This window comes from Rhinatrema bivittatum, chromosome 7, assembly GCF_901001135.1.
Source record: "Rhinatrema bivittatum chromosome 7, aRhiBiv1.1, whole genome shotgun sequence".
Classification (NCBI taxonomy): Eukaryota; Metazoa; Chordata; class Amphibia; order Gymnophiona; family Rhinatrematidae; genus Rhinatrema; species Rhinatrema bivittatum.
This window is the reverse complement of record NC_042621.1, coordinates 68,452,962-68,597,140: the sequence shown is the minus strand read 5'-3', so window position 1 is coordinate 68,597,140 and position 144,179 is coordinate 68,452,962. Positions and strand designations below refer to the sequence as shown.

Below are 144,179 nucleotides of genomic sequence, written 5' to 3'. Positions count from 1 at the left end.
ACAAAAGGACATCGCCTCCTATCCCATGACTTTTACTTTTCCTAGAAGCCTCTCATGAGGAACTTTGTCAAACGCCTTCTGAAAATCCAAATACACTACATCAACCGATTCATCTTTATCTACATGTTTATTAACTCCTTCAAAAACGTGATGCAGATTTGTGAGGCAAGACTTGCCTTGGGTAAAGCCATGCTGACTTTGTTCCATTAAACCATGTCTTTCTAAATGTTCTGTGATTTTGATATTTAGAACACTTTCCACTATTTTTCCTGGCACTGAAGTAAGGCTAACTGGTCTGTAGTTTCCTGGATCGCCCCTGGAGCCCTTTTTAAATATTGGGGTTACATTAGTCACCCTCCAGTCTTCAGGTACAATGGATGATTTTAATGATCGGTTACAAATTTTAACTAATAGATCTGAAATTTCGTTTTTTAGTTCCTTCAGAACCCTGGGGTGTATACCATCCGGTCCAGGTGATTTACTACTCTTCAGTTTGTCAATCAAGCCTACCACATCTTCTAGGTTCACCATGATTTGGTTCAGTCCATCTGAATCATTACCCATGAAAACCTTCTCCAATATGGGTATCTCCCCAACATCCTCTTCAGTAAGCATTGAAGCAAAGAAATCATTTAATCTTTCCGCGATGGCCTTATCTTCTCTAAGTGCCCCTTTTACCCCTCGATCATCTAACGGTCCAACTGACTCCCTCACAGGCTTTCTGCTTCAGATATATTTAAAAAGGTTTTACTGTGAGTTTTTGCCTCTACGGCCAACTTCAAATTCTCTCTTAGCCTATCTTATCAATGTCTTACATTTAACTTGCCAATGCTTATGCATTATCCTATTTTCATCTGTTAGATCCTTCTTCCAATTTTTGAATGAAGATCTTTTGGCTAAAATAGTTTCTTTCCCCTAACCTTTTAACCATGCCGGTAATCGTTTTGCCTTCTTTCCACCTTTCTTAATGTGTGGAATACATCTGGACTGAATGCTTCTAGGGTGGTATTTTTTAACAATGACCATGCCTCTTGCACACTTTTTACCTTCAGTTCTTTTCTAACTATTTTTCTCATTTTATCAAAGTTTCTCTTTTGTAAGTTTAGCATGAGTAGTGTGACATACATGCCTATATGTCCCTCCCTGTAAAGGTATAACTGAATTTCAGGAAAATAGAAGAGATTTACATTGGTCCAGTTGGGATTATTATAATTTCTCCAATGTAACTAGCAGCTCCAGGTACCTCGGTGGGCCTGATAAATAATGTGGTTCCAGTGTATAACCAATAGGAACATGCAATTCATGTCTCATCATTTGGTATTGGCTGATAATGCACTTCACCTGTTAACCAGTTGGCTTTATTTTAATGTCGGCCCGAGATGAATTCCTCACAGCGTTGTATCATTGTTTAATTTTTTCATTGCTTTGTAGATCTTACACCCACTTTGAGCCACGGAGGGACCTTCTCCTTCAACCCACGGTAAAAGTATTTGACTTCAATTCGTAAAAATCAGCTGGTATTCGTTGAAGCATTTTGTCATAAGAATCGCCCCGCACCTGTAAGGTAATTTCCTTCTCCTTTTTTCTTTTATTTTCTTACTGCTTGCCTCTGGTTTTTTCTTATGCCTTCTGTTCTTTGTTTTTTAGCTGCTCTCGTCTTTTTTCCTTGAAGCAATCACGTTCTTTATAAAAACGGTAAACACAGGTCTTGTTGTAGGTACCTCCATCACCTTTTACTTTGCTATCTTCACACCCCCCCACCTTTCTGTAATTAGTTCCTTGTTTTTCATCTTGAGATTACATTGGTTGGCTCCATTTGAAACCTCTGGCACAAGGTATAATTATTAACCCCCTCTCCTCCCTGCTTCTCCCCCCTTCTTCCTTCTCTCCTCTGCTTTGTTCCCTTCCCTCCGCCCTCCCCCACTTCTAGTTGCTTTTACAATTTGCTCCTAATATATATTTTTTGCCATTATAATTTGTCTGTTTTGTTGTTTCAATATAATCTCTTTAAAAGTTCTCAATACCACCTTACTCACAATACCTTTTCCATCCCTCCCCTTTTTCCCTCCCCCTCTCTGCCCCCTCTTTTTAGCCTATATTTTGCTGTTATCATCTTCTCCATGTGTTGTCTATATATATATATATATATATATATATATATATACATTTATTTATTTATTTATTTTATTTAACTTTTGAACCCTGTTGTTCGCCTCTTGCTCAATATTGTATATGTTACCTCTTATAGATTATTAACATGTCTCGTCCCCCTGACGCAGCCCGATGCAAAACACGGCCATGTCGGGGCCTTAGTCTCGACACTGTGAATTGATAATCATTTAACCAATGTACCCCATTGATGTGATTGTATTTTTAATAAAAGGTTGTATTGCTAAGGTATATTGATCAGGGATTTAGTTTATTAATTTCATTTGGACTGCTTTTATTCAACACATAACTTATTTCAGTCTTCTCATTTTCTGTAGTCATTCAGATAAACGACTTAAGCAGTTAGTACTAAATTACACTGTAATAAGAGACAGATGTCATGAGTTTCACTTTCTCATGAGAAATCTCATAAATGTATGTTAGATTTATTATAGGAAAAACATGACTGTCTTAGAATTAATATGCTTAACACGGTATAACACAAATGCTAAATCATTAGGGCAACACAGATTGGACAAGGAATTGGGATAAAAGCGCAGAAAATAAAAATTCAAGAAGTAGATGAAATTTGGGTTTTAAGCTAAAACAACCCTCAAATAAAATGTTCTACTTTCAAAAAAGGAGCCAAGCAAATGCACAAGCAACGACGTGCACTTAGTTCTGCCAGTTGTACGCTGAAAGGTGAATTTTAAAAGCCTGATGTGAGCATTAAGTAGGGGATGCGCAGATATGTCAGGCTCGCAGGCGCTGAGCAGATTTTAAAAGCTGCAGAGAAGCACAGGCGTCTCCTGTAGCTCGCACATCTCGGAAGATTTCAGAAAGGGGCGAGGTGTACGCGTGGTCCGGGTGGGGCATGAGTGTTTTGGGGCGTGAACCTGAGACGTGCGCGTAAACACGCAACCCGGAGCACACCAAGGCCCCCCCCCCTGCCGCGTAACTTTACTTCCGCTATGAAGGAGGTGTAAGTTAAGAAAATGAAGAAAAATAGGCAGATCTGCGGAGTTTTAAGGGTCGGTGCTAACTGAGGGGAGTGAAGGCTATTAAGGACCTATCTCTTAACAGGGCAAACTGGGGATGAACTGGTAAAACTGGGAATAGTGTCAGCGCGTGCCCCTTTCGAAATCTCCCGATTTACATGGTAGAAGCGGCATTTGCGCGTACTTGCACGCGCCCACTTAAAATTTGGCGCACCTGTGCGCGCGGGCGGGTTATTTTATAACATGCGCGCATATATGTTATAAAATGACCATGCCCTTGGGCGAGGTCCGATGCATGTGCGCACGGGCACTGGTTTGAAAGTTACCATTTTGTTGTTATTTTTTTCTTTCTGCAGACTTTACAATTTTGTGTGCTGGGTTTTTTTTTTTAGGTCGGACATTGTGCAGTTAGCAAAAAAATAAGCACACAAATGACCAAGAACAGTGTGTAACTCAACCAATTACACAGAAAATAGAGCCCATCTCATTCAATGGTCTAAATTTATTTGAAGCACAATTGAGGTTAATGGCACTGACGAAAAAGCTCGAGGAATGATAAATTGCATATTGTTGCATGAAGCCATAGGTTAACGTTATTATTGCTCACCACGGTCTAACCTTAACCTCAGGATTAATGCCATAAACAGAAAGGAAGATTCTGCGTGGATGCATAATGTCAGATGAGTTGCAATAGGCAGAGGTTGCCACCTACTGTTAGAGAAATATTCTGGTCTAGTAATGCCTTTGTGGTTTAGAAAAGGGAACTTCTCCTGTATGAGATGGGGAAAAATGTGGCATATTTTCCAGTAACAATAGCGAATATCCGTTTGTTGCAAAACACCTTGGATAAAGAAAGGAACCCAGAATATTTACCACGAGTGTGAAATCAGACTCTTGAAGTATCTTAGATTGAAATGCATTCTTGGTGACTGCATTTCCTTATTTTACTTTGCTGCAAGCATGTTTTCCATCTAGAACAGTTTTGTAGCATAATTAGATTAATTAGATTTGATTATAATTAACAAATAATACATTACATATGTTTGATTTTTTTTTTTTTTTTTTTGGCTGGTCAGTACCTCTAATGTCATGCAACACCACCTGCCAATCATTATATAACAGGTTTTGGTTTTTGTTCACAAAAATTGCAAGGGTCTGGGATCACACTGGCGATAGCTGTCATGGTAAGGAGAGATTGTAAATGGTCTGAAATATTTTGGGGTAGATGTGAGAAACTGAAAATAATTTCCTAAGAGGTCAATATAATAAAACCCACACTAAAATTGGAGTAAGATTTTAGCACCCGTTTTATTTTATGTGCACGCAACAAAATGCAGTTCCCGCAGGACGCTGAAAGCTAATGACATGCAAATGATCCAGGAATAAAAAAAAATGACACGCTAAATTTTAAAAGCACATATTTTACAATAATTATTTCTTTATCAGTTATGTCATTTACAATCAATGAAAAATGAATAACAAAGGAAATAATGGGAAAATATCAAAGAAGAAAAATAATTAATAATATAAAGAAAAATATTCCATAATAGTACACATTACCCAGAAGAAAGGGGAGAATAAAATGGGAAAGCAATACAAAAATATAAGGAAATCAAATATAAAAAGAGAGCTTGAGGTTAGCAGCTATTAACTTCTGAACCAGCTTTTTAAAAAAAGGTTGTAACCCCTCTCCTACAGTCTTGTCAGTTCGGAAACAATCCAGATGAAGTAGATCTGAACAGTAAAATTTAGATTTGGAGCACCCAGCCTGAGTGTACCCCTATTTATTTGGTACTCACATCCACCATATACACTCAAGAAATACAACACCCATAGAAGAGAAAGAGGGATATCCCTGCATCCTTAGCGTCTTGGAAGTTTATCCTCCTTTTCCCCCTCATTGGAAGAATCCAACTCCTGGGCTTGTGGGACGTTGACACCCCCTCTACCTTCCCAGATTTGTTTGACATTTTTCACATTGTCACTAACTTCACATGACTGATTTTTTCATACTCCAAGTGCATGCTCGAATTAGATTATATTAAAAAAAACAAACAAACGCATGTCTGAGCGCTTTTTTCCCATTCAAATCCCACTGAGAGCACCACTCCATCTAAGAGATATTGTCTTGCAAAATAATTCTATGCTGCGAGTATGATGCAACACAAAATCTTGCTTGATTACATTGGTTATGGCTGATATTTATGAATATTTTTGTATTCTAACCTAAACACCACCCTGAAGCAGCTCAGGCGAAACGCTGGCCATCGTCGAATGTTTTGGCAAACATCAGGAAAGTGAGTGATCAGTGAAAGAAAAGACCTCTCTTTAAAAGCAAAAAGGCAAATTGTAAAAGTCCTACATGCGTCAAAGCTGGGAGATACGTGATGACGTTGGGCTGGTGTGCACCATGCGGATTTTAAAAAGCGTGTGAGTATTCAAGTATCTCCCGGTATGAGCACAAAAAATGATTTGCAAAACAGGAGCAGGGTGTGGGCAGGGTCTGGGCAGGGTATGGACGACCCTAGATTTCTCCATAAAATTTGCGTATTTATGTGCACAAGCGCGCGCTGGGATCCCCTACCGCATAACTTTACTTCTGCAATGGATAACATGTTAAGTCCTGAAACAAAATAAACTAAAGAAGTTAGCAGGATTTTAAGGGATGGGGCTAATAGGGTAAAAGGTAGGCTAGTTAACTAGAGAGGTTAGGAAGTTCTATCCTTTACCTGGACGAACTGGGAACAAAATGGGGAAACTAGTAATTGCATCAGTATGTCTGTCTACTAAAATCTCCCCATTTATGTAGCAGAGGTGGCATTTGCACGCACATGTGCATCTATATAAAATTCTGCACACATGTATGCGCATACAGCCTATTTTATACCATGCATGCATATACGTGCGTATGGTATAAAATGGCTGCATCCACTGGCGCGAGCCAACCTATGCACGTACATGTGTACTCGTGCGGCTGTTTCAAAGTTATTGTCTAAGTTATTTTTTAATATAATTTTGAAAAAAACAGAAAATAATCAAAATACAAATATATATAAAAAAAATTTCTATAGTAAAGTGAAGACTGGTTGGAGATTTTTGACCCCTGATGACTCGATTGCACATGCCTTACCTGTTTAACATTTTAACAGGGATGTATCAATGCATCCCTGAGTTCTTTTCCTGCTAATAACATTAAGTGATTTACATGGTTACAAGCATTGGTTTGTCAAATTTTCATGGACTAATAGAATCATCTCTAGTTTTTCTTGAACTATCAGTATTTTGGGGAACAGAGGGAGCAGGTCTTTAGATGTAACGCCTAGGCTGATTTATCCTGGATAGTGGATCCGGGGGCCAACTTTAAATCACAGTTTTGAATGGTACACTTCCTTTGTATATGCATGTTCTGGCGTACATTTATGTGTATTTTATAACCAGCTTATATCGTATACGTGCAAGTTATAAAATAATAGAGCAGTTTTGTCCACGCCCATATACACGTGTACATGGGCATGCATGCGCACATTTTAAAGTTATCATCTAATTATTTTGCAGGTATCAAAATGGGGAATCAGTGTGTCTAAGGCTGTCTGTTGGTATTTCTGTACTTAGGATCCTGTAACTCATCTTTTTTGTTTTTGATTACTGCTGGTTCATCAGAAGAAGTAAATAAAGTTGGAAAAAGTTGGAACTATGAAGTCCTTGTTTAAGACTGCCTTTCTTGTATCCCAGGGTTGTAGATTCGAAGCAGTAGTGCTGGCCAAGGGAAGCTCTGAAGAGGGCAAGAGTTCCACTAGGAAAACAGTTAGATGATCACAGATTTCTTTTTTTCTGTCTTGCAGAGAAATACACACCACTTTCCTCTGAGCCTGGCCCAATCCAACATCTTACCCGACAAGAAATCTTGAACCCACTCATCGTTGCCAAAGAATGAAAGAAACCCCTCAGCATATGGTTTTATATTATGTGCCCCTAAAAGGGGTTGCACATAATTTTACACACATATCCACCACACAGTAAGCACTACTTTACCAGCAGAAATCTCTTTGAAAATTACCCTACCCAGCCTAAGCATATATTCCAACTGCCGTCCATAGAGCGTGACCACTTGTAAATTATTGCTTCTTATCCAGGACAATTTTTGTTGTCTTCTTGCTTAGTACGCACCAATCATCTTAGGTTTCATGGGTAGTCCTCCCAAATAGTTACGCTTCCCGGCGGCGGCTACTCCGCAGCCGGTCCTGCTCACCTCTCCCTTCCGTCTACCAGCTCCGGGCTCACTCCTTCTGCTGCTGCAGCAGGTTCGAGGTGTCCCCGGCTCCCCCGCTCACCGTCTCCGACGCCGGCCTCACAGCGGAGCTCCCGCAGGGGCTCCATGTCTTTCTGCTCCTCGGCCCCACCCTTAGGTGCGAGCGCGGCCAACGTCCTCCATTTTAAAGACTCAAGCGCGGGAAACCCAGGCCCATAACTCACCAATGACATCATGAATCTCTAGTATAAAAAGGAAGGCCCGTTCCCTTGAACGGTGCCTTAGCAATCTGGTCGTACACTCCGGTGTCTCTAGTTTGCCTTCCTGCATTCTAGTGTCTTTGCTCCTGTGTCTCCTGTTCCAGTTCCTTTGTTCCAGCGTTACCTGTTCCAGCATCTTCTATGCCTCCTGTGCCTCCTGTTCCAGCATTTCCTGTTCCTTCATCTCCATTCCTGGTAGTACCCTTCAAACTGATCTCTGACCTTTGCCTGTTCTCTGACCACTCTTGATTGCTGCCTGACCTGACCTCTGCCTGAACTCTGACTACTCTTGATCGCCACCTGGACTTTTGCCTGATCTGACTATGCCCGGCTTGACCTCTGTTACCAACCCTGCTTTGGCTGACCATTCTGGACTGATACTCTGGCCTTGATCTTCGCTATACACTTGGACACTCTCTTCTGGCCTCCTGTGACCTCTGGACTTCCCTGTTTGGACACCAATCACGCACCCTTGTTCGTGGTGGGCACTCCCTTGAACTTTCTCTCTAGGAGACCTTGCGAGGCCCACCTAAGACCAGGCGGCCCGGGTAACCAAGGGCTCAACCTGAGGGAACCCCGGGTTGCTATTGGCGAAGCTCCAGCTAGCCTCTGTCTCCTCCTGTGCTCCGCCTCCTGGTGGCAGGCGCTCTCCGGGTCCGACCAGAGGGCCGTACCAATCCTGCACCAGGCCAAGGGTCCTCCTCCAGCGCAACACAAATAAGAGCATATTTTGGACTTACGGGTTTACTTTTACTATCATACATACAGATGTTCATTCACTTGAAAGCTTAAACCCAAGATGCGGTTTCAGCACTCAATTAAGAAGGAGAAGCAGCATCAGAAGCACTAGCTGAGATATACTAAATTAAACTCTGGCATTATAATAAGTTAAATGAAAAGGTAAAGATCCTTTTTCAGGTATTGATCAAGAAGAAGAGAATATAATGCATAAATGTAATGACCCACTGGGTTCATTAATTATATTGCCCTAGTAATTCCTCTATCTGGGGACAGACAGTTGGAAATGGTGGGGAGGAGCCATTCTGTACAGCCCCTCCCTTTGAGGGAACTGGGATGGCCATTCCCCCTGGTTAGGGTATAAAAGCAAGTTTACTGAGAGGCTGGGGGCAGTATCCTTGAGTTTGGAGTTAGGTGGCAGTGCAGGAGCATTTTTTTTTTTCATTTGGATTTTCGGCCTGCTTGAGGAGCCAAGTGAGCCCTGCCTGGGGATCCTAAGCAAGGTCAGCAAGCTCACCTAGCAGTCCATTGGGTTTGTCTCCAGGGTTGTGTGTTTATTTATTTGCACTTATAGGCCGCTAATGCATTAGCCTAAAGCAACTCACAACTTAACATACAGAATCCAGCGCAACTGCATAAGATATAAACATCAGTAATAAAATTGACCATAATAATTTCTTACTTATAAATAATATAAAATCTGCATGGCAAAATACAATTGCTTCAAGGGTTAAGAATTAAAATAACAATAAAACATTATATTAAATGATGAAAGTTTTAAAAAGTGTATTTTTAGTTCAAATGTAAACAGCTTTGGGCACCCAATCTCCCTGAGATACTGAGGGAGAAAATTCCAAAGGTTGAGTCCTGCAGTGTAAAAGGCACGATCTCTAGTGGCATGAAGCCTTGCCTGTTTAATGGGAGGAATGACTAATAATGGCCTCCGAGAGGACCACAGAGTTCTTGTTGGCTCGTATGCTTGAAGTATTAAAGTTGCCCATGGCAATGTTTTTAAAATTAGAAATGTATGGGTTAACCTGGCAACTTTGTATTTGATTCTCCACTGAACAGGTAGCCAATGAAGACCGATAAGGACACATGAGATATGGTCATTTCTGCCTGTACCAGTGATTAATCTAGCTCCTGAATTCTGCAGTAGTTGCAGTGGTTGAAGCATCAGGGAGGCCAATGTACACTGTATTACAGTAATCTAGTATTTGTGTGGGAGCAAAGGTGGCTTCAGACCCCTTAATAGGTGCAATCTATAAAAATCAGTGCGTACCACTGCTCTGATTTGAGGTTTGCTATTCAGCTTGGAGTCGATAAGTACTCCTAACTTTCATGCACTCTTTGAAATGCAAATTGGAGTGCCCTCAGTTTGAATGGTCAAGGGGACCTCAATTAAGTCCTTATGTTCAATAACTATAATTTCCATTTTTGCAACGTTCAGGGCTAGCTTATTGTAGTTAAGCAATTGTTTGATCTTATTCATGCAATTGGAAATTGAGGCTGAGATATCAGGCCAGGATTTGGCCAACAGAATTAAACTGGACATCATCCGCATAAATATGATCGCCAGAATGGACAAGACTTGACAAATTGGGGCCAAATAAATATTAAAAAGCAGGGCAAAGATTGCTTATCCTTCAGGAACTCCAGAGGGCATTGGATACCAATTGGAACCTTCTCCCTCGACATTTGTCCTTTGCTGTCGATTGGATAGATAGGGATGAAATCATTGCCAGACAGACCTGAAATACTAATCTCTTTCAGTCTATACAGCATTATTTTGTGATCCACCATCTCGAAAGTGACTGATATAGCCAGAATTACAAACACAAAACCCTGGGTGGATTCCAAACTTCTCCTGATGGAATTGTATAGATACAAGTAAGATCTCAGTGCTTAGGCATCATCTAAATCTGAACTGAAATTGGTTTAGGATATCGTAGGGTTCTACAAATTCAAATAGTTGTTTTAGCACCACTAACTCAATCAATTTAGTCACAAATCCCCAGGATGATATAGGCCTAAAATTGATATTTTTCATTGTAGGAAGCCTTGTGAGATCCCTGGGTCTCGCCTGAGTAGAAAGCATGGGGAATCCTTTCCTTGGGGAGTGCAGGATAAGAAAGAACTGCCCCTCTGCAACCTCCGTGAGGACAGAGGAATGGTGGTGACATGATTCAAGGATATTCTGGTGTTTTGGATTCAGTTTGAGGAAAGAGTTTTCAGTCAGAAGAGCCAGGACGAAGAGTTTTGCTAACCCCTTCCTGCCTGAGGAGGAATATCACGAGCTGTGTGTTCCTGAAAGGAGCCCTTCCATCATGGGATGAGAAAGAGAGATAGAGACATGGGCTAGTTGTGAGTAATACCAACATGTAACCTTTGAGGACACACATTTGGAGTCTTCACCCTTTGAGAGAGAAGAATTAATACTCTCTGTGCACAAACTGTTTTACCATTTTTGCCAGCTTTGGAAGGGTTTCTCCGGCCCCAAATAAGGATACCCTACTCACTTGGGAACTTAATATAATCTAAGCCCTGAATGGTGAATGCTTCCCTTGCCCTGATAATAAGAGACCCATGATAGATAGAAGCAAGGAATGTGAACATTAAAGAATATCTGTGGTGCTGAGGACTGTGTTAACTAAGCCATACGCTAATCTGATTCAGCTTCAGTAAAGTTTGTTGTGGATACTCAAGGCTGGGTCTCCAGTATTTTATTGGCACTTGCATCACTCACAGTGAAAAAAGAAAGCATAAGTTCCCCAGGGAAAAGAGTTCTAAAGTCACCCCTGTCATTCCAAGACTAGGAGAACTCCTTCTCCCCACCAACAGAGCCTGGGGATAAAGAGTATTGTGTGAGAGCCAGCGCAGCAGTGCGAGGCAGTCCCAGAAGTACAAATACGTTTATGGCTCCATCAGTATCAAGCAGTCACCTGGAGATCAGGTTACATAAATAAAGCTACAGAGAGTTTGAATCATGAAGACATGAAACAGCTGCACATTGTGACACAGCCTGGTATAAAAAACTGGAAGAGAAATTACTCTAGGATTGGGTATTCTCAACTTGAACCTACATATTCAGATTTCTCTGGGAGGTCGGCAATCCCAACCTGACTGAATGATGAATGGCACAGGAGCTGTTTTCCAGCAAAGCATAGACAGATTACCGTATACATAGAAATAAAGGTGAAAAGTGTTATAAGTGATGCCTCTTTACTGGACTAATTAAATCCATTTGTGACTTGCTTTATAAAGTATGCTGACCTGATGGAGGAAGAATAATCTGAAAGTTACTCACAAATGTTTTATTAGTTCAATAAAATGCATAACCAACTTTTTTGATAACCTTTACTAGACTAACACGGCATCAGCTCTACTATAACCTGTGAGATATTCTCAGGGCAAAGACAATCCAGTGTGGATGTGCAAAGATGAAGAGAGCAAGGAAAACACAGAAAGAGGAAGACCAAAGTAGCAGGAGAAAACTGTAGGGTCACCAAGAAAAAGAAACACAGGAACAGAGAATATGATGCAGATAAAGGCTACCTGGTCTAGGCCTGTCTACTTTTCCTGCCTTGGGCAATATCACAGGCCCTACTTGATTTGCAGTTGTAAATCTCGTTTCCCTACCACTAAAGATCCTTGGCAATTTGAATGCCACCTTTTGTCTCTACCTCCTCCATAAGGAAGTCACCCAGTTCAACAAGCACCATTTCAGCAAAGAAATGTTTCCTCCGTTATTTATTTATTTAAAATATTTATTATTACCTGCCTTGTCATCCCTTCTAGGCGGGTCAGTCCTGAATCTATTCAACCTCACAGCATGACTGCTGAGGTATGTGGGAGGAATGATGCAATCGCATTAGTCTGTTGTCCCATAAAGGAAGGAATGTTCCCTGCAATATCCTGATGAGCATTCGCTAGTGGGTTTTGATCTGATTTGCAAAGTTTTTAAGAGCTAGTGTACATCTTCCTAGAACTTGGGAAATCAAGACGCTAGTAGGCATGACCTCTTAGATTAGCACAGTACCTTGAAAATTAGTCCTGTTTGCAGTCCTCAAAGACCAGAGTCGGGAACTCTTGGCATAGAGGTCTTCTGACTATGACCAGCTATTAAGAAAACGAGCCTTCTCTTGGTGATTTTAAGCATGCATTCCCAGTGGCAATGTGTCTGCTAACCATTTTCTTGCTTTCACTTATGGAATGACAGTGACTTCTTTCTTACCTCCCAGTCACGAACTCCCAGTATCAAGATTTTTTTATGTCTTCAAACACAGCACCCTAGAGCTGGGATAAACTGTTAAAACAGCTCGCTGATCCTATTTTAGCAAACATTTTCATGGTGACAGAAAATAGACTGTGCCTCCAACAGTAGCAGCCTGCTATAACATTTAAATTTAACATTTCAACTTCTCAGCCATGGAACATTAGCAAGGACATCATAGGTGCAAAAGCTGCAGAATGAGCATTCACTCATATCTTCTCACTCTTTACACAGCATTTCAGTACGCTCTAGGGGAAGCGAGGGAAAGCTACTCCTGAAGGGACAAAGCAAATGCATAACAGTGACAAAGCAAGAACTTCGCTTGTCATCTCTTGGCGACCCAACAGTATTTAAGTGCCTTACAGAAGAGATTATTACAGTCTTCCCCCCAATAACCTCCATGATCAACAACTCTGTTCAAGATGAGACAGAATCATTTAAACCACCATGGCTCTCAAGCCAAATGGTTTTCATCCCTGTAAAAATAATTTGTAATCATGAAGCTAAATATTTGTGGTATTAAAAAAAAAAAAAATTGTCTCCTGGAAGCCATCCCAGTCTTGGCAGTGATCTTTGCCAGAGCCCCTGCAGCATTGGGTTAACTAATTAAAGAGCTCCAGTAAACATATTCAAAATATCTTAAAAGCAGGTGCAGGCAGCACAAACAAGCAAGTCTTATATCAGACACTGATCCTAATCAAGGAGATGTAATTGGAAGATCTGTTTGTTTTCCCACTTGAAATAATCAGATTTATTCAGAGTAGATGACTAGATTGCTTATTACACGGAGGGAAAAAAAAAACCTCACCGGGCTATGCACAGCTTTATGCTGGGGCTCAGGAAAAGTTTTTTGAAAGTCAAAGCATGACGTTTAGAAATATCCTCATGTTTTTGGAAACAAGAAGTAGCAATGGTCGCTCTGCTTTTCGAGGATAAAAAAGAAAAACTAATTTTGGAAGCTAATTATTCCATTCCTCTTGTTTTTGTAGGCTCTTGGAAACCAAAATCCTTTTGAAGCTGGTGTTAAGTAAATAAATAAATAAATAAATAAATAAATAAATCTCAGGGCACATCGTATTTGTTTCAGCTGTCAGGCAACCAAAATGTAATTTGCAGTCAAGGGAAAAGGCTTTGAGATGCAATATGGCATTGTTTCACACCAAACTCCGGGCTTTTGGAAACATTCATGGCCCAGAGTTATTTTTTTTTTAGTTTGCTGATAAAAATAATCACATTCTGTGTTGACAAAAAAAAAAAAAAAATGTTCGCTCAGAAGCTCTGCCTACTTCTGGAAAACGAAATTAATCCTCTTTACATGAAATTCTAGACACCCCAGCTCAAAAAAATGTTACATATTATCAGTTTCATTACAATCCGCATTAATCATATTAGCATGTTTCCAATCTGTGCAGAATCAATCTTTTGATATCACAGACATCTAGAATGACGAGAAGGAACGAAAATTAGCATACCATTACCCTGATTTCAGCCCAAACTAAGGGCAAGAGGCAAAATACAGCTGTCCACGGTTCAGTCACCACACTACTTCATTTGAATTTCTTAAAAATCTCACATATACCAACTCTATGAGAAACAATGGGGAAAATGAATACAAGAGAAAAGAAAATCTACAATGTTAGCACCTGATTCACTAAGGGGCGGATTTTCAAAGGCTTACGAGCGTACATTACGCACGCAACCCCGAAAACCGGCTCCTGCACACACCAAGCCTATTTTGCATAGGCTCGGCAACGCACACAAGTCCCGAGACGCGCATATGTCCCGGGGCTTGAAAAAAGGGGCGGGGCGTCTGGGGTGGGGGCGTGGCCAGAGGCCTCCGAAGGCCTGCTAGGCCGGGGAATCATGCGCTGGCACTTGGCTGGAGCACGCAACCTATGCCTGCCCGGAGGCAGGCGCAACAAATAATAAAGGGGTGGATTTATCAAAATGCGGTAAGTACTGCATGCGATAGCAAAAGGGGTGTGTTTTATGCTAATATAGCATTTATTGCTAATTACCTGTGTGAAGATAGTGCAAATTGCAATACCATTTTCAGATTCTGTGATAAGTGCCAGGCCTGTTGTATTTCCTGCATTCAATGAGTGAGAGAGAGAGAGAGAGAGAGAGACTGGCCATAATATCACATGGCCCATAGGTAGGTATTTGTATCCCTATGGTAGGCCCACCTAGTAACTCGAGGTGGGGTTTAGGTAAGAGTGAAGGGGGTTAGGGGCCACTTTGACATTCTACGTGACACCTACAAACAGAACAGTGGTCTCTTGTGAAGATTTGCTGGCCTTCGGAGTGAGGAAACTCACTCCAAGATGAGATTTGGGCAATGTTCTCTCAATCTAGCTTGATGTTTCAAGATGAGATTTGGGCAATGTTCTCTCAATCTAGCTTGATGTTTCAAGCTAGATTGAGAGAACATTGCCCAAATCTCATCTTGGAGTAAGTTTCCTCACTCCGAAGGCCAGCAAATCTTCACAAGAGACCACTGTTCTGTTCGTAGGTGTCACGTAGAATGTCAAAGTGGCCCCTAACCCCCTACACTCTTACCTGTTCTTATGTTCTCTTTCTTGTCTCTGGCTCCATCTTCCTTAAACAAAGAAAGTCCATCTCTTTTCTTTCTGGAGAAATAGCTGTGATTGATTAATAAACCTCATTACTTGATCCCTTGCCTGCTACTGGCTACAGGGATGAATAAGTAATATATTGCTTAACTATGTTCTGAGACAAAAGTCTACCTTTTACCAATTTCAATAGCATTTGATAAACTCCTAGAAATGAATTAATTATAATATCCTATCCTGAGAAACTAATATCTTCAGGGGGACACTGATGTCCATCCAATGATGCAGGACTCTCTTCCAGCCAATAGGATCACTTACTTCTCCATAGAGTTATATGAAGCTACAAGACCCCAACAATCTCTCTTCCATCCCCAGCACCTTCATGGAATTTCCAAAGAAAGATGAGAAACATAGAAACATAGAAACATAGAAACATAGAAATGACGGCAGAAGAAGACCAAACGGCCCATCCAGTCTGCCCAGCAAGCTTCACATTTTTTTCTCATACTTATCTGTTTCTCTTAGCTCTTTGGTTCTATTTCTCTTCCACCCCCACCATTAATGTAGAGAGCAGTGATGGAGCTGCAACCAAGTGAAATATCAAGCTTGATTAGTTAGGGGTAGTAGGGGTAGTAACCGCCGCAATAAGCAAGCTACACCCATGTTTATTTGTTTTACCCAGACTGTGTTATTCAGCCCTTATTGGTTGTTTTTCTTCTCCCCTGCCGTTGAAGCAGGGAGCTATGCTGGATATGCGTGTAGTATCAGTTTTTCTTCTCCTCTGCCGTTGAAGCAGAGAGCTATGCTGGATATGCGTGAAGTATCAGTTTTTCTTCTCCCCTGCGGTTGAAGCAGGATATGCATTGAAAGTGAAGTATCAGGCTTATTTGGTTTGGGGTAGTAACCGCCGTAACAAGCCAGCTACTCCCCGCTTTGTGAGTGCGAATCCTTTTTTCTTCTCCCCTGCCGTTGAAGCAGAGAGCTATGCTGGATATGCGTGAAGTATCAGTTTTTCTTCTCCCCTGCCGTTGAAGCAGAGAGCTATGCTGGATATGCGTGAAGTATCAGTTTTTCTTCTCCCCTGCCGTTGAAGCAGAGAGCTATGCGTGAAGTATCAGTTTTTCTTCTCCTCTACCGTTGAAGCAGAGAGCTATGCTGGATATGCATTGAAAGTGAAGTATCAGGCTTATTTGGTTTGGGGTAGTAACCGCCGTAACAAGCCAGCTACTCCCCACTTTGTGAGTGCGAATCCTTTTTTCCACATTTCCTCTTGCTGTTGTAGCTTAGAGTGATGTTGGAGTCACAGTAACCATGTGTATGTTTATTGAATAAGGGTATTATCTCCAGGCAGTAGCCGTCATTCTGGCGAGCCACCCACTCTTTATTGACGGCCTCTTGATTTTATGGATCCACAGTGTTTATCCCACGCCCCTTTGAAGTCCTTCACAGTTCTGGTCTTCACCACTTCCTTCGGAAGGGCATTCCAGGCATCCACCACCCTCTCCGTGAAGAAATACTTCCTGACATTGGTTCTGAATCTTCCTCCCTGGAGCTTCAAATCGTGACCCCTGGTTCTGCTGATTTTTTTCCTATGGAAAAGGTTTGTCGTTGTCATTGGATCATTAAAACCTTTCAAGTATCTGAAAGTCTGTATCATATCACCTCTGCTCCTCCTTTCCTCCAGGGTGTACATATTTAGATTCTTCAGTCTCTCCTCATAAGTCATTTGATGAAGACCTTCCACCTTTTTGGTCACCCTTCTCTGGACCGCCTCCATCTTGTCTCTGTCTCTTCGGAGATACGGTCTCCAGAACTGAACACAATACTCCAGGTGAGGTCTCACCAAGGACCTGTACAAGGGGATAATCACTTCCCTTTTCTTACTCGATATTCCTCTCTCTATGCAGCCCAGCATTCTTCTGGCTTTAGCTATCGCCTTGTCACATTGTTTCGCCGACTTCAGATCATTAGACACCATCACCCCAAGGTCTCTCTCCTGCTCCGTGCACATCAGCCTTTCTCCCCCCATCGAATACAGTTCATTCGGATTTCCACTCCCCATATGCATGACTTTGCACTTCTTGGCATTGAATGTCAGCTGCCATGTCTTCGACCACTCTTCCATCTTCCTTAAATCCCGTCTCATTCTCTCCACTCCTTCCGGCGTGTCCACTCTGTTGCAGATCTTAGTGTCATCCACAAAAAGACATACCTTACCTTCTATCCCTTCCGCAATGTCGCTCACAAAGATATTGAAAAGGACCGGTCCCAACACCGATCCCTGCGGTACACCGCTTAAAACCGCTCTCTCTTCAGAGAGAGTTCCATTTACCATCACACATTGTCTTCTGTCCGTCAACCAGTTTGCAATCCAGGCCACCACCTCGGCACTCACTCCTAAGCTTCTCATTTTATTCACCAGTCTCCTGTGCGGGACAGTGTCAAAAGCTTTGCTGAAATCCAAGTAGATGACATCGAGTGCTCTTCCTCGATCCAATTCCTTGGTTACCCAGTCAAAAAAGTCAATCAGATTTGTCTGACAGGATCTTCCAATGGTGAATCCATGCTGCCTCTGGTCCAGCAATTCTCCCGACTGTAGATAGTTCACTATTCTCTCTTTCAACAGTGACTCCATTACTTTTCCCACCACTGAAGTGAGGCTAACCGGTCTGTAGTTACCAGCCTCTTCTCTGTTCCCACTCTTGTGAAGCGGGACCACCACCGCTCTCCTCCAATCATTCGGCACCACTCCCGTTTCTAGGGATCTATTGAATAGGTCACACAGCGGACCTGCCAGCACATCTCTGAGCTCCCTCAGTATTCTGGGATGAACTTCATCAGGCCCCATGGCTTTGTCCACTTTCAGTTTCACCAGCTCTTCCCATACATTTTCTACTGTAAATGGAGTTACATCTACTCCATTCCCCTCCAGTTTCTTGTTAACTAGTGTCGGTCCTTCTCCAGGGTCCTCTTTAGTGAACACAGAACTGAAGTATTCATTTAATATTTCTGCCATTTCTTCGTCTCTCTCCACGCATTGATCCTTTCCACCTTTCAATTTCACTATACCATTTTGAACTTTTCTCTTTTCACTGATATATCTGAAAAATGTTTTGTTACCACTCTTTAACTCTTTGGCAATCCTCTCTTCCACTTGACTTTTTGCCATCTTGATTAATTTCTTCGTCTCCCTCAGTTCTACCAATTCTACCAATTATATCCTGAGTTACTGATTGTTATCATGGCTACCCAGCTAAGAACAAGCGGTAGTTACCAGCTTTTTATGTCTTTCAAAAGGACATTTGGATTCCCCCTGAATGCAACAGTTCTTGTTTTAAACTTTTTTCATTTCCATACTGTAGCTAAACAGAGGGAGAAACAACCTAAATTAATAAGGGCCGGATTTTAAAACATATGCGCATGGCCTACATGTGCGCACACTACCCGGCGTGCGCACATGTACGCCCGATTTTATAACATGCGCATGCAGGCGCACGCATGTTATAAAATCCCGGGTCGGTGCACGCAAGGGGGTGCACAATTGTGCACCTTGCACGCACCGAGCCCTATCCGAGCCGTGCTGCCTTCCCCTGTTCCCTCCCAGGCCACTGAAATCAGAACAGCCTTGGAGGGTACTTCCTTACCCCCCCACCCCACCTTCCCTTCCCTTCCCCTACCTCCCTCGTCCTTTCCCCCCTACCTTTGATGCTTTCTTTTTTTTATTTCAAAACTTACTTCAGCCCTGGGGCTGAAGTAAGTTGCGTGAGCCGGCCAACTGCCAGCGTGCGATCCCCGGCCCAGCGGCTGTGCAGAGGCCTCTGGCCCCGCCCTGCTCCCGGACCACCCCGTCCTGCCTCTGGACCGCCCCGCCCCGCCTCACCTCTGGACCACCCCTTTTGTAAAGCCCCGGAACTTACACACATCCCGGGGCTTTACACGCGTCGCCGGGTCTTTTGAAAATAGGCCCGGCATGTGTAACCTTTTGAAAATCCGGCCCTAAGTGTTCTAGGTCACTGACCTTTACATTCTTGGTCTCAATATACAGAAATTCCAATTTTACAAACTAAATTATGAGGAAGAATTCTATTGCTCAAATGGATATAATTGGTATCAAATAATATTTTATTTATTTATTTATTTAAGTTCTTTTAATATACCAATGCTCAAGACCAAGTCTTATCGTACCGGTTTACAATGGAACAAGGGTAAACCATAAAACAACTGTATAGAAGATAAAGTTACATTAAACAGGGAGCAAAAACATGGGCTTTGGAAGACAGGAAAGATATCAAAATATTATAACTGGAGAGTACTGAAAGTAGTTATCAACAAGAACAAATTAAGTAGCGAGACTAATAAAGGTTAACAAAAGGTTAAAGAATTCGGCTGGTGCTTTAAGAACATAAGAAGAACATAAGAAATTGCCATGCTGGGTCAGACCAAGGGTCCATCAAGCCCAGCATCCTGTTTCCAACAGAGGCCAATCCAGGCCACAAGAACCTGGCAATTACCCAAACACTAAGAAGATCCCATGCTACTGATGCAATCAAAAGCAGTGGCCATTCCCTAAGTAAACTTGATTAATACTTGGAGGAGAAGTCCATTAATGGACTTCTCCTCCAAGAACTTACCCAATCCTTTTTTAAACACAGCTACACTAACTGCACTAACCACATCCTCTGGCAACAAATTCCAGAGCTTAATTGTGCGTTGAGTGAAAAAGAATTTTCTCAGATTAGTCTTAAATGTGCCACTTGCTAACTTCATGGAGTGCCCCCCTAGTCCTTCTATTATTCGAAAGTGTAAATAACCGAGTCACATCTACTCGTTCAAGACGTCTCATGATCTTAAAGACCTCTATCATATCCCCCCTCAGCCGTCTCTTCTTTATCATAGGCAATTATTAGGAAAACTTTTCCTGTGAAAGGGAGGAACAGGGGAGGTAAGCGGAGGGGGCAGGGCAGGGAACAGAGCGGAGGGGGGGGAGGAGATAGGGGATGAGTAGGAAGGTGAAAGAGACAATATTGGTTGATAGAGGCTCTGTCAACCGTAAGCTTGGACGAACAACCAGGTTTTCAGTTTCTTTCTGAAAGATAGATGGCATTGTTCCTGACGTATATCTGGGGGGAGAGAATTCCATTGTAGCGGATCCGCTGTTGAAAGTGCTCGTTTATGGATGGAGTTGTGGACCAAGAATTTGCTTGGGGGAGCCTGGAGGGAGCCTTTGTATGCGGATCTGATCAGCCTTGAGGAAGCATGAAGTTCGAGGGGGATGGAGAGTTGGAGAGGGGATTGCTGGTAGACAGATTTGTGAATGATAGTGAGAGTCTTGAAGAGTATTCTATAGTGGATTGGTAGCCAGTGTAGGATTTTAAGAATTGGTGTGATGTGGTCTTTACGACGCAAGTTGGTAAGAATCCTGGCTGCTGCATTTTGCAGCATCTGTAGAGGTTTAGTAGAAGAGGCGGGTAGACCGAGTAGTAATGAGTTTCAGTAGTCAATCTTTGAAAACAGTATGGCTTGAAGAACTGAATGGAAATCATGGAAGTGAAGGAGTGGTCTTAGCTGTTTTAGGACCTGTAGCTTAAAGAAACATTCTTTTGTTGTGGTATTGATGAACTTTTTGAAGTTCAATCTGGAGTCTAGGGTGGCCCCAAGGTTTCTCACCTGGCTGGCTAGTGGTATAGTTGCGTTGTTGGCTACAGGGTTATTGTCGCTGGGGGAGATGACGAGTAGTTCTGTTTTGGACGTATTGAGAACCAGGTTGAGACTCGATAGGAGGAGGTTGATGGAATGCAGACAATTGTTCCAAAAGTTTAGTGTCATGGAGATGGGGTCCGAGATTGGGATTAGTATCTGCACATCATCAGCATAAATGTAGTGGGTGAGGTTGAGGGTATTGAGTAATTGGCATAACGGAAGTAGATAAATATTAAACAGGGTAGGAGAGAGTGATGAGCCTTGTGGTACTCCTTGATTAGAAGGGACTGGGTGGGATTCTTTGTCATTTATTTTAACTTTGTAGTGCCTGTTAGAAAGAAAGGATTTGAACCAGAGAAGTGCAGAGCCGGAAATGCCTATTTCCTTTAGACAGTTGATGAGAATTGAATGATTTACTGTGTCAAACGCAGCTGAGATGTCGAGGAGAGCTAGAAGGTAAGATTGGCCTTTGTCAAGGCCCATCAGGATGTTGTCTGTTAATGAGAGAAGGAGAGATTCTGTGTTTAGGCGTTTCCTGAATCCGAATTGAGAAGGGTAGAGAATATTGTGAGAGTCAAGGTAGTCTGTGAGTCTGATGTTAACTAGCTTTTCCATTAGCTTGGCTATGAAAGGTAAGTTTGCAATGAGGCGGAAATTTCCGGGGTTGGCTGGGACCAGGTTGGGTTTCTTCAATAGAGGCTTCAGGGAAGCAATTTTTAATGAGTCAGGGACAGTACCTTGAATGAGGGAGCAATTAATGATGTCAGCCAGAGGTTTAGCAATGGTATTGGGAAAGGTGAGAAGGAGTTTGGTAGGTATTTGGTCCAATGGGTGTGATGAAGGCTTCATATTCTTGATTATTGATTCGATTTCCAATGATGATGTGCGTTCAAAGAATTCTAGTTTCTGTATGTGGATAGTAGGGGAGTAATTAATGGTAGGTGGTGGAAGGGTATTTGAAGAAGGGTTGGAAATTGCCAGTGGAGCCAGTAAATTTTTGATTTTGTTATCGAAAAAGGTTGCCAGTTCTGTTGATTTGTTTTGGGCTTCCTCTTCCGGGATGGAAGGGGGAGCAGGGGTAGTAAGAGCTGCAATGTATGAGAAAAGAGTTTTTGGGTCGTAAAGGAAGTCGTGTATTATTTTGGCGTAGAAGTAGCGTTTAGTGCGAAGAATGGCGGTCCTATAATAGTTCATAGTGGTTTTGTAGGAAGCAAGAGAGGTGGGGGAGGGGTCCTTCCGCCATCGTTGTTCTTTGTGTTGCAAGTCTAGTTTGAGTTTTCTTAATTCTGTTGAAAACCAAGGTTTTTTGTTAGAGCGGGCTGGATTGATGACTTTGGAGGACATGGGGCAGATATTGTTTGCTATTGATTGCGTGATATTTTGTCAAGATTTAATGGCAGAGTCGGCATCGGAGAGGCAAATCGCCTCTTTCTTATAATCCACCAAATCCATAACGACTATTCCTCCACCTTTATCCACTGGTCTAATGGTAATGCTGGAAACTTTCCTAAGAGACTCCCAAGCGCGAGTTTCTGCAAACATCAGATTATATCAGGTTGATGAAGGTTGTTATTCTAGCTTGTCTATGGCATGCAGGACTAGTTTTTTGAAAGTAACTAGAGCAGGATCTGGAGGTCCCGGAGGAGTCCATTTTGATTTTATTTTTATGTCATTATCTTGACTTGGTGATTCTGATGAGGCAAAAAATGTTTTATTTTAATTGGCAAAAAAATGTGTACAGGTGAACCTGTGTCGAGAGAGTCATAGAGTCAAAAGGTACAAATGAAAGACCTTTCTATAAAAGGTCATATTCATGATTAGTGAGTTCTCGAGAGGGTAAATTAAAGACCGCTGTGGTTGTTAGCGAGGAGACCTGGTGGTTCGTTTCTCTCGTAGAGGTCCTATAATTTTCTGTCGAGGGTGATCTGTGAGAACTGGGTTAGTCTTTGCCTTTGGGGCCAGTAGGTACAAAATCTTGCATTCGAGCCATCGGCTCAGCTGGCAGATTGAATGACACCAATCTCTGAGTAGATTTGTGGTGAGGTAGAATGTCTTCATTGGATGAATCACTAGATGAATTATCAAAGGTCCAGGATTGTCGCGTGATCTTTTCCTTATCCATCCACGGATACACGTGACCTTTGCTGTAATCATGTTCATCTTGGTGGAATTTCTTCATCTTAGAAGCCTTTAATGAATGCCAATGTTTTTCCATGCTTTCTTTATATTCACTTAGTTATGTTGAGAATGAATCTACTAAAGATTGTGTTTTTATTTCCTCAATTTGTTTGTCTATAGAGGCTGTACTATCATTTGCAGCTGTATTGGCGGTCTCAGTGATCAAAAGCATTAGATCATAAGAACATTTGTTGAGAATTGCATTCCACCTGGCTATGAAGGCATTGTCATCTGCATATAAATAAGGTTCTTTATAAATTCTGAGACCTCTGGGGATGTGTTTAGCTCGGCAGTATTCATTTAAGGATGCTGAGTGCAGCTCTGTCCAGATAAGTCTTTTTCTGTCTTTGGTAACCGAAGACCAGTCCACATTAGCATGGCTATTAATAGAATAAGAATCAAATAATCTGATACCAGAGAGCACATTAGTAGCTGTCTGGTCCGAATAACTGAACATGTCAATAGTTTGTTGATTGGTCATGTCTGCCTTAAACTTACAAAAATCACTATACCGTAATTAACAACAATGGCAGATGTAAATATTTTCAGTTGTTCCTACGTATACAAAAAGTATTTGATAATCAATACAGGAACAGCATGAAACTTTTAAATATACCAAAATTGTACCAAATTTTTATTCATTTTTTTGGATCTTTTATATAAACAAAGTAAAGCCCTAAAACCATTACAATCCAATGAAACAAGAATGCCGCATTGACAAATCTTAGAAATATCAATTCAAGATAAGTTCATTAAGAACCAAGGGGTAGATTTTCCACTATGCGTGCGCTTCCCAGAGCGCACACATGTATGCGCCAGTTTTCTAACACGCGCACACAGGCACGCTCATGGTAGAAAATCCATGGGCCGCACGCACATGCGCGCCGAATTTTATAATCTGCAGGCAGCGTACGCAAGGGGGGGTGGACGTTTGCCCTTTCCACATGGCGACGCATTCCAGCCTTTCCTAGTTCCCTCCCAGTCTGCTCCAATTAAGGAGCGGACTGGGAGAGAACTTCCCTACCCCTCTACCTAATCTCCCTTCACCTCTCCTCCCGACTCCCTAAACCCTACCTTTTTCTTTATTTTTTTTCTTTGTTTCACAACTTACTTCAACTCCTGAGCTGAAGCAAGTTGCGTGCACCGGCAGCCAGGTCTTCAGGACAGTGATCAATGGCTCTATCCCGGCCCAGCTCCCCCCCCCCCCCCCCAACACCTGTAAATGCCGGTACGCGAATAAGTGCTGGGCCTCTTCGAAAATTCACCTGGCACTTGCAAGGCCCAGCCATGAGCGTGAACGCCGGGATTTACAGGCGCGGGCCATTTAAAATCTACCCTTAAATGTAGATATGTTGAAACCTAAATCTAAACAGACATATAGTTTAGGCTGCTGTGGCATCCAAAATCTTATAAACCACAGTCATCCTAGCAGGAGAATTTGCAGCGTGTGTCCAACTGAAATCACCAGCAGTCAAAATGTGATCCCCCTGAAGAAGCCGACATCGGCAAAACAGTCGGGCCCTTGCCAGAGCAGGAGGAGCCGGTGTGGTTCTCAGTCAGTTAGAATTTGCAAGACAAACAATTGCTACTTCAGTATTGTGGTTTGGATGCAAATAAGGAAACTGCTGCCTTGTTTTGAACCCCGTGAGAAAGGAAGGCTCAGGCAATCATTTGCATTCTCAAAGTAGATGCAATTCTAGAGGCCTTGAGCGGTTAAGATTCCGGCAAGCAAGCCGTTGGCTATTGACTTTAGGAGAAACGGTGTTTCAACGTTTCACTGGCAGAGTCATGTCTCTTCCTCCTGATGAAGCCCGCAAACATAAGTACATTTTTTTTTTTTTAAAGAAAAAAAGCACTAAAATAGAAGAAACACCCTGCCTCCAGTAAACAGATCTTAGGAACACTGGGATGGCAGGTGCTCTCCATGGCTGAAAAAGGGTAATTATTGCCATGGGTTGGCTTCATTGGTGTGTTGCATAATACCATGATGGTGAGAATACGTTTTTCTGCTGGATCAAGCATTTGCATGGTTGCATATGTTTGTCTCCATGGAAATGGGAAATAAAAGGCTGCCAATTAGAGGGTACGTTCATATAACAGCATGCCTGCTAGGTCCTTGCTTGCACACGAGTCCAGCCCAATCATCGAATCCTTACACAGACTATCCAGCGGTTTGCCGCCCATGGGTCATGCATTTGACAGTCAGTTGTGGTTGCTGACTAAATGTTCCCTGGCTTTCTGTGGCTGCTGGGTATCTCGTTCTGCCATATCATTAATTACAGTATTGTCGCTTTCAGAACGGATGCTAACCTTCTGGCAATCTTTTCTCTGTTTCCTATTTCCTTTCTCGGACGTTTCCTTCTTGTGTCCGCATCGTCTCTTTCTCTGCAAGCCCAGAGAGATCAGAAAAGCAGTGAGCAGACAAGGTGTCTGGATAACTTCTCATGGGCAAAGCAAGCTACTGCAACCAGATAACTTTAAAGCTAAGCGGATATATTCTTAACAGGGTCTGTCAGGTTTAAAGGTATACAGGTAAGTTTTACCCTAAACAGCTACAGCAGAATATGGCCAGGTAACTGGAAAAAAAAATAAAATTCTGTGCTTGAACGCTAGATCCCCCCAGCCCCTCATCCTCAAAACTGGGCATAGCGCCCAATGCCCCCAAACCACCTAACTACTGATATTTAAAAAAAAAAAAAGATGCAGGTCCTAGCGATCTGAGGCCAGCTCCCTCCATGATATTTAAATTAAGGCCCCAGTCCCCCTCCTGCCACATACCTGCGACCTCTTCCCTACCCTGACAGCATTGTTGTTAGCATGTGCTTCCAGTTGTGGCTAAGGCAGTCCAAGATTTATCCTGCTAACATAACCAGATGACGCCAAGTAAGGGCTTTTTTCTGGCTAAAGGGCCTGATTCACTCAGCATTGCTCCGTAGACACAGAATGGGAGGAAAGCCTCCGTGATTCAGGTCCCAAGTTATCTAGATAAACTTTGCTCCACCCTGGAATAGCCCTGGCCTGCCACTGGCTCACCTGGGATTTTGGCTGGCAAACTGCTTGAGCCAGATAAATCAGGGGCAGTCAGGTCAACGAGAAATTCAAACCCCCCTTTGTCTACAGATCCTGCTGGGTTTAAAGTAATCCTTTGCAGGTGCTCCTCCGGTTTGGTAGAGCTCCAGGAAATGTTTAAATACTTGCCATGTTATCTTTTGCTTCTTCTGCAGTTCCTGTGAATGAATGGTGCTTGAGAATGCAGCTCAACAGTGTCACACTCTCGCTGATATTCCTACAGGCCTGAGAATGCATTAGTGTCCTGTGAAGAACTCTGAACTTCGTTCCTCGGGCCATCTGCTTTTTTTTCTAATGCCCTTCTTCTCCACCCCTGATTCCCCACTGTGCCCTTCCTCTTGCTGTACCATATGGTGGAATAGCCTTCCAGCTGGTGGGAGGAAGCCTGCTCTGCTTGCTTCATTCTCTTAATAAAAAAAAAAATTAAAAACAAAAAACAGAGGACTTAACAGAGGGTGTTAATTTGGCACTTTTCACAAAAGTGAAAGAATATATGGGAAGCTACAAAATAAGAAAAAAAAGGAGTCAAAACCATAAAAATCAGAAAACTTAAAAAACAATTTATGTGCAAAAATAGCGTGTTGATAAATAGACAAGAATTTTCAAGCTCATCAAAGTAAACTATATTATATCTAGTGGTGTGTTATGATGAATTTTGTCAGAATTGTCATCATTTGAAAGCACTCTTTTTAGTGCTGAGCTTGGAAATTATTCAGTCTATTTATGAACACACTATTTTAGCACTCAAAATATTTTTGCATTATAAATTGATTGTTTTTTTAATTGCTCGCATGTGTCAATAAACAAATGAAAGATGACTTGGGTTAGAAATATTCTGTTGTGTCAGACTGCCAAAAGCAGAGTTAGGATATGGGGACGGTTTAGGGGAAAAGCCAGGAAAATGCACTGCAGCAAAACTGTAACTCTAAGGCAATTCTTTTATTCCATAAAAGGAGGGTAGATGATGATATATTTGTGCTTCTAGCACACAGTCAGCTAGCCCAGTTCACAAGAGACCAATTTAAATATTGGAATTTCAGCAGCTTTCTACATTTATCAAATTAGCATGCCAGATTCAGACTTGCAAGGGAAGATTTACTGTTTTATTACAGAAATGGAGTTTTCAATTCTCTACAATTTCCCTCTGCAGTTTCTTCTGCCTTGATCCACTCGGCACAGGCCAAGCCTCATTATTTGTCTCAGACACAAAAATGAACAGAAGGCAGCCCCCTGCACGTGTATTTTCCAGGTCTCTTGTCAGCATCACCAAAGAGATCGCCAAAGGAGAAGCCAGGCCTGGTAACAAAGCCGTTAAGTGTTTTAGGCCTCAGCTGTTGCAGGAATTCTCCACTATTCGGTAGATTTGCCGATTTGTTCTACTCTATGAATCAGCAAAGAGTTGTCCGAGGCCTTTTGAATTATATCTGTTCCCACTGGGCTTTTAGAGAGTCATTTTTAAAGGCATTACACCCATATAATCCAGTTTCATGCGTGCAAATGGCTGTATTAAAATAGCCCAGAGCTGCGTGCATGTAAAAGAGCATGTAACATGCATGTAACCTGCTTACGGGCATGCTTTTACCGAAACTGAGTGAAGGTATTCCAGGTGAGGGAGGGAGGTTGGGGGTGGAGTCAGCACCTAGAACACATTTTTTTTTTTTTTTAAAAAGTACGCGCATAAATGTGTATGCATTAAGTTACAACCTCTGAAGAGGAGATGTAACTTTACACGAGTGACTTCTGTGCATGTACTCCGTCAACGGCTAGGGCATTTTCAAAGCAAAGTTAGCATGCGTAAGTCTGCTTTGAAAATACTCGGTAAAGTCTGCGTGTACCATGTGCACGCAGATTTTACCGCTGTGGAGACTGAAGACTACCCTCTTAAAACTTTTTCTACTTTCCCCCTTCACCTAGATATAAAGGGGTATCAAAATCTGCCCCTTACTAGCGCAGGTGCCCTTTAACCTTATGGTAGCAGTGACCTCAATGGCTCTGCACTACTGTTGGTGCATTCATTTTGGATCTGTGTCCTGCCACCAGTTTTCCCAGTAAAGACTTTATTTTTGGAAAGGAGTGTGATCCTTAGTGTGGCTGAACTGCTGTGCAAAAGAACCCCAGAGAGTGAAGAAAACCCGAGGAAACTTGAAAATACATTCTCTCCCCCCGCCCATGCAGGAACCATGGGAGATCACGGGGCCCTGCATGGTTCGTGGTGCTCCCCGTGCCCGATAGCTGACCGGGAAGGGAGTTACATGGACATCATATGGAAGTTCAGGTGGGAAGGCACCACAGGAATTCATTCATAAAGACCCAGATCCTGGTAGTTAAAGTAGCAGGGCCAAATCTTTTAATATTAAACTGAGTAAAATCCTGAAGGGAGTGTGTATAGTAAATTAATTTCCCCTGCTCAAATTTTGTTTAAAGAATGGACTGAGAAATTTTAAAGTAGAGCTGCAGATAAGAACATAAGGACTTGCCATACTGGAACAAAGATCCATCAAGCCCAATATCCTGTTTCCAATAGTGGCCAATCCAAGTCACAAGTACCTGGCAAGATCCCAGACAGTAAACAGATCCCATGCTGCTATCACACAGTGATAAGTAATGGCTATTTCTTAAGTCTACCTTCTTAATAACAAGTTTATGGACTTCTCCAGGAATTTGTCCAAATTAATAAGCACACAACTGTGCTCTTAGAAAATATCTGATGGTCCAGCTGTGTCATAGTCCATTCCTTATGCACTCAGGGATAGTAACTTTGATAACGGCGCATGGGCGCACATGTATGCGCTGGCTCGCACCAAAGGACGCGGACATTTTCTGAAATACGTGCATATATGCGTGCATGGTACTAAACTAGGCTTTATGCACATATACGTGCACTCAATTTTATATGGACGTGAGAATGTGCGCACAAATGCTGCCTCTACTGTGAAAGGGGGGGGGGGGGGGCGATTTTAGTAGACACACGCGCCAGTTTCCCCAGTTCGTTCCCAGTTTGCCCAGGTAAGGGATAGGACTTTCTAACCCCACTCACCTATCTCTTCTCAGAAATGCCCCCGGAACACCCCTAACATTATCCGGCTAAACTTTAGCGGGATAAATTCCCAAAATATTCCAGAGCCGGCATTTAGATAAGATAACTTAGGCGTTATCCGGCAGCAGGCTTCCGAATATGGACATTATGACTTCCAGGCCGCAGGATTGCCACAAATGAAGGAAACATAAGATCATGGCAGACATTTGACCTCATGCTTGTCACAGTGCGGTGCAGTTTTGTAGCCTGGTGTGAGTTAATTCTAGAAAGCCCCAACGGGGAGGACTGTGCAAGGATATTTCAATTCATTCTAGACTAGATGACCTTACCTAGCAAGTCAGGAGCTGGGAATTCTCACATAAGTCTCTGCAAATACCAATTAAAGCAGCACTGCTGGGAATCAGCTTAACAAATATCACTTCTGTGTGCCAGGATTTCAACTTATCTGCAATATTGCTTTCACATGGCGGGCTGCTTCCATGTAAAGCACTCTCGTTCACAGCTCTGCCAGAGGTGTTGATCACGCCAATCCCATTTTTTAAAAAGCAGCTTTTAATGGTCAGCTCTGCAGCCCAAGCCAAGAGAAACATAAAATAGGATGGCAGAAAAGGACCCACAAGGCTGACATGGTTTGCCCAATTTACCTCCTATTGCAATGCTGGAGACACCCCCCCTTCCCCCCCCCCCCCCCCAGCTGATTTCTGGACTTTTCCTTCCAACTAAGAATCCCTGACCTTATCTCGTGCCTTTGTCGCTTTTTGTGCCTCCACTGGGCAGCTTTTCCATGTATCCGCCACCCTTTATGAAAGGATTAATTTTATATGTTGCCTCTTGCAGCCTCGTATCGTGACGTCTCGTCCTAGAACATCCTTTTCGCTGAAAATGATTTGGCTAGTTTTGCATGCACAGTCAGAGGTACGAACAGCCCAGTATACAGGAGCAGGCACTTCTCAGCTTGTCACAGTAAATACCTATGCAAAGCATTAAAAATAGCGTGCATTGTGGTAACTAAAAAAAAATTACCCTAACCACACACCCTTTTTTTTTTTTTATCATGGGCGCAATTCATGCAAAATTTATAGCAAAATCATGAATCTAGGCCTAAATTTGGGACTTAGCCTATTAAACCGTGGGTTTTAAATTTCCTGCTGCTTTGAACACCTCTAGCTTATTCAGGGAACTGTTTAGCCAGATAAAAAGCTGAATAATTTGGAGGCGTTCCGGGATAGAGTTAAATTAGCCGAATAATTTATCCGGCCTACTCTGACATTCATCCAGCTAAGAAGGTCTTTATCCTGTGGTAGTCAGCTGAGTGCCTAATCGGCAGTAGTCTTCTGAATATCTGTGACAATTTATCTGGCTAACTAGCTGGAGAAATTGCTTACCGCACTGCTGAATATTGACCTCTAAATCTCTCTCACTCATAGACACAACCAAAGCTAGGGTTATACATGTAACTCTTGGGTGATGCTGTCCCCAAAGGCACATAGAATTAAAATAAACCCTATCTGCAACCGGTTCTCCATGATAGCTTTTCACTTCTGAGTCCAAGCTGCCCTGGGGGGGGAGCATAGCTTCAAGCCCCTTTTGCATTTCCCAATCTCTGTAAACAGCACTGATAAGCTTCATAGTCTATAGCAGCAAAAATCACACTGAGAAGCAATGTGATTTCCTATTTCTTTACCGATAGTTGATTTCATAGAATGAAGGTTCTTTACAGCACTTAGACGTTAAATAAAACTGTGGAATAATGAAGCTGAAAGATTAATAAATCGGTGACCTCATTCTTCTAACAAAGTCTCTGAATTTATGGAAGCCAGTTCCTTAACAATTGATCTCCTTCTCTATTCAATTTTTTCAGATTCAAGAAGGCTTAATCCTTCTCCAGCTCCCAAATTTATAGCAATCTTCTGTCCACTGGGGAATAGTTACAGATAAATGTTAAAAGGAACGTGCAATGGCCCATAAAAGTGTGCATCGGCACATGAACAATGATAACTTTAATTTTATACCATGCGTGAAGTACACGTGTATCATCTCAAATATCCCTGCTGTGCGTATGTGTGCAGCCTTTGCGCACATATTTTAATAACATGCTCGCACAGGTGACCATAGGGTTGGGAAGAGAGAGAGAGAGAGAATATGACACTCTATATATCTCCCACTGTAAGAGAGGCACTTTCAGCTCAGGGTGGGTTTTAGGTGGGGTGCAGTGTTACAAGGGTCTACAGACCCTTGCGCCCTACACACTCTCTTTCTCCCCCCTCCACTGTGTTCGGGACCCCTCTGGTTCCTCGTCCTGAAATCCCCACACCTGAGCCTCTGTACTTTGCCCCTCATCAGGACCAGCAGGTAACATGCCAACGTGCTCCATGATCAGCCTTCGCAAAAATTTGGGGTCACACGCGTAAGCCTTGGCCCCATCCCTTTTCCAACTCCATATTTTTGACGCGCACGCGCGCAGGCACGCACACACATACTTCCTGGCTTCTTAGAATTTGTGTTGCTCGCGCGCGCGCCCCACGTACGCATGTGTGGGGCCGTTTTTGCGCGAGCGACACTTTAAAAATCTACCGGTTAGAATTTAGGCCCAAGTTATTAATCATAATATAGCAAGTCCCGCGTCTCATACCATTCCTGTAGTAATCTTAAACATCTTAGGTCTCCTTCTGAAAGTACCAGTGGGGGCTCTCCTCTCAAGTGCAGGGCCCTTGAGTAAATAGAAAAAAATCAGCTCTTGCACAATCCCTTCAACTCCTTCCCTCTGGCAATAGACAGGAATCCATTTCTCTTTGATGAAAACTCTAGTCCTCAGGCTCTTCTTAGGTGGAAGACACCTCTTCCAATGGATTGAACACTCTCTGGTACCAAGGGCACTCAGTTCTGAAAATAACAAAAATAGAACTTCACTCAAAAACGTTAAAAAAAAAAAAAACCAAAGAAGATTCAGGAAGGGTAGAAAAACTTCCTTGCCTAAAAATGAGGAGGCAGTTACTGAAGAAAGACAACTCGAGGCTGGAGCTCCTCTGCGTTGGATCACTGACTGATCTAGCCACTGGAGGCGAGATAGAGAGCAGCAGAATTTTCCCTACCCCCCTGATCTAACCTGTTATAACTCTGATGGAAATGTGGACCTTTGGCCTGTGTTGAGATTGATGCTACCTGGGAGGCAGGCCTGCCGCAGGTTCCCAACGACAGGAGGCGAGGATGACGGAGGACAGGGGCCGGCTGGAGCTTCACCAATACCAATCCCGTTCCCCACGGGCTGAGCCTTTGGGTGTCGGGACCGGCTGGACTTAGGTGGACCCCTGGGATGATGGAAGGCGAGAAGGAGATGAAGATAGCTGGTCCGAAGTCAGGAAGCCAGAAGAAGACACGATAGCCGGTCCAAGGTCAGGAAGCCAGGAGAAGACACGATAGCCAGTCCAAGGTCAGGAAGCCAGAAGGAGACAATGATAGCCGGTCCGAGGTCAGGAAGCCAGAAAATCCGTCCGAGGGTAGGAAGCCGGGAAGAAGGGACAGGCAGGTAGGATCCGGAACAGGGAGGCAGGAGCAGGAAGGCTGGAGCGGAAGGGTGGAACAGGAACGGAACACAGGAACGCGGAAAGCTGGAAGAAGAGATCCAATACTGGAACGCAGAATGAAGGAAAATGTGTAGCTGCTGCATGGATTGGAGAGGTTTATATACCTGCAGCAATGATGTCATCAGGAGGGGCTAACTCCAATTTCCCGCCGCGGGCCCCTTAAAAAGCCCTGGGTGGCGCACGCACGCACCTAAGGGGAAGGCTGGGAGGACCTGAGTCAGCGGCGTCCTGTGGCAGGGAGGCTGAGACAGCCCTGGCGGAGCGCAGGACCAGCTGTCCATGTTGGCAGGACCTGGGAGGCGCAGCCCACGCCGGCAGAGAGCCGGCACGCCGGGTAGCCGATGGGGACAGCTGAGACGGGCCGCATCTGAGGGTGGTAAGTCTAACATAACCTTACACAGGAACGCCCCCCCAATCCTCTGTGAATGGGTACCAAGGCTCTCACAGGGAAAGTCTCCAAAAAATGGGTCAAAAGAGTAAACAAATCAAAAATAGATTAGACGAAAAGGCTGATCCCAAGAGGGTAACTCAGAAAACTCCTCTGAACTGAATTAGCAGAAGTAACAAGAGACATGAATCTCCTGCACTATGAAAAGTTAATTAAAAAGCCACGCCCTAGATTGTGGCAAAGGTTTATAAGCTGCTAGAGCACACCACCTGCAGATCCCACTTTGGGGGAGTCAAACCCAAACCTCTCTTCACTAAATCTGTTACGTGTGCCGTCAGCAGCAGACCCACGGCTCGGTCCCCTCACCTCTCTCCAGTGCCTGCCGGGTTCGTCCTCGGGCCACCCCTGTTGCCTCCGGCTCAGCTGCAGACCCTGGTATCTCCAGTTCAACTACCGCTCCTGCTGCTCCGCGTCGGGCCTCTCCTCGCTCGGCGCTGCACCCCTCCCTAGGCGCGCGCGTCACTGAAACTTAAGTAGGGCCTGCGGCGGGAACCGAGCCACAGCCCTGGATGATGACGTCAGCGGAGCACTGGTATATAAGCCCAGGCTCTGCTCCCTAGTTTTGCTTTTGCAACAGGTCTCCTCGCTGATCGAGTACTCGTTGCCTCCTGAGAGATTCCTCTCATTCCTGTGTTCCTGATCCTTGCTGACTCCTATGCCTGGTTTCCTTATTCCGGTGTTCCTGTTCTCTACCCTCGGATTGCCTTTTGGATCTCGACCTCTGCTTTGCCTGACTATTCCGTTGCATCTCTCCAGACCCGGACCTCTGCTTTGCCTGACTACTCCGTTGCCTCTCTCCAGACCCGGACCTCTGCTTTGCCTGACTACTCCGTTGCATCTCTCCAGACCCGGACCTCTGCTTTGCCTGACCATGCCGTTGCCTCTCTCCAGACCCGGACCTCTGCTTTGCCTGACTACTCCATTGCCTCTCCAGACCCGGACCTCTGTATCGCCTGACTACTCCATTGCCTCTCTCCAGACCCGGACCTCTGCCTTGCCTGACTACGTTTGATTATCTCCGCGCTCAGACCTCAGCCTTGCTTGCCACCACTTCCAGATTGCCGCCAGACCTGACTCAAGCTTGCTCTACAACGCCTCTTCAGCCTACGTCCTGGACTTGGCCTATTCAGGCTTTGGCCTGCTCTTGCTCAGGCACCCGGGTCTCCGGTACAAGACTGTACCATTCCTCTGCTGCTGTCTCTGGGCTGACTTCGATCCCTCCATCGACGATGACATACGGAGGCCCACCTAAGTCCAGCCGGCCCCGGCACCCAAAAGCTCAACCCGTGGGGAACGAGGGCTGGTATTGGTGAAGCGCCAGCTGGCCTCCGTCCATCAGCCCACCTCGCCTGCCGACGGTGGGGATCCGTAGGACCCTTCCTACAGGTTGCATCAACCCCACCTCGGTCCAAGGGTCCACCTCCAGCACAACAAAATCTCTCTGAACCTCCCCAGCTAGTTAGTACACTCCTTCTGGTAAGGAAACCAGAGGTTCCTTACATACACATACAAAAAAACTACTTGTATTCCACATAAAACCTCTGACAAAGATGCAGACATGCACATAGTAAACCTCTGTCTCACTCCACCCTACATATACTACATTCCCTCCTCAATTTTCTTCCACCACCTCCAGCTTCTACTTTCTCTTGCCTCCCTCACCAATTCATGCCACCATTCTTTCCTTTCATATTTTCTCTGTGCATCCCATCACACTTCCTTTATTCCTCTCATGCTAACATAGATCCTACCAGATTTCCTATCTCTTTTCTCTCTGTTTTTCTTTCTTTTTTTTTTTAATCCTATAAATACCCCTCCTTCCCCAGCTCTCCTGGCTCTTTCCTTCATATTCCTACCTCTTTCCCTAGCTCCTATCATCCTTTCCTTACACCCTTTATCCCATCAGCTTATTATACCATTACTCAACCGCTTTTATTCCTGTCACCATATTTCCCCCATCCTTAACTTCTGTCATCATGTTCACTCCTCATCCCCTTCCACAGTTTGCTTCTATACTACTCCCTTTTCCCCATCCTATCACTCCACTTGAAAGCCCAGTCCTAATGAAGGAGCCAAGATGGCAGCATTCTGGTCAGATTCTGGTCCCTCTGAAAATGAAGACGCAGAAGTGGGCATCAGGAGCCCAGTAGTATATGTACCTTGGGAAATGTAGCTCTGAAGGCTACATTTACAATGACGAATAGTCTTATGGGCTATCTTTTCTGTGAGCCACAGTGAATACTGCATGCCTGAAAATATGGTAGTATTTAATTAAAAAAAACAAAAACCCAACCATCATCCAACTTTCCTAGAACCATCGTTTCTCCTCATTTTGAGTCTGTGTGGAAAACGTTTAGTATATAGGGCACCAAATGCTTCATCGTATCATAGGCCATAGTAGCAATAGCTATTTATTCCAAAATTTTAAGGGACTATCCCTTTATGAGGCCTCATCTGGGGAACCCAAGCTATTGAAATTGCCTCCTTTTGGAACTCTACATAAAATAAATAAGTCAATTGTTTTTTTTTCCATTTAAAACAAACCAAAATAATGGAGGTGACCTACAAAATGAATTAACAAACTGAAACAAAAATGTTACCTCTGCATATCCCTAGTATTTAGCTATAGGGTTGGAAATCATCTACATAATATAGGTTGTCTTGTGCGCAAAGATCTGATCTCTTGCTGCTTTACCCAACTAAAGTGGTTTCCTGTCCTTAATTAAACCCCACTTATTGAATACTGAAGGAAGATCTGGTTTCTCTCAGAAGCTTGACAGACCTCTTAGAATTGCCATATTTGCAGCTTTACCTTCCCTGTAGAGTTGTCAGTAAGAATGAGGGAAAGTAGATAGATTCCTGGGATGGGTTACAAAACAAATGTTATTTACTCTTGGAGGAATTAAAAATGTCCAGGATTTTCTCCTTCTAGATGGCTATACTATCTGGAAACAAAATAAAGGTACTAAAACACTGGGGTAATTATTTAATGACTCTCTTAAAACATATGAGCAAGAAAAATCTGAATTTGACATCTTACATATATACACTAGCAGATATCGATAATCATGTCATGCTTTAGGTGCTGTATTGGGAAAATGTGACTCTAAATTTACCTCAGCCTTCTAGAATATTCTAAGGAATGATGGACAGCCGCTACAATTCTTAAGACAGAAATTGGCTGGTGATGATGTTATGTTTTCTGAGGAATCTTGGAAGGATATTTTGATGTCTTTAAAACCCGCCTGTTAAACTAATTTGAGACTTATTCACTTTAATTGTATTCATAGGGGTTATGATACCCCAGAAAAGCTTAGAAGAAAATTTCAAATTCTACAAGATGGAGAGCTAAGGAGAGCAATGTTTACAACTGTGTGCAGAAGAATTCACTTTGAAAATGCTCAAGTGAGCGCTCTTAACAGCTCACAAAATAGCCTGCACAATTTTACACCTGATCTCGGTAGGCATAACTTGTGCAGATTAACTTATGCACGTACTTCTGAAAATTAAAAAAAAAAAAGGTGTGTGTAAGTCACAACTCCACCCCAGCTAGAAAAGCTGCACTGAAATAAGCACTTCCGGCATATCTCCTGTAGCAACTGCAGAAGTGCTGAGCACGGGTCACAATAAACGGCTGTCGTGATCCAGGCTGGAAGTGGAAAAATAAGAGTCGGGGATCGAGGGGATGGGAGGGAGAAATTGATTGGCCTGGGAGCGCGTGGGCAGGGATGAGGGGGCTGGAGTCTAAAGTTATATGGCTAACTATAGTCGAATAACTTTAAACCTAACCAGTCATATTCAAAAATAGCCAGTTAGGTTAAAAATTATCTGGCTATGGTTAGCTGCATAACTTTATTTAGCAATATTCAGCTAGATGTTTATCCGGCTGAATATCCTTGGCAACTTATCCATTTTCTGTTTCTTTGAATATTGGCCTCAACGTGCGTACATTTTTTCAGCAAAACTATGGACATCAAATAGCAGGTATAATTGTGTGCACATAATTTTGGTGGGATAATTTTCAAAGCGGGTGCTTTATATATTTTTTTTGTTTACTTGTTAACCTATATTTCCGTGCATTCAAGTGGACTAACCCAGCAGCCAAACTACTTTATTGAAAATTGGTAGAACTCATGCACGTTCTTCCATATGGTGTACCAGTGAGGGGCTAATTATAGATAGTGGAGGGATATTGTATTAATCATTAATTAGGCACTTCTTCCCTTGCTCTCTGGAAATCGGGGGCTCTCTGGGGGCCTGAAAACAACGGTTCCGACGCTATGGGGGACGGTCGGGCCTATCCTGCTGTCGGTGATCCCTGTTCCAGCAATGCAGAAAAAGGCAGCATGGGGGTGGGGCCGCACTGCTCTTCCCAGACTGTCTCCTCCTGCTGCTGTGCTGGTTTTCCTTCCTCCCCATCACAAGTTTTATAAAATGAGCTGCCAATGCTTGCCACTCGTTTAGCCCCGCACTTTCTTCTCCTCTCCATACCTAAAGCCTCCTCGTGCGGGGGAAAGAAGAGAGCCGACTCTGCTGCCAACCTGCCACCGGCTCCCAGGTCAGGCTGCCGCTCCCGGTGCCGTTGTTGTTTGTTTTATTTTTTTTCTTTTAAAGAGATCTCACCACTGCTGGGAGATGCTGGAGTTTGCACTCCTGATGGCCCCAGGGAGAGGAAGAGCACTCCCAACCTGGCTGACGTCCTGCTGGAGCTCCCCTGACTCGGCCCTAGCCAACCTTGGAGGAACTAACCCACCATCCGGGCTGTTGCTCTATTGGCTTTGTCTTTTCCTGCTGGACTTGCCTTCCTACCCTCTGCTGAAGGCAGAGGACTACTGCTGTCGTCCCTGCTGCACCATGTCAGGGGCAGCATCAGATCAAAAAATGTGCCCTCTGCCTCCATCTGCTGGTAGGAGGTCAAACCCACTTGTCTGGGCTGATCTGCAAGATGTGTACATTTTAATTTCAGAACGGGCGATAGATGTACAAAATGTAAAAAATATTCCAGGTTGATGACCTGTCTATCTGCAGTCGGTAGGTATGTGAACTAGAATAATGCTGTAATACGCCTTCAGTGTCACTTAGAAAGGTGGGCTAAAAATCTAAAATGTATTATTATTATTATCTGATGCATGGCAGAATCAGCTGTTACACTGTTATTTAGTCGTTGAGGTTGAAAGGAGACCAGAATTTCATCGATACGGGCCATCTTCTGTCCGTTAACAGGAGGAAGCAGGATTCAGGAGGAAGAATGAGGGACGCCAGGAAGCACAGGCAACAACAAGCAAGAGGAAGCAGGCTTACAGTTATATCAGATACGGAAGTGGCAATGCCTCATAGCAGACAGATAACTCATGTTAAAGCCATGAAGTATTCTAACCCTGCTCTGAGAAAATACCCTCTTCAAACTGAAGGGTATTTCCCACACACATAAAAATGCTGAATGGCTGATTGTTGTGCTTTCTGCTACTTTCTGCCTGATGCTATTTAATGTTAGACAAATCTACTCTGCCTGATGCAGAAGGCATGTTACAACCTACCACAAATTCACTCACTTGACTTCCCAGACCTTTTGTTTCAAAAACATGTGCTGAAACATATACAGTGCGTTCTTTTATGATCCTCTTACATGCAATTATAACCTTCATGTATCCAGGTGCTCTCTTGCCTGTTATAATCTTCCCCACTTTCATTGGGAGACTAAGGAGCTCCACTGACTGCGCTTGACCAGAGGATGGCACCAGTGGCATTCTGGAAATAAGTCAAGGCAGAAGGGTGTACATTCAAATGTAAGAAAGACAGCACAAAAAGTTCATCTGACTGTAACTATACCTTGTGAGCTGTATTTGGAAAGCATTCGGAATATATTAAGCAGGATTTTTTTTTTTGTTTTTTTATGCCTAGTGCATATTATTCAGGGCAATTTCCAAAATCCAAAGGGGACAAACCTAATTTTCAAAGGGAACGTGTATGCACACACTTTGCCTTTGAAAACTGGCACAGGTACAAAGTACCCACAGGTTTTTTGCACTTGGTTTTTTATATGGGCAGTTTTTCTTTTCTAAAATTAACTACAAACGTGTACATAGGACGATTTCCAAAGCTATTTATCAGGAAAAACCAACTTCCGAATAAACCATAGATAGAAAATACCGCCCACAGAATGGAAAATGCAAGTTTATTTTCTGATCTCACCTGGTACACCCCCCACCCCCGCGGGGAACGCCTCCCGTCAATCCTGCTAAACGTACATGCACTATGGAGTCCCGCATGCTTTTTCAGCCGGATGGCTCACAGGGCGACTGGTGAATAGTGTTGAAAATTGTCCTCCACGAGCAAAGAATGGGGACAATTTTGAACAGACTGGGTAAGTGGAAAAGGGGGTGAGCACTTCTACTGCGAAATTACTCAGGTAGCCATATAAAGTACGTGTGGTGAAAGCACCTGGGTATTTTTCATCTGATATTTGTGCAGATGGCAGAGGAAAGAAAATAACATGTATACTTATGGAAATGCCAAATATGTTCTATTTTTCTTTCTTATTTAATTGCCCCCCCCCTCCCCCAGTCTCCCCCCTCTCTTCTGCAGGTACACACACCATGGAAGCCCGTGCGTACTTTTAGTCCACTTTGAAAATTAGGGTCCTTCCAGGATTACTGTTTGCAAGCACAAACCCAGCATTCCTGAATGACCCCCCTTACCCTTTAGAAGGCTCAGGCCAGCATTCTGAGTGCACATGTTTTGATCATAGAAACGTTTTGTGGTCAACTTTAGTATCTTTATTGCAACAGTACCTTTTTTTCAACACTGGATTTCTAGTTATTCTCTCAGCAAACACTTTAATGGAATCAAAACTTTCTTCTTTGGAAAAAGCCACATAAAGCTGTCCATATGTAAAAACAGATTTCACAATAGAAATGCTAATTTGTTTCAACCCATTATGTCCCAAATTTTTTAACAAGCTAGCCTCTAAATAGGACACTGGGACATAATAAGTTAACTTATGAATTTTCAATATACAGCCAAGAAACATCTCATACAGATCGATGTATAAACAAACCATAATAAAAATGAACAATAAAAATCAAAAGATAATCTTAGACTAACACATCATAATCACTAAAAAAAAAAACAGGAACCTACCCAGAGCAAAACTATAAATGTTAAAGGAAAATAGTGGTCAAGGTAAACTTGGACAATCAAACAATTATGCAAAGCACATTTCACTCTCTTACTGTTGCGGCCCCAGTCCGTGGAGGTCCGCAGCCGGTCTCCCTGCCTACCTCAAGGCTGCTCTGCTGACCGCAGCGTCCTCTGCCCTGTTGGGGCCTTCCCGCGGCGCTCCCTCCACGAGGGAGACGCCACCGACTCTCGGCCTCTGGTCCCACCCCTTAGGCACGCGCAGGGGCTTGCAATTTAAAGGCACCAGCGCGGGAAACTCGGCTCCGCCTCGAGGAATGACGTCAGACACCTTCAACTATTTAAACACTGCTGGAATTCTCATTCTTTGCCTTGCAACGGGTCGTCTCTGATGAGAAGTGACATCTGCTTGTTCCTGATTCCTGCTCCGTTCCAGCTTGTTCCTGATTCCTGCTCCGTCCTTACCTGCTCCTGTTTCCTGCTTTTCCCTTGGCTTGTCCTCCTGGCTCCTGACTTCGGTACGTCCACTGGTATTCCTGCTTCGCTGCCCATCCTGACACCTGGCTTTGTCTCCGGTTCCGCTGTCTGCTGCCTGCCCTGACTGCCGGTCCGTCTCCTCATTTTGCACCGCTGCTGCCTGCCACGACCGCTGAACTTCTTCTGGATCCTCTTCATCTCCGCCTGCCTCGACTCGGACAGTTCCTCGGGTTCTCTTCACCAGTAGACCCGCCTAGGTCCTGCTTGGTCTCCAGCCCTGATCCGCTCCCGGCTACGAGCCACACTGCGGGCCTCCCCTCAGCGAATCCAATTCACCCTCTAGCCAGCTCAAGGGTTCACAGACTCAACACTTACCGAGAGGGTGGCTCTTGGAACTGTAGGAAGATCAGGTGTACATAACGTTACAGTAGATTATCATATTTAACCAAAAACATTTTGATACAAATTAATTAGCTTTAGGGAACAGATACAAACATTTTTATGAGGTGGTCAATTAGTTTATTAGCAGAATAAGTAAACAAGAGTAATACAGCACAATTATTTCTTTCTTTGGTTTTGATTTGTTATAGTTTTAGTTTACAGCTCAAGCACTGTAATGTGAGATAAACAGAATATCAATGTTATCTTTGAGCTCAACGGTACACTTAAGAATTATGCAATTGCAAACTAGATTAGCCCAGTTGAAAGGTGATTTAAGCCAGTGTTCTCACCCTCCAAGGTACTGCACAAGTCCCATGCTACGAATGCTGGCAACAAACATTGACTATTCCCAATTGATTAATAGCAATTTATGAACTTCTCCTCCAGGATATTATCCAAACCTTTTTTAAACACAGCTACACTAACTGCCTTAACCACATCCTCCGGCAATGAATTCCAGAGCTTAATTGTGCATTGAGTGAAAAATAATTCTCTCCAATTTGTTTTAAATGTGCTACTTGCTAACTTCATGGAGTGCCCCTCTAGTCCTTGTATTATCTAAAAGAGTAAATAACTGTTTCACATTTATGCATTCAAGTCCTTTCATGATTTTATAGACTTTTATCATATCCCCCCTAAGCCGTCTCTTCTCCAAGCTGAACAGCCATAATCTCTGTAGCCTTTCCTCATAGGGGAACTGTTCCATGCCCTTTATCATTTTGGTTGTCCTTCTCTGTACTTTCTCCATCGCAACGATATCTTTTTTTAGATGCGGCGACCAGAATTACACACAATATTCAAGGTGCGATCTAACCATTGAGCAATACAGAGGCATTATGACATCCTCTGTTTTATTTACCATTCCTTTCCTAATAATCCCTAACATTCTGTTTGCTTTTTTGACCGAAACAGCACATTGAACTGACGATTTCAATGTAATATGAACTATGACGCCTAGATCTTTTTCCTGGACGGTAACTCCTGAAATGGAATTTAACATTGTGTAGCTAGAGAATAGATTATTTTTCCCTGTATGCATCACCTTGAACTTGTCCACATTAAATTTAATTTGCCATATAGATGACCAATTTCCAGTCTCGCAAGATCCTCATGCAATTTATCACAATCCACTTGTGATTTAACAACTCTGAATAATTTTGTGTCATCTCAAAATTTGATCATCTCACACTTTGTACCTCTTTCCAGATCATTTATAAATATTTTAAAAAGCACTGGTCCAAGTACAGATCCCTGAGGCACTCCACTGTTTACCTTTTTCCACTGTGAAAACAGACCATTTAATCTTACTCTCTGTTTCCTTAATCAGTTTGCAAGCCACAAAAAGACATTGCCTCCTATCCCATGACTTTTTAGTTTCTTAGAAGCCTCTCAAGAGGGACTTTTGTCTAACACCTTCTGAAAATACAAATACACCACATCTACTGGTTCAGTTTTGTCCACATGCTTATTCACCCCTTCAAAAAAAAATGTAGCAGATTTGTGAGACAAGAATTCCCTTGGGTAAATCCAAACTGCCTTTGTCCCATTAAATCACGACTATCTGTATGTTCTGTGATTTTATTATTTATAATAATTTCCATGATTTTTCCTGGCACTGAAGTCAGGCTCACTGGCCTATAGTTTCCCAGATCATCTCTGGATCCCTGTCTAAAATCTTATCTAGGTGATGTGTGAGGTCTGCCACCATCACACCAGGCAAGTATGCTACCAGGCGATTCTCGCGCCCACAGCCACCCAACTAGCTACATTCCTAATAATCAAATCACCAACTATGATGGTTGACCTAACCTTTCCCTCCTGGGTAGTAGCCCTGGGAAACACATTCTCGGTGTGAGAGGACAATGCATCATCTGGAGAGCAGGTCCTTCCTACAGGATCACTTCCTGCTGCATTAGGTTGGTGCTCTCTGACCAGGAGACCTTTCTCCTCCAAGGCAGCACCAGGGCTGCCAGACTGGAGTTGAGACTTGGCTACTAAGTTCCTGAAGGTCGCATCTATAAACCTCTCTATATGTTACTCTAACCTCCAGAGATCAGACTCATTGTCTGAGAACCAGGAGCTCTTTGCACCTGGTTCACACATACAACGTCTCACCAGTGGGTAAAAAAGCATGTGTCATTCTATGCAAAAGACTTGAAGGGCCCCGTCTTGCTGTTGGATGCTGCTTTCATCTTAATTTTGATGGGTGCTTAGTTATGATTTTAGGGGGCATGAAGCGGCTGCCATATATGGAGGGGCAGGGGAAGTTGGGGCTGTTGGAGAGGAGACGACTGAGGGGGGGATGTGATAGAGGTCTACAAAGTAATGAAAGGGCATGAACAAGTTGGTGTAAATCAGTTGTTTACTCTCTCAGTGTTTCACCCGTCGGTCGCAGATGGCTGCGACTGCTGTTGCTCACCTCTTTTTTTCAGCTTTCACTCCGTTGGGAAGACTTGCAGCCTCCTCCAAATATCGCCGGCCTGCCTACCGTTTCCGGGCCTCCCTGGATGCCGCGGACGCTGCCGACTGCCATCTTGCCCTCGGAATCCCTTAGGCGCCCGCGTGCATGGGCCAGTCTTAAGCACATCATGGCGGGAACCTCGGGGGCGTCCTTTCCGGATGACGGCATCCTTCCAGGACATTTAAGCCGGCTGGCCCTGCCTACCTACGACTTGCAACGAGTTCCCTCGTTGCTGAATCCGCTTTGCTCACTATGGACTTCCAGTTCCTGCTCCTTTGGTGTGAGACGCTCTGGGTACCCGCTCCTCGGGGGCCCTTCCTCATCTCTGGCTATCTGCTCCTCGGAGGGCCTACCAACTTGGACTGCTGCGTGGTCTGTTTCCCGGAACTTCTCCTGGAACCTTTGCTACTGTGAGTACCTCCGCTCTATGGACCTCTACCATACCATCTCTAGTGTGGAACCCTCATCGGTGTACCCCGCTCTGCGGACCATTGCAGTAACTTCACTACAGAGGTATTCCCCTTGGGTATACCCCACCGCACAGACTCTGTGACTTTCTCCCGCACTTCCCGCTTCATGGGCAGTGCCTCTCTCTATCTCTAATAAAGACTATATCCTACAGCTGTGTCTGACGTCTGTTGAGACCTCTCCTCCTGATGATGAGTCTCACAGGGCTCCTCCCTGTGGGTGGTACCATGTCTCACCTCGGCCCAGGGCCCACATACCTACAAATCCTAACAGATTGCCAAGTCCATGGACCCGGCACAGGTCTCGGCGATTCAGACCATCCCTGGCCTGGCCTAGCTAATTACGGAGCAGCAAAAGGTATTAGAGACTTTGGCTAACGTCATAAATTAATTGAGTAATCAGCTGGACTCTGTTCCAATGCCTGTCATGCCAAGCCTTGCTTCACATGTGTCACCGTTCCGGCCTCCACTGCCCTTGCTGGCACCACCTCATTTCGCAAGTGACCTCTTGTTGTGTAGGGGCTTCTTGAACCAGTGCAGCATGCACTTTTCCTTACAACCTGCATATTTCCCCGACGTAGTTTCCAAAACTACGTAAATCTTGTCCCTCCTAGACAGAAAAGCATTGGCCGGGGTGTCACCCCTTTGGGAGCGAATGGATCTGATCCTCAATGACTTGCCGGGCTTCCTCACCCTATTTCACAAGACCATTGCTGGATCTACACTCCTGTATCTGAAACAAGGTGCCAGGTCACTGACCGACTATGTCATCGAGTTTAGGACTCTCTCCTCAGAATTACACTGGGATGTGGGCTGCCTGCATGCCATATTCCTAGAAGGTCTAAGCTCACGTATCAAGGATGAATTAGCAGAATGAGAACTCCCTGAGGTATTGGATTCTCTCATTGACCTTGCTGGTCACATTGATAGCCATCTGCGTGAGCGATCGTACAAGGCTAAGGGATCCAAGAGAATGTCTTCAGGTATTCCACGCATTCTTCCAACACCATCCACCCAGACTGCTCCTACACCAAGCACTGAGGAAGAGGAACCGATGCAAATGGGTCACAGCCATTTATCCGCAAAGGAGACGCATCATCGGCAAAGATCAGGTCTTTGCATGTATTGTGGCCAACTGGGTCATGCGGTACCCTATTGTCCACTCTGTCTGGGAAATTCCCAGGCCTAGGATCTGCCGGAGGACTCCTCCTAGGCCTGACCGCACCCTCTCCTCCACTGACACTGCCTGTCTCAATTAACTTGGACGCTCTGGAATTTCACACCCTGGCACTGGTGGACTCCGGGGCCGGTGGAAAGTTTATACTCAGACAACTCATAGAACACCTTCGGATCCCCACCATCCGGACACCTACACCGATGCTACTGTACTCTATGCTATCCTCTTCCTCATCTTCCTTATCCTCGGATTTTATTTTATTATTACACAAGGCCTTTAAGGCCAGGAAATCAAGCAAAAAGCATTCTGCTGGCAAATCTGCGTTATCAGTGCCACTTTCTAAGGCCAGAAAGTGGTCCAAGCCTGGGGAGAGTACTGGGTCCTCTAAGTCAAAGTGCCCTTAAGGTCAGTGGCACCCCAGGATGACTCGGATACGTCTTCGGACACTTCTGACATGGATGATCAGAACCTACCATCCCAGCCCCCGCGGGGGGTTGAAGGGGATGGGGACCAGTAACAGGGTACTGTTCGTGAGTCCCATGTCATGGAGGGAGATGACCCGAAGGTGGTCCGCCTATTTAGGAAGGAGGAGCTTGGGCCTCTTATTCCCGCTATTTTAGGGGAATTGGGCATCGAGGCTCCACAGGAAGAATCCCGGTTGGGATCTATAGATCCAGTGTTGTTGGGCCTGAGGGGTCCTCCTACTTCATTCCCATTCCATTTCTCGGTTACTGACCTGCTGTTCAGGGAATGGGACACCCCTGATTTAGGGCTGAAAGTCACTAAGGCGATGGACAAGCTCTATCCTCTGCTGGAGGATGCTTTGGACCTTCTTTGAGTTCCCAAGGTGGATGCAGCGGTGTCAGCAGTCACTAAAAAGACCACTATCCCAGTCACTGGGTCGACGGCCCTCAAGGATTTACAGGATCATAAGCTGGAGCTTCAGCTCAAAAAGATCTCTGAGGTCTCAGCACTTGGAGTCCAAGCAGCGATGTGTAGCAGTTTTTCTTTGAGAGCTGGCCTTTGCTGGCCAAAGAATTGCAGGCCAAAGAATTGCTGTCAGAAGGGGAAGCTCTTCAGGCTGGTTGTCTTGAGGCTGCAATCACTTGTAGTGCAGATACCCTTTATGATCTGTTGCAGACATCTGCCAGGTCCATGGTTTCCGCTGTCTCTGCGTGTCGGTTGCTATGGTTAAGAAACTGGTCTGCTGACGTTTCTTCCAAAGCCCAACTAGGTTCTCTGCCATTAAAGGGCAAATTGCTTTTTTGAAAGGACCTGGAGGACAAGATTCAGTCCTTGGGAGAAAACCTACATTCTGTACTGATTACTTAGTAAAAAAAAAAAAAAATGCCACAATGGCCCATAGCCTGGCAAATCTATATATGGCCAATTTTGAGGAACAGAAATTATATACATCATTGTGGTTTAATCAAATTTCATATTGGTCTAGATATATAGACAATATGTTTTTCTTATGGCATGGCAATGCAGTCTCTTTAAGTAATTTTTTGACTTGGTTAAATACCTTAGACATTAATTTACAATTTTTAATGCAGAATCATGAACAAAAAATTAATTTTTTGGATATTCTCATTAAAAAAGAAGACAATCTTTTGATTACTACTATTTACAGAAAATCCACTGACAAGAATACATTGCTACATTTTTTCAGTTTTCACCCCTATTACCTTAAGAAGAATTTACCTGTGGGCCAATTTTTGAGGCTACGTCACTTGTGTTCCACTAAATCAGAATTTGAATGACAAGCAGAGGTTTTGTCCAGAAGACTGTTACATCGGGACTATCCATTGAAGATAATTAAACAAACACACAAACAGGCCAGTAACGCGGAACGCCAGTGGCTTCTTTTGGACAGTTCAGATACTACAGTTCATTCTCCATTGGTTTGTACTTTACGCTATTCGATGAAAGTCAAATACATCGTTGGATTAATCAGGCAATACTGGCACATTTTGAAAGTTCATCCTGTTTTTAAAGAACCACCATTGATGGCATATAGTAGAGGGAAATATTTACGGGACATACTAGTGCAATCTTTTTTCATGGACTCTCCTTTGACAGACACCCATGCCCCGTTGGACACTGGCCATGCACAAGATGTTCAATATGTACATTGACCATTTTAGGATCATCATGGGTTGACCACAATGGGGTATGTTATAATGCTTATACTGCAATTCAAAATTGGTTATTTACATCATTATGTGCCCCTATAACAAATTTTATGTGGGCCGTACAAAACACTCAATCCGTACTCGTTTAATAGAACATCGCAGTTGCCGTTCTACTATTAAATTACAAGCTTCTTAAGTAGCTCACTGTCTTGAATTTTCCCATACCTTTGAGGATCTCAAGTGGAGGGTCATTGATCATGTATCTGTTAATGAGAGGGTGGAGATCCTCAATCGATATTAAATTTAAAAGAACAACAGTGAATTTTCAAATTAAATAGTGTTCACCCACACAGCTTAAATTTAGCCATTGAGTAGTATTCTATCCTATAACTTGTTTGAATGAAGATTGATAGACAAGTGGGAGAACCTATTGGAACTACTTTTATGGTCATGTGCATCACGTCCGGCAAGGTAGCACTGACGTAGAACAATCTGTCTCTATAAAAAGCCCTTTAAACTTGGTGCCAGTACACAACTGAAGAAGCGCGGAAGACGCAGCCAAGTTTTGAAAAGGTATGGGATTTACGTTACTATGAGAAAAGTATATATTTAATGATGACACTTATTTTCCAGAACATAGTGTTGTGACCCATCTTTTGATTTGCTTGAATTTTTGAAGATATCGTAAAAAAACACTATTTATATTGAAGATGTTGGAATAAGATTGAAGCCCCGTGAAGAAGGAATCCATTTTCTGAAACACGGACCGTGTCGGGCGATTGTTATCATCTTGGACTATGACTAACTGTTGCGCTCGGGGGTGGACCCTTGTCCTGGGGCAGTGGAAAACTGCTCCCTGATAGGGACCAGGAAGCCCCTACCCTCAGGGGGCGGAGCACTGGAGGAGACAGAGGCTAGGAAGAGCTTCACCACTGGAAGCCCGCGGTTCCCCCCCCCCCCCCCCGGAGGAGCCCGGAGGGACCAGGGCCTCTTGGACTAGGTGGGCCTTACAGGGTCTCCTGGAGAGGTAGTAGACAGGCGTGCCCACAGACAGCAAGGAAGCGAGGCTGTGGATCTGATGGAGCAAGGAAGACCAGAACAGCGTAGGTGATGTCAAGGCAAGGGACAGAGCCAGAATCAGAAGACTTGGTCAACAAGGCAGAGGTCAGGCGAGGTCACTAGGCAGGCAGAGGTCAGGATCCAGGCAGCAGACAGAGTAGTCGAGGAACAGGCTAAGGTTAGTACCAGAGAGACAGTCCGAAGGTACTACCTGGAGAGACGAGACAGACGAACACTGGAACAGAAAGACACTGGGACAAGGCTGCAACAAGACTGGAACAAGATTGGAACAAGACTAGAACAAGACTGTAACGCAGAGGCAAACTAGTACACACGTAGTGCAGACCCGATTGCCAAGGCAAGGAAGTGCAGGCAGGAACTTCCTTATGAAGCATGTTCAAACAGGGCAAGCCGCAGAGCTAGGACCTGCCACTGGCCGTACAAGAGGCTGGGCAGTCCGCGTGCACATAGGGGCATGGCCAACGCCACTGAGGATGCTGAGATTCGATGTGAGGCCTGGTACGCAGTGGAAGGCCCGGCGACCGCCGTTGCGGGACACCGAGGCCTGGATGAGCTCGTGGCTGCCGCTGAGGTGAGCAGGCCCGGGCGCGTTCGGGGCACGCAACACTTGGTTCTTTTAGGCTGAGAATTACGGATGTTCAAGCTAAGTGGCTTTTTACTATTCCTATTTCTACGGAGTTATTTCTACATTAATGGAACTAATTTTTTCAAGTGATTGTTGAACTTCAATGACATTTATAATAACACTTAAAAATTGAAGGTATATGGGATTTTTGGAATATCACAAAAAAATGACCGATGATTATATCTGGTGGCAAAGTTAAAAGATGTGCTATGCACATTAAATGATGTGTATTCATTAACCCATATAATGCCCAATATGATAGTCATAAAAATTTAAGAAAGATATTGTTGGTGTGTTAGTTTTTTCAACCTTAGAATATAATATACAGTACATGTGAGTAATACTTTTACCTCTGAATGTCCTTTTCCATGTAAAAACTGTTTTAACTGGATAATTTTTTGTTGAGAGGTTTGCCAAAGGCACCTAAAACCTTTACTCTGCTTCTAGGATGGTAGTGATGGATAAAGGGGAATAATATACCAGTAAACATGGCAAGATGGTGGGGAGTTTGTGTTGGGTTGCATGTGGGAATTTGTATGCTTATCTACCCAGAGGAATCTCAACTGAGCAGATGGGATGGACCAGTTTTCGTCTTTATTTGCTGTTATCTGTATCTTATTATTTATTTATTTATTTTATTTAGGAACTTTTATTTACAGACATTCGTAGAACACATCATGCCGGTTTACAATGAACTGAAGAAAGGAAAATTATAATGAACAGGGAAGGGGGAGAGGGGGGGCAGGCGAGAAAGGGAAGAAGGGGGAGAGGGAGAGAAAAAACTGGGACTGATCACTGCTTCAAGGTATAAGCAACAATGGGGCAAATAGATATGAGTTATTAGAAAGTGTGTGATCTGAAAAATAACAAGTATTTGTGATTCTTATTCCAAATGAAATGCATGTTGTCCTAATGGTGAGGGTGGCAGCTGTTAAGTAATTTGGTTTTCCTGACTGTTCTAATGGAATGTTATTGGTATTTTATATTGGGTTTCATATATTTGTGCAGTTTTCTAGTAATAAGGCAAGAAATGTACATTTAAAATAAATAAACAATCGTGTGGCAGGTCATAGACGAAAATTTTACTATCTGGAGTTTTCATAGTTGAAAGTCGGCAACCGTAGGTGAACACATGAAGTTGTTTTGCTGCCCCTAATAAAACTGGGCGTATGTTTCCATGTATTTGAGACACTCCACACTGTCATAACACGTACGAATTCCAAATTGCTTTGTCACAATTTTACAGAGCTCATGAACTGTACGCGTCAAACGCAAAGTCAGCGACGACAGCGACGCAGCATCAGGTGACCTGCGCCGCCTTGTTCGCGTCGCGCTGTGATGACGCGCCCGGGGACTTTCCGCGCTTGTTGGCTTTTGCTGTAAAAGTAACGAGCGCTAACGCTCGGTGCCAGATCCGGCGGCAGCTGTGTTCGCCGTCCCTGATTCATGAGAGCTCGGCGCTGGGAGCGCACTGCGGGGGGGAAGAGTAGGCCGCTGCCGGCCAAAACATGTCCGGGGCGGCTGGCGGCTCCTGGGCGGCAGGGAACGGGGCGGCGGTGGAGGATGAGTTCACGGCGCCCGCCGATAGGAGGAAGTACCTGGAAAGCAGTAAGCGGCAGATAGAGGCGCTTTTCCAGGTGGTCTTCACGGTTCTGGGGGTCTTGGACACTTTTTCCGTGGGTGAAGGCAGCGGCCAAGGCTCGGAGTGGATTTGGTTGAAATTGAAAGGGGCGAAGGAGGCAGTTCGCAAAGCCAAGGTAGAGTATGGGGGAATCCATGGGCAGGATGGGATCCAGCTTACTGAGGAGGGGTATTGGAAATGTCTTTATTCCCCATTGAATGTCAGCAGGATGAGGTGAACGGTCGTAACTTTTTGATAATAGTACTAATGGGCAGTTTACTTTTCCCACACTTCCTGATCTACTCTAGGTCTCCTGTGATATCCATCTGGTGCAGGTACTTTTGCAATGCTGTGAGTTGTACCTGCAGTTTCTTGTGAGGTTTGCTATATTTTATAAAATGGTAGGAAAAATACTTGTTCCATGATCATTTTGTAATCGGCTGCTTCAGTGTGTACTTTGTAATGGGATTATTGCTATTTATTGATTGTCACAACACAATCAAAATATGTGGCCATCCAACAACCATGTACACCTTGTTCCTTATTAGCTATTGTATTGAATGAGCATAGAGTGGACTCTAAAATACAACAGTAGGACAGGATGATAGGTTCCTGCTTTCATATTGGGAGCATACCAGTGTGTGCTAACAGAAGAACAGTCTGTCAGCTCACCTGCTGCTTCCCACGGTGGAATGGTATAGGTGACTTGCTGCTGCTATTAGTATAAACTGGGAATCAGATAGCTCCATGTCATAAGGGACTTATTGAGCCAGATCTGGTTTTACCCTATTGCATCCATGATCTGATAGTTCCAGCTTCTATAAGAAAAAGGTGGCCTACAAGGCCATAGATAAAGGACTGCCTCAGCCCATCCCTTATGGCATGGGGTTATCTAATCAAGACAATGTGCTGGAGAACCATTTTATGTCATGTTTTGACCTTCAAGGCCCTTCACTTTGTGACCAATAAGTTATTTATAAAAGCTCTTTGCGATTCATTGTTTCTGTTCAGATTTACATTTAATTTCTAAAGAAATGTTTTTTTTAAATGTTTGAAAGTTTCTCTTATATAAGAGAAACTTAAAATTGAGGTGCTCTTGTGCTGATCCCTATGGGAATCCTACACCAGCCTCAAATATAGCATAAAAAGTATGAAATTAGTATGAACGGCTCAAGAGTGGACATGGAAATAGATTTCAGAAACAAGGAACATGGCTGTAATTTATAAGAACAAAGTACTTTATGACTGTAAATGAAGAAAACCTAAAGGGAAAGCAATAGAGATAAGAAACTTCATATCTTGAGTAGTGGTGCTTTATTCACTCACAGGCCGATACAGTAAAGCGCACTCAGCTGAGCGCTCTGTTTAACCTGTGGTTGGATGCACATCCACTACCCCTTATACAATAAGGGGTTTAGCGTGTCCAAAACGTGCGTCCAAACCCCCCCAAAACTAATAGCACTCATCATATGCAAATGCATGTTGATGAGGCTATTAGTCATTGGTCCCAGATACAGAAAAAAAAAGTGCGCTTTTCTGTACATCCTCCGACTTAATATCGTGGCAATATTAAGTTGGAGGAGCCTTAAAGGTTAAAAATGTTTTTTTGGTTTGTTTTTTTTTAAGTGTTCCAGTAGGTCAGATTAGGAAAACGAACACTGAATTTTATGAGCATGCATTTTCCTAACCCGTGGCTGTGCACAGGTTAGGAAAATGGATACTTGTAAAATTGAGCGACTATTTTCCAAGCCCACTGACAGCCAGCTGTCCTGGCTTCTGCTGCTAAGGAGGTGCTAGGGGCACACTAGTATCCCTAATGCCTCCTTTGTAGCATGACCCTTCATTTAAATACGGCATTGCGCTCCCAGGAGAGGTGGCTGGATGCGTGTTAAGAAAGCGGGCGCTCAACACTCAGCGCCTGTCTTCCGCACGAGTTTACTGTATCTGTGGGAAACCATGTGTATTATATATAACAAGAAAGAAAACTGGCAAAGCATGTACCTTTTTTGAATATAAATGCTTGTTCCTATAAATAGAGCACATTTCCTAAAGATTAGCCTGCGATCCGTTTAGATTGAAGGGCAGGGACTTTTATTGCAACTGAATTATATTAATGCTGCTTTAAGCATCATTTTCAAAGGTGGTCCTAAAATTAAAAAAAAAATTATTATAATTGTCAGAACTGTTGTGCATCATGTGAGTTATTTGCATACAGCTGAAAGTTCTTTCTTCCTAAAAGTATCTGATATGAAATTGTGCTTGGTTTGCATCTATAAAGTTACAGGGAACTCTGCTTCCTCTGTCATTTTCTGATAAGTAACTTATTACTCAGACATTAACAAAAATTACCAAATCATTGTTGTTGGGAATTTTTTTTTTTCGTTCATTGCTTCATTTGCCTAAAACTGCTGAGTGTGAGATGTCTCTTGCATAATTGAATGGTTTTTAGTTGCCAAGCCAATTAATTCATTAGGAGCTGGGATTGAAATTCCTTCAGTAATCTAACTGGTATTTTAAGCAGGCAGTGTTTGTATTCTGGAAGATTATGGCTTTCTTTATGCTAATCATCACAAATAAAGACTTGCAGATATATTCTATGTTCACTGTTTTTAATGTTGAGGCTGGCTAAGGAAGAACATTAAAAAACTTTAGCCACTTCTGTCCCATCAAGCTTACACAGTCTTGTAGCATACTAAAATTACCAATTTTTCCCACTACTGTGACAATGTGAAGATTTGGTCTGTTCCATCAAAATAATCACCAGAAACCTTAAATGTCCTACTTTTTTAGTAAAAAAATAATAATAATTCTAATGCATTTAACAACTCTGCACAGAAGGCAGTGCATGCATTGGATTGTTTTGGACACAACATAGTATATTGGTTTTGCCATTCATACTTTATCGTTCATGTAATCTGTGATTGTTATATTGTAATAATTGTAACACAAGATGTCCTTGCTAGCCTCTAGTCTCACTGAGGAAATTTTGATTCATGGAGTGGTGCAGTGAAATTGGAGAAGAGCGGTTGTGGGCTCATTTCACAAGGTTGGTAGCAGAGAGGAAGCTGGAAACTACAGGGGAAAATTAATGGAGACTGTGAAGGAAAGATAGTGAAGTATGTACAATCTGGTCGGTAGCTGGACTTGAGTCAACATGGATTCATTAGCGGAAGGTCCTGTCAGACAGATCTGATTGATTTTTTGATTGGGTGACGAGAATTGGATCAAGGAAGAGCACTTTGTTTTACTTGGATTTCAGCAAACGTTTTGATACAATCCCACTTAGGCTTGTAAATAAAATGAGATACTTGGGAGTGGGTGCCAAGGTGGTGGAATGGATTACAAACTAGTTGACTTGATAGGAATCAGCATGTAATGGTAAATGGAACCTACTTTTAAGAGAGAGCAGTTTAAATGGTGTGCCCCAGGGATCTGTTTGGGCTCTGGTTCTGTTCAATAACTTTGAGCAACATTGCAGAAAGAACAGAAGGAAAAGTTTTCTATTTGCGGATGATACTAAGATCTGCAACAAGAGTGGACATGCGTGAAGAATTAAGTGATGTAAGAACACATAATGATGGAAGAGTTGCCAAGAAGTGCAAAGTCATGCATTTGGGGTGTGGCGATCCAAAAGAGCTGTATGTAACGGGGAGTGAAAAACTAATGTGCACAAAATGGAAGAGGGACATTGGGATGATAGTGTCTTGTAATTTGAAGGCGGCAAAGCAATGTGACAAGGCGATAGCTAAAGCCAGAATAATGCAGAGCTGCATAGAGAGGAATAACCAGCAAGAAAAAAGGTGATGATGCCTTTGTACAGGTAGGTGAGGCCTCACCTGGAGTATTGTGTTCGTTTCTGGAGCCCATATCTCAAAAAGGATAGAACCAGAATGGAGGCGGTACAGAGAAATGTGACCAAAATGGTGTAGGTTTTGTATTTGAAGACTTACGAGAAGAGGATGAAGGATCTGAATACATATACTCTGGAAGAGAGGAGGTGCAGGGAGATATGATAAGGACCTTCCGATACCTGAAAGGTTTTAATGATGCACCAACTTTGACCCTTTTCTATTGGAAAGGGAACAGTAGAACTAGGGCTCATGAAATGAAACTCCAAGGGGATGACTCAGATCCATAAGGAAATACTTCTTCACAGAGAGAGTGGTTGATGCCTAGAATATCCTTTCAGAAGAAGAGCTGAGGATGAAAACAGTAAACAAATTCAAGAGTGCATGGGATAAATACTGGATCCCTAAATGTTAGAGATTGGAAATGAAGAAAAGGGTGCATGGGGTAACCTGCATAAGTGGCAGTTACTACCCTTACACAAGGCATGAGGATTACTATCATTAACTGATTAGTCTTGATGCTTTTGATGCAACTGCAACATCATACTCTACTTCTGCGGTGGGGAGAGAGGAGAAGGGAATTGTATTCAGATGACAACCAACACTAGGACCAACTTTTCTGGTCTGGGGTGCTGATACGCAGACATCAGGGGAAAAAACACAGGACGACTTCTGCAGTTAGACCAAAAGTTCAGCATGTCTGATTGTAAATATTTCTGTCCTTAATAGAGATGTGAATCGTGTCCTCGATCGTCTTAACGATCGATTTCGGCTGGGAGGGGGAGGGAATCGTATTGTTGCCGTTTGGGGGGGTAAAATATCGTGAAAATCGAAAAAACGTAAAATCGCAAAACCGGCACATTAAAACCCCCTAAAACCCACCCCCGACCCTTTAAATTAAACCCCCCCCCCAAATGACTTAAATAACCTTCGGGTCCAGCGGCGGTCCGGAACGGCAGCGGTCCGGAACGGGCTCCTGCTACTGAATCTTGTTGTCTTCAGCCGGCGCCATTTTCCAAAATGGCGCTGAAAAATGGCGGCGGCCATAGACGAACACGATTGGACGGCAGGAGGTCCTTCCGGACCCCCGCTGGACTTTTGGCAAGTCTTGTGGGGGTCAGGAGGCCCCCCCCAAGCTGGCCAAAAGTTCCTGGAGGTCCAGCGGGGGTCAGGGAGCGATTTCCCGCCGCGAATCGTTTTCGTACGGAAAATGGCGCCGGCAGGAGATCGACTGCAGGAGGTCGTTCAGCGAGGCGCCGGAACCCTCGCTGAACGACCTCCTGCAGTCGATCTCCTGCCGGCGCCATTTTCCGTACGAAAACGATTCGCGGCGGGAAATCGCTCCCTGACCCCCGCTGGACCTCCAGGAACTTTTGGTCAGCTTGGGGGGGGCCTCCTGACCCCCACAAGACTTGCCAAAAGTCCAGCGGGGGTCCGGAAGGACCTCCTGCCGTCCAATCGTGTTCGTCTATGGCCGCCGCCATTTTTCGGCGCCATTTTGGAAAATGGCGCCGGCTGAAGACAACAAGATTCAGTAGCAGGAGCCCGTTCCGGACCGCTGCCGTTCCGGACCGCCACTGGACCCGCAGGTTATTTAAGTCATTTGGGGGGAGGGTGGGGGATTTAATTTAAAGGGTCGGGGGTGGGTTTTAGGGGGTTTTAGTGTGCCGGCTCACGATTCTAACGATTTATAACGATAAATCGTTAGAATCTCTATTGTATTGTGTTCCATAATGGTTTAAGACGATATTAAAATTATCGGACGATAATTTTAATCGTCCTAAAACGATTCACATCCCTAGTCCTTAACATAAGGCTTGGGGGTAACCAGCATAGTGTGGCAGTTACTACCCTACATAAGATATAGAACATAAGAACATGCCATACTGGGTCAGACCAAGAGTCCATCAAGCCCAGCATCCTGTTTCCAACAGTGGCCAATCCAGGCCATAAGAACCTGGCAAGTACCCAGAAACTAAGTCTATTCCATGTTACCATTGCTAATGGCAGTGGCTATTTTCTAAGTCCACTTAATAGCAGGTAATGGATTTCTCCTCCAAGAACTTATCCAATCCTTTTTTAAACACAGCTATACTAACTGCAAAAACCACATCCTCTGGCAACAAATTCCAGAGTTTAATTGTGCGTTGAGTAAAAAAGAACTTTCTCCGATTAGTTTTAAATGTGCCCCCTAGTCTTTCTATTATCCGAAAGAGTAAATAACCGATTCACATCTACCCGTTCTAGACCTCTCATGATTTTAAACACCTCTATCATATCCTCCTCAGCTGTCTCTTCTCCAAGCTGAAAAGTCCTAACCTCTTTAGTCTTTCCTCATAGGGGAGCTGTTCCATTCCCCTTATCATTTTGGTCGCCCTTCTCTGTACCTTCTAAACAGAGATATAGGGGCAACCTGCACTGAGCGGTGGTTACTACCTTAGGAAACTTGCTGAGCAGACTGGACGGTCCATTTGGTCTTTTTTTCTGCCATTGTTACTATGTTTAGATTTGGAGAGGTAGATGAGATAGTCCAATGCTTCATTGTTTGGACATGAACAGGTTGACACAGTATTAAACAGCAATGGAACTACTACTTTGGGTTTGTTTACGAGCTGATATGACCCAGTTTTTTGGTTTAGCATTGAAAATGAGAGGATTGGGGCAATTAAGGTGGCTGATGTCGCGTGAATCTCAATATAGGCAAGCATGAGAATTGGGGAAAGAGAAAATAGCCATGATACCAACTTTCCTCAATCATTAGTGAAAATATTAGACAATTGCCATCATAATACACAATACCGGTCATAGACCTTCATTGAGTGAGGCCGTGCTATTGGAGCTCTGCTGCTGACCAAACTAAGGCACAGACAGATCTATTTAAACCTGCTACACTGTTAAAGGGATGTTTCACGCTTACTCCAGCACGTCCCTACCATTCCCATTGGTTCCCATAATTACATTTGTGCAATGTTTGGCGTGGGCTGGAACCTAAGGAGAAATGGGAGGGAAGAAGAGATGTAGAATGTGTTGAATGACCTGCTTAGCCCAGAGGCTTCAGTGTAAGAATTCCACCCACGAGCAGCCAGTGATGTTTCTTCAGACCAGCCAGCGTGGAATGATGTTCTGGAACAATGAGAGATTAACTAATCTCTTCCCTTGCTTGTCATCCCAGCATTATCTGTTGATGGTCCTTGCACTATTGCAAATTAAGCTCAAAGTAACAATGAAAACTGCATTTGCATACAAAGCATTGTGAAGCACAGTTAACTTGAATCCAAATTGGTATCAATTAATTTCAGTTTTAGAAACAGGGCGATGGCCTGATGGGTTGGAGTTTCATGCATTCCAAATTCAGGATCTTGATGGAGGATTATCAGATTGAGGTGGCCAGCAGGCAGTTTTGATTATGGCATGTGATACCCTCTGTTCTGCTCTAAAGCGTTATCATACTTGGTTTTAATTTTGGGGTGAGTATAGCGTAATATAGGTGAAATGAGATAACAGTTTTGGAGAACTGTGAATATTATTTTGAAGTTTTGTATTTTTTATTTTTATTCTTTGTTATAATTCTGTATCTTTATTTTGTGATTTGCTTTGGGTTTTGAAAAATAAGGCAGAATATCAAATATGAATAAATAATGAAATAAATGACCAAATCCTGACTCAAGGAGCCGGATGCGTTTACCCCTTCACCCCACAGTTTTGTGTTGCATCAGGAGCGGGTTCAGAAGCAGGGTGTAGGGGGAATAGTTTTCCATAAAACCTTGAAACTAAGGAGACTGCACTGTATGATACAGTAAATTGGCTGTGTTTATGGTTGAGGTCTGATTGACCTTCTGAAGCTGCTTTGGTCTGTCGTACCCCAGCCAATCAGATGAACTCTCTCAAAGCTCTATTATAAGTAATTTCTGCTTTTACTCTAGAATTCAAGGTAACAATGATGTTGGATGCTTTTACTCTGGTTATGAACTTCTTCACTTCAGAGGAGTGCAAAACATTTTCTCTGGTTTATCAATGCCTTGCTTTCATTGAGGGAACCGGCTAGACTAGGGGTAGCCAGCTCCAGTCCTTGAGAGCCACATATAGGCTAGATTTTCAGGATATCTGCAGTGAATATGCATGAGGCAGATTTGCATACAATGGAGGCAGGGCATGCAGATCTATCTCATGTATGTTCATTGAGGATATCCTGAAAACCAGGCCTGTTTGTAGCTCTTGAGGACTGGAGTTGGCTACTCCTGGGCGAGGCATTTGGAAACATTTCTGTCTAAAGTCATGTTTAGATTCTGATAGGCATCTAACAGCTCTAACACTAAACTTTTCAAAAGGGAAACTTTGATAAAATGAGGAAAATAGTTAGAAAAAAACTGAAAGGTGCAGCCGCAAAGGTTAAAAGTGTTCAACAGGCATGGACATTGTTTAAAAATACAATTCTAGAGGCGCAGTCCATATGTATTCCACGCATTAAGAAAGGTGGAAGGGAAGGCAAAACGATTATCGTCATGGTTAAAAGGTGAGGTGAAAGAGGCTATTTTAGCCAAAAACAAATCCTTCAAAAATTGGAAGAAGGATCCATCTGAAGAAAATAGGATAAAACATAAGCATTGTCAAGTTAAGTGTAAAACATTGATAAGACAGGCGAAGAGAGAATTTGAAATGAAGTTGGACATAGAGGTAAAAACTCATAATAAAAACTTTTGTAAATATATCCAAAGCAAGAAATCTGTGAGGGAGTCCGTTGGACCATTAGATGACCGAGGGATTAAAGGGGCTCTTAGGGAAGATAAGGCAATTGCAGAAAGACTAAATGAATTCTTTGATTCCGAGTTTACTAATGAGGATGTTGGGGAGATACCAGTTCCGGAGATGGTTTTCAGGGGTGATGAGTTAGATAAACTGAACCAAATCACTGTGAACCTGGAAGATGTAGTAGGCCAGATTGAGAAACTAAAGAGTAGGAAATCATCTGGACTGGATGGTATGCATCCTAGGGTACTGAAGGAACTAAAAAATGAAACTTCTGATCTGTTAGTAAAAATTTGTAACCTATCATTAAAATCATCGTACCTGAAAACTGGAGAGTGGCCAATGTAACCCCAATATTTAAAAAGAGCTCCAGGGGCGATCCGGGTAACTATAGACCAGTGAGCCTGACTTCAGTGCCGGGAAAAATAGTGGAAACTATTCTCAAGATCAAAATAGTAGAGCATATAGAAAGACATGATTTAATGGAACACAGTCAACATGGATTTACCCAAGGGAAGTCTTGCCTAACAAATCTGCTTCATTTTTTTGAAGGGGTTAATAAACATGTGGATAAAGGTGAACCGGTAGATGTAGTGTATTTAGATTTTCAGAAGGCATTTTAAAAGTCGCTCATGAGAGGCTTCTAAGAAAACTAAATAGTCATGGCATAGGAGGCGATGTCCTTTCGTGGATTTACAAACTGGTTAAAAGACAGGAAACAATAGGATTAAATGGTCAGTTTTCTCAGTAGAAAAGGGTAAACAGTGAAGTGCCTCAGGGATCTGTACTTGGACCGATGCTTTTCAATATATTTATCACTGATCTGGAAAGGAATACGAGGAATGAGGTAATCAAATTTGCAGACGATACAAAATTATTCAGAGTAGTTAAACCACAAGCGGATTGTGATACATTAACAAGAGGACCTTACTAGAAATTGGGCATCCAAATGGCAGATGAAATTTAATGTGGACAAGTGCAAGGTGTTGCATATAGGGAAAAATAACCCTTGCTGTAGTTACACGATGTTAGGTTCCATATTAGGAGCTACCACCCAGGAAAAAGATCTAGGCATCATAGTGGATAATACTTTAAAATTGTTGGCTCAGTAACCTGCAGCAGTCAAAAAAGCAAACAGAATGTTAGGAATTATTAGGAAGGGAATGGTTAACAAAACGGAAAATGTCATAATGCCTCTGTATCGCTCCATGGTGAGACAGCACCTTGAATACTGTGTACAATTCTGGTCGCCGCATTTCAAAGAAGATATAGTTGCGATGGAGAAGGTACAGAGAAGGGCGACCAAAATGATAAAGGGGATGGAACAGCTCCCCTATGAGGAAAGGTTGAAGAGGTTAGGGCTGTTCAGCTTGGAGAAGAGACGGCTGAGGGGGGATATGATAGAGGTCTTTAAGATCATGAGACGTCTTGAACGAGTAGATGTGACTCGGTTATTTACACTTTCGAATAATAGAAGGACTAGGGGGGCACTCCATGAAGTTAGCAAGTGGCACATTTAAGACTAATCTGAGAAAATTCTTTTTCATTCAACGCACAATTAAGCTCTGGAATTTGTTGCCAGAGGATGTGGTTAGTGCAGTTAGTGTAGCTGTGTTTAAAAAAGGATTGGGTAAGTTCTTGGAGGAGAAGTCCATTAATGGCTATTAATCAAGTTTACTTAGGGAATGGCCACTGCTATTGATTGCATCAGTAGCATAGGATCTTCTTAGTGTTTGGGTAATTGCCAGGTTCTTGTGGCCTGGATTGGCCTCTGTTGGAAGCAGGATGCTGGGCTTGATGGACCCTTGGTCTGACCCAGCATGGCAATTTCTTATGTTCTTAAGATGTAAGCAACATAGATTGTTCATGTAATAGGGGAATTTCCAAAGTTAGGAAAAGTTATTCATCTCCGATTTCTAACATTAGCAATTCTACAAAAGAACTGTTTAGAAATGAGAACAGTCTGGTGAAACCTGAATTTTTGGGTGGCATAGAGTCCTCTATTGAAACATGGGAAAAGTTTGCTTCTTTCATTCTAAGTAAGGTCTCTAAAACTTGAAATGAGCTGTTGGCCGCTAGGAATTCATTAGTTTTCTTAGAAGAAATGAGTGGGGGAAAGGTAGCCTGTAGGCTGCTGACAATTTAGCACAAGCAGGGATTCTCTTTTTCAGCAAGTTATTAATGCAGAGGTTATTAATATTTGTCTGATTTTAAATTCCTTTTTTTGTGTATTGGTTTTTCTTGCATGTTAAAAGCAGCCAAGAAAAGCCTTGCAAGCTAGTTTGGTCTGATCATTAATGCTGCTTTTTGGAAGGATCGTTCAAAACCAAGTGGTGGTAGGGGACTTTTGCTTTTCTCCTACAGTTCATCCGTGTGGAGTCCCCTAAGGATCCCTGCTTTCACCAATTTTGTTCAACATCTTTTTGAGGCTCCTGGGGGATGTAATCAGATAGTTTGGTGTGTGTTTGCATGTATATGCTGGAAACATCCAAATGGATGTTTCCCTTAGGGTAGATAGAATGGGGACTATGGAGAAGATTAACTTCTGTTTGGGGATGGGCCTTGGTGAATAAACTGAGATTTAATCCTGACAAGACCAGGGACCAAGTATTGGGTAAGTCAGCCTCTCGCTCAGTAGAGGTCCGACTATCAGTGAATGAAGCTGTATTACAGTATAAAACCAGTGTGCAATGTGGAAGGTTTTTTTTGAATCTTAAGTTGAATTTAATTACTTCTGGGGGAATTCTGCATACTATTTTTTTTTTAACATTCTGCAGCATTCTAAATACTTTAACATTTAATTCAGTTTTTGAGGAATTAATGAAAAATGCAGTTTAAGTTATTCCACAAAGATACAGAATTTTTACATTTTTTTTTGTGCAGAATTCCCTGAGGAATGCTATAAATAGTGCATCATAAGGCCTGACCCCTCCATCTGCCCTGCCAGCTTGCTTTCTCTTCTCTGGTATGGCGTAGTGTGCACACACAGGTCGTGCATTCCCCAGCTCGCTCTATCCCGCCGTTGCCCACTGATTTGACTCTCACCGGGCACCCACCCAAGCTCAATTATCCCTCTTCCCTCCCCAGCTTGCTCTCATCTTTCTCCTCCCACTTTGCTTTCCCCCCCAACCTCACCCCTCAGATTCAATCTCCCTTCTTCCCTGCTCCCCTTCAGCTCATTCTCTCCATGTCTCTCAGATATAGCACTCTCTGTTAGCACTCTCTCACCCTCCTATGTCTCCTCCAGCCTGCCCAAGTAGCCTTTAACACTGCGATGCATAAGAACGCTGCCGCATCTTTCTACCTCTTGAGGTCCATGTAGGCTGCACAGCCTTTGCCTCCTCTTCCAGTCCTACAAACTCTGAAAGCTATCTCTTGTTCTTTGGGGGCCATACATTCCAAGGAAATTGCCTCTCTTTCTCTTTCGGCCTCATGTGGATCAATGCAGCTACTTCTCCTTTCCTCTGCCTGCTAGCGCAGCCAGTGCTGCCACCTCCCCCAGCCAGATTCTGTGGCAATTTAAAAGTCTGCGCAAGAGAGGAATTCTGCATTGTGCAGTTGCTCAGAATTCGCCTAGGAGTATAATTTGCATTCCCACATTAAGGTTTTTAGAAGTGCCTTTTGTAGCTCTGCATGATTAAGAAATTAAACCTCTGTTTCCTTTTCTTGCTGCTAGACAGTCATCGTGTATGGGATTTCCCTCCTCTACAGCTGACGGAGACAGAGGACACAACTCTCTTATGATCTCACTTTGTACTATAACAGAGGTGTGATCAAAGCCCATTACCAGTAGTCTGTGTTGCCAGCAACTACAGACATGTGAGGACATCATATCCCAGAACCCAGGTTCGGCCCTGGCCTGGTAGAGCCTTTCTTGCTCTTGGGACAATAATCCTTAGGGATTGCTTTTCCCAGTGAGAGCGTTTCTCCCAGGTCTACCGTAGCTGAACCCCTGCGGATTATCCCAAGGTGGTCAGTGGAATTCTCAGGGAATAGGTCCTGGTCTATAAAGGAATGGAGCCCTTTAAAAAAAATAAACAGGGGCCAACAAGCCCTCTTTCTTTTTCTGCTATTCCATCTCCCCTCTATGGTGCTTTGCTTGGAGCTACAGAAAAATAAAAAAAAGAAGAAAAACCCTACACTAGAGGGAGTGATAGGAATGGAAGAAGCCAGGCTAGCAGCAGCAGTCCCAAAGGTGGTGAGTCACCACAGGGCTGTTTTTCAGGGGAGGGAAACCAGCAGCAGCAGGGCTTTGCTGCAGAGGGGAAAAGCAGTTTCAGTTTTGCTGTGTTGCGGCCTGAACAGGGAACAGTGAGGTCATGTTTGGAACGCCACGGGAAGGGGAAGTAGTTACCACAGCAGCGTTTTATTTCGTTGTTGTTTCTTGTTTGGTTCGCAGCCGTGCACAAAGGACGGAAATGTCCGGTGTGTGGTGCCAAACAGGTTACAAGCATAGCCGGCTCATTCTGCCACTTGTGTGGGGGAGAGTCAAGAAGGGAGCTTCTGCGGCTAATGCAGCCCAGCAGCTAAGGGAAGAGCAATTGAGAGGAGAGGATTTGATTGAACCTGCACAGATGCCATTACTGGACAGCAGCCCTGTACCATCAGCGAAGTTGAACCCCCCTCTATAGCTTCAATTTGAAGAGATCATATGAGCCCTGGTGTAGGTTTCCCCATTAGAAGAACCTGTCCCCTAAGGGCAGGGACAAAGTGGTCATATAGACCTCTGGCAGGGTCGCTTCCTCAGACTTTATTATGGCAATGCACAAGGCTTATCTGCCCATGCAAAGACCCTCTGAACCTAGGGCATGGGATTCCCCTGGATGAAGCTATCGCCCCATAGAGGCAGCTCCTAAGTTTCTGAGGAGGGGAGCTGAAGTGTCACCCCAGGGATCCCTGAGGGCTCAAAGGATGAGAGGGTGTTCTCTTCATAAGAAAATGACCTCCTCGTAGTCCATCTGTTTCGGGAAAAAGTTACAGGCAGCTCTCATTTCCAGTGTGGTGTCAGAGATATCAGATACCACTCCTAAAAGACCTAGCTAAAGGGGATCCGATTCTCTAGGACATCGGAAAGCCACCAAAGGCCTTTCCTTTGCACAGCTCCCTAAGGCGCATGGTTCTTACAGAATGGAATACCCTGCAAAGGTGGCTGAAAGAGAGTAGGGTAGTAAGTTAAAATCCACCCCCTGGCACTGGAGGAAAGGAATAGCCTCCTTAGAAATCTGTAAGTTGTTGTCGTAGTCTTGGCAGTTACACGTAAAACCACGATTCCTATAGAAGGCGAGCCAGCATTGAAAGATGTCCAAGACCTGAAAATAGAGGCAAACCTTAGCAGGCTTTTGCAGCAGATTCAATAGCTTTGTGGGCCTTCATTTGCTGACGTTATGTTGCCCGGGCTGCCCTGCGTTGGATCCAGCAGCTCCTGGACAGCCCAGAAACAACCTGTTTGGAATCAGCCATAGCGTTGTTGGCTGATGATATGTACAACTTAAGAACATAAGAAACTGCCATACTGGGTCAGACTAAGGGTCCATCAAGCCCAGCATCCTGTTTCCAACAGTGGCTAATCCAGGCCATAAGAACCTGGCAAGTACCCAAACACCATGAAGATCCCATGCTACTGATGCAATTAATAGCAGTGGCTATTCCCTAAGTAAACTTGATTAATAGCCATTAATGGACTTCTCCTCCAAGAACTTATCCAAACCTTTTTTTAAACACAGTTCACTTAACTGCACTAACCACATCCCAGGCAACAAATTCCAGAGTTTAATTGTGCGTTGAATGAAAAATAATTTTCTCTGATTAGTTTTAAATGTGCCCCATGCTAACTTCATGGAGGTGCCCCCTAGTCCTTCTATTATCCGAAAGAGTAAATAATCGATTCACATCTACCCGTTCTAGACCTCTCATGATTTTAAACATCTCTATCATATCCCCCCTCAGCCGTCTCTTCTCCAAGCTGAACAGCCCTAACCTCTTCAGCTTTTCCTCATAGGGGAGCTGTTCCATCCCCTTTATCATTTTGGTTGCCCTTCTCTGTACCTTCTCCATCGCAACTATATCTTTTTTGAGATGCAGCGATCAGAATTGTACACAGTATTCAAGGTGCGGTTTCACTATGGAGCGATACAGAGGCATTATGACATTTTCCATTTTATTAACCATTCCCTTTCTAATAATTCCCAACATTGTTTGCTTTTTTGACTGCTGCAGCACACTGAGCTGATGATTTTAAAGTATTATCCACTATGATGCCTAGATCTTTTTCCTGGGTGGTAGCTCCTAATATGGAACCTAACATCATGTAACTACAGCAAGGGTTATTTTTCCCTATTTGCAACACCTTGCACTTGTCCACATTAAATTTCATCTGCCATTTGGATGCCCAGTCTTGCAAGGTCCTACGCTGAATAATTTTCTATCATCCGCGAATTTGATAACCTCACTCATCATATTCCTTTCCAGATCAAAGCACCGGCCCAAGTACAGATCACTGAGGCACTCCACTGTTTACCCTTTTCCACTGAGAAAATTGACATTTAATCCTACTCTCTGTTTCCTGTCTTTTAACCAGTTTGTAATCCACAAAAGGACATCGCCTCCTATCCCATGACCTTTTAGTTTTCTTAGAAGCCTCTCATGAGGCACTTTGTCAAACACCTTTTGAAAATCCAAGTACACTATATCTACTGGTTCACCTTTATCCACATGTTTATTAACCCCTTCAAAAAAATGAAGCAGATTTGTGAGGCAAGACTTCCCTTGGGTTAATCCATGCTGACTGTGTTCCATTAAACCATGTCTTTCTATCTGCGCTGTGAGTTTGATCTTTAGAATAGTTTCCACTATTTTTCCCGTCACTGAAGTCAGGCTCTCTGGTCTGTAGTTTCCCAGATCACCCTGGAAAACCTTTTTAAATATTGGGGTTACATTGGCCACCCTCCAGTCTTCAGGTAGAATGGATGATTTTAATGATAGATTACAGATTTTAACTAATTGATATGAAATTTCATTTTTGAGTTCCTTCAGAACTCCGGGATGCATGCCATCCGGTCCAGGTGATTTGCTGTTCTTTAGTTTGTCAGTCTGGCCTACTACATCTTCCAGGTTCACAGTGACTTGGTTCAGTTCATCTGACTCATTGCCCCTGAAAACCATCTCCGGAACCAGCATCTCCCCAACATCATTAGTAAACACAGAAGCAAAGAATTAATTTAGTCTTTCTGCAATGGCCTTATCTTCCCTAAGATCTCCTTTAACTCCTCGGTCATCTAACGGTCCAACCGACTCCCTCACAGGTTTCTTGCTTTGTATATGTTGGTAAGGATGTCTTCTAGGACATTGGCCCCAGGAGTGACTGCCAGAAGACTCCTTTGCCTGCGCGATTGGGCGGCAGATTTTGTGCAAGAATCACACTTCTGCAAGTTATTTTTGAAGGGAAACCTTTTTTTTCGGAGAAGATCTGGGAAAGCTGATTATGGATCTGGGGGAATCAAAGCCCCAGAGACTCCCTGAAGGTAAAACGCGCTCAGGTTCACAAAGTTTCAGAACCCAGTGCTCTGGGACTTGGGAAGCTTGCGAGACACTGCCCTTCCAAATCAAGAAATAAGAGCTAGGCCTTTTCAGGGGGTAAGACAGCAAAAACAGAGCCCCCCTGCTGCAGCAGGCAGTAGATGCTCAGCTCAGTGACCCTCAATGGGTCTCTCTGACAGTTGTCCCAGTAGGAGGGCGCCTGTTTAGGTACTATGCAGAATGGACCCAAACTACTTCAGATCAATGAGCCCTGGACATTGTTTGGAAGAGAGATGCTCCCTGAATGTGGAAAGCCGGTCCCAAAGATCTTTAGAATCTCCCTCTGTGCCTTCTCAAAAGAAAGATGGTGAAGGGAACATTAGCAAAGCTACAGCTCCTACAAGCAGTTATCCAAGTGCCCCCCCACAAGAGAAGGGAAGTGGCACTTATTCAGTGTATTTCGTGGTTCTAAGAAAGAGATGGATCTTTCCACCCAGTGTTGGACTGAAAAGAGATGAACAGATATCTGCATGTACCCTATTTCTGAACAGAAACCGTTATTAGTGATAGCATTCGTGAGGCAGAGAGCATTTCTAGAATTAGCGGGAGCATCTGTCCAGATCCCCGTTTGGGTGTCATAGCAGAACCTACTGAGGGTTCTGTGTGTTGGATTAACCTTTTCCGTTTCAGCATTGCTCTTTTGACCGATTTGACAGATTCTAGGACCTTTACCAAGGAGTGGAGGATCAAGCTAATGGTTAGAGGAATGGGCTGCGAACCAGGGAAGCCAGGCTTCAAATCCCACTGTCTCTCCTTGTGACCTTGGGCAAGTCACTTTACTCACCGTTGCCTCAGGTATAGATTTACTTTGTGATTCATCAAGCCACGATAGTTTTCTCGTTTGGCAGGGCCAAATATCATGGAAGGGGGTGTCCCCCCATGATATTTTGCCCCTCCCTGCAAATTATTGCGGCATTACCATGGCACAATTTGTTTTTTTATCACAGCAAAAACACACAACAAAAAAAAATCGCCCTGTGGTAAAGCCTTTCCTGTGAGGAGATGGCCCACCTCGGCCGGGGCCAGCATTGCTTAATGTGCCAGCAGCCTGGAAAATGGTCGTCTGCCAAAGGGAAATAAAACACCTCGGGGGGTAAATATGGACTCCCACCGCCTACAAAGGAGGCACTGTCCCCAGAGATTAAAAACATTTTTGGCATTGAAAGGGGGAGAAGGGCCGTCGCCACACACGTGTGGCGACGGCCCTTCTCCCCCTTTCAATGCCAAAAAGCCCTTTAGATAAGGGCTTCCCTACCAGCTCATCCCTACTCCTTCTTCCACAGGTAAACATTTACCAGGTGTGGACTGTTTACCCTTTTGGCTGTTCATTTAATTAATGTACTGTTCCTTTTTTTTCTGTCTTAATTGATGCCCTTTAAATTCCGGCTATTTTTGCATAAGATAAGATTTGCCAGACTGGGTCAGGCCAAAGGTCCATCAAGCCCAGTATCCTGTTTCCAACAGTGGCCAATCCAGGTCACAAGTACCTGGCAGGATCCCAGAAGGTTGATAGGCTCCACGCTGCTTATCCCAGGGATTTCCTCAAGGCCTCCTTTTATAATGGTTTATGGATGTTTGTTCCAGGAACATGGGCAAACCTTTTTTAAACCAAGTGACACTAATAGGTTTTATCATATCCTCCAACAACGAGCTTTAGAGTTCAGTTATGAGTTTGTAAAAAAAAATATTTTCTTCTATTTATCATAAATGTATTACTTGCAGTTCATTGCATGTTCCCTAGCATTTATACTTTATGAAAGGGTAAACAATTGATTCACATTTACCTGCTTCACACCACTCATCATTGTATAGACCTCCATCATATCTCCCCTCAGTCATTTCTTCGCCAAGCTGAAGAGCCCTAACCTCTTTAGCCGTTCCTCATAGGGAAATCCTTTCATCCCCTTTATCATTTTGGTTGCCATTCTCTGTATCTCTTCTAATTCTGCTCTATCCTTTTTTGAGATGAAGTGATCAGAATTGCACACTATTTCAGGTGCGATTGCAACATGAAGTGATACAGAGGCCTTGAGATATTCTCCTCTTTATTCTCTATTCCTTTCCTAATGCCTAGCATTCTTATTGGTCATCTCCGCACAATATTCAGCACATTAGCCACGATGATGCCTGGATCCTTTTCCTGGGTGGTGTCTCCCAATGTGGAACCTTGCATTATGTAGCTATAATTTGGGGTGCTCCACTCTACACACATCATTTTGCACTTGTCCGTCTGCCATTTGGATGCCCATTTTCCTGGTCTTGCATGAGTCTTTCAGTTTTTCACAATCCTCTTGCAATGTAAGAACTTTAAATTTGCTGATAGAAAAGTATTCAATCACCTCATTTGTTCCCATCTCTAGATCATTTATAAATATGTTTAAAAGCAGCAGTCCATGGGACACTCCACGATTCACCTTTCTCTATTGAGAAAATTGACCATTTAGTCCTACCCTGTTTTCTTTTAATCCAGCGGTTCTCAACCGGTGTGTCGCCACACTTCCTGGTCCCCCACTGAACCGGCTCTTCCCCCTGTCCCAGCGAAATAGGAACTCATCCTTCACCCGGGCAGAACATGGCAGGAGAACTGGAGTCAGCGGCACCAGCATGGTCTCTTCTTCCCACCCCCCGCAGCCCAGAAGAGGAAGTGGAGTGCAGCAGCTGCATGTGCGGGAAGAAGAGACCGTGCTAGTGCGTGCAGCATTGGCCTGAAGAAGAGCGGCGCAGATCAAAAGAGGAGTGTCAGCCCCTGCGGCCGATGGGAGTCCTTTCTCGAGGCCATGAGGGCTGGAAGTGGAGGAGGCTGCTGCTGCCACCAGTTCAGTTGGGGGGGGGGGGGGGGGGGGAAGAGAGTGAGCAAGCAAGCAAGCATATGTGATTGAGATCATGTGTAAATGTACAATTGAAAACCTCTTTTTGTGAAATAGTATCTGTGTGTGATTGTGATCCTTTGTGTGTGAGAGTTAGCATGACTGTATGCTTTGAGAAACCTGCATGTGTGAGAGAGATCATGTGTATGTATGATTAAGAGCCTGTGTGTATAAGTAAGAGAGAGAGCATGTGTGTCTGTGTGTGATTGAGAGCCCGTGCTTGAATGAGAGTCTGTGTGTGTGAGAGAAAGACAGCATATGGTAAATGTGTGATTGAGAGCCTATATAAGTGAGAGAGAAAAAGCTTGTGTATATGTGTGTGATTGAGAACCTGTATGGCTAAGTGATAGAGAGAGTATGTGTGAGTGAGAGCCTGTGTGAGAAGAAATGCTTGTGTATGACAGAGAGAGGAGGACGTTGCAAGCAGACCACCCCTCCTCCTGCAAATTCAAAACAATCTCAGGGCACCTGGATATCAAACATTCCCAGGTATGCAGAGCAAAGCACATTTTTTTTTAACCTTATTTTTCATTATTGGGTCTTTGTGTCTATTTTGAAATATTTTATTGGTATCTAGAAATTTTTGATACAAGTTTTTTTTAATTATTAGATATGCCATTCATCAGCTGTTTCAAAATAATCTGTTCTTTTTGTTAGCATGGTTTTACTGCTACTGATTTTATATTTCTTGATTTGCTTTATAAGGACTGGTGATGTTTCTCTTTTTCCTTTGTTACGCTGCATACAGAGACCCTGGCTTGTTGCAGTTTCCAATTCAGTTTTTGTCTGCATGCTTCTAGTTATACTTTATGGTCTCTTTATACTTTGTTAGGTGAGGGTCAGCACATGTGATTCAGGTGAGGTTTTCTGCTGGGGTGTAGTTTCTGTGCAGGGCTCTATAGCAGCCTGGCTTGCTCCGTTTTCCTAATAGGAGGTGTATTGATGTCTTAAGGCCTGGTGTAATATTTTCAGTGTTGCCTATCCTTAGGTAAGGTGGTTACTGTTTGAGTGCTGGAAATTGGTGCTGTTTTGGCATGGGCTGTTTACTATTTATGCAATTTCTATTCACACAGAATACGTATCTTTCCCTTGTGTCATTCTTAACAATAAAAATAATACTGGGCCTTTATTTTTTATTTCTGCCGTGAATTGTAATGAGCAGTGTCACAGATGTGAGTGTGGCCTGTCAGGTGTGTCACGATGGGGAAAAAGGTTGAGAACCACTGTTGACCAAATCTCAGGCCACAGTAGAACATTGCCTCCTATTCCATGACTTTTTTAAATTTCCTCATGAGGTACTTTTGTCAGATACTTTCTGCAAATCCAGATACATTATATCAACTGGCTAACTTTTATCCAGTGTTTATTCACGCCTTCAAAAAAAATGTTGCAGGCTGGTGATTCAAGACTTCCTTCTGCTAAATCCATGTTGGCTGTATCTTGCTTTGAGCATAACAATTGATATGGCAAGTAAGTGTTAAAGTAAAAATAAATGGTTATTGATTAGTTTTTGTATTTCTATTTCTTTTCTTGATTTTTCCTGCCTCTAGGCCAGTGCTTCTCAACCTTTTTTTTTTATTTCATATCCCACTAAACAATCTCCCTCCCACCAGTATAAGGGAGAGGCTTATTCTCTTGACTTCAGTCTGACGTTTGAATGTGGGAGGTTTCAGGGCTGCATGTGTTCACATTGACGCGCTTTTCTCCTGCCCAGTGGGTACAAGGGAGGAGAGAGGTAGCGTTGGTGGGTGAATCTGGGACGCTTGTCCCCTGTGGTACTAGTGAGCAATTCATTTTGCAGGGAGAGAGGGGATCCAGTGGCCTGTGCTCATGGAAAATTGTAGAAATCTACTCTCAAAATATACTTAAAAGCACTTTCTAAGTTTCTTTTACCACAACATTTTGAGCCAGTACAAAAGCCTCAGCACTGATAAGTACATCCAGCGTACTAGAGAATTAGGCACCAAAAAAAGTCAGATGAACCGTTTTCAACACATCCATTCTGTGTGGGAGAGACTTCCAGGTCAGAGACTTTGAGCTGGGTCCTAGGATATTGTACACTGATCAGTTAGGTCTCTGTTGGGCAATGACAGTCTCTGACCTTAGGTGTGTCTGGCCTGGTTTTCTGGCTCAGCATGTCTCTCTTTTTTTTTCTCATTCTCTGGTGGTCGTCTTTATTCCATTTTGCTTTCCTGCTCTCTTTCGCAGGTATCCTGCCTTTTCCTGTTTCAGTTCACCCTTTTATTCTTTCTTTTTCCTTCAAAATGGATATTTGAATGCGTTCTCTTCCTCTGTTATTTCCCAGAGCTTCTTTCCTACATTCTCTCTCCCTTTACCTCTCCCCAGTCCTCGTTCTCTCGTTTCCTCTTCATTACCCTGTCTCTTATCCAGGGGACCTTGCTCCCTTCGCTATGCCCTGTCATCGCTCCCACTACTCCTGGTCGTCGCCCCCTTTTTATTTTATTTTTTCCTTCTATCCTGGAGCCTTGCTCCCCTCAATGTGGCCCAGCTTGTCATCCTGATCTCTCGCCATCTCCGGTTAATGAGGAGTGATGCCTTCTACCACCAGTGTCCCCTTCCCTAGCTTTCACCACCTGTTGCACTGCCCCTCCACTCCCCCCTCAAAGCATTCATACCCTTTCCACAGATCATTCTGCCCTGGCTGGATCTGCAGGTGGCTCCCTCCTCTCCTCTCAGCTGGAGTAGACCCAGCGGAGCAGGGAAGAGCCCTGTACTCCAGGCGGCACGTGAGAATGAGGGTGGGGGGTGGACGGGAGGGGAAGGAGAAGTGACTCTTCTCTGCCTTTCACTGCAGCTTTGTGAACTCTCTTCTTCCATCCCGTCCCCCTTTTTGTCTTCCACAGTGCTGCCCAGTTGTTGTGGGGATGGGAGGGGAGGTCCTGGAGAAAGAAGCAGGGGACAGGCCTGGGAGATGGGGAGGATTACGCAACACAGAAGTAACTTTCCCAGAACGCACCGGTTGAGAAGCAGTGCCCTAGGACAGTGTTTCTCAAACCAGTCCTCGAGTTCCACCTAGCCAGTCTGGTTTTCAGGATATGCACAATGAATATATTTGAGCTGTACTTGCATGCACCGCCACCATTGTATTCCAGTCTATTGCGTGTATATTCCTTATGCATAGCCTGAAAACCCAACTGGCTGGTGTGTCCCGAGGACTAGGTTCAGAGCCTTATAGGTCATCTGAGTTGAAGATCTGAAATGAGCTTGCTCCCATTTGAGGTTCGAGCATTGTGAATGCAGATTCATCAGCTCTTGTGTGAGGGGATCTTGGATCTCACTAGAGAGCAATGCCTAATTGGCTAAATCCTTGCTGTTTGAGCCAAGGGTTCCTAAAGTAGCCATAACATTGGGCTGAGTGAAGATTCACATTTCAGCTAGGTTCCTTGTGAGCCTCTGATCATGATGTCCTAGAGAAAGGGTGTAGTACCTAGCAGACTCGTCCTATGGTGCCTTTGTCAGGGATCCATTTCCACTCTTTTAGAGACCAGGTTCAATTAGATATTAGAAATGGAGGCAGCCTTGGAAGAGAAATTAGGAAGTGACTGTGGCTAGTCCAGTAGCCCAAGCACAGAATGGTGTTGCATAAGGGAAGTTGATTCACATCCTGAATCTAGTTTTGACACTTCTGGTCATTCAGGAGTGGGACTGTAAAGTTTTGTTAGAGGTGACACCTGCACAATCTGCAGTAATTGAAATATCAAAATGGCTTGGGGTGTTGCGATCTTCAGAGGGCTAGCAGTGTTAGTCTGGTGTAGCACAAATGGCACAAGGTGGGTGGCAGCTTATAGACGAACCAATTTATTGAGACATGAGCTTTCGAGGACAGAGCATTCCCCCCAAAGACCTCTCCTATTCCAGATTCTGGAAGTTGGCTAAGGTGCTGGGAGTCGACAGTCCATAAGGACAAGGACTCTTGCATGGAAGCCTTCGGCCTTCTCCAGATTCTAGGACCCCCCCCCCCCCCCCCCCCCCCGGCAGAGCTGGCAGCCCTTCTGATTCATTTGATTCTACAAAAACTACAAACAAGGATGTGAGAGAGGCCAAGTTCTTGCACTCCACGATTTTTCATCCCCGAGATTTGGGGTGGTGTATTGGTCGTGGTGGACTCAGCGCTAAAACAAGGACGTAAACAAGAACATTTTGGAGAACCAGCTGGGTGGCAGACCTCCCGTGTGGGTTACATCATCAGTGAATCTTTGATTTCAAAGCTATCTGACGTTTGGAGCATGATCTACTGAGCATGCGCAACCTTAGCCCACTCTCTGCCTCCCAGGGCCCCTCAATCTTGGGGGGGAGGGGGGGGGTTTCTGCAGTGCCTGCAAGTCATGGTTCTTTGCTCTCTCCCTCAACGGCTATTGCACTGAAAGTTTCTGGAACTGCAGAAGCTGTGGTTTTTTTTTTCTTGCAGGGCCCTGCTGGGTTTGTTTTCTCCCTCATGTAGATTTTTTTTGTGTTTTTTTAGTACTTCTGCTTCTGCTTGTTTCATGGGCCCTATTGCCCAGCACAACCTGGTTGAAATTTAGTTTTACACTAATTAATAAATAATGCTGCCCAGTAGCTTGAGATTTCTTTTTTTCTTTCCCTCAGCTTTCATGTGCTTTTTTTTTGCCTTTGTCGGTTGCTTTGTGTGGGGCCTGCAATTTGCAGAGTCTGTTTATGGTCAGGCTAAGCCTCCAGCTTGGGGACTTGCCTGAGTTCTCAGCCAGGCAAGAGTTCCATGAGATTTAGTCTGACTGCTGGCATCAACAGAGGCCTAGACAGTGAAGCATCCAGGATCCATTACACACACACACACACACACACACACACACAGACACACACAGACAGACACAGACACACAGACACAGACACACAGACACAGACACACAGACACACAGACACAGACAGACAGACACACACACAGACACACACACACAGACACACACACACAGACACACACACACACACACACCCTGCCCTGCCCTGCCCTGCCCTGCCCTGGAATGGGTAAGGGATGAAAGGATACCCCCCACATTCCTGGGAAACACTTTAGTTTCCATAGGCCCAAGTCAATCATCACCTCTGGTACGGTGGATGATGTAGGCTCACAGGGTGGTTTCCAAGGAGGTGAGAGAGCTTGAGCATGGACAATCAGTATTGCTGATGCACTGAAGGTGCCAAGCCCTGACATTGGGATAACCATTCACATTCAAGTGCCAGAGCAGCAGTGGGAATTGACACTTGAGCCATCACATGTCACTGATGTGAGATGTTATCAAGCGGTGCTGGGTGCCATTGAGTGTTTTGTGGTGCTGAGTCATTTATACTAAGTGCTATGGAGTGCTGCCAGTGCCGAGTCCCACTGAATGGTGCCAAACACCATCAGGCTCCATCAGCAGTGAGCACCACCAAGTGCCAACTGGTGATATTGGATGCCTGGCACCATTGGGTGCAGTAGGGCACCAGGCACTGAGGGAATCTGTGTGGGTGGAATGGGTAGCACTGTTGGCACCAGTGCAGAACAGTACTCCGGGCTCCAGTAGAATTAATCATGGTTCTGCCGTGACATGGGCAGAAGTGAGAATGCCAACATTAAACTAGCGTCTGCTGCTGAGTCGAGCACATCTGTGCCAACGACTGCAAGGTGAACACCTCTGCACTGATGCAAACACTGTGTTGATGTCTAGCGCTGCTGCACCACTGACAATCGCACATGCTGTGTACTACTTAGTGACAAGTGCTGGTGCTCCAAAATCACCAGTTCTTTGTACCGTCTCTAGGTTGAGCCCCTTACATGAGTGAGTTCCTGCTCACTCCTGGTTGGACCATCCGGTTGGGGTGGGTATCGGTAAGGTAAAGTTAGGGATTGGAGCCCTATTTTACCTGCCCATGGGGGTGGGAGAGACCTCCAAAATATCCCTCCTAAAATAGCTTGCAACCTGGATTTCCTGTTACCGGGGAGTTTCCAGGGGTTATGCCATCTATTCTATTATCTTGCGGGGGCAATGCCCGAAAATGGTGCATCCCTAGGGCAACCACAGGATCTGGAGCAGCTCCTTACAGACAAGTAGGAGCAGCTAGACCACTATCAATTTCATTCCCAATACTGCTGAACTCTGTGTCAGGGTGACATAGTGTTAGGGTTACCCTTCTTACTCTGTTGTCTATAGAGCACTATAGTAAAGGGACCCCCTTTTCTCTCTCTCTCTCCACCCATCAGCACCTATTGCTCACTCTCGTGCAGACAGTAGAGTGGTTGAGTGCCCAGATTCCGACATCTCCACTGTGTTGCCTCCTGGTATTTAGTGGGAAAGAGAGGCTTTAACTAAAAACAGGATACCTTTCACTCTGAGAAATTAATTGGCAGCTTCTATAGCCTGCTCTATCGAACAACTTGCATCACAAGTAGGGCTGAGACACACACACACACACACACACACACACACACACACACACACACACACACACACACACACACACTCACTCACTCACTCTCCCATCCTGAATTAAGGCTTGCTAAGGGAAAACCTTAGCTGTCTTCCCCCTCAGCATCTTACTTCCTTCTTAGGGAAGGGGATGTTTTATTTTCTCTTTCCCTAGTGAGTTTGCTTCTGTCTAGCTGCTTTCTACCTGAACCCACCTGCCGGATTCAAGGGCCCATCTGGGGAGAAGAGCTCACCATGCTACTTCGCACGGGCATGCAGCCCTCGTATCACAAGACATGCGGTGGGGGGGCAAGTGGCATCTCACAGTATTGGCAATGTATTCCTACTAGTAGGGATCCACTCCCAAGGAGTAGGTAAGTATTTTCTCCCATGTAAGGGGAGTGCATTTCAGATATTTGCTGTGCAAAATGTGAACGAGTTGGTTTGTGACCATTTCAGATAAGGCAGTGTTGCATTTAGGTTGTGTGCGGACCCCTAAGAGATGGCTGGATCCATCTACTCCGCGCCTTATAATGGAAAGTGTTATTCCTTGTTGCGATCATGTCTGTCAGGAGAGTCGGTGAGCTTCAGGCATTGGTGCATTCCACAGTAGGGTGCTGCTCCGCACCCACACTAAGTAGCTAACGAAAAAAAAGTTCATGCCAACTTTTCACATAAATTAAGCTATTGACTTACCCCATCCTTTCCAAGGGGAAAAAGCCCTTCATTTTTTGCACTGTAAGAGATCTCAGCTACATCCTCAGGTCTTGCAGCTGTTCATCTGTGGTGATCCTAACCATCTGAGCAAAGAAGTTGCCAAGCACACTTTGTCCAGCTGGCTACCCTTTGAATATCAGCCCCACTGTATCTTACCACCAAGTTCTTATAGTAATCTAGACAGCTACCAAAGCTACAGGCCGATACAGTAAAGCGCGGCCGCGGATTTTAACCCGCTTTGTACGCACATTTTGGATGCGTATGTCTAACCCACGATTCAGTATCCGGTTTTACACGTCCTTACCGCTTACTGAAATCGACGCGTATCCCTTTCCGCCCGCCGCATGTATATGATATGTTAATGATCGGATTAGCTATTCCCTCAGATACAGTAACGTGCGCCCAGATTATCGCCTTTTTAACCAGCTATTTTGCCGCGTCTTTAACCTGCAAATTTACCGCCTCCCCTGACCCTAGCGTTAGTGTGGTGAACTTAGCCGCCCAGTCCCAAACCAACCCAATCCACAGAAAAAAATGATTCTCGCACAAGGGGGGAAAAAAGTAACCCAACCTGGCACCACCGCGCTTAACCTCAGAGTACTTCGGTTCCATAGGGAAGAACGGACACCGTTTCCGGGGGCTTCTCTGGCCTTCTTGTGGGTCTGGGCTCCTTGTCGCCGCTGTCTTGCAGTGGGCAAGAGCTCCTGTATCAGGCCCTATCCCTACAGACCCTACGCCGTGACCTCGGATGTCCAGCTGGGCGCTCAGGTCACGGCATTCGTTCATGCACCTTCCCGCTGCCTTGAGCTCCCAACTTGGACGTCCAGGCGGGTGCTCAAGGCAGCGGGAAGGTGCATGAACACACACTGCGACCTGAGCGCCCGGCTGGACGTCCAAGTTGGGAACTCAAGGCAGTGGGAAGATGCATGAATGCACGCCGCGCCCTGACCGGCTACGACAGCGGCAGCAAGCCCAGCAGCAACCGGTACAGCGGCATCGGCATGGGCTTCGACCAGCGGCACGTCGGCCCTCGCTCCAGCTACTTGGACTCGCGCTACGGGGCCCTGGGCGACCCTGAGGCTGATGGCGCCGGCCCGCCACAGGCCAATCCATGCTCCAGCTTGTGCGGTCATTCCCTGGAACTGGAGAAGGAGCTGGTGCTGCACATGAAGAAAGAGTATTTTGGTGAGTAACTAGCGTGTGGTACTTGCTTCAATGCCGACAGACGTTCATGGGCCTTCCCCCTGCCTTGAGTGCCCAGGCTGGATGTCCAAGCTGCGACCTCAGATGTCCGGCTTGGACATCCAGCCGGGCGCTCAAGGCAGCGCGGTCTGTAGGAGAACCATCCACTTTCCTGGTGGAATGACATTTCAAATGATATTTCAAACGACATTTGAAATGACAGGTACCAGCGCACCCAGGATACTGTATAGGCGCTGTATACCGCTCTATACAGTAAAATGGATTGCGCACTCCTACCGCTTCATGGACGCACTTTGGACGCCGCTTGCATTTGCGTCTCATTTGAATACTGTATCGAGTGGTATGTGAACCAAATTGTGCGCGCGGCAAACGAGGGTGCGCCCGACACTGTCGCACTCTTTCTTATGCATCCTTACTGTATTGGCCTGCTAATGAGGCTATTGCCTGAACATCTGGCCTCTAGGTCCCAGTGGCATTGCTGGACCGTACTTAATATCACCATCCAACCACCGCTGACTTGGTTGATTGTTGGGTGCTTGTTGGTACCAACCCAGTTATCCCATGGCCATACCGCTAGGTTGTACTTGCTTTCTCCACCATTTGTTTTATCATTAGCACCTTTCCCCTTGCCTCTGCAACCTTTCAACCCTGTTCCTTCTTCTATCTTGGATTATGACTGCAAATAAAGGCCATTTAGGCTTCCCTTCTGGTGGAATGTTACAGATCCAAGCTGACCTCCTGGTTTTCTCTTCGTAAGGATTCAGTCATCAAACTGTATTGGTTGAAACTCTTTATAAGGCAAGACACAAACTGGCAGTTCCCAGTTCCTTGGTTAATGGTTTTGAGTAGGTTTTTCTCATGTAGTACGGTTTTCTAAACTGAATCATTCTTTAAAGTGTATTATGACACACATTTCAGTTCAGTCATGCTTTTTAGTTATGGACTAGTAGACACTAAAATACAACAAAGTCTTGATGATGAATCTATTAGTTTAATATCTGAAAGATGTACACTTATTATTGCTGTAATCTTGAAGTCACAACACTTGCCATGAGCAGGAAGTTTGCTACATTGCACAAGTTAGGGCAGTGAATGCTGGATGTGGAGCACAAATTAGACAGACACATTTCTTTTCCCTCCCACACAGCTTGGTTCACTGGCTCCTTCCCCGGCCTGCATGATGCCAGGCATCCCCAAACCTTTCTGTATACAGAATTTGTTTACATGTGACTTACGATAGGCACACAGTGTTTCCTCTTTCAACCTTCTGGTAAATGTAACTAATCTGTGAACATTTTTATAAGACTATTCAACATCTGCTTTGTAACAAAAAAAAAAAAATAGTCGCATACTGGGGGAATATCCATTACTGTTACACTATCATAGCCAGGCTGCTAATAGGAATTAATTACATTTTCCCTTTGCTTTTTTTTTTTTTTTTTTTTTAATTACTGAGGTCTGCGCCCCCTCCTCACTTTGTTTCCCACCCCTGCCAGAGAAGGAGTGTACAGAAGAGATGTAGGAGTGGGATGTATGTGATGTGGGGAAACGTGTGTATGTGTTGCTGGGGACACTTTTCACCTTGCATTCTGACCTTCGTCTCTTTCTCTTTACCCCATGTGGAGATAGGGACAAAGTCAGGGTGGCAGTGTGTGGGGGGTCAGGGAAGGTTTTGCAGTGCTAGCTTGTGTCTGTGGGTGGGGTGGGATGGCGGAAGTGGTGGTGTTTGTGGGAGGGGGGGTTTGGAGGTGGTGGTGATGTGTACGGGAGGAGTTTGGCAGCAGTGGTGGTGGGATGTGCATAGAGGGGGTTTAGCAAAGGTGATGTGAGGTCTGTGCTAGGTTTGGCAGTGATGGTCTGTGGTGGTGTTTGGCGGTAGTGATGTCTGGGGAGTTTGGTGCTGATGTCTGGGTGGGGGTTGGTGGTAATGTCTGTGGGGGGTGTGCGGGGGGGTTGGCAGTGGTGGCGGCGGGATGGGGCTTATGGTGACAGTGATGGTGTGGTGAGTTGGCAGCAATGGTTGTGTGTGGGGAGCAGGAGGTTGGGGGTGGTTGTGTGTGAGGTGGGTTGGTGAGAGTGATTGGGGGTTTGGCAGTGGTTGTGTGTGTGTGGGAAGGTTGACAGCGGTGGTTGTGTGTGTTGGGGGGGCAGGGTTGATAGTGCTGGTTTGTGAATGAGGGATGTGTGTATGGGTAAGGAGTGGTCTAGGGTGGGGCAGTGGTGATGTGTGTTAGATGTGTGCAAGGGTTAGGAGTACAGTTTGTATGTGTGGAGGAGCTGGTATTCTAAATCGCTAACCCAGAGTAGGTGGCAGACAGCATCGAAAGTAGTAATGCGGAGCATCAGGGAAATGATTGCTCTGGATGAGCTTGTGGATAATGGAAAATGTGGGATTTAAGCATCTGCTGCACATGTTAACCCTCAATTATAAAGTGCTCTTTACTCCAGTACTGCAACCATTGCTGTAGTCTCATTCAGGCACAGCTGGCTAAGGCAGAGGGGTGTAATGTGCATTTCACCAGCAATATCTGGACCCACACGAATGTTACGCGTGCTTACCTCTCCGTGTCAGCCTGCTAGTGGGACCTGCCAGGGGCAGGCAGCAGCTGTAGTGGGGACCAAGCATCGGGGTGTAGATGGGCTGTGCTGCACCTAGGGGAGGGATAGCCCCCATACTTCGTCCAGTATTGTATCGGTCATAAGGAAGATGCTGGAGGGTTGGCAAGTTAGCCCAGAGTGGCAGAGGCCTTCAGGTAGGTTTCTTTGTGACCACAATGGGAAAGACATGATAAACGGAATGGAAGATGGGGGCTTTCAGGGTGTCCTTTGCTTCTCATGCTTGCTGCACCTGGAGGTGAGGGATGCCCTGGTGCTGGGGCTTACAGACCACAGGAATCTGTTCCTAGTAATTTGTAACCTGTCATTAAAATCATCCGATGTATTTCAAGATTGGAGGGTGGCCAATGTAATACTGATTTATAAGACTCCAGGGGTAATGCGGGAAAGTATAGACTGGTGATCCTGACTTATTAGTCCTAGGAAACATTGAAGAAACTATTCTAAAGAACAAAATTGCAGAACATATAGACTAACATATAGACTATATATACATATAGACTAACATATAGACTAACACTAACTCTCCGGATCTGCCCACAACTGGTTCAAGTCCTTCCTCAGCAATAGGACTTTCAAAGTCAAAATTAACAATAAAGAGTCACCCCTAACAAAATCAACTCTGGGTGTACCACAAGGATCCTCCTTATCCCCAACACTCTTCAACATATACCTCCTCCCCCTCAGCCAACTGTTAACAGATCTCAATCTAATTCATTATCTGTACGCAGATGACGTGCAGATTCTAATCCCCATAACAGAATCAATCTCGAAAGCACTCACCCATTGGAATAACTGCCTTCTATCCATCACCAATCTACTCAACAGCTTAAACTTGGTCCTCAACGCCTCTAAGACAGAGCTTCTCCTCATCTCTTCAAACGATATCAATATCTCCACACCATCACCAAACAACTCTCTCATTACCTGTAAGCAGGTTAGAGATCTTGGGGTAATTTTAGACAATCGACTAAACCTAAAGAAAATGGTCAACACAACAACTAAAGACTGCTTCCACAGATTACAGGTTCTAAAACGACTTAAACCACTATTATTCTTCCATGACTTTAGGACAGTCCTCCAAGCACTACTGTTCGCCAAAATAGATTACTGCAGTGCCCTTTTCCTAGGACTCCCCAAATCCACTACCAAACCTCTGCAGATGATACAAAATGCGGCAGCGAGATTGTTGACCAGTACCAGCCGCGGTGAACACATCTCACCCATACTCAGGAACCTACATTGGTTACCAGTGAATTTCAGAATTCTTTACAAATCAATCACCTTAATCCACAAAACCATCCATCATCATCTTCAACTTGACCTGGAAATACCACTCAAACTCTACTCATCTAACAGACCAATTAGAGATATTCACAAAGGCACTCTGAATGTTCCCCCCACTAAAGCCACACGCCTCGCTACGACCAAAGACAGATCTTTTTCGATAGCAGGCCCATCGATCTGGAATAGCATCCCATCAAATCTCAGACTAGAGCCCTGCCTTTTAACTTTCAGAAAAAGACTTAAAACTTGGCTCTTTCACCAAGCCTTCCCTGATCCACCAGACAATAACTAGTTGTCTTTCACCTCTACCCAGTCAGGCACTCTTTTTCACGAAAATTGGACTTGGAGACTTTCAGGTTAAAGCACTGTTTTAAGCTTTTAATTCATACGCTCTATGGTAACACCACTTATTTATTACAGGCCTTTCTTCCTTCCAGCTTGTTGTAAGCTTCCAAGTTCTCTTTCCCTGTTGATTGTAACTTTGACTTATTCCTGCCTATCGTTATCTCTCGTTTACTTGAATTGTTACTCCAGTTATTCCCCTTGTTAAATTGTAAACCGATCCGATATAGTTATTTACTATGAAGGTCGGTATAAAAAACTGTTAAATAAATAAATAAATAACATGGTTTAATGGGACACAGCCTACATGGATTTACCCAAGGAAAATCTTACCAATCTACTACATTTTTTTTTGAAGGGGTTAATAAACATGCAGATAATGGTGAGTTGGTGGATGTAGTGTATTCGCATTTTGAGAAGGCATTTGACAGAGTCCCCCCCCCCCCCCCCCCCCCCCCAAGAGAGACTCCTGAGAAAATTAAAAAGACATGGGATAGAAGGCAATGTCCTGTTGTGGATGGCAAATAGGTTAAAAGATAGGAATCGTAGATTAGGACTTAATGGTCCGTTTTCTCAATGGAGGAAAATGGAACAGTGGAATGCCCCAAAGATCTCTACTGGGACCAGTGCTTTATAATATATTTTATAAATGATCTGGAACGAGTGAGGTGATCAGATTTGTAGGCAACAGGACATTATTTTGAATTGTTAAATCACAAGCATATTGTGAGAAATTGCGGGCGGACCTTGGGGCACTGGACATCATCCAAATGGCAGAAGAAATTTAACGTGAACAAGTGCATGGTGATGCACATAGGGAAAAGTAATTCAAACGTTAGGTTCCACAATAGCAGTTAACACCCAGGGACAGGGTAAGAACATAAGAAAATGCCATACTGGGTCAGACCAAGGGTCCATCAAGCCCAGCATCCTGTTTCCAAAAGTGGCCAATCCAGGCCATAAGAACCTGGCAAGTACCCAAAAACTAAGTCTATTAGTCATGGACAGTACTTTGTCATGGACAGTACTTTGAAATCCTTGATTCAGTGTGGTGGTGATCAAAAAAGCAAACTATGAGGAAAGGAATGGAGAATAAAACAGCAAATGTCATAATATGCCTGTATCTCTCCAGGGTGAGACTGCACCTTAAATACTGGGTGCAATTCTGTTTACTGCATCTCAAAAAAGATTTAGCTGAACTGGGAAAGGTACAGAAAAGGGCGACCAACGTGATAAAGGGAATGAAACGGCTCCCCAGTGAGGAAAGCCTAAAGAGGTTAGGGGCATTCTGCTTGGGGAAAATCATGAGTGGAGTAGAAAGGATAAATGTGATTCTGTTTACTCTTCAAAAACTACAAAAAAACCTTGGGGGCACTCCATGAAATTGGTAAGGAGCACTTTTAAAATCGGCAAAACACACAATTAAACTCTGGAGCTCATTGCCAGAGGGTGTGGTTTAAAAGTAGTCAGCAGTAGCTAGGTTTAAATAAAGATAGGACAAGTTCTTGGAGGAAAAGTCCATAAACCGTTATTAACCAGGTAGACTTGGGCGTTACAGATTATGGGATATTTCTACGATTTGGAATCCTGCCAGCTACTTGTGACCTGGATTGGCCACTGTTAGAAACAGGATGCTGGGCTTGATGGACCCGAAATCTGACCCAGTATGGCATGTTCTTATGTTTTAAAATGAAATCTCCATGCCTTACTTATCATCCCCTTGTGGCAACAAGTAAACATATGCACAATGTGAAACAGCAGGAGTATGTTTATCTGGTATCTGCTTAGTAACCTGGATAAAATGGTTCTCTTTATGGATAAAAGTCTGATGTAGTTTTAAGTTACTCATTCCTGGGCAATTCTGTACCAAAAAATTTAAAGTTCTGCACATTTGTCAAAATAACACAATTTTTTGCAAATTCAGTCATATGCTTTCTCACACATGCCATCTGTCACACACATGTTCTGTCTCCCCACAGACTCTCTCGTACATCTTTTTTTATACTATAATTTAAGCAAAATGTGTTTGGTTATAGCTATACAGTCAGGAAGAGAAAAGAATGCCAACATTGATGATACACACTAATTTTTTATTCATGAAGTTGTCAGCCATTTTCTTTGAAACTTTTAGATACGACTTATTTTTATTGTGTATTCAGCACATGCCTTGTCATTGGTAGCTTATAAAATTCTCTATGAAACTGGTTAAGCATTTGGAACATAAAAATATTTGCATTATGCATTGGTTTTTATGTTGCTTGTTTGCAATTAGAAATGTTCATTCTGTGGTCCAAAAATGAAGTTGATTTTACTCATGTTTGTATTTTTCCTTTGCAAATATGTACTAGATAGACTCCTTCTCTTATCCAAGTCAAATTAGTGAGAACTCTGCATTTAACTGTTAAGAACACACAGTCAAAATTGAATTCTCACCCTGCCTTTCAAATGGTTAGCAAATCTGTATAAAATCAGAGTATGAATATAGAATATACATCCACTACAGATTATGTTTTTAGCTGAGAGAACTGCATATCCTAGACATCCTGAGACAATTATTGTATGTGTGTCATGATTCCATATCTTCTTGATAGACCAGTCATTACGTATGGGATTTCCCTCCTCCATGGTGGATGGAGACAGAGGACACACCTCATTTATGACTTCAGTCTGGGCTATAAGGGTGGTGTGGTCGTGGCCAATACCAGGAGTCTCTGTTGCTGGCAACTGCAGACATGGGAAGAGTATATAGTTCCCAGAGTCAGTGTGTAGCCCCAGCCTGGTTGAGTCCTTGTTGCTCCTGGGCCATCAGCTAGGAGTTGATTTTTTCCCCTGTGGGAGTGTTCTCCCAGGCCCTGCTCTGGTTGAGCCCTGGATGGCTCTCAGTAACCTTAAAGGTATGTGGAGCCTCCAGAGAGGGATGGCTACCTCAGTATCTTATAGGGCTGGTGGAGCCTCCAGAGAGCGGTTCCTGGATCCTCAGGAACCCGGCAGCCTATTAAGAAGTTAAAAATAAAAAGAAGAAATAGCAAAAGGTGAGACAGCATCCAAAGGGCCAAGGGAAAATTCAGAACCCCTTCAAGGGGATACTCAAGCTTCTAGGCCCAGGAATGGATGTAGGAATCTCACTAACCCTAGGCACTTTGATGCTTTCTTTCCTCTACTGCCTGTAAAAGATTGTTACAGGGTAGGAGAAGGCTGTCCTATGCTGAATGAGATTCAACAAAGCTGGAATGTAGTAAATTTTAGCCAGTCTGCTGCTCCTAGATGGTTTCTGCCGTACGCACAGGGCTGCCCAGGCCTCCAGGGAAGAGTCAGGATCTGGGAGAGAATCACCCCACAGCACTGTTCCCTCTAAGCTTGCAGACAGGTCACTATTTCAGCATATATGACAAGCATAATCCTGATGAAATTTGCATTGTATTGGTTTGAGGCACACAAATTTGAACTCTGCTTATAAAGAAAATATGTGCACATATAGCCTTTTAAAAATTAGAAAGGACATTGCTCCAGAGCTTCCCAGAAGGAGAGTGGGCATCAGATGAGGATGTCTCCACCGTAATATGCCTATCCCAGAAAGAGGAGCCATCAGCCCTCATTTGCAATGTGGTGGCCATTTTAGGGATGTCAGTTACCACCTCTCCCCCCCCCCCCCCCCCCCCCCCCCCCAAATAACAACAGCGGAAGGTGTTCCCTTTGTCCATGTAGTAGGAAGCCACCTAGGGATATGGTTCTTGCTGAATTGAATACTTTGAAAGTGGACCAAAATAGGGAAGAAATTTAGGCAAAGCTGCCATTTGCCGCAGAAAGAGAAGAATAGCCTTCTCAGAAATTCATGAGCGAATGCTTGTTCTTGGCAGTAGAAGAGAGTTCAGCAGTTGAAGGACCCCCAAAGGTTAGGGTCTTCATCTACTCAGAGTGGGGTCCAATAGTTAGCCCAGAATCAGTTTGAATAGAATCCTTCTCTTGTCTTACCTCCAGGCTCACTCATAATGGGTCTCAGAATCCTACAGTGTTTCAAGAATATGGTATAAGGGGGATTTCTATTGGTCACAGTGCTTTGGCAGTAGGCTCCTTGTATTGGCTAGGACCACACTTCCCATATAGCCCAGAGTGAGGTCATAAAATTTAACATAAGAACATAAGAAATTGCCATACTGGGTCAGACCAAGGGTCTATCAAGCCCAGCATCCTGTTTCCAACAGTGGCCAATCCAGGCTACAAGTACCTGGCAAGTACCCAAACACTAAGTAGATCCAGTACTGATGCCAGTAATAGCAATGGCTATTCCCTAAGTCAACTTGATTAATAGTAGTTAATGGACTTCTCCTCCAGGAATTTATCCAAACTTTTTTATAAACCCAGCTACACTAACTGCACTATCCACATCCTCTGGCAACAAATTCCATCCCCTTTATCATTTTGGTCGCCCTTCTCTCTACCTTCTTCTGTGTGTCTTTTGATTCTGTCAGCCGTGGAAGAGGAATATCCCATATGTAATGATCGGTCTAGCAGGACTCAAGGAAAGAAAATTATCAGGTAATTATTAACCTTTCCTAGCGTGTAGGCAGATGGACTCAGGACCAGTGGGTATTGTGCTCTTCTGCTAGCAGATGGGAGACGGAGTCAGATTTCAAAGCTGATGTCACCCTAGATATATCCCTGCAGTGACCTCAGCTTCCCTGTATCTCTCTGTCTCCTAGCAGATGCAGACACTATCCCACACACTAGCACAGTGTTAGGAAAATTACAACAAGAAGACAAAATTACCTTTTAAAGAAGACCGAGCCCCACTCTCCTGCGATGATACCTAAGGGTCCCTCGCCCAGTTGAGAATTCCTGAGGTGATCTCAGATATCCTTCAGAAGTGTGCCTTGGTCTGCTAGCCGGTTCCCGGCATGGACTTAGCCCCCAGAGTGGCTGAAAGGAAGCGGGTGCATAACCGAGCGTGGTGGTGAAGGTAATTCCCTCTTCCCCCCGCAGTTGGAGACCGTCCAGCACACGATTAGTAAGCACCGAGACTAGGTAAGCAGAAAACTTTAAATTCAGGTCTCCGGTCTCCAGAGTTCAGATTGCCATACCGATTCCTTTCTTCCGACGAGGTTAAAAAGGGAGCACCGATTGGGTTGAGCAGCCTTGGTTGGGCTAGTCCCTGATCTGGTGCAAGGGTCCACACACGTGGAGACCCTCGGGGTGGCGCCATCTTCCCTTCTCGACTGGCAGAACGCGTGGGGCAGGCCGGGCGGCCGATGCACCTAACTTAGGCAATGTCCAGTACAGATGTGCGCACAGCCGCGCTTACAACTACACGCGAGCATTTAAACTCAGTACCTGTGCGCTTGCACAATGGAACCAGCGCCCAAGAAGACCAGAAGGCACTCTCTTTGCACAGCCTGTCACATAAGAGCCGCACAGCCTGAACTGGAGTCCTGCCTGTGTCAGCATTGCGAAGAAGCCCAGGAGGGACCAAAGCCTGGTCCCTCACTGTCAGAGGATGGGTCCGGAACTACTACATACGATAGCTCCCTGGACCTATGCAACTCCAAAATGGCTTCTCCACAAGAGGGCACCTCAGGGGCCCCTACTCCGATTCCCCCTGGGATTAACATGGACCTAGGGACCTTCTCCTGGTTAGAATTTTTCCAAGGACTGCAAGCCTTCGTTCAGGCACAATCAGCCCCAGCTGCGTCCCGGGCTCAACCCTTGCCGGAAGCACAAGATCCTCCCGGCCCTACTTGGATGTCTCGAGACATGCCCCGCCTAACCAAGATTTTCCCGGACAGGGACCTGGACAACTCAGGTGATGGCAGCTCCCTGGAAGAAGGAGAAATCCCTCCAGGCTTCGCTTCTTCCACAGGGATGAATTACCAGCCCTTGTTTCCCTGACTCTGGTTATTCCAGGCACGGACCCTATGGCGGCACCAAAGAACAACCCCATATTGGTGTCCCTCCGTAAAGCCTCGTGCTACTTCCCAATGATGGAAGTTATCCAGGAACTGATTGACCTGGAGTGGGATACCCCGGAGGCCAGCTTTAAAGGAGGGCGGGCCTTGGAAGCCTTATACCCTCTGGAACCAGTGACCAAGGAACGCCTACGTTTTCCGAAGGTTGACGCCATGGTCTGTGCTGTCTCAAAGCGAACAACCATTCCCGTTGAGGGAAGGGCTGCATTTAAGGATACTCAGGATAGACAATTGGAATCCATTCTTAAGCAGGCCTTTGATGCAACAGCAATGACACTGCAGATTGCTTCATGCTGCGCACTGGTGGCACGTTCCTCCTTGCTCCTCTCGAGAGAGGCAAATAGCTCCGGACTGTATACCGGTGAGACGATGGAACCTGCAGCAGCCTTCCTGACGGACGCAAGCTCAGATCTGGTGCATACCTCAGCTAGAGGTGTAGCCTCTGTAGTGGCAGCCAGAAGACAGCTATGGCTACGGAATTGGTCTGCTGACGCAACCTCTAAAGCAAATCTCACAAGAATGCACTTTAAAGGATCTCTCTTTTTCGGAAGTGAATTGAAAAAATTAGCCAGCAAGTGGGGTGAATCCCCAGTGCCTCGGCTACCGGAAGACAGGGGTAAAAAATCCCAGCGCTCCTCGCCCAGAAGAACCAGGGGCAGAGGCTCATGATGCTTTAGACCCTACAGGAACTCACAGTTCCAGGCACCTTGTCCCTCTGGAAGTTCCCAGCCCTTTCGGAACTGACAGACCAAGAGAGGAACAGGCCCGGGGGCAGGTTCCAGCTGTTCTCCCCAATGAAAATGGGCCGACTCGTCCACAGGAAGAGGAAATAGGGGGTCAACTTTCCCTCTTCTACCAAAGATGGGTTGAGATCACGTCGGACAAAGGGTACTAAATATAATTTGAGAAAGTTACTCTCTGGAGTTCCGCAGCATCCCTCGGGACAAATTTATGATGTCTCCCTGCTGCTCCCACACCGGCAGTGAAAGCCACTCTGACAAGACTACTCAGTCTGAAGGCAATAATTCCCGTTCCTATACCCCAACAAAATAATGGACGCTATTCCATCTATTTTATCGTTCTCAAGAAGGAAGGATCATTCCGACCATCTTGGATCTCAAGAACGTCAACCATCATCTCTGGATACTACACTTCTGCATGGAGACTCTTTGCTCAGTAATAATGGCAGTATAACCAGGAGAGTTCCTAACCTCTCTGGATCTCTTCGAAGCCTACCTTCACATTCCAGTCCATCAAGATCACCAGCATTTTCTGCGCTTTGCAATACTGGGTCACCATTACCTTTCAGCCTACCAACTGCCCCCAGAACATTCTCCAAAATTATGGTGGTCGTGGCAGCAACACTGAGGAAGGAAGGGATCTTGGTACACCCTTACCTGGACGACTAGCTGATCAGAGCAAAGTCTTCAGAAGAGAGCCGGCAGGTGACCAACAGAGTCAAGAACCCTACTACAGGAGATCGGTTGGGTCGTGAACACGGGCAAGAGCAGTCTGCAGCCCTCTGTCTCTAGAGTACCTGGGGGCACGTTTCAACACCAAACAGAACAAAGTCTTCCTACCTCCCCCGAGGAGAAGGAAGCTGATGGAATAATTACGACGGTTGATGACCAATACACACCCCAAGGTATGGGACTATCTTCATGTCCTCGGCCTCATGGCTTTAACCCTGGAGGTCATCCCATGGGCAAGGGCCCATATGCGACCTCTTCAGCACTCCTTACTGTCACGCTGGAACCCACTGTCCCAGGACTACTGACTTTGCCTCCAGCTACCAGCAGAGATACGTTCTCAGCTTCAGTGGTGGCTACAGGAAGACCACCTAAGCAGAGGAGTAAGTCTATCCCCACCGAACTGAATCCTGCTCACCATGGATGTGAGCCTGCGAGGATGGGAAGCCCACTGTCAGGAACTGATGGCTCAGGGACAGTGGGGCAAGGAAGAGGCGGGATGGAACATAAACTGCCTGGAAGCTCAAGCAGTCAGACGCCTGTGCCTGCGATTCAGCCACAGGCTCAGAGGCAAAGCGATTTGAGTAATGTCGGACAACGCTATAAACGTTGCCTACATCGACCGCCAGAGAGGAACCAGGACCCAGCAGGTGTCTCTGGAGATAGATCTTCTCATGGCATAGGCGGAGATAAACCTACAAGAGATCTCGGCCTCCCACATCACAGGAAAAGACAACGTCTCTGCAGACTTCCTCAGCAGAGAGAGCCTGGACCCGGGGGAATGGACGCTATCGGCCACAGCCTTCCAACTGATAGTAAATTGCTGGGGCCCCCCAGCCATGGACCTACTGGCCACCCATCTCGGTGCCCAAGTCCCCAGGTTCTTCAGCAGCAGATGAGAGCCACACTCCCAAGGGATCAACCTTCTTGTCCAGACCTGGCCAGAGGAAGACTTACTGTATGCCTTCCCCCCCCCCCCCCCCCCCCCCCCCCCCCCCCGGCCACTACTGGGCAGGGTCATCCACAAGACAGAACACTACATGGGGAGTAGTTCTACTAGTGGCCCCGGATTGGCCAAGATGCCCATGATACGCAGACATGCAAAGACTCCTTGCGGAGAGCCCTCTGTGCCTACCTCCACACAGGGACCTTCTCCAGCAGGGCCCAATTCTTCACGATGATCCACCTCTGTTCTCTCTTACGGTCTGGCCCTTGAAAAGGACTCACCTGAAGAAGCGCAGTTACTCGAAGCCTGTGATTGACACCCTGCTCCGAACGTGCAAGTTCTCAACATCCCTGGCAAACATACGGATCTGGAGAATATTCGAAGCCTGATGCGAGGGCAGCGAGATACTCCCACGGACGGCCAAGATCTCCATGATTCTGGAGTTTCTGCAGGACGGTATGAAGAAGGGGTTGTCCTTCAAGGTCCAAGTAGCTGCCCTCCTGCTTCAGAGCCGAAGTGAACGGTATTCGTCTATCAGTTCATCCGGATTTGACCTGTTTCCTAAAAGGAGTTAAGCAACTTCGGCCACCCCTAATGTGGCCGGTGCCCCTATGAAACCTCAATCTAATATTAGACTTCCTAGCGGGGGCTTCCTTCAGACCAACGCGCGGTCTGTCTCTTTGCCTCAACATTGAAGACAGTATTCCTGGTGGCAATATGTTCAGCTCGTCGCATCTCCAAACTCAGGCACTATCCTGTCGGGAAACGTTCCTTCAGCTCAATCATGGAACCATACAGTTGCGCACAGTCTCCTCCTTCCTACCGAAAGTAGTTTCAGAGTTTCATTTGAACCAAGCCATCTTCCTACCATTGCTGGATGAACATAAGGACTCGGAAGACTCGTGCCTTCTTCGCCATTTAAATGTTGGCAGACTCCTGGTGTGATACCTGGAAAGATCGGAATCAGTGTGCAAAACGGATCGCTTGTTCGTTCTTCACAGTGGGAAGAAGCAAGGAGAAGCAGCCTCGTGGGCAACCATAGCCCGCTGGATCAAGGAAGTAGTCGAGGCAGCCTACATAGAGGCAGTAAAGCCCTTGCCACTGCACTTTAAGGCTCATTCTACCAGGGCCCAGGCAGTTTCTTGGGCAGAAACCAAACCGCTGTCGCCCGCCGAGATCCATCAAGTGGCGACATGGTCCTCCCTACACACCTCCAGGTTCTACTGCCTGGATGTTCAGGCCCGAGAACACTTAGTCTTTGCAAGGGCAGTACTAAGTGGGCCATGGGCAGCCTCCCACCCTGTCCGGGAGTAGCTTTTGTACATCCCACTGGTCCTGAGTCCATCTGGCTACAAGCTGGGAAATGGAGAAATTACTTACCTGATAATTTTGTTATCCTTAGTGTAGACAGATGGACTCAGCATCCCGCCCACGGCTGCCCCATAAAAGGAGGACCCCGGAAGAAAACCTCGAGATTAAACAAATACTGGTAAGCTGTTGCCTACCCCTAGTTTAAGACACCCGCAGTTACTTTGGTGTTGGCATTAACTTAGTTGAGTACACTGGTGGTCTTCAGTTTTGAAACCAGCTGAATCAGTTTAATCAAGTTTAAGAAGTTGAATCAAGTTGTTTATGCCAAGATATATATCCACAATGGCTTTTCGAGGAGGATACTGTGGAGCTGAGGTCACTGCAGGGGTATATCTAGGGTGATGTCAGCTTTCAAATCTGACTCCGTCTCCCATCTGCTAGCAGAAGAGCACAATACCCACTGGTCCTGAGTCTATCTGTCTACATTAAGGAAAACGAAATTATCAGATAATTTCTCCAATACTTACTCTGCTCTGTGGTGGTGCTTATTTAGTACATTGATTAGTCTGATTTGCTAGGCTAGTAGTTTTTCTGTATTCTGATATCATTGGAAACTGCTCTTGTTTCACTTGCTTATTAATTTGTGTCATCAGATCCTCTGGGCACAATTGCAACTTTTACAGAATAAAATGTGTGTATAGGAAAGGAATTATTTGCAAATGAACAGTGTGCTGTAAATCTTATCAGATTTTTGTTTTCTAATTTCAGGAATATGTTAAGGGACTATGTGAACCTGAGCTGGAAAAAAAAGAACATTATCCAAGGGACATGCATTGTATTTTTGTTGGTGCCCAGAACTTATTTCTCAACGGCCTCATTCAGGCAACCTGTGCTGATGTGTATGTGTTGGAGATTGGAGTCCTTGGGATTAAAGGTGACATAGCAGCTGTAGTTATGGCTCAGAGTCACATACAACAGTTCGTGAAGCTCTTTGAGAACAACGAAAGTCTGCCAAGCCGCAAGGAATCTGAAGTGAAGAAAAAGTTCAAGTACTTTGTTGAAAGGCATGCAGACAAATACACCATGGACTTGCTGATTTTGCCTAGTGCATTAAAAGAAGAGCTCCTAAATCTTACACAGGATTACAGGTGTTTGGAAACCGAAGAAGCTATTGGTCTTCAGAGTTCTAAAGCACTGAACCTCATGCACAAACAAGACAAAACTGGCAGTGATGTGGAAGACAGAACATCTATGGAAGAAACTAGGAGTCAAGCTGGGACGCCTGTAACTGAGCTTACCAAGCAGATGGACACTGTGTTTTCTGAATCGCCCAAGCCACTTTTTATTCCTGTTAATGGGGTGACTCCATTTCAGGCACCCATGTTCTCCAAGGACAGATCATCCTGCAAAAGAAGATTCTCTGATGCAGAGGAAAGATATGTCAAGAAACAGTTTTCTTTGGAAAATGTCCAAGGGAGTAGAGCCATGAACACCAAGAGCACTGCATCTGCAGATGACATTATTGATCTGTCCGTGTCCATTAATGAGAACGATTCAGTTATAATCCTATGTGACGAAGAGGATGTGAGTGAGGAAATGGAATACAAAATTCTTGTTGACTTTTTTAGAACCATGGGCTATTCCCAAGAAATTGTAGTACAAGTAATTAGAGAGATGGGGCAGTCGGAGGAACCTTTAAAACTCCTTGAAGAAATTGAAAAGGAACATAAAAAGCTTCAGGAAAAGAAGTCCGGGAAAGTTTGTAATGTCCAGTTGAATAACTGTGCAAAGAAAAGCACATTGCAAGCAAGAAAAGAGGCCGCCACCGGTGCAAGTGGCAAACGAAGTGAAAGCCGACGTGCCCTGGGCCAGCCAGTGAAGGAAAATAAAAATAAGAGTCAGCGGCAAGTAGCAGATTCCCAGTGTACGCCAACCAGAGCTGAGGAGAGCGCTGCTTCGTGTATTTCAGTGGCAGCTTCAAAAGACTGCAAAAATAACGCTCGTTTAAAGTGCTCGAAGCCAGGCCACAAATCCATCATAACCGATGACCTGGAAACTGATGGGGGGGTGCTTTCTGATTGCACTGTACAAGAGCTGGTGCTTGACAAAGGCTCGTTGAAAGACAGTGACTTCCTAGCTCGAGGTAGCTCTGATCCCCCCGTGCACAAGCCGGTTTTGACTGAAATGTTAATACCTCAGCAGAAATCTTCTGAACCCTCCGCTCCGCAGAACAGTAGCCCCGTTTGTCGCACCCAGGTGGGACCGTCCCATCCCCCTCAGCCTGTAGCTTGCAATACAAAGTCTGTTCAAAAACCTCCTCCTGTTCCGGCTCCAGGTTTTGCTGTAAATAGTGGAAAACTGCCCAATAATCATATTGATGTGTCAGTGACTGGGGTTCAGAGGTTCCTTCACTTACTAAAAATGCCCTACCGGCTAGAGTTAAAAAACGAGCCTGGGAGAACTGATTTAAAACACATCATAGTTGATGGCAGCAATGTTGCAATGAGGTAAATATTAATCTAGAACCTCCTATGTGTTGTGTTTTGTTTTTTCAAACCACCTGAATTATTAGGATCCAAGTTTAGGGTAAGTTGAGGCTACTGTCGCAACTTTGTCACCTCCTAATTTGCTAGCAAGCCAGCCAACGTTGGTGGCCCTGTTCATTGAAAAACCTTTCCCCCTTCTGCGCCTTGTGGAAATAATCTTTATTGAATAAAGCTCTTGATTCATATTGTAAGCTGGTCGGGGAGGGAGTCCTGGAGCCTGGTTCGTATGCACCCAGCTGCCAGATTAGCAAAGCTTGTGTCTGACTGCAAAAGCCATGAAATATCTTTGTGCTTTTATATTATTTTTATTAATGTTAACTAAATATCTTTGAGTTAAAGCCCAATTTATGTGGTGTGACTGGCAGATGAGGTTGGTAACTAAACCTTTGTTGGAAATGTTTGGTTTAGAAATGTATCATTGATTTTTCCTCCCCCCCCCCCCCCCCCCCCCCCCCCCCCCCATGACATGTGTAGTGCTGGTCATTTATAAGAATTCATGTAATGTACAGTAACCTATGAGCTTTCAGTCAGTCTGGCAGAATTGAGTCACATCTTGTCCCATGCCGTGCTGAAACCGCTGCAGGTGCTCTCACAACAGTTCTTACTTGCTTTTGCTTTTTTGCTTCTCAGTAAATTCTGTGAAATAAAAGCTGATTTCTTGTACATACCGATACAGCTTAATATGGAATTTCAACAAAACTACGATCCGTTTTTTGCCAACCTTGCATTGTCTTTAAAAAAAACAAGTAGCATCTTTGGTCAGAAAATCTTTCCTCTTCTCTCATATGGCTAGATCCCAGCTGTTTCAGAAAGCGTGTTTGGACGGACCCATTTATTTCAGATCAGTGAAATGCAATGAGCCAAATCTGTGTGAAGGGATACTTAAAGTAAGTGTTGGCCAGTCTGGAAGAGTTGGATCCGTTTTAATTCATCAGTTCTCTTACACCAAATAAAATAGAAGAGATGACATTCTTATGATTAGTTGCAAACTAATGTTTATGTGACTGTGAGGTTTGTTCTGATGGTAAAATGGATCTCCACGAGAAGAAAAATGTTCTACTATTGAGGGCAAGTGCTAGGATTACTGACTTCTTCTACCAGTATCCTAGTCATGCTTGTAATAGATCTAAGCAAAGTAAGAACCATCTATTCCGGAGGTTTGAAAGTCCCCCATCTAAAGTTAATGTTCTAAGATTAGAAATGTGCTATGTCTTGAGGCTAATATTAAATGTAAAGGTTTTATATTTATTTGCCTCAGTTTACAGTGATTATAGCTAGGTGGGATCACGCAAACCTAAACGGAGCCCCTTCTTCAACACAGATGTACTAGTTTCAGAAATACGTTCTGTTTATGTAGTGGTGCTGTCAGCACTCAGGTCAATCCAATATGAGCTACTAGAAAGCATAAAAAGAAGGAAAAATAAAATAAACTGAAGTCTTTTATCCGAGATGCTAAATTGCTAAAAGAAGCATGGACTATCCCAAAACATGTATGGGCAAAAAATAGTGGTAAACTAATTGTTATAAAGAGGATACTGCATAGCCAGATTTCAAATCAAGCTCCGCCCCCCACCCTCCCTGTATTCTTCAGCTCCGCCTCTCTGTTTGGGAGTTGAGCTCTGCCCATCTCTTTGCCTGTACGTCTCAGCTCCACCCCACGCTCCAACTCTGCCCCCTCTCTGTATTGTCCAATCCACTCTTTACTACCACAATTGGAAATTGAGCTCCACTCCCCTCTCTGCCTGTACTCTCCAGCATGCACACTATCTCTCAATAGTCAATCCACTCCCTGTGTATCCGAGATCACTGTGCACTCTCTATTACTACACATCTGTAGTACATATTTCCCCATTCTTGGGTAGACTTTTACTACTAGTCACTCAGTAAATAACAGCTCATAGGTGTGGAAAACACCACAGTAAGACAGTACAAATGTTTGAGGATGCCATACAATTATGGACTCTTCATATGAACTAAGTGCTTTTAATGCCTAATCACATAATCTTGTGTGCTGTATTTTAAATCTTTGGAAGTGTTGAAAAATCATCAGTCAATTTGTTAAAAAATACAGATAATATATGCATATCATAGAAACTTAGGAATATAAAGGCAGAAAAAGACAGTCTGGCCTATCTAGTCTGTCCATCTGCCCAATTAATGTAGCTTTATAATTCCCATCACTCCCTTAGAGATCTCCTATACGGTATTTATCCCATCCTTTCTTAAATTCAGATACTGTTTTTTGTCTCCCCTGCCTCCACTGGGAGGCTGTTCCACACATCCACCACCCTCTCTCTAAAGAATGATTTCCTAAGATTACTCCTGAGTCTACTCCCTTTCACCCTCATCCCAAGGCCCTTGTTCTAGAGTAGGGCTTCCCAGCCTGTGGGTTGGATCTTCAGCTGGGGGTCGTCTCACATGGCAGCATTAATAGTGGGCCAATGTGCACTCATAACCTGGCAGTGGCGTTGTCCTTGCGTGAATTTCTGTGGTAACAGGAACCTCTGCAAGAGAAGGGATCAAGGCCACTGCAGGGCTTGTGAGCTTACGCTCGCCCACAGGCCCCGTACTAACTTTAATCAGTAATGCTGCTGCCACTTGCACATCACCGTTGGGCTGGAGTGAGGGGGATGGGAGGGCTGAATGTGCAGGGGCCAGTGAAGATTATCACTGCCTCTCTCTCCTCAGCTTTCCCCTCACCTTATGGATGTTCCCAAGCCCAACGATGATCTGCAAGCGGCAGCAGCATTACTAGTGAAAGACAGCAAGGGGCCTTTAGGCTAGTGGAAGCACTCGAGCCCTGAAGTGGCCTTGATCCTTTTATCACAGAAATTCCTGCAAGGGCAGTGCCACTGCTGGGTTATGAATGCATGCTAGCTCACAAGCCCCAAGAAAGCTAATGGTACCTTTATTGTGCCCAGTCAGCGGTGGAATACCAGCATGGCGAGCATTGGCACTTGAAAGTTTCTGCTGTTTCTATCGGTATGTTCTGTGTAAGACACGCGGGAAACATGATGGCAGCCATTTTAACTTCGGGAGTCTGATGAACCCTGTAAATAATATTGTGTAAATGACTTGTCATTGAATTTTATTTTATTTCCCATCCTGATATTTCATAGTAGTTCCCTCCCCCAAATGTGAGGGGTTTTTGTTCTACTTTTAAACTTGTTCACCCAGGCTAGGTAGGGATTGGCGTACATTTTCCCAGAAGCCTGCAGAGCTGTGCGATAGTGTAATCTATGTTGCTCAGTTTTGCAAATGGATTCTAGTGTAGTGGGGTAGCCATTATAAAGCCACCACGAACGAGAAACAGCACAAAGAGCTGTTTTAATCTGCTTGCATTTGGAGCAAATGGTGGTCTAGCTCAGCGAAGTAGAGAAAATCGTAGCTTTTACTGGTACTACTACTTATTATTTATAAAGCGCTATTAGACATCTTCCCCTAAACAGCCCTTTTGAATGATGCATGGGATTTAAATTTTCTGGGCAATCTACCGTCCTTTTTGTACATAGCTATAAAAAGTTTGGAAAATAACCTAAAAAAAAGAAGTTAGGTGTGCGTGCAGTCTTTTACACTTCTTCAATGTATGGGATATGCACATATATTTATTTTTGCGTTTCTATAGAGACAGAGTCTGCCTAAGCTTCATTTACTGTTGTTTAAAAGGAAAGTCGTCGCAGTAACATAGTTAATGATGGCAGATGAAGACCAGTATGGCCCATCTAGTTTACCCAGCAAACATTTAGCAGTGATAACTGAACCTTAGAGAGAGGAAGTGAAAGCTGCTCATAGTCTCTTCTGCTTCTGTCATATGACAACCTTTCATTCAGTCAGTTTTTACGGGGGAAATCCTAGAAGTACCTTATAACGCTGACATTTGGCTAGGTAAAAGTACAGCCCATGACATTACTGTAATGCCGCCTTAAAGACGGAAACATTTCCTCCTCGTTCAGAGCACATGAACAAGGAAGTTTGGGATGATGTAACATGCAAGTCATTACTGTGAATCACATTGTTTTCTTTTTTTTGACCTTTAAAACTGATTTGTGACTTTCCAAAATTCTTTCCGAAAAGGAAATGTAAGTGTCAAAATATAGAATAGTTTGATCACCTGGTTTGGGTTGGTGTTTTTTATATCCCGTGGAAGCTAATGATGACTAAACTTTGAGAAGGGTGTATTCTACCTGATTATTACAACATGCTGTTCACTCATTGTTAACACAAGTGACTCAGCCACACTGAGATGTTGTAACGGTTACCACATTGAGTATCTTAATGCTGTTTTAAAATAGGTTAGTTCTTTCCTATTCTAATTTGAAATTTAGATGTTTGTGATGTGTCAGTGCTTTAATCTGGGCACTATAGCAGGAGTGTAATATCGCCCACTCTGCCAGGGAATCAGCTTGTGGTTGTGGACAACCAGTATCCAAAGCATAACTTAATGAACTTTCACTAGGAATGGAAGCCAAGCTAATTATAATGCTTTGAACTGCTCTGTGACAAATGCGGAGTATACATTTTAATAAATTCAAATTCCAATTTTGATTTGAAGCCGTGAGATAAAATGCACTCTCACTTTGACTTGTAATTGTGAGTTCTGCCTCTAGAGATTGCTGTGAAGCAGTGAAACAAGGAAGGAACCACTAAATCTGAAGGTTAGAAATCTGAAGTTCGCATTGTTAGCTTGAAATATTAATATTGCACATATTTTTCAAAATGTCTTCAGTATAACTATTGAATGCTTTTTGAAATGCGAGTCACAGCAGGTCATTTAGTGTCAAATCTTACATTTCCTCAGATGCAGGATATATGAATGCCTAGAGTTTATTTATTTATTTATTTATTTATTTATTTAACAGTTTTTTATACCGACCTTCATAGTAAATAACCATATCGGATCGGTTTACATTTAACAAGGGTATAACTGGAGTAACAATTCAAGTATGTGGTAGAAAGGAAGTCCGAGAACAAAGGGGTCATGATATAAAGCTGGGGAGAAGGTGGTAGGTTTACTAGTAGCATAAGCATTTCTTCAGAGGTCTGATTAGGTGCATGGAACAGCCTCAAGTGAAAGTGGGAGCAACAATGGTACTGCACACACAGACCAATTTTAAAACTAGCGAGCACGTGCCCCTGTACATGTGCATAACGGTGTGCGAGTGAAGATACGCTGCAATTTTAAATCGTGCATACAATTGCATGCGTATGTTTTAAAATACATCAACCACGTGCAATTATGCTCCTTATTTTAAGAGGTTACTTGAACAAAGCTAGTGCATGTCTTCCATAGGAATTTGGCTTTTATACATGTATGTTAGCAGATTTTAAAACATGCTCGCATGAGGGACATTCCCGGTTTTTCTGATTAGTCCACCAGTTTATCCAGTCAATATCGAGGTCTTCCAGACCCCTCTAGTTCTTTGATCTGGTCCTAAAACTCGAAAGCTACAGACTTGCTCATCAGGAGCAGCAGTAAAGTGACAAGGATAACAAGTGTATGTGCTGCGGATTCTGGTTTTAAAACCTGCGATTACTCGCGTAACCCACGCGGGCATTTTGGCGTGAGCATCGCTTTTAAAATCAACCTCTAAGGGAGCAGTCTTCAGACTGTTCACTTCGGGGCAAAGTCCACAGACACTTGTTTACCCATGCACATTTGTACCAAGCACACACATGCTTTCTTTTTGAAACTAGCTGTAGGTACAAAGTTCCCAGGGGCTGTTGCACCTGTTTTGGTTTTTTTTTGTTTAACTTGATGTAAGGAAAATAACGGCTGCATAACTTGAAAATACAACCTACGCTCATTTAGTTTCTGATTCTACCCTAACTGCCCCTCCTAGGAGTGCTCTCCCTAAATGTGGCTTAGAAGTACATGTGAAACGCTGTGTGCATTTTAACTGTATTGAGGGAAGGCAATTTTCAGACAACCAGTTTTTATGTGGAAAAATCTCCTTTAAAATTCAAAATAGAACAAGTACAGGGGATCCATAAATGTTGGAAAGGGAAGGTAAAACCAGGGATCAAATTGACTGCAGCACTGCAGTGGAAATGTATAATGCGCAGACTTAGATGGACCTTAAAGTCTTTATGTGCCATTGTATTTTATCTTTCTTTGTATGAGACGATGTTGTATGGTGAATTGTAAAAATGTGGAAAGCTGGTTTTGTTCATATTTCTCAAACTTGATTAAGTGAAACAACTTCATTCTCACTTTTTATGAATCTTAGCACAGTTTACTAGTCCAATTCTCCCCTGACCTTACATCCAGAGTGCGCTTCATTGGCTGTTTGGCAGGTATATTGTATTGTATGGAAATATATGTAAGAGAGCTTGTACCCATTCTGTCAATATATAAGGGGCAATGATTGCCCCTTATATTGATTGTGCTTTCTATTGGCATTAGACAACTTTATTACTCCATGGAACATCTGTAGGGGCAGAGATCTCTGAGCCAGTTAGTGTTGTTTTTCGTGAATAAAAGCAAGTTTGCTTACCGTAAATGGTGTTTTCCATAGATAGAGAATTTAGCCATGCAGCGTGGGTGATGTCACGAGGCAGAGCTTACTCTCCTAGCTCGAAGAGCTTTGAAGTACGCATGCCCCTGTCGTTCTCGCGCTCCTCGAGCCGTCTCCTCAGTTGGTTTTCCAAGCTTAAGTGCAAGTGAAGGTATTGAAATGATATGGCTGTCCAGGGAGGCGGGAGGGATTGCATGGCTAAGAACATAAGAAATTGCCATGCTGGGTGAGACCAAGGGTCCATCAAGCCCAGCATCCTGTTTCCAACAGAGGCCAAAGCACGCCACAAGAACCTAAATTGCCTGCTATCTATGGAAAACACCGTTTACGGTAAGCAAACTTGCTTTTTTTACGTCGATAAGCAGGGCATTTAGCCATATAGCGTGGGAGTCCCAAGCTCATAGGTTGCACAGAAGATGTTGAAGAAAGTTCCCCCTTCTTTTTTTTTTTTTTTTTTTTTTTTTTTTGCAACCTATGGACAGCCATTAAAAGTTTTTAACTGTATGAAGAATTGACGATCCTAAGGATGAATCCGCTGCGGATTGTTGATCAAGGCAATAGTGGGAAGTGAAGGAGTGAATGGAAGACCAGATCGCCGCTTTGCAGATGTTTTGATAGGCACACCCTGGATATGTGCTATTGAAGTGGCAGTGGCTCTAATCTGATGAGCCCTAACTGGAGTGAGAGGAATTGACTTTTTGGAGTAGCAGAATTGGATGCAAGTCGTAAGCCAGTTAGAAAGAGTTCTCTTAGAGACCAGTTGTTCCGGGTTGTTGGGTTGTGAGAGACAAACAATTGAGAAGAACGCTGTATTGGATCAGTTCTGTTTTTGAAATTGGACTGTAAAAGAGCTTTAGCCTATGTATGAAGAGCCTTTTCATGATCGTTAGAATGTGGTTTAGGGTAAAAGACTGGTAGGGCGATTGTTTCGTTCAAATGAAAGGCTGAGACCACCTTTGGTAGAAATGTAGGGTGAGTCCATAGTAAGACTTTATCGTGGTGAAACTGTAGATAAGGGAAGTTGACTACCAGTGCTTGTAGTTCACTCATTCTCCTCGCTGAAGTGATGGCTACCAAGAAAAGAACCTTCCAGGTTAGGTACTTGAACAATGAGGAGGACATGGGGTTCAAATGGAGGATTCGTTAGTGTCTCCAGGACTAGATTGACATCCCATGGAACTATTATTTATTGTTTGATGTAATTTCCAACTGTTGGTTCACTGTAAACCGAACCGATATGTACTTGTACATGATCTTCGGTATAGAAAAGTATTTAAATAAATAAATAAATATTAATTTTTGGAATTGGCGGGTGCAAGTGATGCATGAACGCCTTCATTAATTTTGAGATTAGAGGATAAGAAGAGATGGAGCAGCCATTATCCGTGGTGTGGTAAGCTGCTATAGCACTGAGGTGAACTTAGATGGATGTGCAGGTAGGCCTGAGAGGGATAAGCCATGCAGGTAGGATAGCAGTATTTTTGGAGGACAAGAAAAGAGGTCAACTCTTTGGTGGTTGCACCAATTATAATATCTTTTTTCCATTTGAAAGCGTAATTCCTCCTGGTGGAAGGTTTTCTGGATGCAATCAGGACGTCCGTGATACTAGGAGGGAGATCTAGTGTGTTTAGTATTTGCCGTTCAACCTCCATGCTATCAGGTGTAGAGACGTCTGCATAGGGTGAATTAGATGGCCTTCATCCTGAGATAGGTCGTTGGTTAGAGGCATCGGTGGACTGATCGAAAGATAAAGAAGGTAAGCATACCATGGTTGTCTTGGCCAGGCAGGCGCGATGAAGATTAAATCTGCCATTTCCTCTATACATTTCTGGATTGTGTGTGAGATCAGCGGAATGGGAGGGAAGGCGTATAGGAGGATGCCCTTCCACGGAATCAAGAAAGCATCCTGTGATGTTCTGTACTGATGCGAACAGGTCTGTCTCTGGAGTACCCCAGCATGTGAAGATCCTGTCTGCTTCTGCTGTTTTAGTGACCATTCGTGTGGGTGGAAAGCTCTGCTGAGTTTGTCCACTCTTGTATTCGCAAGACCCAGCAAGTATGATGCTTTAAGGAGAACTTTGTTGTGTTCCGCCCATTCCCATATCTGAACTGCTTCCTTGCAAAGCATCATGGAATCGGATCCTCCTTGTTTACATAGAGCATTGCTACTTGGTTGTCCATGTGAATCATTATGGATTTCTCTTGCATCCATAATTGGAATGCTAGAAGAGAGTTTTTGATTGCTCTGAGTTCCAGCAGGTTGATTTGAAGACCTTGTTCACTCTTGGACCATACTCCTTGGGTTTCCAGATGTAGGAGATGGGCTTCCCATCCCTTTGTGAATGCATCTGTTGTAATGACAAATTGATGAGGTGGCTTTCGCAGTGGACTCCCTTCGGTTAAGATGGACGTAGCCACCAAAGGATATCTCTGTGCATGGACTTTGTAATTTGCTGAGTGACTTGGCTCCATTGAGATTTTAGACCCCATTGGAGACATCTTATGTGTAGTCGTGTGTTTTGAACTACATGAATTGCTGCTGCCATGTGTCCCAAAATACTAGTATCCGACGAACAAGAGTGACCTTTTGACGAAGGAGAGATTGAGCAAGGAACCGTAGAGTTTGAATCCTGTCCGGAGGTAGAATGGCCTTGGAAATGGGGATTTGAATTATTGCTCCGATGAATTGAATGTTTTGGGTGGGATGGAGATTGGATTTTTCATAGTTTATGATCCAACCCAATTTTTCCAGACAGAATATAGTGTTCTCTACATGGTTCTGTAGGAGCTACATGTTGGAAGAGACGATTAGCCAGTCGTCCAAGTAAGGAAAAAAATGTTTATTCCCTGTCTGCGTAAATGTGCCACAACAACAGCCAGATGTTTCGTGAAGACTCTTGGGGCAGAGGGGAGACCAAAGGGAAGCACTTTGTATTGGTAGTGATGACCTGCAACTTGAAAACAGAGGTAGCGCCAGAATGAGTGTAAGCATCCTTTAGATCCAGTGAGCACATCCAATTGTTGATTTGTAGAAATGGGAGGACTGTCTTAAGTGAGGTCATCTTGAACTTTTCTTTTTTTAGATGCTTGTTGAGAGCTCGAAGGTCCAGGATGGGATGAAGACCACCTGATTTTTTGGGGATGAGGAAGTATTGGGAATAGAAACATTTCTCCCTTTGTGAGAAAAGCACTGGTTGGGTTGCCTTTTGCTGAAGGAGCAGTGTTACTTCTTTCATTAGTGAGAGAATTTGAACCTGAGGAGTTTTGGGTCGAATGGGATGGGGAAGCGTTGGAAAAGAGTTGAACCGTAGCCTGTAACCTTGCGAGATTATACTCAGTATCCATTGTCCATGGTAATTTTGGACCATTGGGGACGAAACAGGGAGTCTCCTCCCTACATATTCTGTTGTGGCAAGCTAAAAAGGTTGTTTAGGTGGTGGTTGAGAAGATTGTGGTTTTTGCTGTCTTTGAGATCTTTGACAGGGCCTTTGACTTTGTACCTGAGATTGAGGTCTTTGCTGTTGGAAAAGTTGTTGCCTAAAATTTTGTTGGTACGGTTGGTAATACCGGTATGGTCTTCTGTAGTAGTATCCTCTTTTGTATTGGCCGTAGTAGCGCCTGGACATTGAAGGTGTATCCGAGGGTGACGTTAAGGACTGAACTGCAATGTTTTGCTCTTTTATTTGAGAAACGGTTTCCTTGAGTTTTTCCCCAAAAGGATTGTCCGGTCTACATGGCAAATTTGCCAATCTGTCATGGATATCTTCTCTTATGCTACTTGCACGGAGCCACACTATACGTCTAGCTGATATTGAAGTTGCCGAAGACCTGGCAGCTTTGTATGCTGTTCTTAACAAGTGGCGTAGACCTTCCTGTAGATCCTGAAAAGATTGTGGAAGTGGGGCATCTCCGTGCAAAGTGGCCAGTAAGGGTTGAGGTTGTTGAGTACAATTGAATAAGTACTGGATGATGTAAAACTGGTGTTGGTGAATACGCGAACCCAGCATTGAGTTGTGATAAATCTTCCAGGCAAAGTCATCCAAAAGCTTGTTGTATTCCCCCGGTGGCGTACTTGAATATAACCTGTTCTTTTTAGTTCTTCTCATTGCTGATTCTACTACCACTGAATTGTGAGGAATCTGGACATTGGAATAGTAAGAAGTTTATTGCATTCTATATTTTAAGTCTAGTTTCCTAGAGGTGCGAACAACAAGATGTGGTGCATCCCAAGTCTTGTCCATAAGTGCTTCCAAAACTTGGTGAGAAGGAAGAGCAGTTGATTCAGCCAGAACATCTGAAGAATTCTCATTACCTCAGATCTGGGGGTCTGGTAATTTTCGGGTTTCTATATTAAGAGCTAATCCCAATTTTTCAAGGAATATGTCAGATCTTCCGGTGGTGAAGTAGGTTGGGGGTGTTCTTGTGGAGGGTCCGACGGAATTCCAGTAGAACTGTCCGGAGATGATGTCCGGAGATGACAGTGGGAGAGGTTCGGAGAAATGGCATGAGTGGAAGATGCAGGAGAGTTTGAATCTCGTGGGGATGTTAAACCTTGAGGTGAAGAAGGAGAAACATGTGGTGATGCAGGTTGCTTTGGATCTGGGTTTGTTGGCAATCCCTGGAAAAAATGTTGTAAGAGTAGAAATTTGAGACATTTGTTTCCTGGGCCGATGGATGCTGAGATGGAGTAGGTCCCATAATAGTTGTCCGTGACCGCTTAACAGGGGTCTTGGGAAGTAGAGAAAGTGGAGATCTTGGTTTCTTCTTCCGAGAGTTGTGAGGAAGGGGATCAATTTCTGGCAAGGAGTCCCAATTACCCACTGGTTCGTCTATGATGATATCTGACCATACTGACGAGGGGGAGTGGTGGCTCCTCCGTGGAGAAGTGGGTTGCTGAGTAATAGATCTGGAAGAAGAGGGTGCTCCAGATGAAGATACTATGTATCTCATCTTTGAAGAAGATTTACGTGGTGCATCGTCCGGTTTTGTCTTTGAAAACTGCTTCTCTGGTTGAGATTGAGAAGGCTGTAGCAGTAGGAGCCCACCGTTGCTATTGTGCCATTTTGGATTGGCTTCCGTGTTGTTTCCTGGCAGACATATACATCCCAACAAAAAGTCTCCGAGTAGTAAACTTGTGTATACTTTTTTCTGCGGTACATCATTTCCTTCTTTAACAAATATTGGCAAGCAGTCGGGTTTTACATTCTGAGAAGAATCTCTAAAGGAAGAAAACCCCCTGAGGCAGATATCGAAACTGGGATCCAGGTCGGGGCAGCAAAGTTTGATATCAAGATAAGTGGTGGTTTCATTCTTATTCTTCATAAATGTTGATTGGTTCTAAAGGTGGACATGATATTAAAAAGAAAAGGCTGCTTTGTAAATAAAGACTGCTTTGTGAAGGACCTTCAATACAATGCTAAAAGAGATGATGAACTTTTGAATGAATTCAGATATTTCCAGATCGGACTTTTTAGTGAAATTGAAAAGTGCAAAAAATAATAAAATATAAAATTGGACTTATGAGTAAAATCAGGAAGTAACTGTGACATTCTGAGTACTTGAAGGTCCTACAAAAAGAAAAAAATAAGTAAAAAAGTTTGATGTAGCGGTGGAATACACTGTATAAACAAGTTTACTACTGGGAGACTTATTGTTTGTTGGGATGTATATGTCTGCCAGGAAACAACACTGAAGCCAATCCAAAGTGGCACAATAGCAACGGTGGGCTCTTACTGCTACCAGATCAGTAAAGGAACCTTTGCTTCTACTGATCTTTGTTTCCTGTACATGTCTGCCATACAGATTAATTCTGTGGAAATGCTTCCTTGATAAGCCCCATTTCTAACAAAATGATGAAAAGTAGGTGATGAGAAATCTAAACAAAAAGGTTCTGTTTTTCTGACTAATCCTCGTGTCATTCTTGAGAATTGCAATAGCGAGGAAAGTGACGTCAGGTTGGCTGCACCCTTTCTGAAGCCGTTCCTTTCGAACGTGTGCCGACTGAATTCCTCATCTGGGAGTTGAGGTCTCCTTCTGCCAAAACCTCAGCAAATAATAGTTTATGTTAGACATTCATGGGGATGTTCAAATGGATCCCTTTGCCCCAAACTGCTATATTTGTGATGCACTGTTTGTGTGTTGTGATGGTAACTTCTTTCCATTTTGTCACTGATTTCCTAAGCTTCAGAACTTGCTTACGAGCATCTGAACCTGAATTACAATCAAATTTTGACAAAGCTTAGGGGCCTATTTTCTCAAGGTTTTCTCCTATTTTGTGTATCGGGGGGGGGGGGGGGAATGCTTAGTGCACAGGACCCAAAGTTAACTCAAACGTTCCTAATTGTAAACAGTGCCATGGAAAATCAAATATTTAAATAGGTGCGGGCTAAGACTGGACTTCTGACTTAAAACTGTTGTGAAGTTAGCCGGTCAGGCTTTGAGAGTGAGAGAGCTTCTAAATTGTTTCAGAGCTCTGATGCTATTGGAAAAAGCAAGTGACTGTTACTCGTATGTTTGTTTTTTTAATGCAGGGCTTCCCATCCCTGTTCTGCTGATCCAATAGCCAGATAGGTTTTCAGGATATCCCCCATTTAATATAGTGCTTTGCAAAAGTCTTCACACCCTTGTACATTTTTCACATTCTTCTATCTAAAAACTACAAAACAAAATGCATTCAAATAGGAATTTCACTTATCTACACACTATATTCTACACCAGGGCTTCCCAAACTGGGGGCCGGGACCCCAAATGAGATCACAAAACCTTTATTTGGGGTCACACGTACCTCAAATGACAGCATTCTTCAGATGCAAGAAGCAGCAGAATTAGTAGTGGAAAGCAGAGTGGGGCCTGTGAGCCGGGCACGCACTCGCATGAGTTTCTGTGGTAACAAGAAGCTCTGCATGAGCAGAGTTTGGAACCCTTGCAGGTCTTTTGAGCTTGCACTAGCTCACAGGCCCTGTGCTGACTTTCATTACTGATGATGCTTGCAGGTCACTGTCAAGTTAATTCTTTCAGTTCATTGTAAACCGGTGTGATGTGTTCTATGAACGTCGGTAAATAAAAGTTCATAAATTAAATAAAGTTAAGGATCAGCCATGATGGAAGGGAGGGCTGAGTATGCACGAGCCGGTGGAAATTGTCACTGCTCCTCTTTCCTCGCCCACCACTGAATTTATCCAAGAGAAAGATGTTGCCCCGTCATCAGCCTGCCCTCTCTTCTCACCAGTTGTCGGTCACCTTTGGTCTGAGGCCCAAAGGGAAATGTTGCCACTGACTCTACTCTGCGTCCATGTTCCGAACCCGTGGCTGTCAGCGGGTTCGACAACCGAAGTCGGTAAAATTAAGCGTCGGCTGTCAGACCCGCTGACAGCCACTGCTTCCGCCAATAGCGTGGGCCCTAATTTAAATACTGAATCGCGCGTCCGTGGGAGAGCACCGGCTCTCCCACGGAGTTTACTATATGGGCCTGATAGTAAATGACAGCAGATAAAGACTAAGTTTGCCCATCCAGTATACCCAGTTCAGATTTTACCACCTTGGGTAAATAAGTATATAAAATGCATCCCAATATGAGCTTATCCCTCCAGCCTCATGTCTTTTAAATCTCTCAATCCTTTTCCTTCCACTTCTGTCCCAAGCATGCCTAAAATCTGTTAAGTTCTGGCCATCGCCACCTCTGCTAGGTCACTTCATGCTGCCTTATATTCATGACCAATAAATCTTGATCCAGCACTCGGGACCCTTTCTGTGTTCTATTACCAAGTTTTGTAATAATCCCCACAGCCATAGTGCGGTTGTTTGTCCAAAAATGAATGTGTGTATTATTTTCTCTTCACAGGCGTTTACCTTTATTCAACAAGTACGACTTGCTATAGCAGTGTAATGAGAATGCAGAAAATAGGACAAATGTTTGCCTGCATGTTTAAATTATACAAAATAGGGATTGGATCCAAGGTGGTGACCTAGCTACACACAATGTTGCGTCTCTCCCGTGTTTTGTTTCCTACTATGCTAATATGCCTCATTCAAGCCACAAGTGAAGGGCTAAGCAGAGGGGGGAGTCTCTCTCTCTCTCTGACCTCTCCACATGTCCCATGTGGAGGGAGATATATAACAGAGATACTAAAGGTACCTGAACATGCCATTCAATTTATTATCTACCACCTTTTAAGAAAAAATCCGATGATGGGCAAAACATGCAGACCTTAACTCCTGTGGACTCTGAAGATGCAAATATTATCAGTGGTTCTAGAGACTTCTGATGGTGAAATTGCCCAACCAGCATCGTTGTTTCCTTTCTTTTAGAGTCAGATAGAGATTGGACTCTTAAGATTTTTTTTTATAATGTTCGGAGCTTTTCCTTAATTTCAAAGTCCAAGTTTTTCCGGATTTGGCTAAGAATACACAAAAAAAAAGAGAGAATTTCTCTTAATGAGACCTAAAATTTTGCAGTTGGATGCCTTGTTTGTCTTGAAATTCCCGTGTAAATGCTTCATAAAATATAATGAAGTCTCATATTTTTTTTTTCACCCATCTCAGCTATCAAATCTTTTAGCTGATAAAGGGTTAAATGTGCTGGAAAATGTACCTTCAAATATTTAATTGATCTTTTATTAGCTGGAAAAGTGGAAAATTTATCTTCATATGCTTCAATGTAAAATGTTAAAAATGTTTAATCGTAAATGACACAATCTTCCATTGTAAAACAAGAAGTCCACTCTAACAGACTCTTCTGTTTCCAATGTAAACTGGTGTGATATGTCCGATGAACATCGGTATAGAAAAATAAGTAAATAAATAAATAAACAACTGATCTCCTATTAGTTGGGAATGTGTGTCCTTTCAATAGATTTAATGCCCTTCCTTAAGCTAGTTTTTTCCCCATAGTAACTTTCTTTGGAATAGAGCTTGGATCCTTAATTTGAGAACTCGGATACTTGCTGGCATCAATAATGTTACTTTTCCCCTTTTGATGGATTTTGGCCTCTATATAGGTTATTTTTCGGTGTATTTGAAAGCCAGTGATTTTCCTATTCGAGATTTGCTTGAATGTATTTTGAAACGCAATAAATTAAAAAAAAAAAAATTGTAAAAATAAATAAGTAAATTATACAAAATAAGAGAGATGTTTTTGCACATTCCCTATCAAGACCCTGATGTTAAGAGATGATAAAGCCAAGGGAAGATTCCAGGCAGAAAAAGAGGATAAGGTAAATCAAATAGCATTATGGGAAACATGCAAAAGAAAAGGCAAAGTAAGTTAGCAGTTCTGTCAGTACTCAGTTAAGCATGCTGCTTTTCTTACACAGTGGATACTAATTACATGGATGACATCCAGTTCCTTATTCCTATTAAAAAAAAAAAACAAAAAAAAACCTTATATAGAAAAACTCTTGACAAAAGTTCTTTTTTGCTTGATGACTTTGAAAGATTGGTTTACTCAATCCTACATTTAAGAAGTAATATCTCAAAGAGATAGTAACTCAATAATATACCTGGACTTGACCAACATTACTCAAATAATGATTTTATTTATGAAATTGTAACCGAACTTTATTGGCACCTGTTAGAATGTACGATATCCTAGATTTACTAACCTTAGTCTATGTGCCTATTTGTAAACCGTTGCGATGGTATATAACTTAGCAACGGCATAGAAAAGTGTTTAAATAAACTACTTTTGAATACTAGCAAAACAGACATCCTCTATCATGCAAAATGCCCCTCTGATTCTGTACCAGATTTTCTCACGATGGATGGGGAAAATATACTATTTCTAAGGCAAATCTGTAATTTGGGGTTATTTTTGATACTTCTCTCTCTCCTTTCGCCCACACATTATTAATGTTATCAAAGTTGATTTCTTTTTAAATTGCGGATATTTTGGAGACTGTGCACGTTTTTGGATAATGAAAATTTAAAAACTGTAATGCATGCCATGGTCATTTTCTACTCTCAAGTACATCAATTCTATGTGGCTTGGTTTGCCACAGTACATGCTTCAATATGTGCAGAATGTGGTGTCTCGTCTAACTGGTAAGTCTATATGAGCATATTACACCATTACTGGTAACAAATGTATCAAAGATTTTTACTTATTTTTAAAGGTTTCTCCCACTTTTAATGCAGCATTTAAGTTTTATCAGCCTACATGAAATCTTAGGCCAGCTTCACAGCATCTCTTTATCAGTTCCATCTTTCAGACAAATCAGGTTAGATGAGTCCCATAAACATCTGTTTTATTTTATTTATTTATAACTTTTATATATCGGAGTTCAATCAACAGAGTTAATTACCACTTCGGTTTACATTACAACCAGCAAAAAATAACAGACACAAAGTCTTGTTTTACAATGAACAGGGTAGAAGTAACCTGGAATATAATCAAGACCCTATTTTATGGAATTACACTGCCCAGGTAGATTAAAGAGGAGGGCTTATTGTTAAAATTCAGAAAGATGGTACAAACTAATCTTTTTCAGCAATCTTTTAATTAAGGCATTGTTCGTATCCAATTTTAATTTTTTATCCTATGTAAAATTATCTGCAATGAAATGAGGTATATACAGCAGAAGAGTCGTGTTTAAGGAAACAATCTGTTGATTCTATTTTAGGTTGGTTTTATGTAGGTTTAATTTTTTTTTGTTTTTGTCTTTTTTTTTTTTTTTTTAATTGATTATGTACTATTAATTTTCTGATGTGTGAAAATGAGTTCCATTTGCATAATTTTGATGGCTTTCTGGTTCATTTTATGACTTCATTATACATCTTTCTTACTAGGATCAACCTTTTGATTTTATTTATCTTTGCAGTCATGGCCTAAATAAGTTTTTCTCTTGTCGCGGAATTGCAATAGCTGTAACGTACTTTTGGAAGAATGGCCACAGAAATATTACAGTATTTGTTCCTCAGTGGAGGACAAAGCGTGACCCAAGTATCACAGGTAAGGCAAACTGTGTGGTGCTCATATTTTGGTTTGTTTTTTCATTAATATCCAATACAGGGGTCTTTAGTGTGATACTGTTAAATAGTTACAGGTAACAGTGGGGAATATCAATGTATTCAATCGAGATGATGTGGGGAAAGAAAGTTTTTTGTTTAAGAACTATTAGGAATAACATGTAGATACCAGCAAGCAGAAAGTCACCTGTACTGACAATTTCCCCTGAGGATGAAACCTTCGAATTGCAAGCAGTGTGTTTCTGTTGTTGTTGTTTTTACTGTTTACTTAATGATTTTTAGGCTGGTGGGCACCAGCCTGGCTTTTCCCTTGCATGCAGTGCTCTGATCTCTTGCTAGGCCCATCCGATAGTTTACATTCTGTGATCAGTTCTGCAATAGACCCCAGTAAGGGGCATGGAGGGCAGCCGAGAGCACTTTTCCCTGCAGCTATCCTGAAAATTACAAAATAAATAACCAAAGAAAAAAATAGGCATTTACAATTTTTGTGTAATGCTGTAGTATAGCTCTGTAAGTAAACTGAAGTGTTGACGATCAGCTGTAATGCTGCGTCAATGGATTCCTGTCATACTTGCAGTGACATTTGGGGGGGGGGGGGGCTGCATTTGTATTCTGGGTCAAGCAGGATTTTAGTCCTCACACATGGGTGACATCAGATGGAGCCCGGCACGGAACTTTGATCTCAAAGATTCTAGCGCTTTCAGCATGCCCTACTGAGCATGTGCAGCTGTAAGTGATAACCCTGCCCCCTAGGCAGAGTCCCTCAGTCTTTTCTTTTCCACAGAGCTGTCGTCTCGTGGTTGTGGAGGTCGTGCTTTTTTTTTTTCTCCGAAATTATTTTTTTTTCGGTATTTAGTTTTGCTCTTAGCTCCTTACAGTTTTGTAAGGGATTTCTTTCTAGAGCTGCAGCTTTTTTTTTTGTCTGGTAGTTTTGTTCTTGTTTCCAACTGTCTGTCAGCTGCATGGTGGGTTCTACCCTGTGCAGCCTGGCAGTGTTATTTAAAAAAAAAAAAAAAAAAAAAGAACTGCTTCTGCAGGTTTTGTAATTTGATCTGTCTGTGCTCTGTCAGTTCTTTCTCTTTTTCCACAGTGCTGATTGGACTGGGCAATGCAGTCCATTGGTGATCCATGTAGGCCGCTGAGCCTGGGGACTCGCCTACCCGGGCTGGAGTTCCATGGTGGCTCACTGATCATTGAGCATTGATGGATTCAGACGGTGGAAGGATTGAGGACCGTGCCATTCCTGTTTGGGGGGGGAGGGGGATACATCCGTAGTCCTTCATAAGCACCTGCACTGGCAGGACTTCGCTGCAGTGGTTCCTGGTGGGACTCGCAGGTGAGCTGGTTCCGACATAGTTCGATGGCCCGCCTCTCAGAGCATTCTCTGCTACTGGAGGGGATAATTCCATAGGCTGCCACCCTCCACCATGCCTTACCCAGGGCACCAGTGATGCTGGAGACGCTGCCATCACACTGTCCTCTCCACTCCTCTGGAGTTACTGACGCGCATCTGGCGTGGTTGAGACAGATGAGGCATCTGTTCCAAGGACCTCAGACACTGGCAGGTGGCATTCTCCCTGGCTGTGCACTCCTTAGCCATACTTGAGTTCTGCCATCTTTCGGCCTGGTTTTGACTTCCGCGTCAGTCCACACCGCATAGTGCTGAGGAGCACTGGCGGGGGAGGCATCATTACAAACTCTTTGCTTGGTCGTGGGGCAACGTATAACCACTGACTCTGGCATGTGGTTCTCGGCCCTCGCTGGGGCGTGGGGTTTCTCCCACACAAACAGCGTTCATCATCATGGGTGTGCCACCATTCATGGATGGGTTACCACTGCATGAGTTCTGCCCAGCATGCTTTTGCAGCGGAGGGCTTCCAGTTTCTCTCTGTCGCCTGGGCGTTTGTGTGGGTGTGTGTTCCCTCCAGGCGGTCACAACAGGTTGCGTTCCGCAGCCGCAGGACTGACCTAGGACTGCACGTCTGGTCAGATCCTGAGGTGAGTGGACATTGTGAGAGTGGCTAGAGTGTCCACTCTTTTCTCAGCAGAGGCCTATGTCTCTCGCTCTCTACCATGTGGAACAGTCCCGGAGACTCTGTCCCTGAGTTTTTCTCTGATCTGGGGTCCCAGTCCTCTGCATCGCGCATCTCCTTGGAGGCCAGGGCCGGGAACCGTTGGACGGTCTTCAGCTGGGACCCCTCTGCTGATTGCAGTGGCAACCTCCCTTATCCGAGGCTGGTGGCCTGTGGTGGGTTAGTCGCTTCAGCGCCTCGATGGTCTGTGATTGTGCATCTACTCTCCTTCGGGGAGTCGCTCAGTCTGTCAAGATCAGGAGGCCCCGATCCCGTGTCTTTCCTCTCCCTCTTGAAAGGGGAGATTCCTCTGGGTTTCCCTCTGGACATCCTACTGTGCACTCCTTTGAGGGATGTCCTTTGTTTCCACTCCCGGACGAGGGATGTCACTACTCTGATGGGTGCCAGCCTTAAGAATAGTCGAGTGTAACACTCTCCCTTCTATGCTTGAGGCGCGGCAGGTCTATTCGCGAGGGGACCTGCCCATTGTTGCCCCCGGTGACCTTCCAGGTTTCCCCCCGGTTCAGGAATTACCTTGGTCTTTACGTCTTCCTCAAGGATTTATATCGTCAGTCATCCTTGCCTGGGGGGATTCTCCTCTCTGAGGAGTGTTTCAGCCATGAGCTAGGGGTAATAATAATTTGTCATGTCCATGGCTGAGAGAATTGAGGGCCCAATCCCAGCATATGAGGGGCAATGTCCTCTGCTAGCTGTAGCATGCAAGCTGTTCTTGTCCCTTATTTTAGGATCGCCCTGTCTGCAGACAAGAGCATTCCTAGGTCATGCGGCATTGTCCATTTCTGGACCACTTGCTCCCTTAGGAGGGAAAGTATATACCCTCATGGCTGGGATAGTGATACCACAGCTGGTGGCTTGGTAATCTATTCCGAGATCGCCCTGGACCTGCCCTGATGCTCTTTGGGCTTCCAAGCTGGTGGTAATAGGTTCTGCCAGAGTATGCGAATGTGACTCCCTGGCTTCCCATCTCCTGGTGGAGCCTTTGGAGCTTCTTCCTGGGGGCAATTGCTCTTAGTTTCCACTGTTTCAAGAAGACTGAGGGCTCCATCTCAGTGGGATACTCCGTGCTGCTTCGGCAGTGAGTTATTTGCTTGCGGTTGATACCCAACAGGGCAAATTCTGCTTGCCCCAGCGGTTCGCCAGTTTGCCTTTTTGTGTTCTTCGCTCCTCCCAACTTCCGATTGGTTTGTCGGGGTGAGTGGAGAGGAAGCTAAGGTGCCCATGGTATCTCTCCGTATACCTGTAGGGAGAGCTACTGCCTTAGTTTCTCTCATTCTCTGGGTTGCCCAAAGGGCCGGCCTGCACCTCTGCTATTCTGTGACAGGTGTTCTTTCAGGTGTTCTTGAATGAGCTTCCGGCCTATTTTATCTCTCTTTCAGGAGCTTTGGGCTACAGGACTGTCTCGGGGATTGTTCTCATTCCCTGAAACCCTTGACGCTGTCCTGCGCGGTCAACTAAGTCTGATGCTTCGGCACGCAGTGTCTGTCCCAGGCCCTGCCGTGGTGTACTGTTTGTTCTTCCAAGTGTGGTGTGGGTTTCTTTTGCCCATTTGGCCTACCGGCCATACCTGGGGACTCTTCTCCAGACCTTTGGCTGTCAGTGGTCGGCTGTCTCTTTCTGGAGGGCTCTCGGACCCCAGTTTGTATTTCGGTTGTATTTTCATACCGATGGAAGCTGTGTGGTATTTATCCTATTTACATCTCTGGGTCCTTCCTTTATCTAGGAGGATCTAGAAACCCTGTTTGTACTGTTTCCGTGATGCACAGTTGCTTCTGCTTGCACTCGCATCACTCCCCTGCCTCAGGCATCCCTGCTACGCATGAGGGTTTGTGCCTCAGTCTTTTTCTTTGCCTTCTTGGTAGAGCCCAACTCTTCTCCAGCTTGCACCCCAGTGGGTCGGCTGCCTCGCAGGCAAAGGAGGGAGGTAGTGCTCCAGCACTGTGTGCTTTACTGCCTTGACCTGCTCAGACAGCCTGGAGATATGTATTCAGTCATGTGAGGACTACCATCCTGCTTGTCCTAGGAGAAAGCAGAGTTGCTTACCTGTAACCTAGGACAGCAGGATGTTAGTCCTCACGAAACCCTCCCGCCTCTCCTGGGAGTTGGTTTTCTCCAAAAATTAGCTATATGATGGACTGAGGGACTCTGCCTAGGGGGCAGGGTTATCACTGCAACTGCACATGCTCAGTAGGTCATGCTGAAAACTCTAGAATCTTTGAGATCAAAGTTCCGTGCCGGGCTCCATCCGATGATGTCACCCATATGTGAGGACTAAAATCCAGCTGTCCTAGGGAGAACACCTGTTACAGGTAAGCAACTCTGCTTTCCATAGAGGTCCTAGGATTTTTACAATGCTATTTTATGTTTTATTTTGCCTGATCATGTTCAGAATGATTTGAATAATTGGGTTCAGCAATTCTTTTTAGATGTTTGTATTTGCCCATCGAGCTGCAGCTTGACTACCAAAATATAATTGGTCCGTTTTTCAAACAAATTCTTTTTGCAAAGCTAACTTTAGTTCTCTCTCTCCGTAGAGAGAAAAATGCCCATGTAAGTGGCATATGTATATTTTTTTTTTCAGTAATGCTGCCAGTTTTCACACAAGAATTCTGGGCATAAACACACTTCGTCGCACCACAGAGCAGCTCAAGCCTCTTGTACTGGTGTCCTGAGGATGACGTTCATTTGCATTTGGCTCAGTTGAGGTTTACCTTTTATGAGTGTTGTGATGACTTTCTGCAATCATTTAAGGATGAGGTAGGGGAGTCGTAAACCAGTGCAGAACAGAAAAACATTTAAGTAACATGACACAATTGAATGTTTGTTCATATTTTATTATACAGAACAGCATTTCTTAACAGAGCTTCAGGATCTGGGAATACTGTCATTCACCCCTGCAAGAACAGTTTTAGGAACAAGAATTGCATCACATGATGACAGGTAGGGTGAGAAGGGGGTTTTATGGTCTTTCGTAGTACCTGTAACATTCATATGACACGACAAATTTAGTATAAGGCCATTTAGTACTTTGATAACAGATGTAGGGGCTCTGGAATTTCTCTTTTTGCAGATGGCGTGGATGTTTTAGTTTTATCTGTATTTCTTTTTCTATATAGATAAAACAATAGATGCACACGCATGCAACCGAAGGCGTTGATTGAGGGAGAGAGCATACATATCCACTAGATGCAAGCAAAATACGGATATGACAAAAAAACAAACTGTAAAAGAAAAAACAATTCCTTTGTTTTAAAGAAGTCTATAGATTAGTGGCATGCAGATGTCTAAACTAGTTACGATGCAAAGAGAGATGCAGTGGGCTGAGAAAGAACAGAGCAAATCATTACATCTATAGAACTGATAAGGAAAATGCTCTGAAAATTGTGAAGAAACAGGTTTCAAAGAACAGCTTCTTAAAGGATGGTGAAAGACCATTTGTTGGCCCAACAGCTTCCTCCTGTTTCTTTGAACTTCTGATTCAATCGGAACCGGCCTCTGCTGGGCTTACAGCACCATGAGCCTTCTCTAGCAACTATCTGGGGATTTTTTTTTCCATAGCCATTTCAGTGATAGTTCTTGGCCGGGGCCCACAGAATGCGATACCTTCTGGAATCGGATAGGTATGCACCTTAAATTCAGTCAATAGGTGTCACTGTTGTGATGGCCGAGTCTTCTCTCTTCTTGAAGGAGCTGTGAACACTGCCTCCACAGCATCTCCAACCCTGGCCAGCCCAGATAGCAGAAGCCAGGCCTCAGAAATGAATCTGAGTCTTCCTGACAGTGTTGCTAGTCCCAGCTTGGTGAAAGATATTTTGACAACTTTTTATTTTTATTTTTTAAATTTATGCTTTCTTAGCATATGGACAGGTAAATCCAAAACCTATGGGTTATGCACCTCTACCAGCAGATGGCGATGGAGGAAAGCTGACATCAGTTTCCCTGTACATATCCAGATCAGTCCAGACTCCTGGGTTTTGCCTCCCTTCCAGCTGATAGAGACAGAGAAAGTTTTGCAGACACTGCCTCATAACCTGGTGTGCCACCTGCAGTCCTTCAGCATTTCTCTGTCACCAGCAGATGGTAGAGGTGCAAACCTGCAGTTCTGAACCTGTTTAAAAAAAAAAAAAAAAAAACCCCCAGAAAAAGATGATTAGAGAATTCCTCACAGGAGGTTGGCAGGTCCTGGTGAAGCCGTCCCTCCTGGTTTTGAAGTGGGCAAGCAGAGGGTTGGAGACCCTTGGTTGTTCGGTCTTTCACGTCTGAGGCAGAAAGCTGGTGGATCCAGTTCCCTCGCCTCCAGGAGGACTAGTGGAGCCTGCTGCTCTTCATATCAGGGAAGTCCTTTTTTGTCTTTTTAGTAGTTTTCCAAAAAAAAAAAAAAAAAGACAAGCTCTAAAAAAAAAAAAAAAAAAAAAAAAGAAATTTCTTTTCCTCCCTGTTGGTGGTGGCAGAGCGGGGCTAACGCCAGACAGGGGCTCAACCCCAGCAGCTCTCACGGGTTATTTTCCTCAGGTGTGTGCCACGCGCTCTGAGTAAGACTGAAACATTCCGTGTGGTTGCAGCTGTACCACATGAGGAGATGAGCACATCTCCTCATCTCCTCATTTCTCTCGAGCCAGCCAGTGTTCCCAGTGCCTCTCTGGGAGAGAGAGGGCACTTTGGCAGCGATCGCGGCGGCTATGACTCAGCAGTCCAGGCCTGGGAGGTCTTCAGCTGCCTCGGAGGAAGCAGCGGCTCTGTTCCTGGTGAGAGTGGGAACGTCGGCCATCTTGGATTCTTTTGTGGCTGCTTCAGAGGCTCCCCTCCCTCCACCGCTGTCACTGACCTATTTGAGCCCTGAGGAGGCTGGGAGAGCAGTCGGGGGAGGACGCGGACCTCCTTGGGAAGGTATCTGATGATTATTCTAACTTCTCATTGGATTTCCTTCTCTTGCTGCACAAAACTTATTTGGCCTGGAAGGCCGTGGGGCGACATCCTTCTAAACAGGGGACATCTGAAGGCCCGAAGTCCAAGGCTTTCAGGGGCTTTTGGGGCTATCAGGGTTCAGTGAGTCCTTGGGTTGCCCACACAGGGGGCTGCTAAGGATGATTTTTCTGATACTAAACATGGGGTTTCATCTGGAAAAAGCCCTCCAGAAACGGATCCTTCCCTGGAGGGACAGGAATCCGGATGAGGGGCCAGCAAAGGTCCCGGCTGTGGAGGGGTGGATCCGAAGGTGGTTTGTCTGTTCCACAGAGAGGAGTTGGGACCCCTGATCCCCCCTATGTCCTTGCAGAGTTAGGCTTAAAGGTTTCGCAGGAATCTAATCAGGAGGACATGGGCAAAAAGTCCCCTCCCCTTCTTTGGAACCATGAAATAAATGGAAAATCGTCCCATCCCTCATTCCTCTAGGGGGACGGGAACAATGGCTCCCAGCATCTGCAGACGGGTGGAACAACGATACACATTAAGAAAGGTGGAAAGAAGGCAAAACGATTACCGGCATGGTTAAAAGGGGAGGTGAAAGAAGCTATTTTAGCCAAAAGATCTTCATTAAAAAATTGGAAGAAGGATCCAACAGAAGAAAATAGGATAAAGCATAAGCATTGGCAAGTTAAATGTAAGACATTGATAAGACAGGCGAAAAGTGAATTTGAAAAGAAGTTGGCCGTAGAGGCAAAAACTCACAGTAAAAACTTTTTAAAATATATCCGAAGCAGAAAGCCTGTGAGGGAGTAAATTTTGTATTCAGTTCACTAAATTTGTCTGTTACTTCTGCTTAGCATTTCTGTAGCCCTGCTAAACACATGTTGCATTGTACAAATGTATAGAAGACAGTCTGTGCTCTGAGGAGTTCACAATGTAGTCAAGGCACACGAGGCTTCAGGAAATATGTTTATTATAGAAAATATAAAGTGTGGATACCATGTTAGTCCACTTGAATGCATGGAAATAAGTCAACAAACAAAAAAATATAAAGTGATACTGCTAGTCTCCTGTTTTAACCTCTTCTATCCGATGAAAGACATATTTATTTATTTATTTATTTATACAACTTTATATACCGACTTTCAAGTACATGTCAAGCCGGTTTACAATTGGCGAAATTGCAATAGCAAAATCAAACTAATAATTGTAATAAAACTTATCTAATTTTACAGTCATTCAATAAAAAATTATACTTAAAATTTAAACGATAAATACTAACTCAGTCTCATTATAAACTAAATCTAAAATAAAATATAAAGCTCGCATACCACCAGAACATTAACCCCACCCTCTCAACTCCCTAAACCACCGGAAAAAAACAGAAAACCTCCTTCTTCACATAGCCTACTAAGTTAATTAATATGACTAAAAGCCTGCTGGAATAGCCAAGTCTTAATCTGCTTCTTGAAGTTAGAGAAGTTATCCTCTAGGCGAATGTCAGCTGGGAGAGAATTCCACATATGAGATCATATCGGTGTCTTTCTCTAGCAGTTTTCTTGGCTGTGTGTGTACTCGCCATTTAAAGCTCAGAAAGCAGCTTCAGATAAGGGTTTCAGTCTTTGGGGACACCGAGGGACTTAGGAAGGGATATGACCTTTCCAATTTAGATGGATGGAAATATTTTCTCTGGATGGTGTGTGGTAAAGAAATGTGTGCACAGGAGATTGAATGTCAGAAGACAGAGAACCGAGGCGCTCCAGAAATTTTTTGGCTTCTACTTGTTTTTTTTTTATGTGATGACCTTTTATTTCCAAGAAAACATGGCTAAAATGAACAAGAATATATGTCGGCTGTTTCTTTCCAACTCTCATCTATTACTAAACTAAAATGTGTTTATCCTGAATAGATCATTCAGTGCAAAAGAGGCACACTTATTTTCTCCATAGTGAATCTTGTGTTCTGTCTTTAAAATATCTCAGGCTCTTGAACCATCCTCTTGTTAGAGGTTGTGGGCCAGTTCTCAGTCTGGCACATGGTGACAAGTAAAATATTAGGCAACTTGGTTTGCCTTTTTTCAGATTTTGCCTTTATGCTTTTATTTTCTTATTCTTATCTGCTCTCATTCTCATAGTTCTGTTTTCTGCTTAGTATGTAATACAGGGCAGTGGTCCATGGTGACTATTCCATTTTAGCTAAATTTTCACATCTAAAATAATTCCTATAGCGTTCAAGTATTAATGGTGTTTTTAAAATGTTTTCTTGCAGATTTCTACTACATCTTGCTGAAAAAACTGGTGGAATTATTGTAACTAATGACAATTTCAAAGAATTTGTGATCGAATCACCAATATGGAGGGAGATTATTAAAGAAAGGTGACTTGCATGTGTGATTTGGGGTTTATTTTTGGGTAAAAGGGAGGGCTCCACTTTTAGAGTGCTACCTTAATGTCCAACAGCAAAAGGTTTCTCTTGTTTTCAGAAATTAAACTATAGCGATTAGATTCATTTCTACTTGCTGTGAAAATGCCTCTTGTATTCTCTTTATTAAATCAGGCTTTATCAATGTGATACATACAAGAAGTCCATCCATTTTACCTGCCAGAGTTTCCTGACATTTCTGAGGGGGTCGGGCAGGCAGTCTGGGTGTTTTTTGCTGTCCGATAGGATTGACTATGTTCACTATGCTGCCTGTATTTTCCCAAGTCCAGGCAGTACTTCTCCAGGTCCCTTCCCTTTTTTTTTTACCTGCTGTTGCTCTTTTGAGGAGGTTTCAGCTGAAATGTGATCTTTTTTTTTGGCAGAGCCATCTCATTTTTTCTGGGTCTTTGAGTGGGGTCTGCCCATCTTACCCATGATTCTGTGAGCTTTTTTATTATTGGTTGCAGGACTGGGGAACTTTTACCCAGTGACTCAGACTGCCATCACTTGGTGTTCTATTCTGTTTCCTGCTTCCTGACTGGAAAATTCGTGCTACTGGGACATTTACTGAGCTTTCCCGGGGGGGGGGGGCTCAAATTGGGCCCATTTATTTCTAGGAAAACAAACAGCAGCAAGTCAAGGAGCAACATTTTAGGTGACAGGGAAAGCTCAAGTGTTAAAAGGAAGTATGGATTCAACTATAAAAAAAAAAAAACTAAAGAGGATGGAAATTCCCAAGTTCCACTAAGCAATACCATGGTAGTGTCCTTTGCTACTGTATTTAAAGGGAAATATTTGAGTAGGCCCTGAAGATCACAGTCAAAATGAAAAGGGGAATTAAAATGTCCATAAAACAGGCCACTTCCTGATATTGAATGAATAGGCTTCCTAAGGACTTTGCTTAGAAACAATATTTGCTGGGGGTAACTTGCTGGTGTGGCAGTTGCTACCCTTAACAAATAACAATTTCCCTGTACGTACCAGGATCCGTCCAGACGGTGGTTTATGTCCCCCGTCCAGCAGATGGAGTCAGAGCAAACTTCGAAGGGTGCTGGCATATAAGCTGATGCACCCTCCCTAGATTCCCAGTATCTCTCTGACTCCAGCAGATGTGAGGAGGGGAACCCGTTGCTTCCCCTAGCTAGTGGCTCTGTTCCACATTTTGTTCTTCTTTCTCTTATTTTCTCTAAGGTTGGATCAAGCAGGTCCTGTGTAAAAAAACAAACAAAAAAAAACAAAACCAGCCTTTGGGGAGTCACTCTGTGCTCCCTACCCGGGCCTTGCAGCCCCTGTTTTGGCTTGCCATCAGGACTGCGCTCTCCCCTCAGTCCCTCTCTCTGTCTTTGTCTGTTGGGGGTAAGTTTTATTTTGGTTTCCTGTTGTTTTACTTTGCAGCACACTGGATTATTTTCAGTAGGGGGTGGATGCTGGTGGTGCCAGCCTCTCCCCTCCTCTTCGCCGCGGTCAGTCCCCTCCCCCCTCGGCCCTACGACACTCCATTCCCTGGGGCCGAAGCAGCACAGAGGTCCCATTCCCCTGCCGCACCTGTGGGGAGGGGCCGTCGAGTGAGGGCGAGGCGTTCCCGCTCCTCCCGCGGTGTGCTTCCAGGCAAGGGCCCCAAGTTGTTTGTTCCCTAAACCGTAAAAGCATGGAGGTAACTAGTTGTTGTGGTGCTTACTACCCTTAATCACTAAACCCGATACTTTTGATGCAACTCCAACATTGCTCTCTGATTTTACAGCAACAGTTAAAAGACATTGGATTCAAACAGTGTCTGAGGGCCCTGACGTTTATGGTCTGGTAAACTGATAAGCATTGGGGTAACCTGCACAGTGCAGCAGATACTGGCATAAGCTTGTTGGGCAGACTGGGTGGATCATTTGGTCCTTTTCTTCTGTCATTTCTATTTAAACATGACAAGTCTTGTTCCCTGTACGTACCAGGATCAGTCCAGACAGCTGGGTTATGCCTCTTCTCCAGCAGATGGAGTCAGAGAGAAAACTGAAAGCACCCCCTAGATATACTGGTGTGCCACCTGCGATCCCTCAGTATAATCTCTGACTCCAGCAGATTGAGAGGCATAACCTGCGGTCCTGGCCTGGTCAGTTTGTCGGTACTGGGGAAAAAAAAAAAAAGAGTAATAATAATAATAATATATACCAGTCATACTTTAGGGACCGGATCAAGTAGTTTCTTCTCTTGTTGTGTTATCCTTGTCAGACTTTCTTTCTCTCTCTCTATCTTTGGCAGCGCAGGAGCTTAGAGCGTGGCAGGCACAGAGGGCTTTGCCCTCTTAATTTTCCCGGGTTAGCGTGTCCGTGAGGCTGGGGGAGAGTTTACCGGTGGGCCGGTCACCCTCCCCGCATTTTCCAGGGTTCTAGCCCTGAAGGGGGTTTAGTAGGAGAGCAAAGTTTAAAAAAAAAAAAAGTGTAAAAGTTTTGGAAGCCACTTAAGGCCTGTTGGTGACAGGCAGTGAGCTCGTTTGTTGCTTAGCCCCGGCCTGCCAGTGCCTCTAAGGACGTCGGAAGGGGTGGCTGGGTCACCCGGCGCGGTTCCTTGGTAAGGCTTACTTACCTTCCTTTTGGCGCGCTTTTCTGGCAGCTCCTCTGCCGCCGCGATGCCGCGTTCTTCGGCCTGCAAGGCCTGTGGGGGGGCGGGGGCCCGACTCTCCCGGGAGGGTCTCTGCTCCCGATGCCTTCCCGGGGGCGAGGGACCCTCCCGGGGGCCGAGCACTGCCCGCAGCGATTCTTCTTTGCCCCCGACGCCGCGGCAGCGCATAGCTCCAAGTAGCCGGTCTTCGGCCCCTCCTCCTTCGGGGAGGAGAGTGGCTGCCATCTTGGCCACGAGGCAGGCGGACCAGTCGGCTTCGGAGGAGGAAATCTCTCCTCCTCCTTCCCCTCCCGACCTGAGCCCGCGCCCGTGGCGCGATTTGGAGGACTTTGGAGCCCCCCTTCCCCCAGGCTCACAGAAAAAGAATTTAAAAAGGTCGGTGCCGTTTTTCTCTGACTTTGTGCTCCTAATGCACAAAGCTTTCCTTCAGGCAGAGTCTGGTTGGGAGGCAGAAGGTCCCTCTCCCCCGAAGGCCCCCAAGACTTCCTTAATGCAGGAGACCCCGCTGGGGCTGGGATCCACAGGGACACAGGTCAACCGCCCAAGGGGGGGGCCGGGAGTGCGGGGGACTCAGTAGCCGCTCCGGATCCTCCGGGGACACCAGATTTGCAGGCAGCGGATGACCTGGGGGCCGTAGAAGGTGACGACCCCCAGGTGCTACGTTTATTCGGGAAGGATGAGTTAAGCTTCCTCATCCTCCATGTCCTGCAAGAGCTGGAACTGACAGCGCCACCTCCCAATGCTGATACCTCCATGGGGGATATTGCCATGGCTGGCCTTAGGGCCCCCCCCCAGACTTTCCCGTTACATCCCAAGGTTTTACAAATTATTTCTAGGGAATGGGAATTGCCGGAGGCTTCCCTGCGGGTGAACAGGGCCATGGAAAAATTGTATCCGTTGCCCGCGGAATCTTTGGATCTTTTTAAGACGCCCGCAGTGGATTCAGCGGTCACGGCCGTGGTTAAGCATACGACTATTCCGGTTACGGGGGGAATAGCCTTGAAGGATCTCCAGGATCGTAAATTGGAGGTCTTATTGAAACGCATTTTTGACGTGGCGGCCTTGGGGGTACGAGCAGCCGCGTGCAGCAGCCTCGTCCAGAGGGCCAACCTGCGCTGGGTCCAACAGCTTCTGACCGCGCAGGAGCTCCCTCCGGCTGAGGTGGAGCAGGCAAATTGTGTTGAAGCGGCAGTCGCATACACAGCGGATGCTTTATATGATTTGCTGCGCACTTCAGCGCGAATTATGTCCTCGGCAGTGTCAGTACGGCGGTTGTTGTGGCTCCTTCGTTGGTCGGCAGACGCCACCTCCAAGGCCAGGTTAGGCTCCTTCCCCTTTAAGGGCAAGTTGCTATTCGGTGAGGAACTAGATCAGCTTATTAAGGACCTGGGAGATAACAAAGTGTACAAATTGCCCGAGGACAAGCCCCGTCAGTCTCGGCCCTTTGGGAATTCCAGGGCTCGCTTTCGGGGTCAACGGCGTTTCCGTACGGGTAGACGTGGTTCCTTTCCCCAGAAGCAGCAACCCACGAGGTCCCAGTCCTGGTCTTCTTCCTTTCGTGGTAGGCGGCCTCCGAGGGGAGGTGCCTCGCAAGGTTTTGCTGCCGGCAAGCCCGCTCAATGAAGGCGCGCAGACCCATTCCTCCGTTCCTTTAATCAGAGGTCGGCTGTCCCGGTTTTGGGAGGAGTGGGTCAAAATAACTTCAGATCAATGGGTGCTCGATGTCGTTCGGCACGGTTACGAGTTGGATTTTGCACGTTCCCTCCGGGATCTCTTCATGATATCGCCGTGCGGTCCCCCGGAGAAACAGCAAGCTGTACTTCAAACCGTCACTCACTTGCAAGCCATGGGGGCGGTGGTCCCGGTCCCACCGGACGAGGTCGAGACAGGTCGGTATTCCATATACTTTCTGGTTCCCAAGAAGGAGGGCACCTTCAGGCCGATCTTGGATCTCAAAGGGGTGAACAAGGCCTTGTGCGTGCCTCGTTTTCGGATGGAAACGCTACGGTCTGTTATTGCAGCCGTCCACAAGGGAGAGTTTTTGGCTTCTTTGGACCTGGCAGAGGCGTATCTTCACATCGGTATCAGAGAGTGGCATCAGAGGTACTTGAGGTTCATGGTGTTGGGACGTCATTACCAATTTTGTGCCCTTCCGTTCGGGCTGGTGACCGCTCCTCGGGTATTCACCAAGGTTCTAGTAGTGGTTGCGGCCTTCCTCCGTCGTCAAGGAGTTTTTGTGCATCCATATCTCGACGATTGGCTCATCCGGGCGAAGTCGCAAGACTTGCAAACGGGCGGTCTCCTTGGTGGTGCGACAACTCCAGTTGTTGGGTTGGGTAGTCAACTTCGCGAAGAGTCGACTCGAGCCGACCCAACAGTTGGAATTTTTGGGCGCTCGCTTCAATACCCTAGAGGGCAAGGTTTTTCTCCCACATCAACGCATGCTCAATCTCGTGGCTCAGGTGCGGCGCCTGATGGCCCTTCCCATTCCTACGGCTTGGGATTATTTACATATCATTGGTCATATGGTGTCTACTGCGGAGATGGTGCCATGGGCTTTTGCGCATATGCGGCCTTTACAAACCGCGTTGCTTTCTCGTTGGGATCCCAGGTCCGAGGATTAGGGCCTGGAGCTGCCCTTGATGGACCCGGCCCGCTCCAGTCTCTCCTGGTGGCTGACTCCCGGTCATCTCCTGCAGGGTGTGGATCTGGAGCCTCCGTCTTGGATAGTGGTGACGACGGATGCCAGCCTATCGGGCTGGGGGGCGGTCTGTCAACCACGAGCAGTCCAGGCCACCTGGACAGTGCTTCAGTCCACTTGGTCCATCAATCGCTTGGAGACCAGAGCGGTGCGTCTAGCCTTACGCCGCCTCCTCCCGATAGTCCGCGGTCGAGCGGTCTGGATTCTGTCGGACAATGCGACTACAGTGGCGTACATAAATCAACAAGGCGGCACAAAGAGTCGGGCGGTGGCGACAGAGGCAGCATTGCTGATGAGCTGGGCGGAACGACACCTGTCGCGCATAGCGGCCACCCACATTGCCGGCGTGGACAACGTGCAGGCGGATTATCTCAGTCGTCAGCATCTAGATCCAGGAGAATGGGAGCTGTCGGCGGAGGCGATGCATCTCATCACCCAGCGTTGGGGGACTCCGCGCTTGGATCTGATGGCAACCCGACTAAATGCGAAAGCGGTGCGTTTCTTCAGCCGAAGGCGGGAACACGGGTCAGAAGGAGTAGACGCGTTGGTGCTTCCGTGGCCCCGTCAGATTCTTCTTTACGTGTTTCCTCCATGGCCCCTGGTCAGAAAGGTGTTGCGGCGCATAGAGGATCATCAGGGCCTGGTGATTCTTGTAGCTCCGGAATGGCTGCGCCGTCCGTGGTTTGCGGATCTCGTCAACCTGGCGGTCGACGGTCCACTACGTCTAGGGCACCTTCCCAATCTTCTCCGTCAGGGTCCGGTGTTCTTCGATCTGGCGGATCACTTTTGTCTGGCGGCCTGGCTTATGAGCGGAAACAGTTGAGGAAGAGAGGCTATTCAGACGCTGTTGTTTCAACTCTCCTTAGGGCGCGTAGGTCTTCCACTACGCTTGCTTACGCTAGGGTTTGGAAGATTTTCCACGTTTGGTGCGCTGCGCTACGTGTTGCGCCCCGTCATTCGTCCGTGGGTCACATCCTTTCGTTTCTGCAGGATGGCCTGAAGAAGGGGTTGGCGTACAATTCGCTCCGAGTTCAGGTTGCGGCGTTAGGATGCTTGAGAGGCAAGGTCGAGGGGTTTTCTCTTGCGAGTCACCCTGATGTTGCGCGGTTTTTGCGAGGTGTTCGGAATTTGCGACCTCCGGTGCGTGTTCCTTGTCCTTCCTGGAACTTGAACTTGGTACTCCGTGGCCTGTGTGCGGCACCTTTTGAGCCTATCAAGACTGCTTCCTTGAAGGATCTGACTCTCAAGAAGGTTTTCCTAGTGGCCATCTCCTCGGCCCGTCGTGTTTCGGAGCTGCAGGCTCTTTCTTGCAGAGAACCGTTCTTGCGTATTTCCACGTCGGGAGTTTCCTTCTTTCTTTTTCCTTCTTTCTTGCCTAAGGTGGTTTCTTCGTTCCATGTTAACCAGACGATTGAGTTGCCTTCCTTTTCGGAAGAGGAGCTCCGGTCTTCTCAAGGCAAAGACCTGAGGCGCTTGGATGTCTGTCGGGTCCTTCTGCGTTACTTGGAGGTTACCAACTAATTTAGGCGGTCAGACCACCTGTTTGTCTTGTGGAATGGGCCCAAGAAGGGGCTTCAGACCTCCAAGACTACCATCGCCCGCTGGTTGAAGGGCGCTATTGCGTCCACGTATATTGCTTGCGGTAAACCTATTCCGGAGGGACTTAAGGCTCATTCTTTGCGTTCTCAAGCGACTTCGTGGGCTGAGAATCAATTGGTCTCTAGTCAAGAGATCTGCAGGGCGGCCACTTGGAAATTATGGCATACGTTTTCCCGGCATTATCGGCTAGATGTCCGTGGTCCGTCCGCTCAGTCTTTTGGGAGCAGCGTGATTCGAGCGGGACTCTCAGGGTCCCACCCCAATTAAGGCGGCTCGGGTACATCCCAGCTGTCTGGACTGATCCTGGTATGTACAGGGAAAGGAAAATTAGGTTCTTACCTTTGCTAATTTTCGTTCCTGTAGTACCAAGGATCAGTCCAGACGCCCACCCACAGTTCTGGGAGTCCGCTCGTCTTCTAATATTTCACGGTCCTTCATTGGCAGATTGTGTTCATTACGTTCGGACCAGTTTTTAAGGGTAAGTTGTAATTCCTCAGTTTGTCTTATACACTATTTTGTGTTGTATTCGTTCTACCTGGTCTTCTATGTTATCCAGGAAGTTTCTGTTTGATCTAGTCTTTGAGTACCTACATGCATACATAATTACAAGGGGGTACAAGAAAATTTTGAGGAAGTTGTCGGAAGTGGGTAATTGCTTACTTCTGCTTTGATATCACATATACTGAGGAATCGCAGGTGGCACACCAGTATATCTAGGGGGTGCTTTCAGTTTTCTCTCTTACTCCATCTGCTGGAGAGGAGGCATAACCCAGCTGTCTGGACTGATCCTTGGTACTACAGGAACGAAAATTAGCAAAGGTAAGAACCTAATTTTCCTATTTTTGCCATGCTCAAAGCATTCTACTCTGTCCAAGTTGCCAATCCTAGCAGCCACTCTAGCCATGCAGTTATATATGGCACATCCTAGTTTTGCAGTGAAGGATATAAGATTACCATTTTCTCCTCCAATCACGATAGCACTTCCCTGCCTAGGTTACTAGTGATGTTCCATCTGGAGACAGTAGATCCTGTATATTCTGCACTCCCCTTCTCTTCTGACATCCACAGACCCAGTTGCAGGGACTAGGGTATATCCTCTTCAGATATGAGGATATACCCTTCCTACAGCCAGTCAGAGATCGTATCAATTGGTGGATCAGATTACAGTTTTGGTGTAAAGTTTCTTTATCGCACCATGCAAGCAGTGTCCTTGGCAATTCCACTTAGCAGAGTCCCATTTCACCTATAGGGCTGAACATGTCCTCAGAGCCCATTCTTTAGAATTCTTCTTTATCCTATTTTATTGTATTGGATTCTTCTAGTTCAGAAATAATGGATTGCTTGGCACCACCTATGCTTCCACGAAAGGAGTCTCCTGGGTCTCCCTCATCATTGCAGTCCTAGATGAGTGGTCCTGTCCTTTTGGATTTGGTTGAGGAATCTACAAGCATACTTTCCGATTCTCTACTGGAACCACCAGACCATACTTTGCCTCCGGAGATCCTCTCATACTCTAAATTAATCAAAAAGATGGGAAGTGCCCTGGGTTTCCGTGATTGTAAGGACAAAGACCCCTTTTCTGAGCTTCTAGACCTTCTGCAAAATCTTGAAACTCCATCAGAGCCATGGGGGTTACCTGTCCATTGTATTCTTAGTTCTCTGCAGATGAGACTAGGGGAAACTCCTTTTTCTACCATTCCAACTGCAAGAAACTTGGACCTGACGTACAGGGTTCAACAGTCTCCAGGGTTTGATGTCATGTAATTGTCGCATCATTCATTGGGAGTTGAATCTGCAATGAAGAAAGCAAAAAAGGCATGGATCCATTTCAAATCACCACTGGGAAAAGGCCACAGATTTCTAGACCATTTTGGCAAGAAGGCATTTCAAGCCTTCAAGCTGACTGCATAAATTACGATTCATCAATTTTGCATGGTGCAGTATATCCATGACTGCCTGCAAAAGCTGAGGCCTTTATTTCAACCGGAGGCAGGTTCTGTGAGCAATCCCCAGCCTTTTATGAATGCGGAATAAGTCATTCGCCGCCTTCCACGTTTGGTCTATAAAACTTTCGATTTAGTTTCTGGAGCCTCTGCATGATTTTTTGGAGCACGTCATATGGCGTGGCTTAGGGCCAGCAGCATTTGAAAAGACATGCATAAGAAACTAGTGGACCTCTTAGCGAGTCCATGGCACAGAAATAAAACCAAAATGTAGCTGTTCAGTCCCTCTTGTTGAGCCTTAAGCAGCCATTGTTATCACAACAGCCTTTCTATCATTGCAAGCGGCCTTCTTTTCAAAGACGCCCTTTCCGGACTTATCCACATTAGTTCTCAACTTCTACCAATTCACTGTGGGCAGCTGCTCTCAATCAGGCCTAGACAAAGAGAACACACAGAGCAAAAACCATCTCAGCTGACTCATCCCTCTGTTCTGGTCGAGGACAAAATCTAACTTTTTGTAGACAAGTGATGCCTTATCACCAAAAATCCTTGGGTCCTTCAGATAGTGTGCTCTGGGTACCGCTTGGGTTTCTCTTGACTATCCCTTCTTCTGTAGAGGTCAGTGCTTCAGCTGGATCTGTCCCATCTTCCACAACTATGCCTGAAAGTTCATCACTCTTACAGCAGCAGGCAATAGAACCCCTACCTGTGTCCCAACGTACACAGGAGTTTTACTCCCAGTACTTCCTCATCCCCAAGAAATCAGGAGGTTTGCATCCAATTTTGAATCTGAGGCATCTGAACAAGCTTCTGCTTCAAGAGAAATTCAAGCTTAACTCCCTCAGCACAGTTTTTCTCCCTACATTCAGAAGGGCAAATGGATGCTTGCATTGGAACTCAGATGCTTATTTGCATAAAGGAAGGTGCTGGCAGATAAGAGCCCCAAACCTCGATGTTCTAAACAGCAGAGCCACTCCTCATCTAGAAATTGGGGGCATTGGGTTTTAACATTGGAAATCCTCCCTGCCTCAATTCCACAGGCATGTGACATCAGTTCCCTGATTTGCCTCAGGTCAGGGGTTGAGCTCGGCATGAAAGTCTGTAGCAGTGGTGAGGTGCCAAGAACAGTAACCATACAATGTGAGAGACCCCCATCAGAGCTGTCCTTCTCAAAGCCAAAGAAAAAGTTGACACAAGGCTCTACTGGAGTCTGCCCCTCCTCAATGCAGGGGTAGGAGGTCGCCCAGCACAGGTCACGTCATCCTTCATAGTGGGAAAGATTGCCATGAGGCTAATTCATTTGTTTGACCAGGGACCAACCAGGACACCGTCTGTGTCCTCGGCATGGAGTTTGCATAGTTGTCCCACATGCCGTGGCATGCCAAGGCACTGTCAGTTGGAGCGGAGGGCTTTGGCGCATATTTTAGTTTTAATAAACTAAACTACTGCATGCATCTGAACAGTTAGGAATCATGTCCCAATGTTTTTGTGCCAGACTGGAGCGTCTGTCAATTCTGTGTACTCACCAATACCTCTGATCGCCAGGAATATCCAGAAGGCCTTTCGGGACAGGGCAAGGATAATCCTCTTGTTGCCAGCCTGGGACAACAAATGTGTTAGCCATATCTAGTCCTTCTGTCAGTTCACACTCCAGTTCCATTGGAAACGTCTCCGACTCTGATCACACAGAAGAAAAGAAATGTTATGCCTTCTGAACCTGTTATCGCTAGTCCTCATAGTGTGGATGTGGAATGCAAAGTGGTCTAGTCCTTACTCTTTCCCAAAGAGGGTGGAGAATGTTCTGATTTCAGTCAGAAAACCTTCAACCAGAAGATCCTTTGGCTTCAAATGGATGAGGTTCGTGACTTGGTGTAGGACCAGTCAAGTGTATCCCAGGTGCATAACTTCATTTTTTGTAGTACTGAAACATAGCTGCCAAGCAGCCAGTCACTCATTGAATTTTCTTCGATCATATCTTATACCATCTACTCCCTCAGGCATGTCTGTTGCGGATCGTCACGTCATCTGAAAAGACACTTTTCTTCCTATCTCTTCTACCATATTGCTCAAAAAGATATTGAACAGAATCAATGCCAGGACCAATCCCTGAGGCATTCCTTCACCTTTCTTTCTTCAGAATAAACACCATTTACCACCACACTGTCCCCAAGACTATCCCTCAACCAGTTTCTGATTCAGAGCACTACATTTGGTCTGACACCCCCCCCCCCCCCCCCCCCCAACAACTCTATTTATGAACCTACCATACTGGACAGAATCTAAGGCCTTGTGGAAATCCAAATATACCACATCCAACATGTGATCCTGATCGAGTTCTCTGGTTGCCCCCATCATAGAAATCAATTAGATCTCTGTATTGAAATCCTGCTGCCTCGGACCCACAACCCCCCCACGTTCAAGATGCTTTGTCACTGAAGTGAGACTAACTGGTCTATAATTTCCAACCTCCTCCCTATTCCTACTTTTATAAAGATAGAAAAGATTTGCAGAACCACTCCTGATGCCAGAGATCTATTGAATAAGTCCTTCAGCAGACTCACTAGAACCTCTTTGACCTCAGTTAATATCCTAGGGTGTATCTTATTTGGCCCTAGGGCTTTTGTCCACTTTCACTAGTTTAGTTCTACACAATCTCCCTAGTTATTAAATCCTGACCAGACAGAGTAAGATGAGCAATGAAATATCAAAACATTTCATGTAAAGTAAGTTCAAATTTAGTAACATGAAAAACCCTTCCACTAGTCCACTACCCTAAAGAAGTCCAATTTCATTTGTCTGAAAGGCAGTTATTCTGAAATTATATATGGACATCAAGATACTAAACGTTTTGTATAAAATACATTTTGTTCTCTTTTCAATCAAAAATTTACTTTGCTGTACCTTTGTGGATAATCTGTTCCTTTTTTTAAACACTGTAGGTTATTGCAGTATACTTTTGCTGGTGACATCTTTATGATTCCTGATGATCCATTAGGACGATATGGACCCAGGCTGGAAGACTTTCTTTGCAAACAATCCCAAATTAGGTATATTATTTGAAAAAAAAAAAAAAGTTTAAATACATAGAACTTGAGCTTGAAATGAGCAAAAATGGAAAACTACTACAAGAATTTCCAACAACGTTCTTTATATTGAGCACTAATTTCCAAAATATGTCTCTTTTATCAACTTACATGCATAACTTTCAAAGTTACATGCACAATTCAGGCACATGTGTAATGGAAGAACACAGATGTACAAATGGTCAGACATATGGCATTCTGCAGCATATATGCCATAAAGATCATCTAAAAATGATCAAAATGAATAAGAGGAACTCCTTACTGCTGTGTTTCAGGCTTGTAGTGAGATATATATATAGATATACATCATACATACATACACACACACACACAATTTTTTTGTATTTCAAACATTCAAATTGGATTAAACATCAGAGCTGTTCAGTACACAGCATAATGGTTTTTCCTCTTACACTAATTAGCTTTGGCAGGCCAGGTTGTTGTGTGATTGGTAGGGATCTAAGCTGGACGACAGTCAACTTGTCTCCTTCAGTTTAAAATGTAGTCTGTAAATAAAACCACAGTGAGTATTTTGTGTGCCTCCTGACAGTGGCTCAATTATCTTTGTAGCTTCTGTAGAGTAGAGAAACATGTCCTATGCATTTCTTAAACCTATATTTTCTGTTTCTCTGTTTTTGTAGAAATTTTCCACCATCCAACTTTCACCAGATGGGTGAAAAATTCAATCTTGGAGGGCCTCTCTCTCACTTGCCAGCATTAAAACCAACCAATCTTGGATTTCACCCTGGAGTCAGACCACCACCCCCAGGTGGCATTCCGCCTCACTGGGCACCCAACATACCGCCCGGCCTGACTATTCCTCCACAGAGGTCTGTTTTGGAAACATCACAGTTAAAAGAAGAATTGCAAAGAATATTTCCAGATACTCAACAGAAACAAAAAATCAATCAAATACTAGCTGCGCATCCATACATGAGAGACCTGAATGCATTGTCTGCCATGGTGCTTGATTAGGAGTCAGGCTGCTAATTCCAAAACTGGTTTCATTGCGGTGCACATCCAAACTTGTACAAAATATAGGAGTTTAAGTTTTAATGTGAATGCTCCTTGAAAGTGAACCTGGGCACGTGAGAAGATGGAAAGGACTTCTCACCAAGAGCATGGCCTCTGGGAATGTTGATGAAGTCTACAACCCCAGCTTGAAGCCTGCCCGTGCGCAGAGACACAGCCTCATTGTGGAAATATGAATGGAGCCTATGTACTAAGCATTTTTTCCATAAGAGACAAAATGGGGAGGGAAAAATCCCTGTAATGCATCAGGCCCTAAGTTTTTGTATAAAATTACAAAAATTATATTATTTGTGCACACTACCATGATGGTGTGTTTGAGCCCTTGTAAATAAAATTGTGCTGCTACTATAGATTTATATAACGTTTTTCTTGCAAAGAGAAAAAAAAAACCTTTATTACATTTTTTTTTTCCTGTTTTGAAATTGTTACAGGACATTTTTGGGATATGTACAGTAAAAATCATCTTTAATATATTTTTATTTCCTTCTGGGATGACAGGTAAGGGCCAAGTTCCATTTTTAAGGCAAATCAGAAAAAGAAATTCAATGAAGTCTAAATTGAAAATAAAGCTTTTGCCTTAGTTGTGTGAATTAGAGTTGTTTTGTTTAAAATGTATTTGAGTTTGTGTGCATTATTGTGGTGTTTATGTATTACCACTAGATGGCATGACTGCTTCAAAAGAATAATGTTGAGGGGAAGTTTATACTGAAGTGTGTTTAATTATGTAAAAACTAAAATATTTTAACAAGCTGGCTCTTAAAGTAATCGTGAATGGATAAAGTTGGGTTTATAATGACAGCACTTGAGTGCTGGAGTTTAAAAGGCATAAGAGATGCAGATTTCAAAATAGGTGTGTTTAAGAACGTAGGAAATTGCCATGCTGGGTCAGACCAAGGGTCCATCAAGCCCAGCATCCTGTTTCCAACAGTGGCCAAACCAGGCCACAAGAACCTGGCAATTACCCAAACACCAAGAAGATCCCATGCTACTGATGCAATTAATAGCAGTGGCCATTCCCTAAGTAAACTTGATTAATAGCCATTAATGGACTTCTCCTCCAAGAACTTATCCAAACCTTTTTTGAACCCAGCTTTACTAACTGCACTAACCACATCCTCTGGCAACAAATTCCAGAGCTTTATTGTGTGTTGAGTGAAAAAGAATTTTCTCCGATTAGTCTTAAATGTGCTACTTGCTAACTTCATGGAATGCCCCCTAGTCCTTCTATTATCAGCATAAATTACAAAAGGCTTATGTATTAAGCAGTTTTCCATTTACAACCTTTATTTTTTATTTTTTTTTTTTGGGGGGGGGGGGGGGTGAATTCAGTTGTTCATAGATCCATGTATGATGTGTTTATTAACAGGATTTATTTTACAGAAATAAAAGTTGACAAAATCAAAAGAAAAAAATATATACTATGTATATACAAGGTGATACCTTTTTATTATTCTGACCTGAGGAAGAGAGTATTAGCTCTCAAAAGCTAATCAAGAAATGTATTAAATTAGTCCACTAAAAAGATATCACCTTCAATATCTCTATTGACAAGCATAACTAAATTAGCAATAACACGAGTGATGTCATCGAGTGGCTTCAAACAGGCCCATTACTCTAGCTGAGTAAAATTTTAATACCAAGCATGTGCAAAAGTACCTTTGTGTGTGATGCCTCATGAGCCCCTTTGTCCAAACTTCTGCACAAATGTGTACCCTCTCCATCTTAGAATCTTTTCACTTACCTGCTTTTTGCAGTCAGTTTTCTGCTTTTTTCTTCATTTTTTTTTTTACTCCTTGCCTTGGCAGCCCCTCAACAGCACTTTTAGTGTTACAAAAAAAAAAAAAAAAGTTCTCTGTCTGGTTCCAAGAAGGCCAGACCCAGTAGCTTCAGGAAAAGCATCTGTGGCTTTAAGATATTCATCACCTATGGCCATGACATCTGCCACAAGTGTCTGGGACCCGATTATGACTCTGCCAATTGCTATGACTGTGAGCAGATGTCACCTAGAACTCAGCGCAACTGGGTGTGGAAAGTGGAGGGGCTCTGCAGTTTGGTTAGGAGATGGAACTGATTTTGGAGCAGGGCTTCCTCTTTCTTCCTCTGTGCCAAGTTGAGCAAAGGCTCCTCTGGCAAGACTTCCGCCACCTTCAGAGCTGGACTCCAGATCCACCATAGCCCCAGGGTTGAATAAGGCTATGGAAGCACTGGGCAAAGGAGCCAGCATGCTCAGAGGCACATGCCTGAGCCTTGTCACTTTCTCAGGGCTCATACACACTGAAGATGATGTGGCATCAATAATGCAGAAACCATCTGTGCTGTTGATGCAGAAGCCCTCAGTGGTATCAATGCATTTGGCACTATCAACACACAAGTCTGCGGTGAAGTAGATACCAGTGGAGATTCTTTGCAGTTGCCCTCCTCATTTTTTATGCATTTATCACCAGCTTGTCTTCTCTTTCCAGAACCCATATCCTCCTGAGCACCCAGCCCAGAATGCAGGTAGCCCAGAAAAAGCTCTTTATCCAGAGTCCAGTATATGCTTCTCAAGGCGATGACTGGCCTCAGAGTAAGATATGTCTTTTCCAGCTGTGATCCAGAGGAGACAGTCTGGACATCACCACACAGAACTGATGAAGAATGTTGTTACCTATTTGACAGCCAATGACAAGGAGGGCACCCTTTGGCCTCTCTTGTCCAGGATGACAGATTTTTTACTTCGAGAGGGAGATCGTCCCGCTTCCATGCCTCTAGAATTTCCAGCAGCAATCTCAGTAGAAGAAGCTAGCCCAGCTCTGTCACGTAGCCCATCCTTCTCAGTGACGTATTTAGAGAAAGAAGAATGGGTTACAGACTGAGCTTTCCCCTCCAAGACAACTGGTCTCTATCTCAATCACCATTCATTGGGATCATGGGTTAGCATCCCACCACCATTCAGTTTGAAGGAGGGGTCTACAGGGATTCCCTTGGACCCCTTACCTGACTTTGCAGAGCTTTTGTCTCTGCCAGAAAACCTCTCATAGTCTAGATTCTGGAAAAATTGGGTAAGGCCATCATCAACACCTATAGGGATAAGAACCTCTAAAAGGAAGTCTTTAGCCTATTTTAGATTTTGGAAATTCCCTCAAAACCTTCAGCAATTCCAGTTCATTGGATTCTGTGGGACCTGCAAACAAGAATGTATAATAATCCAGTCTTCTGCCACCTAGTATCCAGGAAGCTGAATCTCAAACATAGAGTGCAGCAGGCTCAAGGTTTTGGCATAGTCAAACTGCCCATCTAGTCAGCGGTGAAATGGGCTAAGAAGACCTGGATAGTTTTCATGCCCCCAGCTAAGAACTCCCGGTTGCTGGACAATTTCAGGAAGAAAGCCTTTGGGAATTCAATGCTAAATGCCTGCATTGTAGCCCACCAAGTCTACACGATGCAAAACTTACATGACTACATTGATAAACTGAAGCCCCTTATAGAGTTCTGGACCATGAGCGAAAGAGAGATCACCATGCTCTCCTAGACATGGCAGAGTGTGAGCAGTACCTCATCCAGTCACTGTATGAATCCTTTAACACGGTAGCAAGATCCTATGCAGCAGCCATTGGGGTGTGCCACATGCCCTGGTTGAGAGAAAGCAGTCTGTGAGAAGATGACCATGAGAAGCTGGTCAATGTCCCAGGACAGTCTTTGTGTTGCCCAGATTAAGGAACAATATATGGTCATCCAGTCCCTGTTGAGACTTTGCTTCTAACAGTTCTTCTTTCAGAAATGCTCCTTCATCAATTTCAGAGATACTGGGCTACAACTATGCTACCACAACAGCTTCTAGCTCAAGGACACCCACATCACAGACATCAACCTAAAACCCTTCGGCAATCTTAGCCCAAACTAGGATCTAGTTTTTGACAAGTCCCAATTCTCAGGACTTGACCCCTTCTGGTTCCTCCGAATGAATTCTAGAGTCAGGTTACTGTTTGTGCTTCTCCCGGCCTCTAGCACTTAATCAACATTTGGCATTCAATCTGGATCCTTACTCGATCCAACTTCATCTTGAGATGTAGTCATTTTTTCAATCTATCCCTCCCATTGAATGCAACAAGGGGTTCTATTTTCTTATGCCCAAGACTAAGCCGGAGGTTGCTACAGGAGAAGTTCAAGATGAATGCCCTTGATACCATTCTACCCTGGATGTGCACTTTAGATCTAAAGGATGCATAGGCTCACATCCCCATCTATCCTTCTGTTACGGTTTTTGGGATTCAAACCCGTGACCCTGGGCATTTTAAGCCATGAACCTTCTGCAGACTATGGTGGCTGCTGGCTTTCCCAGGAGTTCTGGTATATTTGTCCTGTTTCCAGGCAGAGTCAGACATGACCCTGTATTCATCCAATTAGACCAGCACTGGGTGTGCCTCCTATTCCCAGCAGTATATAAGGCATGCTCACACAGTGCTGCTTCAACAGCCATCTTGGCATCTGCCCTGCAGAAACGCTACCTGTTTGTTTCCTGATTTCCAAGCCTTGTCTTGTCTTAAGTATTCAAGCCTTGTTCTGGTTAATGTATTCATGTTCCAAGTTCCTGCTCTTGGTATTTATGTATAACATTCCTGCACATAAAACTTCCTGCTTCACAATTCAGTCTCCTGTGTCCAGATCCAGAATTCCTGTTCCATGTGTTTCTCCTGGTGACTCCAGCTCCTGACCTTGCCACCGTGTTTCTACCCTGCCTCTCCAAGTAAACGCCTTTCCCTCTGATTGCCAAGCCCAGATACCCATGATGGATTGAACCAGCCCAAACTGAGGGCAAGGGTGGCCCAGTGAATATTTTGTTTTCCTGGGCACCACATACACCACGTCAAGATGTTTTCCCCACAACAGATTTATAACTGTGGACTGCTTTCTTGAATCTATAACTCTTGTCAAGACCAAGTTCTATACAGAAGTGCCTGGTTTGCAAAACCCCTGGGCCATGAGTGGTATCTATTGTAAAAATGATCATGTAGCCCAGGTCATGCATGACTGCTGACTGGCACAATTTGCCAAATGGGCTCTTGGACCACAGCAACAGACTGCGCAAGGTTACACCCACAGTCCAAGACTCAGTTCCATGTTATGCCTGCAACATCCAAGACTTACCCTCACTGTGTTCTCAGCACCGTCAGGAACTTGGCTTCCGATTGAGGAAGCCGCAGCAATAACTGAGATCCTAGCTGCATATACAGTGCTGAAGCCATTGTTCCAGGCTCCTCCTGCAGTGCTTCTAAAGACTCCAACTACAGCAAGTCCAGTGCCAGCTGTCCAGGTCGAGCTTATGTTTGCCATGTCTCAATGCCAAGCCAGTACCTGCCATGTTTCAACAATGCCAAGCCAAATCAGTTCCCTTACCAGTGAGGTTAGAGCCAGATGTTACCACAGCTCCAGTGCCTGCCCTTGCATTGGTGAATTCTGCATCAAATGTCTCGTCAATCCATGTTCCTCTTCCTGGACTCATGTTTACTTGAGACTGCGACTCCCTAAGTTCGGTTTGGGACCCTGGTGGACTTTGGAGGGGTGGCTAGAGGCCAGCCATCGGTAGGGAGGCTTTCTGTCAGGGTCATTGGGATTCAAACCCATGGCCCTGGGATTTCTAGGACATGAACCTGCCGTAGAGCTGCTGGCTTTCCTAAGAGTTCTAGTATATTTGTCGTGGTTCCTGGGAGATTCAGACATGCCCCCACAGCCATCCAATTGGACATGTACTGGGTGTGCCTCTTATTCCCAGCTGCATATAAGGCATGCTTAGAGGAAACACACTGCTGGTTCAACAGCCATCTTGGTATCTGCCTCACGGAAATGCTACTGGTTTGTTTCTTTATTTCCAAGCCTAGCCTTGCCTTGTCTAGTTAATGTGTAATCGTGTTCCAAGATTCCTGCACATGTATTTATGTACAGCACTCCTGCACATAAAGCTTCCTGCTTCCATTGTCCCTCATGTGTCTGGATCCAGAGTTCCTGTTCCATGTGTTTCTCCTGGTGACCCTCCAGCTCCTGACCTTGCCACTGTATCTCCACTCTGCCTTTCCATCTGGGGTCAGCCCTGGTTGCAAAGCCCAGAAACCCATGACACCTCATTGGAAATACCTCAGATTCATGGTGGAAAAATCACACTACCAATACAAGGTTCTGCCCTTCAGACTCTAGGGTTTTCATGAAATGCTTAGCAATAATGGTAGTGCATCTTTGTCACTGGGGATGTGCCATTTCTCTTACCTGGATGATTGGCTAGTAACAGGATCTTCTCAAGCAAGAGTGCTAAACTCCTTGAAGAGTACAATTTGCTTTCAGTCCCTAAGCTTTATAATCAGCTTTGCCAAATCGAACTTCATCCACACCTAGAGAATTAAGTTCATAGAAGCTTGGATAGACTTGCTAGAGGAGAAAGCTTTTCTCCTCTCAGAAAGGCAATCTACTTTCGAGCACTTATCCAAAACTTTACAGCAAGGTCAAGTCACATGGCAGCAGCAGTGCATGTGTGATCACATGACCCTCTGAACATGAGAGCTCTTCAGGGTGGCCTCCGTTCTCTATGGGATCAGCTGAGTCACTGTTGCTCTGTGCCAGGAGTCTCAAAGGATTTGGGAATGGGCTGTGCGTCACAAGGCTTTCCTTCAGGCAACCTACCTTTCTGGAGATCTCCAAAACAATGGCAGATTGCCTCAGAGTATTCCAACTACATGAGTGGTTTCTGGATTAATGTGTGGCAAACAGACTATTTGACCAGTTGGGGGTCATCCTTCAATCAATTTGTCTACTTTGGAAAGCAATAAGATAAAAAATTTGGATCTGTTCTGGACACTTTTCTGCTGAGGTGGGATGCAGATCTGCTGTATGCTTTTCTGCCACTTCTGCTAGTGGCAGGACAGTTCAGAAAGTGCTCAAAGATCAGGCATGACTCATTAGCATGGCACAGAGAGGTGTGGTTCTCTTATCAAGTTGTCAGTCTTTCCTCCAGTTCTGCTTAACACAGGAGGAGGATCATCTGTCACCTGAATCTCCCCTCTCTCTGCTTGATGGCATTTATTTGCATGGTCAGTAGTATCTTCACTGTTACTATCCAAGGAGATTGAGGACATCGTGATCTCTGCTAGGAAGCCATACACTAGAAGAGTCTGTGGATTTAAATGGAAACATTTCTTGACTTGGTGCCAGATGGGGTGCTGGACCTGTTTGTCTGTAATCCAAGGATCTCCTTCAGTACTTGTTTTCCCTCTTCTCATCAGGTCTCAATACATTATTGGTAAAAGTGCATCTTCATGCCATTGCTGCTTCCCATTCCCAAGCGGATGGAAAACTGATCTCTCTTCATCCTCTGGTATTGAAATTCATGAAGGACTTGTGGCATACAAAACCTCTGGATGTTAAGCCACCTGTGCCATGGGATCTCAATGTTGGCTTAGCACAACTGATGAAGCCTCCCTATGAGCCACTGGAGTAGACTTCCTTTAAATTTCTGACATGGAAGGTGGTGTGCTTAGTTGCTATTACTTTGGCTAAAAGAGTCAGTGAACTACAGCCTTTAGCTTCTTTCCTAGCATGTAGACAGATGGATTCAGGACTAGTGGGTTATGCACACCTACCAGCAGATGGAGACAGAGCAAACTGATGACACAGTATATATACTGCTGCAGTGACATCAGCTTGCCAGTATTCTCCATCTCCAGCAGATGGTGGATATGCATCTCCCTCGTGGTGATTGCTTCAGATTTTAGGAGGAGAAATAAATTAAAAATTAATCTAGCCCTGCTATCCTGTGGTGATACCAGTTAGTCCCTCCCCCAGTTGAGAGTATCTGAGGTGATTTATGTGGTCCCTCAGATGAGTGCCTTGGTCTGGTTTCAGCCAGTGTGGACTTAGCTGATTGTACAACTAAAAGGCCGCAGGTGCAGGAAGCAGAGTGCGGTGGTGATGGCAGATGCCCTCTCCCCCCCCCCCCATCTGGAGACCATCCCTGTACTCAATCAGGAAGGGCTAAGTTCAGATAGGGTAAAAAATAAAAAGAGACTGAAGAAGAGTTTTTTATTAAGGGCTTCCTCCTTCCCTGGTCTCCGTGCTCAGCATGCTGTTCCGATGTTCGTTCTGGCCCGGGGAAGGTCTGGGACATAGGCAGCCTGGTGGGTTAGCCTTTATAGGCTAGGCCCCGCTCAGGCTTTTCTCTGCACGCCGCTTGGTAGGCCAAAGCGGTGTTTTCACGCACTTTTGCCTGATTGTTCAGCTGCCCTCTATAGGACGTCGGTTCAGTTGGTACGTCTGACTGTGTGTCCAGGTTGTGCGTCTGGTTTTTGGACACTTAGGCATCCAGGTTACAGCGGCATCTGGGTTGGATGTGCATTTACCTGTTCGCACAAAATTGGGTACGTTGGTTGTCCTCTTAAGTTTGGGACACGGAGACTTGCGACGTCTAGTCTATGGACACCTAAAATTTTGGATGCATAATATAAAAAAAAAATAATAATAATGGTGCACTGCCTGTCATATTCAGGAATCTCAGCCTGGCGTGCCCTCTAACTTGTCAGCGCTGTTTGGAGGCTCAGGGAGAATTATCTTCCTCTGATTTTACTAAGCCTGGTTCTTCCTAGCCTGATGATAAGGATCCGGATGGCACGGAAGACGAGGCCGATCATGTCTCCCTGGAGGATGGGGAAATTCCTCCAGGGCTAGAACTGAATAAGGCGATGTTACGGTTCTTTCATAGAAATGAGCTGCCAGCTCTGATTTCCCAAACTTTGAAAATGCTAAGATTACCTGGGGCAGATGCCAATACTGAGCCAAAGAAAAATCCCAATTTGATTTCCTTGCATAAAGACTTTTGCTTTTTCCCTGTGATGGAGGCCATTCAAGAATTGATTGATCTTGAGTGGGGCACCCTGGAGGCTAATTTTACAGGGGTCAGGGTTTGGAAGGCCTGCATTATTTGCATCCAGTGGTGAGAGACCATCTGCGTTTTCCATCTTCTTAGTGTTTGGGTAATTGCTAGGTTCTTGTGTCCTGGTTTGGCCTCTGTTGGAAACAGGATGCTGGGCTTGATGGACCCTTGGTCTGACCCAGCATGGCAATTTCTTATGTTCCAAAAGTGGACATGCTGGTCTGTGCAGTCTTCAAGTGGATAATGATCCCCATAGAGGGAGGAGTAGCCTTAAAGGATGTACACAATAGAAGGATGGAGTCTATCCTTAAACAAGCCTTTGAAGCAGTGCCAATGACTTTGCAGACAGCTTCTTGTTATTCCCTGGTGGCTTGCTCTTGTTTGCTTCTCTCAAGAGGTCGATGACTCTGGAATGAATTCCAGGACTGTTATGGAACAAGCAGCCACCTTTTTGGCAGATGCAGGCTGCGATTTGATCCACATCTCAGCCAAAAGAGTGGCTTCTATAATAGTGACCAGACAACAGTTATGGCTGAGAAATTGGTTGGCCAATGCGACCTCTAAGGCTAATCTCACAAAATTGCCCTTGGCTTGCTCTTGTTTGGAAGCAAGTTGGCAAAACTAGCCAGTTAAGTGGGGCGAATCACTGGTTTCTCGGTTGCCGGAGAATAAGAAGAGATGCCACGCTCCT

The 144,179-nt window shown here is 44.5% G+C and overlaps 1 protein-coding gene across 1 annotated transcript; it reads left to right on the top strand.

The window, feature by feature from the left end:
- Positions 1-50,603: 50,603 nt before the first annotated feature.
- Positions 50,604-135,465, top strand: N4BP1 (NEDD4 binding protein 1). Its single transcript, XM_029608487.1, has 7 exons — positions 50,604-51,012; positions 92,957-94,695; positions 112,064-112,194; positions 117,145-117,241; positions 121,475-121,582; positions 133,420-133,527; positions 134,205-135,465. Exons 1-7 carry the CDS (start codon positions 50,764-50,766, stop codon positions 134,536-134,538), a joined length of 2,766 nt encoding a protein of 921 aa, XP_029464347.1. The 5' UTR covers positions 50,604-50,763; the 3' UTR covers positions 134,539-135,465.
- Positions 135,466-144,179: the final 8,714 nt, after the last annotated feature.

Bases quoted from the DNA above. Each gene is read 5' to 3' on its own strand.
- N4BP1 (XM_029608487.1), top strand. From the start codon at position 50,764: ATGTCCGGGGCGGCTGGCGGCTCCTGGGCGGCAGGGAACGGGGCGGCG. The intron at 94,696-112,063 runs GTAAATATTAAT...TTATCTTTGCAG, and splicing joins GGCAGCAATGTTGCAATGAG to TCATGGCCTAAATAAGTTTT. The intron at 112,195-117,144 runs GTAAGGCAAACT...TTTATTATACAG, and splicing joins GCGTGACCCAAGTATCACAG to AACAGCATTTCTTAACAGAG.